We start from the raw sequence: 132,237 nt of genomic DNA, 5'->3' as shown, positions 1-132,237 counted from the left end.
AATGAGTACAAGTGAAATGGAGAAGATAGGTAGATTGTATCAATATTAGTATCCTGGTTGTGATATTATACTATAATTTTGCAAAATATTACCATTGGGAGAAACTGGCTGAAGTGTACAGGGATCTCCATTATTTTTTACAACTGCATGTGAATCTACAATTATCTCAATAAAATTTTCAATTAAAAAAATGATATTAACATCTTATATAACCATAGCACAATGATATCAAAACTAAGAACTTAAAGGACTTCCCTGGCAGTCCAGTGGTTAAGCCTCAGCACTTCCAAGGCAGGGGTCACGGCTTTGATCCCTGGTTGTGGAACTAAGATCCCATGTGGTGCAGCCAAAAAAAAGAATGAAGAGGTTAGTATTGAGAGAATACTACAGACTTTATTTGGATTTCACCAGTTTTTCTATTCCAGGATCCAATCTAGATGCCACATTGCATTAAGTTATCTACCCTTAGTCTCATCTAGTCCGTGGCAGTTCTCACTCTTTCCTTGTCTTTCATGACACTGATACTTTTGAAGAGTACCGTTCAGTTACTTTGTAGAATGTCCCTCACTTTGGGTCTGTCTGCTGTTTTCTCATGATTAGATTGAGGTTGGTGCATTTTGGGGAGGAATACTACAGAGATGATGTGCCCTCCTCAGTGCATTGCTCTTAGCAGGTATATGATATTGATATTTCACTAAGGAGGTAGAAGAAGAAAGGATCTGAGCTAAGTAACTTTGGAAAGTAGTGTTTGATTGGAAACTGTAAGGCTAAAGACAAAAACTGTACACGAACACTGTATTCTAGTTGGTAAATTTGTTCATCACACTGGGGAGGGGAAGAGAGAGGAGGAGGAATGTGAGTTAGCAATTCTGAAATTACTTGATGCTTATTCTAGGATTGAACAATAAGTAAATATATTGTAGATAATGAGAATCAGGTTTCTCAGTGTTGAAAAAGAAGTGACCAGAAGAATTACCAGTAAGCAAAGGGGAAATGCTAGAATGAACCCTGTGGTGCTGGATTGAAGTTGTTGGTACTGGTTGGAACTCAAAAGAGATAAATGTGTGTAGGTACATGAGTTAGTATAAACACATATTTTCTAGCTCTTTCTGCTGAGAGGGTCTAGAAAAAGTGACACCTCAGTAACACCACCTTAACCAAGTAATCAAGATTAACATCACCAGTAGTGAGACATACTGACATCGTGATGTATGTTTTAAAAGATTAGTTGTGAGGAGAGAAGGCTGTAGGGTCAAGGAGTGGATGTCGAGGCACTTGCAGTGAGAGGGCTTGGACTAGGTTGGTAGTAGTGAAGACATGGTGAGCAGGGTGCAATTCTGGATGTTTGAAGATTGGTTTGACAGGATCTGTTGATGGATTGCATTGGATACGGGGCCTGAGAGAGAATGGCATCAAGATTGCCACCTAGGTTCTTGGCTTGAAGAACCTTCAGTGGCTGTGCTAGTTCCCAGTGGCAAAGACTGCAAATGGAGCAGGTTCAGAGAGAGAAAATCAAGAGTTTGCTTTTAAACACATTACATCTGCAATGCCTTTTAGTCATCTAAATGGAGAAGTCAGTCACAGAAGCAGTTGGATAAGTGGGGGAAATTGATATAAACTTGGGAGTTAGCAGGATCAGGATGAGTCAGTTTATGCATTGTGTGTAGCCAAGTGCTTCTCAAACCTTAGCGGGCTTACAAATCTCCTAGAGAGTTTATTAAATAAAATACGTTTTCCTGGGCCTCCCAGGGATGCAGATTTAGTAGATCTGCGGTAGAGTCGAGAATTCGTATTTCTAACAGTGTAGCAGGTGACGCTGATGCTGCCGGTCTTCCAAGCACACTTTGAGTAGAACGTGATGCTGGCCTCTCCCCCGTGTATTTGATTTTTCCCTTCCTCTCTCTAAGAAGGCAAAATATCATACTCTGGAGGACAAGTGTCTAAAAGTCATATGCCTCAAGTAATCATTATTATTTATTTAAACAGATTGCCTGAGTCTCATTCACTTTATCATGCCTAAAATCACAGTATGAGTGAATGGCAGAGTCAGAATTTGAACCCAAATCTCCTGAATGGTTTGCATTATGCCCTACTGCCGTGTGCAGGCTGTGTAACCTTAGACCAGTCTTTCAGCTCTCCCTCTGTTTCCTGCCTGGCTCAAAAAAGATAATATATGTGAAAGTGTCATGCAAAGTCCAACAGAGTTTGTCTCTCCTTGTGAGGCATTTCCATCATCATCATTTCAGATGTGGTCAAGTGTTTGTCAGTGTGCCTAACGTTTCTGATCTGGGAGTAATAAGGACTCTCTCAGCTCTAATTGTGGATTGAGCCTCTGTGAAGAGAATGTGTGGTGTATCAGATCCATTAAGGCTTTCCAAAACAGATGATCATGCCAATCAGTTGAGCACACATAATCTGTGTGTGGGAGGGGGTGGGGGGAGGGGATTAGAGGAGATAAGGAGGGGAACATGTATTGACAACATCCCCTTGGTTCCAGGCTCTTTACGTATTTGAGATAATCTTTGTAGTTGCCCTATGAATTATATAATAATCCCGTTTTACAGATAAGGAGAGAGAGAGGCTCAGAGTCACTACCAGGACGTGGTGGAGCTTGATTTCTAACCCTTTTCCTTCTGACTCAAAGCAGCAATTCACAGTGTGCTCCTGTTGCCTCATGAGAGTGAACCATAGATACTTGGATGTAGTTTTATATACTTCTACCTAAGAGTTTCAAGTGTAAGGCCGTAGACAGGATGAGCCCCGTAGAAAGGCATGAAACCTTAAAAAAAAAAAAAAACTGGGGAAAACAAGACAAACTTGTGGGCACCCTCCTTGGGACTTCTGGGAGTAAAAATCCCTGTCAGGAACTGCTGCCACTTTTCTTCCGTTTCTATCTCCTTCAGGTTTCCACCCTTCACCCAAGTCAGCTAAATTGCCATTCATTCATTCATTTAACAAACATTGATTGAAACACCAGCTTGTGCTGGTCCCAGGAGTAAGACAGACGTGGTTCCTGTCTTCATGGCGCTAAAGGCTGTGTTGAAGGAAGGGCGCAGGGAGAGTATTAAAGAATGGAGAAAAGCAATATATATATATACATTTTTAAATAAATTTATTTTATTTTTGGCTGCATTGGATCTTCGTTGCTGCACGCAGGCTTTCTCTAGTTGCAGTGAGCGGGGACTACTCTTCATTGCGATGCATGGGCTTCTCATTGCAGTGGCTTCTCTTGTTGCGGAGCATGGGCTCTAGGCGCATGAGCTTCAGTAGTTGTGGCACGCAGGCTTAGTAGTTGTGGCTCACGGGCTTAGTTGCTCTGCAGCATGTGGGATCTTCCCAGACCAGGGATAGAACCTGTGTCCCCTGCATTGGCAGGCGGATTCTTAACCACTGCATCACCAGGGAAGCCCAAGCAACATATATTAAACGTAGAATTACCATTTGATCCGGCAGTTCCACTTCTGGGTATACACACAAAAGATTGGAAAGCAGAGCAACTGATATTTATGCACCAATGTTCATAGAAGCATTATTCACAATAGCCAAAAGGTGGAAGCAGCTCAGATGTCCGTAAATGGATGAATGGATAAACAAAATGTGGTACATCCATACAGTGGAATATTATTCAGCCATAAAAAGGAGTGAAATTCTGACACGTGCAACAATGTGGAGGAACCTTGAGGACCTTATGCTTAGTGAAATAAGCCAGACACAAAAGGACAAATACTGTATGATTTCCACTTATATGAGGTACCTGGAGTAGTCGAATTCACAGAGACAGAAAGAACAGTAGTTACCAGGGGCTGGGGAGAGAGGAAAATGAGGAGTTATTGTTTAATGGGTATTGAGTTTCAGTTTGAGATGATGAAAAGTTCTAGGGATGGGCAGTGGTACTGGTTGCATGGCAACGAGTGTACTTAATGCCACTGACCCATATACTTAAAAATGGTTAGAATGGTAAATTTTATGTTATGTTTATTTTACCACAATAAAAAAAGTAACACATTTTGGATTTTGTCTTGAAGAAAATGAAATGAAAAATTATGAAAATAGATTCATCTTATATTTAACCAAAATAAGGAAATACAAATAGTTCTGTGATGGCCGTCATGTTAAGTGCTACAGAGAAGTGCTCCCTGGAGTTGGGAGAGAAGAGAGCAGGTGAACCTGCTCGGGTTGGTGGGGTTTGGGAACTGGGCAGGGCTTCCTCAAGAGAATGGCATTTAAACCAAGCCCTGAAAGAGTCAGCTTGGTGAAAGGGGGGTGGGTGTGTGTGGAGGACAGAACACTGCAGACAGAAGGGACAGCAGGGGGAAGACCAGGGGCAGCAACGGCCCTGGGTGCAGTCGAGGAAGAACAAGCCTGTGTGCGGAGCAGAGGAGGAGGCAGAGTGGGGAGGGAAGGTCGGGCTTGTGGGGCCTTGCAGAGGATTTCAGGCTCCTCGAAAAGCAAATGGAAGCCACCCTTAAGAAAGGGATTTTTTTTTTTTTTTTTGCGGTACACGGGCCTCTCACTGTTGTGGCCTCTCCTGTTGTGGAGCACAGGCTCCGGACGCGCAGGTTCAGCGGCCATGGCTCACGGACCTAGCCGCTTCGCGGCATGTGGGATCTTCCCGGACCGGGGCACGAACCCGCGTCCCCTGCATCGGCAGGCGGACTCTCAACCACTGTGCCACCAGGGAAGCCCCGGGATTTTTATTTTTAATTTGCAAGCCTATTGGTTTAGTTGAGATTAAGTAGAAAGGGAAGGAAATTAAAGTTTATTGAGGGATTGCTCAGTGCCAACTAGCTCCTTACCATTCAGTTGTCTCTAAGCATAACACTTGGCACAGACAAGATGCTCAGTAATGATCCAAATGGTTGATGTTCCAGATGAGGCTCAGGGAGGTGAAGCCATTTGACTCAAGGCAGTACAGCCTGTGGGATCCTGGCCTCTGTGCTTTAAAGGGTCCTTCCCTGGACGCCCTGGAGCTGTGTGCCTCCCCACATGACCCAGGAACTATGCCAACCTGGAGCCCATACCCACTTCCAGACCAACCACAAGTACAGAAAACCCACATTTCCTTGCTCAAATGGCCCCAGCTCTCTTCTAGAGTCTCCTTCCTGGGTCCCTCCTCCCGAGAACACTGGTGTTATGTTGGGGTGGCCAAGGGGCAGCTGTTGGTGGGAGGGCCACTTAGGACTTGTGACTGGCATGGCCCAGCAGGTAAACACGAGGCTTCCTGGTTCAGGGCAGAGCCTGGGCGGTTAACTAGTTTCCTGTTGCTGCTGTTAAAAATTATCACAAATGTATCTTCTTACATTTCTGGAGGCCAGAAGTCAGAAACAGGTCTCAGTGAGCTACAATCCAGGTGTCAGCAGGGCTACACTCCTTTTTTGAGGCTTCAGAGGAGAATCCGTTGGCTTGCCTTTTCCAACTTCTAGAACCCACCCATGTTTCTGGGCTGGTGGCGCCCTCTGTCCGTCTTCAAAGCCAGCAATCCCATCACTCCAAACTCTGCTTCTGTCGTCACATCTTCTCTGACTCTGACTCTTCTCTCCCTTTCACTTCTAAGGATCCTTGTGGTTATGTTGGGCCCACCAGGATAATCCAGGATAGTCTCCCCACCTGGAGGAGAGGTCTGGTGAGCAGCAATCTTAATTCGCCTTTGCCACGTAAGACACCACATTCACAGGCTCCAGAGATTAGGCTGTGGACATCTTGGGAAAGAGGGGCATTATTCTACCTACCACTGGTGGGAAGAGAAGCAGGTAGGTTGAGCTAGTTTTTCTTGTTCCACCATATTCCCAAGAACTCTAAGAATTTGAAATTCAAACCTAGACTTCCAGGTCATTATGAAGGTATGTTTATCAAAGTAGGAAAATAGAACAGAAACTGTATTTAAATGGTTTATTAGTTTATTTGATAACTTTTAGATATTGAGACATGTGGTATGTGGGCCTCCATTCGCACTCCTGCCACTGGCCCTACAAATATTAGGGGTAGACCTAACCCAAGGTCACATAACAAGCAAATGTCCAAATTAGAACACAAATTAGAACAAATCCTCTGTTATTTCCATCACACAGGGCACTTCTTCAAAGAGAAGTAAGGCTACCACTGTCTTACTCAGTTTTGATGCTACATAATCTATCTGCCTCCCTGGTGGTTATAAAGCTGTCTATTTTTGAACCTCCTATCCAGAGCCTAGCTCCCTGAAGCGGAAGCTTCTGAAGCTGTAAACCCCCTCTAACTAGTTTCCAATCTGCTCATAACTTGCTCATACCATACATTGTCCTAGGTGGATACCTCTTACACAGACCCTCCTCTTGGTCATTCAAGTTCTCGCATTTATGGTTTCACCAAACAATTAATCAGCGCCTCCCCTGGGGATACACAGATGGTTTAGTCACTATCCCTGCCCTCATGGAATTCACAGTATAGTAAGGGTGCCGGACAATGAAATAGACGATGATAACCCTAGGTACAGAGATGGGTGCATTGCTAATCCGGGCAGATCTGGGGTTGGGGTTTGGTAGAGGCTTTTCAGAGGAAGTGGTTCTCAAGCTGAGTCTCAACTAGGCCAGGAGGCTGGGGGCCAGATTTTTGGGTTGAGAGACTGGCATGTTTATAGGCCCTGAAGCTACAGTAGGGCAAGTTTGGGGAATCCCAGATCAGTCAGGCTGACTAGAACAAGGAGTGGGAGGTGGGAGGAGGCAGAACTAAGGCTTAAAATACGAAGAGCCCCAGACTGACCCTGCCAGACCGCAGGCTTCACGAGGGCCCTCATGCTACTCTTTGCTTAGTCTCCGTGCTGACTAGGTGTCTGGTACACAGCAGGTGCTCGATAAATATCTGCTGAAAGACTGAATGATGTGGAGTTCCTGAACACCATACAAAGGCTCCCTGGAGGCAGCATTTCTCAGCCCGGCTGCACACTAGAATCACCTGGGGGAGCTTTCAAAACTAAAAATCTGGGGCTTCCCTGGTGGCGCAGTGGTTGAGAGTCCGCCTGCCGATGCAGGGGACGTGGATTCGTGCCCCAGTCCGGGAAAATCCCACATGCCGCGGAGCGGCTGGGCCTGTGAGCCGTGGCCGCTGAGCCTGCACGTCTGGAGCCTGTGCTCTGCAACGGGAGAGGCCACAACAGTGAGAAGCCCACGTACCGCAAAAAAAAAAAAACTAAAAATCTGGGCCCTACCCTAAACCATTTCTCTTACTAGCTTATTAGCTCCTTGAGGGCAAGGGTTGTATCTCATTTCTCTTGAAACTACTCAGTGCCCAGCAAGTGCCTGGCTCACAGTAGGGTTCAATATATTGTCTGGAGGAGGAGGGGAAACAACATGTAAAAGGGCCACCCTAGATGCTTTCTCTGAATCTCTGGATATGGGGACTTGGTGCGTTGGGATCACCTTTAAGATTCCCTGGGTGATTCCAGCGTGCAGCCAGGGCTGAGATCAGGGCCGCAGGCCCCACACCATGGAAATGTCCTACCCAGATCAGATTGGCAGGCCAGATACGCTCTGAATTGACAGCTCTGCAGGAAGTCAGGGGGGCTGAGTGCAGAGGTGGTGGTGTTGACGGTTTAGTGATCCAGGCGAGAGAGAATGAGAGCCCCAACTAAGGCGATGTGAGAAGCAAATGGATTTTGAGAGAGTTAGGAAGACACAGTCAATAGGATCTGATGGCTGGGGTGGACAGGTGAGAATCTAAGATGCTCGGGACTTCAGGTTTGGAAAACTTAGGTGAGTAATGGGGCTGTTTCCTGGAATCTGATATATTGGGCAGACGCAGGTTTAGGAAGGATTTCGTGGCCCTGTGATCCTAACGGGGCTCTGTAAACAGCTGTCTACTTTTTTGCTGGCCTTCTGACTGTTAAGCCCCGGAGTTTCCCTAATCTTTTCCATCTTGCCTCAGGCCCTCCCTGAGTAGTTCCAGCTCCTTTCTTTCCTTCTTCGCCACCTTCACTATCCACCTGAGGGCGGGACGGGGGTGGTGGGCACGTCTTCCACAAAATCTGGCTGATGGCACACGTCTCTTCAGCTCCTCTCCTCCCTGCTGCCCCAAAGACACACTCTGGGCCTGTCGTCTTCAAAAAAAAAAAAAGTCAAAGCGGGGGCATGGTGTAGGAATAGGGGGCAGCAGGGAGAAGGTTTCCCTTACTGTTATCAAAGTAACACTCTTAAGAACATTTGGAAAATACTGGGGAAAAAATTTAATCATTTATATCATGCCCACATAAATCCAGTCACTGCCATCATTTTGGTGTGTTTTCTGCCCCCCTCCTCTTTTTAAACTAGACATAAATTATTTTGTTATGTTCTTTTTACAGTTGTAATCATACTGGTGAAACAGAACTGATTTATAAAAATAACGAAGCAACTTAAGGGGGACAGCTTGAGAGTGGTGCATAGAAAGCAATAGAAAAAATATACCCAGTGGAGGCAAGGGTGTGGAAAACAGGCCCGTGTTAGGGTGTTGGTGGGAATGTGCATTGGTAGAGCATCTGTGGAGGGCAACTTAATATCTATCAAAATCTCATATGTACATGACCTGTACCCCATAATTCTACTTAGGATTATCCTATAGAGGATATGTTCAAGTGCACAAATTTAGGTGAAAGAGAATGTTTGCTGCCTCAATTTTTTTTTTCTTTTGGACCTGCACCCCTGAATAAGCTCTGGGCTCTCCCAACCTTGGCCTCTTGGCAGGTGTTGGGGGAGCATCAGTTTGAAAAAAAAAAGTAAGGAAAAACGGGAGACAGATGTTTACAGGGAGATAAATTAAACAAATTGTAGTGTGTCCATAGAAATGGGAGACCATGCTGATCTGGATAAGTGGGGTGGAATACTTTGCAGGATGGTATGTGGTATCCCATTTTGGTATTAAAGGCTAACATAAAATGTCTTGGAAGGGAGCCACTGAACTGTATATTGGCGAGGTCCAAGATCTGGGAGGTGGGGACTTGTTCTGAGGATGCTCCAGAGGCCTGTCAGCATTGCACTGAGATTCAGGCTCTCCAGTGACGTGACTGGGTTCAAATCCCTGTTCTGCCTCTTACTGCCTGTGTGAACTTTGACAGGTCATGAACCTTTTGTGCCTTCATTTTCTCATGAGTAAAATGGAGATGATAATCATTCCTATCTCATAGGGTTGAAGTGAGAATTAAATTTTTAGTTCATGTACGACGCTTAAAAGTGCTTAAGTATATGAATGTGCTTAATCGATATTAGCTAAATCAGAGATTCCTGAGTTTGCATTCCAGCTTTGCCACACTTCGGGCAAATTTCTTAACTTCTCTGAGCCCTGGTTTCCTGCAGGGTTGTAAGGATCTGGGTTAATGGTATGAAATATCTTGCTGAAGAAATTGTCTCCCGCTGTAGTTCCTGGCCCTGTTGCAGAGGTGGTAATACCATTTTCTGGATCTTATCCCTGGGAGTGGATCTCATTCAGTCTTCAATTGAGGGGGAGCACACTTCAGGGCTAGAGGTAATGGAAGTCAGTGCAGCAGCCTTAGGGCCAGAGGATGGCAGAGTGGGGGGATGCGGTGGAAGGAGGGGTTCGGCTGCTACTCAGCTCCAGCCACATGTAGACTGGCCAAGAACTGCTAGATCTTAACTGTTTTTTGAGAGAAGTTGAGAAATCTCCTGGTTTTTAACTCTTGGCAATTAGCTCAATTTTGTCAACACTTTGAGGGCAAACAAAACATGGCAGCAGGCCATATTTAACCCACGAGCTGCCAGTTTGCTGTCTCTGCTCCAGCCTTTCTATTCTTGGATTAGCAAAAGATTTAATAAGTGCCCTGCTGTACCTGTACTCCTCAGCGCCAGATCGTGTTTACTGTTCTGCAACCTCAGGTCTGCTGGCCCAGTGTTGCTATCACAAACTATTTCAGCCTGGTGCGTATTTCACTGTGGTTTTAATTTGCATTTCCCTGATTACTAGTGAGATTGAACATCCTTTTATGTATCTATAGAAGTATTTTGTTCCTCAGTAGAATTTTTGTTTTAAGTCTTTGGATCGTGCTCTAGTTGCTGATAGTTTTAGGGCTTCCCTAATGGAATTTTTCTTTTGAATAACATCACACCCACTAGGCTGGACTCCTCACAGCTTTGGTGCTGTCTGCACATCTTAGGGGGCCCAGCACCAAGCACAGTGCCTGCTACACAGTAGGAAGCTCAGTAAATATTTGAACGAATCAAGTCCTGTTTCAAGAGTACGATATTTCTTTATTTTGCAGTTCTCGGCACAAGTAGCATTGATTTAGCTATCGGCTTATTCGACAAGCACAACTCCCCCACTTTGATGAGAAGACAGACAGAGAGATTTGTCTGTGTCTTGCCCCGTTAAAATCAGGAAGTAAAAAGAGGAACTGTCTTGCCTTAAGGGAACAGTGATTCTTGTAGGTGATTAGGGAAGTGTTTACTGAAAGAGGTACTGGTGCTTGAGAGAGGGAGAGATTGGAACTCTGATAGCCAACTGCTTAGAAATTATCCTAACCTGAGGCTGAGGAGGATAAGCCTGAGGTATGAGTGCCCCCTTGATAGTTTGTGCACATCATATTAATACGTGGCATTGAATGTGCCCTTTTCCCCATGATACAGAGGGTCAGTTGCGAAGTGAAGCCTCTTTTATGTTGAAGTGGGAAGAGCATTTTTTTCACAGCCATAGACATGAATTCCAGTCCCAGTGGTTCCCATTACCTCACCAAGCCTCAGTTTCTTTTTCTATAATGTGGGGACGGTAGTAAAAAAGGCTGTCCTTTAAATGAGAAAACGTTTAAAACATCCATTTCTCCTAACAATACTAAGTCTTCCATTTGATTTTTGTTGTGTTTACCATAACTAGTCTGCCTTCCTACTAGGCCAGAGGGACCCCTCATCTGGTGGGGAGGGCTCTAACCCATGTTTGTCTCTGAATCAATCTGCCTGTCTTAGGCAACTCTGTTCCCAGGAGCGATCTTCCTATGGATTTGCCGATCAAGCCTGGTCTTTGTGGTGGCAGCTCCTCTGATTCTCGGTTGCACGGCGGCTTTCCTAGAGAGTCCGTTCCCTGAGGGCTGCAGGGAGGTCACGCGGTTTGAGCAGTGTGGTTCTGCACGGCTGGTTTTGCATCTGTGCTCAGATTACCAACTTTTTGTTTTCAAGGTAGAAAACTACGCCAGCCTCACACCCCTTCAGTCAACACCCACTGGAATTATTTGCGGATGTATTTATTGGTTTGGGGTATCTTGACCAAGACTGGGTGGGGGGGTACACTGTAAGCATTGCCTTTTTCCTCATCTCCCCTTCCTTTACCCTCCACTCAAGCCATACTTCCATTTCCTCCAGCACTGCAGACCCTCTCAGACCTCCAGTCCCTTTTGTTGCCTCACCTGGAGTGTCCTTCCACTCACTTTTCACCTGGCAAATTCCTTCCTTCTCAGCCTTCAGGATCCAGGTCAAATGATTCCTCTCTGAAGCTTCCTTTGACCCTCTAGGCAGATTGAGGCCTCCCTTCTTTATAGATCTCCATTTACTCACTCACTTGATTAGCTACAGATTAATTGAGGGGCTACTGTGTGCCAGGCAGAGGCTACGGAGATTCATTTTAAAAAGAGTCTTTGCCCTAAAGGAGTGCATAGTCTAGGTGGGGAGACCCAAGCATGCAGACAGACATGCTAACTGCATTAGGGAAGCACTGAGGGGGAGCATCTCACTTGCATCTGGGGACAGGTGACAGGGAAGGTTCCTGAAGGTGGGGACACCTGAGTCCTAAGAATGTGTGGGTATCCAGGTGGAAGGACTGGCTTGGGCAAAGATACAGAGTAGAGAAATAATGTGGTGTGTGCAGGACAGCGGCAAGCAGTTGGTTGTGTTGGAACATAGGCAAGGGCTAGAAAACTTAGGACTTTGTAGGTTGAACCACATGAAATTGTCATTTTTGTAGGTCAAAACAAAAATCGTCAGATATCATCAGTTTCGTATGGTTCAAGCTAATATGTTCTCCTAAGGGTTTTGGATCCTATCTTAGTGTTTCCCACACCTCTGTCATTCTTGAACCACCTTCATAATTTTCACCACTGAGTACCCACTTAATTTTTATGTAAAGAGACTCACTCTTTATTTTTAACTTAAATAAATTTATTTTAAAAGGAAATTTTATGTCCAAATGAAAAAAATCATGATTACTCAACATAAAAAGAAGTTAATTGTAAAAAAAAACTCAGTGAAAATAAAACTCTTGCTAGATCCTGTTTCCTGCCTTGCTCTGCCTAAAAATGTCCCCTTCCACAAATAAAAGGAGTCTAAGCAATTGTTAGAGAAGTGTGCAGAGAGAGAGAGTTTGAGAGAGCAAACATATTATAAGAGCCCAGGAGGGTTCATGGCAGTAGGAATTTCGAGGAGAAGATGGAATCAAGAAACGTTTGGGAATAAAAATCACCAGGATTAATTCAATGTCACAGGAGAGAAAAGAGGAATCAAGAATGACTTTCAGGGCTTCCCTGGTGGCGCGGTGGTTGAGAGTCCGCCTGCCGATGCAGGGGACACGGGTTCGTGCCCCGGTCCGGGAGGATCCCACGTGCTGCAGAGCAGCTGGGCCCGTGAGCCATGGCCGCTGAGCCTGCGCGTCCGGAGCCTGTGCTCCGCAACGGGAGAAGCCACAACCGTGAGAGGCCCGCGTATCCGCAAAAAAAAAAAAAAGAAAAGAAAAGAAAAAAGAAAAAAGAATGACTTTCAGGTTTCAAGCCTGGAGGAACGCGGGTAGATGATGGCGCCCGCTACAGATGTGGGGAACAGTGATTTAGGAAGGGCGGATGGTGAGGTCAAGTGTGCACATCTCGCATTTGAGATGCCCAACAAACAGCCAGGATGAGGGTTCGGAGCAGAACTACTGGGCACAGGCAGTCCTCAAGGCTGAAGCTCTGCTGGACCAGCTATGGGGGCAGCCGTTTCGGTGTGAGTGCTTCCTTGCATTTCCTCTCAGGCTAAAAACCGATCTTTGCCCTCCTCTGTGAAGGGGCAGATGGAAGTCCTGGGGCAGCAGTGTTCTCAATCACCTCGGTCTCAGCAGCTCCTAGCTCAGTAGAGGAAAGGAGGTTGAAGGAGAAGATGGCAAGTTCCACTTTGAACCTGCTGAGCCATAGGACCGTGGGGGACATCGAGGAGGAATATCCATCCAGATAGATCCTGCTCTCCATCCAGGCAATCTAAAGTTTGGGACCAGACCTGTAGATTTGGGGATCACCAGCCTATAGATGGTGGTAGAAGCCATGAGAATAGATGAGAATGCCCAAAGACAGTGTGGTATCACAACAGTAGCGGGCCCAGGACTAAACTCAGAGGAACTACAGCACTTAAGGAGAGAGAAGTGGTGGGAAAGGAGACCATGAAGGAGACAGAAAAGGAACAGTCGGAATCTTTCAAAGTTAATCAGGAGAGGAAATGTCATGGAAGCCAACGAATGGAGTTTCCCAGAGAGGAGAAATCACCAGTGTCAGGTACAGCAGAGAGATCCACCACAGTAAAAACACCTTCCGATGTTGCAGTTGGGATTTTACTGGTGACCTTGAAAAGTTGTTTTCAGTAGAGTGGTGAGAATAGAAACCAACATTCATATTGATTGAGGCGATGAACAAGCATAGATAGCAAATGTACACTGTTCTTTGCAGGGGCATATAACAGACCTTTGTTATTTGTTCATGCAATAAATATCTATTGACTGCCCACTGTGTGCCAGGCACTGTCCTAGGTATTGATGAATAAAGCAGTGAACAAAAACACGGAATTTATATTCTAGGGATGGAGAGACAGACACTTTATGAAATACAGTTGATCCTTGAACATCATGGGTGTGAAATGCATGGGTCCACTTACAGACGGATTTTTTCCCATACATATATATACGACTATGTTTACTATGCAAGGTTGGTTGAATCCACAGATGGGGAACCATGGATACAGAGGGCTGACTGTAAAGTTATATGGGGATTTTCGAGGGGTGTCGGCGCCCCTAACCCCCCAGTGTTGTTCAAGGATCAAGTGTATATCAGGTGATGATAAGTGCTTTGAAGAAAAATATAGTGACAGAGGTGTGTGGGTGTGTGTGCATGTGTGCACTACTTTATATAAGGTGATTAGGTCAAGTCTCTCTGATCAGATGACTGTTATAAGGGATTGTTGAGTTTGTTTTAAAGCACAGTATCGAATTAATTGTAGTCCTTAATTCTTTTTTTTTTTCTTTTGCGGTACGCGGGCCTCTCACTGTTGTGGTCTCTCCCGTTGCAGAGCACAGGCTTCGGACGCGCAGGCTCAGCGGCCATGGCTCATGGGCCCAGCCGCTCTGCGGCATGTGGGATCTTCCCAGACCGGGGCACGAACCCGTGTCCTCTGCATCGGCAGGCAGACTCTCAACCACTGCGCCACCAGGGAAGCCCTGTAGTCCTTAATTCTTGACACCCGGTCTACAGTGTTAAAATAATTAGTTTATAGGTTTTACCACTCCCCTACCTGGGATCCATAAAACTTCACAATAAAATACAAAGTCGTTACCACGGTCTCTAAAACCCTCCATAATCTGCCCCCTGCCTTCCTCACCAATTCATCTGGTGCTGCCCTTCCCCTTTCTCGGTCCACTCCAGCACCAAGGCTGGAGTGAGTGAATGAAGGAATGAAGGAATGAAGTGTGTCAGTTGGATGGTGTATTCCCAAGTGGCCTCTCTGGCAAAAGGGGAAACAAGGCAGCTTAAGGTCAAAGAGCTTGAGCTTTGGTGCTGGACAAACCTGGCTTTGACTCCTGGCTGTGCTGCTTACAAGTTCTGTGACTTTAGGTAGGTCACAAATCCTCAGTTTCCTCATCTGTGAAATGGAGATTATATGATATCTATATTGCAATGAACAATATTATAGGTACAGTTGATAGTTAATGCAAATTGCTTAGCATAATGTGTGGCACATTGTAAGTGCCAAGAATTGGTAGTAGTGTTACCACCATTGTTATTGTTATCATTGCTTTGATACATCAGGCCTCCTCAGTTAACAGATGAGGAAGCAGGCCTCGACAGCATCAAGCAATGAGCCAGGGAAGGAGGAGAGGTGACCAGCACCCAGGTGTTCACGTATGGAGTGCAAGCCAGTGTGGGCTTCCGAGCTGAGCAGACCTTGGTTCATGTTTTGGGTTTGTCATTTACCACGTTTGAGCTAGTTGCTTTACCTCTCTGAGCCTTGAGTTCTCCATCCTTAAAATGCCTCATGAGATTGTTGGAAGGTGGAGAAATAACATATAAAGGTAGCCCAGAGCTGGGCCACCTATAAGGCGCTCAACAAGCAGCAGTTCTTCCCACCTCAGTGGTGGTGGGCCTTCTTAATCTTCTCTGCTTAACCCAGTGGTTGGTTGGTTGGTTGGTTTTCCCAAAGAGATAAGGGAGACACGGACCCCTTTGAGAATTTGTAACCTGTGGACACCCAAACTCAGAGGGTTCCTAAACCTTTGCTGATAGTGGGGGTGAAAATTTAATAGATCCAGACTTAATCCAATCAATCAATCTCTCCTTCTTCTCCCTCCGTCCTCTCTGTTCTTTCTCTTTACTGTCTGACCCTATGTGTGCCAGGCAATTTGCTTTTATTTAGCTCACACTTTTTCTAACAACTTACCTCTAAGGGCCATTCTCAGCAAAGACCACAACCACACTCTCACTTTCTGGAGCTGAGGGCATGGTGTCCCTTAAGTTTCCAAAGCATCAATTTCCTTATCTATAAAATGGATGGTGAGGATTAATGAAGATAACATTGTTGGTTGATAGCACTTTGCCAGGTATGTTCACATGTAATCTCATTAAATCCAAACAATAATTCCGTGAGGTAGACCTTTCATTCAACTCAGTCAATATTGAGTGCCTACTATGTTCTAGGTAGTTTTAGCCACAGTGATGCCTCATGGAGCTCACAGAGGGGACTCACAGAGCTCACAGAGACTATAAAAACATGAACCACTAAATAAGGCAGTTTCAAATTGTAACAGATGTTGTAACAAAACTGAAACAAGGTAAAGAGCTAAGGGACGGGTGGTTAGGTTGCTACCTGGATACAATTTATATAAATTCGTAGTATCAAAGTATATCCTTGATACTTCTTTCTTTCTTTATTATTTATTTTTTTATTTTTATTTTTTGGTACGCGGACCTCTCACCGTTGCGGCCTCTCCCGTTGCGGAGCACAGGCTCCGGACGCGCAGGCTCAGCGGCCATGGCTCATGGGCCCAGCCGCTCCGCGGCATGTGGGATCTTCCCGGACCGGGTCACAAACCCGCGTCCCCTGCATCGGCAGGTGGACTCTCAACCACTGCACCACCAGGGAAGCCCCATACTTCTTTATTTTTATAGTAGCTCCCCGCCCCCACCCCCGTCCCTGCCCCGGTCCCATAAATACAGATTCTCAGTGGACTGCTCTCCCTGGGCATTACAGAATGCTTCAGTCTGCCCTATTAAGACAAAGGGCCTCCGGAGGTTTCTAGGCCTGATATCCTTAACTAGTTAGTAGAGAGTTTAACTGAACTTCAAGGCAAGTCTATGAAAGGTGTGGACTTTGACTCTCAGACACCATTGGAGCTGGCAGTCTCTGCTTGCATTACCACATTTGAGGAGGGCAAATCCAGCCTGTGAAACTCATAAAGATGCCATCCCTAAGTAAAATAACCACCAACTGAACATGTTTGAAGTATGTGAAACAAAGATGAATGTAGTCAATTCAGAAAAATAGCCCATTGGGGAAGAGAACAGTGGCTACAGCTGTGCAGAACGAAACTGCCCAGATGGTTTTATATCCTCCTTTACAGCAGAACATAATATTCTTTTTACCAAGGCAATGAATTTTCTCTAATAATTTGTTCTTTAAAAAAAAATACCTGGGCTTCCCTGGTGGCGCAGTGGTTGGGAGTCCGCCTGCCGATGCAGGGGACACGGGTTCGTGCCCCGGTCCAGGAAGATCCCTCGTGCCACGGAGCAGCTGGGCCCATGAGCCATGGCTGCTGGGCCTTCGCGTCCGGAGCCTGTGCATCGCAACGGGAGAGTCCACAACAGTGAGAGGGCCCACACACCGCAAAAAAAAAAACAAAAAAAAAACCTACTGTATGTCAGTTACTTAATATAATGTATTAATAAACTTCACAAGAAATCTATAAAGAAACAATTTCAGCCAGTTTAAGTAACTTGACCACAGCCAACATTGGCAGAGGTGTCACTGAGCTCCAATCCTGTGTCCTTTAAATGCACCGCCCAACAAACCTCAGATGCCGCCCACTTGGTTAGAGAGAGGAGTGGCAGAGCCCAGGCCAGGCGAGGTCCAAGGGGGAAGCCCTTCACCCACCTGTATTCCTCACCCACCTGTATTCCTCACCCAGCACACTGTCCAGCCCACAGAATCCCACTTGACCATTCCATGAAAGGCAAGGGCCCCTTTCTGCTATCAAGGACAAAGTGGTTGGTTTTTTGTTTTGTTTTGTTTTGTTTTTGTTTGTTCCCCCCCCCCCCTTGTCTTTCAGTGTTTTAAATGACTCTAGTGCCAACCAGCTTGGGATTGCTCTTTTCCAAAATTAAAATGCCTTTAAGTTGTTTTCGTTATAAAAGTGGAACATATTTGTTGCAAAAAGTGTGCATAGCAGAAAAGAGCGAGCCTCCCTGCCCATATTTGTCTCCCAGGATAGCCTTAAACATGCCTTCTGAACATGCTTTGTTGTTGTTTTAAAAGATGAGTCTTTTAAGTCCTCTCACAAGGGGCTGTATAGTGCTAACCCCCTCAGGTTTTCAGATGACACTCTGGGCTGGCCTTAAGTTGAATAATAATTAGTTCAGTTTTCAAGAAACCTTTATGGAATGTCACCTGTGTGCTAGGTGTTGCTGATCCAAGGTGGACAAAATAGCCTCAGACTTTAGAGAGCTCATTCTGTTGTTGAAAATCCTTGCATAAACCAACGATTAGATAGATGGTGATCCCCCAGTGAACAGAGTATCACTTTAGAACTGGTTAAAAACTTTCTTTTTAATCAGAATGACACATATGACATAATTAACTGATCTGAGACACAGACAAATATTCAAGTGTAAGAGTTCTTTACTTTGCAGGTAACCCTGCCTCAGGCTGGCATAGATGGGGTAGGGATGGAGTGCATACCCCCCAGCAGCATACATTGTTTCTTTTCATTCCCGTTGTTGAGATCTCCCTGGGTAACTTGCACAAAGTGTTCCATGTGGCCTAAGTATATGCCAGGTCAGTTAGTCAGCAATTCTGCATCAGGAATGGGCCCATTTTTCCATTACACCAATGTTACATTTTCAAAATGGAAGGCATTGAAAATGTAAATTTAAAAGCATTTTTTTTTAACATCTTTATTGGGGTATAATTGCTTTACAATGGTGTGTTAGTTTCTGCTTTATAACAAAGTGAATCAGTTATACATATACATATGTTCCCATATCTCTTCCCTCTTGCGTCTCCCTCCCTCCCACCCTCCCTATCCCACCCCTCCAGGCAGTCACAGAGCACCGAGTTGATCTCCCTGTGCTATGCGGCTGCTTCCCACTAGCTATCTACCTTATGTTTGTTAGTGTATATATGTCCATGCCTCTCTCTCGCTTTGTCACAGCTCACCCTTCCCCCTCCCCATATCCTCAAGTCTGTTCTCCAGTAGGTCTGTGTCTTTATTCCTGTCTTACCCCTAGGTTCTTCATGACATTTTTTTTTCTTAAATTCCATATATATGTGTTAGCATACGGTATTTGTCTTTCTCTTTCTGACTTACTTCACTCTGTATGACAGACTCTAGGTCTATCCACCTCATTACAAAAAGCATTTGCTGTGCAGGAAAGGGAGATTCTAGGGCCAGGACTAGAAACCAAGTCTCCTCACACCAGTTTGATGTGTTTTCCATTACACCCCATGATTGAGTCTTAGAGCACTGAATGGGTGATTATTAATCTTTATGGACTTTTTATCCAATGCTGATTATATGGACTGGATTGTGCTGGGCAACAGAGATTTAAAGTTGGACGGGTCAGGGAGTTCCCTGGCAGTCCAGTGGTTAAGGCTCAGCACTTTCACTGCGGGGACCTCGGTACCATCCCTGGTCAGGGAACTAAGATTCCACAAGCCACACGGTGCAGCCAAAAAATAAAATAAAGTTGGACAGGCCAGTCACTGCACTTGATAAATAAACAGCTCAGTGAGAAGACAGAAGAATAAATTGACAATTTACACCCTGAAAAGTGTTAGTTGCAGAGGAAAGGGCACCAAGCAGAGGGGGTGGGAACACAGTGCGGGGGGGGGGGGAGAGGGGGGCTTCTCAATTTACGGAGTGAATGAAAGCTCATTTGAAGAAACAATTTATATTGTTTCTTTTACCTTTCCCAGAGCCAAGACCTGAAGAGCCCCTGGGCTTTCCCACATTGGTTGGGAGGTCAGGCTCAGTACACTGCCAAATTGTTGATGGTGATCAGATTAGTATGTAATCCGATATGATCTAATCAAACAAGATGTAATCAATGCTGGTATTTTAAACCAATTTTCAACTGTTTAGTAATTTTTCTTTTTTTTTTAGTAGTAATAATACTTTATTAATAGTAAAATTTAGTGCTTCTAGGATGAGGGTAAGGGCCCTCAAGGATGGTGTCTTGGGCTTGTCTGATTGAGGCCCTACTGATTTAGAGGAAACAGCCATTCATTCATTTATTCATTCATTCATTCAAGAAGTATTTATTTGGTACCTCTGTACCAGACACTGTTTTTTGGGGAAAGTGAGACACGGGCTATTACCTCTTGTAGCTAAACTGTTTGAATTTTGACAAATCACTTTCACTCTCTGGGCCTCAAATCCTTGACCTGTTCAGAGATGTGCGGTCACAGTGGACCTGGACTGTTTAGATTCACATTCCAGCTTCACTTCTTTCCTGTTACATGACCACATGCAAGTTAATTTAGTCTCCCTGAGCTTCAGTTTCCTCATCTGTAACATGGGGATAATATGCCTCGTTTCATTGGGTTGTACTGAGAGTGAAACTTAGCTCAACCACTGGGCTTAGTGCCCCCAATCAAGGCTGGTCACTAGCGTCAATCCCTGATTTCCTGAGCCGCAAACCCACCCTGGAACCACACACAGGTGTTATTTGGGGCGTGGCTCACAGCGCAAGGGGGCGGGCTAGGATTTATAAAGGCAAGGTCCGGCGCAGTGGTCTCATCCTGCCTTGGCTGGACACCGGCGTGGTTTTCCAGGCCGTGGCTCCGCACTACGAGGACCAGAAGCGAGGCTGCCCAGCGGCGACCAGTGCGAAGCCGACGCGCTCGGGCCAAGCTGCTCCAGCTCCCGGCGCACGCGGCTCCGGGAGGGCGCAGAGGACCGGACCCCAACAACCACAGGCCGTGGGGGCGGGGCCTGCAGCCGGCCGGCCCCCCCACCCCCCGCGGCCCCTACACCCCACTTCGCCGAGGCCCGGAAGGGACCAGTCGCGCTTCCGTCCCCGCGGGGGAGGCACGGAGGGCGGAGCAGCAGCCAGAGGACGCGACGCGAGCCCAGTTCCGGCGAGGAGGCCGCGCCAGTGACAGCGATGGCGGCGGAGTCGGCGCTCGAAGTTGTGGAGAAGCTGCAGGCGCGCCTGGCCGCGAACCCGGACCCGAAGAAGGTGAGCGAGTGGGCAGCGCGGAGCGGGCCGGGTGTTGGGCGCGGCGCGGCCCCGTAACGGTCGCGGGCCCCGGTGCGGCTCCTTCCCGAGCGGCCGGGGCCGTGGGGGCTCGGACCCGGAGCGCGGCCCCGCCGGTCTGCGGCCTGCGATCGGGAAGTTAGTGGCCCTTGGCCGCTGCCCACGCGGTGGGACCCCGCACGGCGGGCGGCGCGCCTCGGCGGGCCCGGCCTCCCTGCCTCCCGGGCCGGGCGCCCGCGGGCTCCGGGCGGACACCGCGTGTCGGCGGGGCTCCCGGAGCCCTCCCCCGGCGTCCCGGGCCAGCTGTTTCCTGTCGGGAGAGCTCGCCCGGAGTTAACTCCTGCCCGCTCCATTCCTCACCCTGCGAAATGTTTCTGATTTCTTAGTGTCTTTTGATGTTTGTTGGGAGGAGGTGGTTCTGCCTGTGCTTGATGGAGTCTAGGCTCGGTGTGTGGTCCTGCGTCTTTAAGACGTTTTTATTGCTTTGGCTTGATTATTAGAGCGTGGACCTTTTCGCTTTCTCAGTAAATCTCTTTCGAAACAAAATAAACCTCACGTCACCCTAACTAAAAACTTAGGTTGTAAATGGAAAGAAAAAAAAAACAAGACTTAGAAGTTGCAGCTAGATTTCCTTCTGGCCTTGATAGAAAGGTAAGAGCTACCTTTTCTGGCTGCTACGAGTGATGGGCAACCATTTTTAATTGCACTCAGCTAGTTTTTTTCCCCCTTAACTATTCTCTTAAGTTAAATGCGTTCTTCTCTCTCTGCGATTTTTCTTCCATCCAGCTTCTTGGTGTCTGGGAGAGTGTCCCGTGGATGTTAGAATTTTTTTTTTTAATTGAAATACATTGATGAAAACACTCAAGGTGTTTGACATTCTCTGTCAGCATTATAGCTGGAGTGTACAGTGTTGTAAGAGTTGGATCTCTGAACCCCAGAGTGGCTTTTGAAGAGGAAATAATCCAGGGAGGCAGTCGAAATAAAGTGGTGAGGAGATTTGAGTTCTAATTTATTTGCCAGCCATGGATATTAGGGATGTTCCTTGCTAAGCCAGTTTCCTCACCTGCTTCTTCCCAGGACAGAACCAAAAGGCAGAAGTGCTCAGTAGATGTTAATCTCCACTCTTTACAGTTTTTCTTGAAGGGCCCCTTTCTCTTCACCTCTTCTTGGCCTGTCATAGGTGAGGTTTTTTTCCCTCCGTTTCTAAAGGCTGCTCAACGCATCTCACTGTCAGACCACTGTTTAACTCTTCTCATGCATACCTAGCTCAAAGATCCACTTCTTCAGGACGACATTTTAGCTTTAAGTCTGTGAAAACCGAAATGCTTTCACTTGATTTGTGTTATATTTTCTATAATGGCTTCAGTACCTAGTGGACAGACACATTTACAAGTTTCTTTTTACAGTAACCCTTTGTGGGCATCTAATAAATGGTCATTATTTCCGAGTACTAGCTTGTTTTCCCAAACACTGTAGGTTTGTGACTGATTTTTTTTAAAACCCTAGAGCAATATGATGTAAATCGCCCCCATCTCCCCAATGTGGTCTTCCATCGGGTTAAAAACAATGCACTGTGTAGTGTCTACAGTCATTTTCCCACTAGAATTTAAATTTTGAAGTAGCTTTTCCAGTAGTTGATGTGCATGAAATTTCAAATTAAGAAAAGGTTTGTTTGACTTCACATCCTATTTGAACTATTAGTGATTGTGAGAATCTGGGCTTTCTCTTCCCAGATAGAAACTCACCCTGAGCTTCTGACTTTGCATTATGAAGATCATTTTTGCAAAGGGCACAATAGTTGGCATTCACAAATGAGCTAATGCAGAGGGAAAACTGCAAGCTGGCACACTGGCCTTCTCAACCTTCTGTTAACCCAACAAGCTCCCACAGGTTGTTCTTGAAATTGCAAGATGATTATATGGCAGTACTGAACTTACAACTAAGTCTTGATTTCAAACCATTATTAGCCAAACGGTTGATTCCACACCTGTATTCATAGATTTCCTCGTATTAAACATAGGTGTTTAACTGTAACTCTCTTTTCACTTTAAGCCCGTCTATGATCTAGGCTTACTTGGGGAAAAAGGTATCAGGCAAACCAGGGTCACTTGGTTCCTATTATTTAAGTAGAAACAATTTTCATGGCTGGTAAAGTTACCTGTCCTGGGTTACAGTTTGAACATGGAAACTACGAAGAACACAGTTTGAAGCCAAGCGGAGAAGGAGGGCGACATTATGAACGTCTTTAGCTCTTTGTGATGAAGTAGTGTGCAGAGGATAACTGAGATTCTGAAGCGTGGACTGTGCAAATGTTTGACATTTCTCAATGACTTGTTATCAGTTCTTGCAAACTACAACTGGTCCCTAGGTTTGATAACAGCAAGTTTCCACCTACCTGAGGATACCCAAAGTGCTTTATCATTTTAACGCTTTGTTCTTTTTTGAACCTCATTGAAAATAGAGGGGCTCTGAAGCCCTTTTTCTCTTATGTTGGGCTAAATTGGTTTGAATATCTCTAGGGTTTTAGTTTCATCTGCTTTTAAGCCATCCCTCCTAACCCAAAACGAAGCAGAAAGGCAGCGCTTATACTTCCAATTAGTGCTGGGTTTTGAGATGAACACACCTTCAGTGACTTCTGGCCCCATTCTTTTTTTTTTTTTTTTTTGCGGTACGCGGGCCTCTCACTGTTGTGGGCTCTCCCGTTGCGGAGCACAGGCTCCGGACGCGCAGGCTCAGCGGCCATGGCTCACGGGCCCAGCCGCTCCGCGGCATGCGGGATCTTCCCGGACCAGGGCACGAACCCGCGTCCACTGCATGGGCAGGCGGACTCTCAACCGCTGCACCACCAGGGAAGCCATGGCCCCATTCTTATATGTGGCCTTTGTAGAGGTCCTGGGACTCTGTCCTGGTGGTGACCTTCTTTCCTCTGTGGACTCTAAACTGCCTGACAACGTAAGACTAAGGAGGGGTTCTTCTGCTTTGTGTCGAGTGTGCTAAGAGGCACATGAACTACTGCTCCATTTCCTTTTCCGGTCTTCTAAGGACAGTGTCTTTACGTTGCTTATTTCTCCTGACTTTGTAGTACATGCTGCGGTAAACACACTTGACCTACTCGCTTGTTAGGCAAGTTACCTAACCTCACTGGGCTCAGTTTTAATATTTGTAAAATGGGGAACATAATATCCATTTTACAGAGTTGGTTAATGAGGATGAAATGAGGTAACACATGTAAGGACGTAGCATAGTAGCCAGTGCACAGTAAATAGTATATAAATGCCTTCCAGGGAATGGCATTAGAGGAGACAACCTGTCTTTAACCTTTTCAATGATTCTAAATTTTCCTTTAAGAAAAGGAATTGGCATTCATCTTTGCACCCACAGCTTTGATGACAAGAAATACACATATACTTTGTCCTGAGTTGGATGGTGGTGGTGATCGAATTCGAAGTGGAGGATAATTTTCACTCAACTATGAAGGTGAAACTCCTTAGATACACCACTTGGCTTCTCATATGTTCCCAGTCAAAACAAGATTATCACATGTGATCCAGTTGCTCTGCCTAGCAACCAGGTTCAGTAATTATTGAAGTAGAATGACCAGAAAAACATACTTGCTACTCCACCTAGTAGCAATATAGCATACTAATTGTAGCCTGGGCTACACATAGGAAAAGAACAGGTCTTGTTATCAGATATTTAAATATAAAGGTAGTCACAGTTAATCTATTTTGAACTACTTGTACTTTTCAGCACTCCTCGAAAGGTAGGTATACTTATATATACATAAATATTTCCTAGAGAATGGCATAGCAGTCATGACTTTGGGTAGAAGTGAAGCAAGTAGGAATTGGCTGGGGAATATCTGGTAGAGGATCAAGGGTAGCCGTTTAAAGAATGGTCAGTTGATGAATGAAATGATTAATAAGAAGCATTTATTGAGCTTGTATAGCATTCCAGGCACTATGGCTAAAGACTGCACATGGTTTGTCTCTCTGAATCCTCACAGCTTGTGAAGTACAGACAGGATCCAGTTCCTGTTTTGCAGATGAAGTAACTGAGGTTCAGAGAGGTTAGTGACTTGCACAAGATCACCCCACAAGGAAGTGGCAGCGCCAAACTGAAGCCTGTCTCTGACTCTGGAACTCTGTCTTAACAGCTCTGCTATCTGATTTTGAGCTAGCTCAAGAGAATACAGAAAAGAATGTGACCAAACCCAGATTGCTTCTCTAATCTACCCAGACATTTTGTGTTCACCATTTGCAACGGCAGAGCTCTGATTCTAGCAACTTGAAATTGGTGTTGGCTTCCCACTTACATCGAAAAAACCCAGTTCTGTTAAACACACTTTTTCTGGAAACATGATACCCTTTTTTTGTAGAGACCTCTTCTCCTTTTTACTTTCCTCTATGCCGGGTGCATGAGTAATTTCCTAAAATTGGCTCCTTTCTCAGAAAGTGTCTCTCAAAACTGGGCAGAAAGATAGTTGTTGATTACGTTTCTTAGAGCTGGTAGGTTTGATTCTCTTCTCTAAGTTTGATTTCCCCTTGGTGTGGCATAGTGGCTGGAAGCGCGCAACCTAAAGCCGCAGACCTAAGCGAGTCCTGCCCTGCTTGCGTCCTGGGGCAAGTACCTTCACTTTTCGAGTCTGTTTTCACACTTGTAAAATAAGGGTAACAGCCATGCTCTATACTACAGAGCAGTGTAAGTACTTAACCACTGGATAGTATTCTTATTTGTTCCAGTGAATGATTATGATTTTATAGAAATTAATGTTTATTTTATTCTCTGCAGCTATTGAAATATCTGAAGAAACTCTCCACCTTGCCTATTACAGTAGACATTCTTGCGGTAAGAACTGTGTAATTTTAGACGTTATATAGCTATATCCCCTCCCCTTCCCGACCAGAGGGATTGTACAGTAAGAGCATGGGCTTTAGAAGTGAAAGAATCCAGACACAAGGCCACATGTTGTATGGTTTTATTTATATGGAATGTCCAGAATAGGCAAATCCATAGATAGAATGTTAGATTAGTGATTGCCAGGGGTGGGGGGAATTGGGAGGAACAGGGTTTCTTTTTAGGGTGATGAAAATGTTCTGGAATTAGTGGTGATGGTTGTGTAGTATTGTGAGTATTCTGGAAACCACTGAACTGTACACTTTAAAATGGTTAAAATAGTGAATTTTATCTCATTTTTTTCTAAAAATTAAAAGAACATTGGCATCTAGTCCTGGATTCAAATCCAAGTTTGTGACTTTAGGCTGTTCCTTCTTTGTAAAATGGGGCAGGTCCTAACCTCACAGAGTTATCATATGATAAATATTAATTCAGACACTGTATGCAGTGCTCTTAGCTCAGTGCCTAACACCTGCCATGATCACTCTTGTTATTATTGCTACAGTTCTAGAAGTGTTTTAATTTAGTGTTTTCCTCTTCTGAATCTGGTGCACTTTGCTACTGTGTATCACTAGAGGTTTGGGGCACAGACACAAAGTAAGTTTGTACTGAGACTTGCAAGGTATGTTTTTGGAAGGAAGTATTGGTTTGTTGAAAAGTAGGAGGTCTTATTTCTTTAGAAGATTGTGAGCCTAGTTCTACAACCCTCTAACAATTCCTTTGTCAATTTTGTAGGAGACCGGGGTTGGGAAAACGGTAAATAGCTTGCGAAAACATGAGCATGTCGGAAGCTTTGCCAAGGACCTAGTGGCCCAGTGGAAGAAGCTGGTTCCTGTGGAACGGTAAGAAAAGTTCCTCAGTTCTGCCTCAATTATAAGAAATAATCCATGATCATTATAGAATACTAGAAAACATTTAAAAATAGAAATAAGAATAAAAATTTCTTAATTCAACCATCCAAAGATAAGCATTATCGACGTTTTGGAATGTTTCTTTCTAACCTGTTCTTAAAAGGCATTTTTATGTAGTTGTGAATAAACTGATGTAAATGACAGCTCTTTTTTAATGTAACAAGTTAAATATTTCCCTGTGTTGAAAAGCTTTTTAAGTATTTTCACTTCCCAAGATGTTTGATCTTCTTCGTGTCCTGTAGTTAAACTCGTCATTTTCCACTTATTGAATATTTGGGCTTTCCCAGTTTTAAACCTTAGCTGAGTATCTTTGAGCAGAACCCATTTACCTTCTCCCCAAGACCTTGTTTCTAACTCCAAACTCTTCATCTCTTTCGTGAGTTCAGGTCCTGTGATGTTGTCCTCTGAACAAGGATTACCCTGAGATTTATGTCTGCTTCATCTGCTTTTTCTTTTATTTTAGAAACACTGAGCCTGATGAACAGGACTTTGAGAAGAGCAATTCTCGAAAGCGCCCCAGGGATGCCCTTAAGGAGGGGGAGGGGGAGGGGGACTACCCAGGCAGCTGGAGAGCCTCCGGCAGCCAGTCGTGCAGTCCTGATAACCGGCAGAAGAAACACAGAAAACTCCCGGAGCTTGACCGGCCTCACAAAGTATCTCACAGTCATGAGAGGAGAGACGAGAGAAAGAGGTACCACAGAGCTTCTCCAGTTTACTCTTCAGACCACGAATCTTCGGACTACGGCCATGTTCAGTCCCCACTGTCATCCGCCAGCCCTCATCAGATGTCTGTGGACCATTACAGATCCCTGGAGGAGGACCACGAGCCCTTTGTTTCACACCAGAAGCCTGGCAAAGGCCACAGTAATGCCTTTCAGGACAGACTGGGGGTCAGTCAAGAACGACACCTGGGTGAAGCCCAGGGGAAAGAGGTCGTGAGTCAGAGCAAGGAGCACAGATCTTCCCATAAAGAAAAACGTCCGGTGAATTCCAAAGGAGATGAGAAGTCGTCTTTGAGCAGAGAAAAATCACACAAGGCCATCTCCAAAGAGGAAAACCGGCGGAGGCCACCCTCAGGGGACAGTACAAAGGAGAAAGCGCCCTCTAGTGGTGTCAAGAAAGAGAAGGAAAAAGAGGGCAGCACCAAGAAGCTTTTACCCCCCTTGGAGGTGGCATCAGACAACCACCTTAAAAAGCCAAAATACAGAGACCCAGAGAAAACCAAATCAGACAAAAACAAGCAGAGTCTAGAAAGCTTAGACACAGGCAAGGGGGCAGGAGACCTGTTGCCCAAGGCAAAAGAGAAGGTTTCTAACAACCTAAAGGCTCAGGAAGGAAAAGTAAAACCTTCTCATTTAGATAGAAAGTCCGTGGGCTCCTTCCTTAAAGCTGAGGAGGCAGACATGGATGATGAATTCGAGCAGCCCACCATGTCTTTTGAGTCATACCTCAGCTATGACCAGCCCCGGAAGAAAAAGAAAAAGATCGTGAAAACTTCAACCACGACTCCTGGAGAAAAAGGATTAAAAAAAAATGATTCAAAAAGCACTAGTAAAAACTTGGACTCAGTTCAGAAACTACCTAAGGTGAACGAAAACAAGTCAGAGAAGCTTCAGCCAGCTGGATCCCATTCAGCCAAGCTGAAAAAGGTAAAGGTAAGCCCTGTGGCCCCTCCCAGCCAGAGCGCCTGGGCTGGCAGAGCTCCCGGGACGACCCCACCGCTGTCTGGGCTGGCTTTCCCGTGGCCTGTTGAATTTCAGTGTGAAGTAATTTCCTCCCGGCCTGTCTGGCCACCAGGGTCAGTAGAACCCAAGAAAAGTATTTTCTGAGGCATCCCATTGTGCTGGGCCCATCTCTCCGTATCTCCTGACTTAGGTGGTGTCAGGCACAGCTGCCGCCCCTCCTGCAGGCTGGATGTGCCTGTGAAGTTATCTGCCACGTCAACACTGCTGGGCGTTGACTGTGGGAAAGAGCTGTGCTTGTAGAAAGAGGCTCTCCAGTCACTGGTCTCTTCTCTGCAGGTCCCCAGCGATGTGCTGCCAGTGTTACCAGACCTTCCATTACCTGTGATACAGGCCAATTACCGCCCACTTCCTTCCCTTGAATTGATATCTGCCTTCCAACCAAAGCGAAAAGGTAATTTTCTTTGTCTTTTTTTCTTTTTTTAATGGAGAAAATGGTTTTAAAAATTCATTCATGCTTTGTCATCAGATTTTGGTGCATTTCCAACAGGTTCTGGAGTTGGATGGCTTGGGTTTGAATCCCAGCTCTGGCTTTTACTACAAGTTACATGAACTTGGGTACAACTTAATTTCCTTGGACTTCAGTTTCATATTCTGTGAATGGGAGTAATAATGGTATCTGCCTATGAGGTGGATTGAAAGTGATAATGCTGGTAAAGCTCTGAGCTCTGGGTTTTTACACATAGTGTTTGCTAAATCTTAGCTGCTGCTATTACCAGCAGCCTTTTACTCTGCACATTCCATAGGGGCTTAAAAAAAAGGCTAGGGACTTCCCTGGTGGTGCAGTGGTTAAGAATCCGCCTGCCAATGCAGGGGTCACAGGTTCGATCCCTGGTCCGGGAAGATCCCACATGCCGCGGAGCAACTAAGCCCGTGTGCCACAACTACTGAAACCCCTGTGCCTAGAGCCCATGCTCTGCAACACGAGAAGCCACTGAAATGAGAAGCCTGCGCACCACAACAAAGAGTAGCCCCCACTTGCTGCAACTAGAGAAAGCCCCCGCGCAGCAACAGAGGCCCAAACGCAGCCAAAAAAAAAATAAATAAATAAAGGCTAGTTTTAATAGCAAAAGAATTAGATGCTACATAGGTGTCCCTTAGCAAGAGACTAACAGATGGATCATGGTTCATCCACACAGTGGCATCCTATGCAGCCGTTGAAAAAAAGAAGTAGAAAATCTATGTACTGATGTGATTTCTAAAATGTAAATGACAGAATGGTTATAGTATGTTATTGATTGGTTAAAAAGGAATAAAATAAATATTAGTTTATTTTTGCATAGACTCTCTGGAAGGACACAAGAAACTGGTAGCATTGGTTGTCTTTGAGAAAGGAAACTGGGAGGCTGGGGAATGGGGTGGAAGGAGAGTTTTCACTGTATTGCTCAGTGCCTTTTATAACTTACACTCCTGTTTTTCTTGCCCTACAGCACTCTCCTCATCCCAGGAAGAGGAAGAAGCTGGATTCACCGGACGAAGAATGAATTCCAAGATGCAGGTCTATTCTGGTTCCAAGTGTGCCTATCTCCCCAAAATGATGACCTTGCACGAGCAGTGCATCCGGGTGCTTAAAAACAACATTGACTGTAAGTCACATGCTTCTCTCTTGCTCTTCAGCACGCTGTTGTGGCACTGGGACACCGGGTGACTTGGCCGCTACTCAGTGCTTTTCCCCTTTGATTCTCTGCAGCAATCTTTGAAGTGGGAGGCGTCCCATATTCTCTCCTTGAACCTGTTTTGGAGAGGTGTACACCTGATCAGTTATATCGCATAGAGGAGTACAATCACGTGAGTATCCTGTTTGGATGGGAAGAGGGCAGTGTGCTGGCTTGCATCTCCAGAAGTAGCTTTGTCTCTGAATCTGCCACGATGATGGGCAGGTGGTGGTCGGATCACTTTTCTGGGTTTGTCTATGGGCCTTTAAACAGGCAGGTTTTTAGCACCTGCTTGTGGCATCTTAAGTAGGCCTCTTGGGCTAGAATCAAGATGGGATTGAAAGGTGGGAGAGGGGGACCATTTCCCACACCTCCCTTGAGCTTGCCTAGTTACAGAGGTCAAAGGAGAATTCTAGCAGCACAACCCTTGGGATCCAGGGCAGGGACAGAGCTATGTGTTGACACTCAGGTGTCTGGTGAATATAAGATTGGCTGGGTGCCTCCTAGAGACAAACAGATCTATCCCCAAATCCTCCTAATGCTGGAGATGCTCATCTGATTGCATTAGCTGTCTCTGATTCAAAGGATCTATGACATATCCTTCTTAAGTGGCCCCTGGCCATTGCAGTTCAGTGTAGTGATGGGGAAATGCCTGGATTTGACTTCATCCCAGTTCCTACCCTGTACTGATTTTCTAAAGGAAAAGACTGATCTTAAACTAATTTTTGTGTTGCCTTCTCTCCTAGCCCCACAACCCCCAAAAGCAGCTAGTATAGTGCCTCACACTTAACATTTTTTTTTTTTTTTTTGCGGTACGCGGGCCTCTCACTGTTGTGGCCTCTCCTGTTGCGGAGCACAGGCTCCGGACACGCAGGCTCAGCGGCCATTGGCTCACAGGCCCAGCCGCTCCGCGGCATGTGGGATCTTCCCAGACCGGAGCACGAACCCGTGTCCCCTGCATCGGCAGGCGGGCTCCCAACCACTGCGCCACCAGGGAAGCCCACAATTAACATTTTTTAATTCAGTGATTAGGGTTTCTTTCCTAGAACTGTGGTATTTTAATATATTACCACTACTAAGAGGACCAAAATATCATTAGGAAGCTGGTCCCCCTGGGTGATTAAGGATGGAAAAGAGATGTGTAAGAGTACTTGCATGTAAATGATGTCCTGGTTCTGATTTTAGGTATTAATTGAAGAAACGGATCAATTATGGAAAGTTCATTGTCACCGAGACTTTAAGGATGAAAGGCCAGAGGAGTATGAGTCGTGGCGGGAGATGTACCTGCGGCTTCAGGATGCGCGAGAGCAGCGGCTGCGACTCCTCACAAAGAATATCCGATCTGCGCACGCCAATAAGCCCAAAGGTAGGTAAGGGGGCAGCGTGGGTCTGGCAGAATAATGAGCCCTGGGCTCTGGTCAACAGCAGGGCCGTGGTGGGCTCAGCTACGGTATCATCTCTGGCCCCCACATCTCTCCTGCATTTGCAGAAGAGGGCAAAGGGTGAGGTGTTTCTTCTGCCACTATGCATGCTACCCTACAGAGGGGTTTCCAGGGTTGATAATCCCCTACCTTTAGCATCTCAGCTCAAGAAGGCAGGTATTAATCTCCATTTCTCCGCAGGCCGACAAGCAAAAATGGCGTTTGTCAACTCTGTGGCCAAGCCACCTCGTGATGTTCGGAGGAGGCAGGAGAAGTTTGGAACAGGAGGTGCAGCTGTGCCTGAGAAAATCAGGTAAGATCTCTGTCCCCTGTGGTTTCTGCCTGCTCAGAGCGAGAGCCCAAGAGCTTATCTTTCAGCCCTGAGAGGCAGCCCAGGGGCAAGAGCGACTCATTTTGGGGGTGAAAGCGTGGCAGTGCAGAGTGGGTTCTGCAGGCTGACCTTGACCATCCTGGGCACTTGACCTCCCTGAACCTCAGTGTCCTTGACTGCACTGTGGGCGGGATAATGATTCCTTCCCTTAGGTGGGGTCGGAGGTGGGGTGGTGGTCAACACTAAACGGAGAACAGGGCCTGGCTTCTGGGACACATCCCCTAAGGCTTTCCCTTGCCCCATTTAAACAAAAAACATATTACTGTGATGACTAAATTATCTAAGTACGTTAGCATTGTCAAAATACAGATTTACACCTAAACAGTGAAAAGTTAGTTGAGATTATCATTCATTCTGAAGGCCTACCACAGTCACTTCCGAGCTATCACCAGAATCTAGGGTACTAGGTCCACTGGTCAAAGCCACAGAACTGAGTCCTCAGAGCAGCCAGCTTCAGGCTGTTGGTGCCGGGGGCAGATCTCTCCTGCTCTTGACTAGCGGCTTTGCTCTGTGTCGCAGGATCAAGCCGGCGCCGTACCTCTCAGGAAGCAGCCGCTTGGGCAGTGGCGGCAGCAACAGCTTTAACGCCAGCCCCGAGGAGCCAGCCTACGACGGCCCGAGTACCAGCAGTGCGCACTCGGCACCCGTGGTCAGCAGCACTGTTTCCTGTGATCCTAGGAAACCGACTGTGAAGAGTAGGTAACTTGGAGCTCCTGCTCAGCTATTTCAAAACTAGTATTTGAACCCCTCTAATGTGATTACTGCTGCATCACACTTTGTGTGTTAGATGTAGCGTATGTGATGCCTTGCACACAGCTGGTCTAAATGTCGGGGCCTCCTTCCCCTGCTTTGTTCGTAGCGCATATTTCACGTGTCATTTAAATTATGATCGTAGTGAATATTCATTTTGGTACTCTGCTTTCTTTTTCTTTTATTTTTTTCAACCTAAATGTAAACCTGTTTCTCCAGGCAATAACATGGAGTTTCCAACTGTTATTATTAACAGCTAAATAATTTTATTGAAGTTTTATAACCTTATAACCCCACCTTCCAAGTATTTTTTTTATATCTAGTTGGGTCTCTTTCGTATTTTACTAACTTTACTACTGTAGACTATCCCCAATATTCTACAGCGGTGTCCTAACTTAAGAAAAGCATTATTCTGTATTTACTTCAGGGCCCACAGGAGGGTGGGAGTCCTGACTTGCACTTTGGCTCGGTTCAGGTTAACCAGGCTAGAGGGCAGGCTAGTCGTTCTTAGGTGGTGTGTGCATTTAGCTCATCTCAGACCTGTTGCTACACTGGACAGACAGGTGCGGGAGGGGGTGCTTCTGGCTGGTTTGGATATTGGTGAGGCAGAGTTAAATTGTGGCTCAGAACGGCCTTCAGAGTCTGGCAAGGCTGGAACTCCAGTTCTGCCACTTACCGTACAGGGTCCAGCCTGAGTCTTGGTGAAGTTGTGAGAATTAGAGGGGGTGATTGTCAGGGGCCTGGCAGGTGCTGGCGAAGTGTTACCTTTGGGCTGCTGCTTTTCTATGGGGTTGGCAGATAACTGCTACTTGTATCCATTTGTCTGGCTGTGTAGAGCCAAGAGTAACAAGGCTTTGTTTGATTGTAAACCGCTGGTGTCCACACTGCCGTGGATCTGAAACAACTGCCTTATTTCTCTTTTCACAGAAATTGCCCCAATGATGGCCAAGACGATTAAAGCGTTCAAGAACAGATTCTCCCGACGATAAACTGAGGACTTAGCTTGGAAATGACTTAGCTTGGAAATGAAATTTGCGGGGAGGAATACGAGGACAGGGTGGGGGGGTTGGGGAATGGAACTTCCAGAGAAGACCAGGATCTTTCGCTTCGTGGAGGCTTTTGGTCTCCGAGTCCTGCACAGTCAGCAGGCGTCGTGCCTGTGCCTGTGTCCGCAGCTGCCGCCTCCCTGCCTGGCGAGCACTTCCGAGTTCTGAAGATGTGAAGCCTCACGCTCACTGAGGATTTTAAGGTCAATTGTACCTTTGTTGCTAATTACCTTCTTTGTAAACTATAAGACATAGTTTTAATTAATAAATATTGCCCCCAGATTGTATTTATATTACCCCCAGGTTTTTTTTTGTTTTTTGGGGTTTTTTTTTTGTTTTTTTCCGGTCCTCTACCACACACTTAGCCTTTTATTTTTAGCGTTCTTTGTTAGACAAAAGCCTATTGAAAGCCTTTCCCCTGTCCCAGTTCATCTCTCCTGAGCAGACTTTGGCCCATAGAGAGGACTGGGTGTCCCCAGAACCTGTGTGGCACGTGCTGCACGTAGAGCGAGGAATGGGTCCTGGGCTGCCTGTCCTGGAGGGGGAGCCCCGGTGTGGTGACAGGAAGCGTTCAGGTCGGACACCCCCCACCTCTGAGACCCTCAATTGCTTTGAGGTCCTGTGCAGGTGCATCTCTTTCCTACTCATTCAGGGAATTATTTATTAAGGGAAGTTCTAGAGTCTTTCCCCCCATCCTTTTTGCCAGGTCCCACTGTTTTTGAGGCTCACGAGAGGGCACAGAACTCCAGTATTTTTACAATTTCCAGTTTCTAATTCAAAGCTTTAGGGTTTTTTTCCTCCCCTGTTTTTCCTCCTCCCCACTGGCATGGGCAAGACCCAACCACATGACAGGGCTTTCTGTAGGCCCCTGAATACAACTTTAGAGTTTTAAAATCCAGCACTGTAATCTCCTAGTCCCTGTGAATTGCTACTAGAAGTGAATGGTTTTAAAAGGTAATGCTGTGTTGGAAATTGGTTTTGTTTTTGCCTTTCTTTAAAAGGTAAGATCATGTGATTGAAAGAGCACAACAATTTGCTATGTTTTGCAGAGAACTTAGCAGCTTGAAACTCTCTACTTTTTGAATCTTTAAACCAGAACTTGGAGGTAAGGGCCAGTTTAAGGAAAGGGTTTGAGCTGTAGCATCAGGATGGGGGAGCCACAAGGGCATCTACCAGTCTTGGGAAGGGAGTATCTCACTTTCGAGTTGACATAGGGGGAGAAATCAGAACTAGGAGGACAGTGTCAGTGTCCTTCTTGGCTGTTGAAGGACACTCATCTAGTAGGAACCCACTTGGTTGTGACCCAGGTAGAAGTAGATACTATAAATTGGAGAAGCCCATCCCTAAGAAACCTGAGAAGCAGATTGAGGGCGTGGTTAGTGTGATAGCCCATGGAGCTTGGCAGTTACCAGTCCCTTTGACAAGCTCACTCAAAGCCCAGAATATGGAGCCCGCTGTTTTTAACCATCCTGGAGACCTCAGTTAGGCTAACTCTGAAGACTGCAGAGCGATGCAGCAAGAAGTCTGTGCAGCAGAAGCATTGTGTCAGTGTGCGTTGCTGTGCAGGGTACCTGAGGGACACAAGTATTGCTGTGTTTTAATTTGCTGTATTTTTGAATTGGGTAAAGCGTTCTTTCTCTTGATTGTTTGTATTACCATTCCACCAGTCCCCCGGCCTGCTCCCCAAATGTGATATTAGAAAGCCTCTTATCTAAAACCAAATGAGCGTCTGGGTCAGGTGCCAGACACCTGTTGCCTAGAATAGCTTCCTCTAGGTGTCCACGCCTTGAATTTGTCTCTTACCTGTGTGTTCAAGTCTTTACCATTGAAACCAGTTTTTCATATTTGATACAGTTGTGTATGATTTAATTTCCTTTATTAGGAGTCTTTGGGCAGGGAGGGAAGAAAAGACACATCCCAACATCACTGTCCATCTTTGGATCACCCCTGTTTGCATAGAGCCAGATCTTTCCCTCTCCCCCTCCAAGACTGTCTGCATCAGGGATGTGACTTGGTGAGAAGAGGGAAGAGGAAAAACTGAGTTTCTAAGCTACCGCCTCTCCTGGCTTATTGAAATGCCTGCAGAGCAGACACAGGATGATGTTGAACCTTTGGTCTCATTTGTGAAAACTTGTGCAATTTTTTTTTTCTGTGCTACACTACATACAAATCACCGAACTGCAAATGAACTTAACCTTTGTGATCCTTGGTGTAATGAGCAGTTTCTTTGGGGCTTTTCCTTTCTTTCCGGGAAGTGGGAGGGAAAGGAGCAAGGTATTATCTTGCTCTTCATTTGTATTTTGGTCCCAAAATGTAAATACAATTTTCTATGTTACTTTTTTGTGGTAACTACCAAGATGAATATTTTAATTAGATAAGTTATATGAAAAGGAAGAAAAATTCCATGTCTAAATTAAAAAAAAAACAAAAACACCATATACTGTTGTCTTTCTTCCTTTCTCCCTTATTGTGTCAGAGAATGGAAGTCGGTCACAATGTCTGGTTTCTGGGCTGTGAGGCAGACATCTTAATCCCTGGGCTGGGCCATAAAGGATGCTGGATTTCTGTCTGTACTGTAGCACCGCAGGTCTGGGAAAAGGGGACTCAAAGGGAGAGAACCCTATGAGCAAAGCAAGGAAACTCAGATGAAAATGAGCACTTGGTGGGGACCATGCACTGTCCCTTACTGCACTTGGAACCCTGGGACTGACCTGTTACCCCCTTTTACAGTTAGAAGCTGAGGCTCTGAGGGGTGAAATGACAGCCAAAGCCATATAGCTAGTAAGTGGCAAAGGAAAGGATTTCAAACCCAGATTCTCTGACAGCAAAGTGTGTGCCACTCTACTTTTCAGTCACTTCCAGCGGGTGTGGAGGACCCAGATAGGTCTCCTCAGTCTTACATTGGCTTCCTAATGAGAGCACAGTGAGCACACAGGCAGAAAGGTCGTGGCAGCAAGGGCTTAATAAGAACCTGCTGTGTTGGCCCTGGCTGAGCTGTCAGAGTTGCAGCATTCGTGGGTGGAGCCAAGGGCTTGGTTTCAGCCCCTACATCCATCAAGAGCCTTGGTTCTCACATCAAACCTCAACATCGCATGGCAACACGGTTTTATGATGATCCCTTCTCTCCTAAAGAGGGTATTCTTGGTGTATGGTCTGGACTGACTTTTCCCAATTCTTTACTGGATCTAATTCTCACTGTTCCAAATTACTATGCATTGAAGTTAATGATGGAATGTGGTATCTGATGGATGATTTTACCCGGTGTCTGTAAGTTAGCCCTTTGTCCCTTATTCATTAATTCAACATTTGCTGAGCCAGGACCTGTATTAGACCCTGGGATATAGAGTAACATGCCGTCAAGTCTGGCGCTCGTGGTCAGGTAAGAGTAACTGAGCTCACTGGTTATATACCTACCATGTTCCAGGAACCATGGTCTCATATACATACATTATCTCGATTACCACAACGGTACTACTATAAGGTAGGTTGTCACGGCCCCCATTTAAAAACTGAGAAAACTGAAGCACAGGGAAATTAAGAACTTGCCCAAGGTCACACAGTGGTGACCAATGGTGCTGCATGCTTTTGGTCTGACTCCCAAGCACATGTTCTCAGTCACATTTCCCATCTCACACGCAAACACATACCCAACGTTAGGCTTCTGGAACAAAGCCAACCTCCAATGCAGAAAGATGCCCGGGCCAAGACCCTAATCATTTCTAGGAATGACTTCTCTGTGCTTCGTGTAACCGATGTCCAGAAGAATCCTCTACCTGGCTCATCACCTTAACAGATGCCCCTCTCACAGGGTTTCTCCACTAAGGTTCCACATCCACTTGAGTGTCTCCCTGGTGATTTGGCTAACCTGATTATTTGGTGACACAGGCAGTTTGTCCTCACAGGCCCGCATACTTCTGTGATGCCTACTGTCTCAACTCTTTTCAGAAACGTCTGAGGAAAGTTCAAGCCATCAAAGTTTTTTGTTTTTTTGTTTTTTTTTTTCCATCAAAGTTTTATATACCTATACCCATGTTTCGCAAGCAGAGAATCTCGGCTTGGGGCCCCAGAATGTGCATTTAAAAAAAAAAAAAGAATCCAAGCAATTCTTCTTATAACGCACATTAAAGTTTGAGAGCTGCTCCAGAGAATTCTCCACAAGTAGTGTAAAAGCTTTTCACAGCTGGCCTGTGTGTCAGGGCCGGGAAGCTTGCATATTCAGTCACACAGCAAATACTGTGCTGTCCCCACTCTGTGTCACTGCATGAGACAGACATGGCCCTGCCTTCATGGAGCTTTCGTCTAGTAGGGGAGACAGTAATCAAGTAATTACACAAATCATTGTTTTCTTTTGGTTTTTTTGGCCACACCACGTGGCTTGTGGGATCCCAGTTCCCCAACTAGGAATCGAACCTGGCCCCTCAGCAGTGAAAGCGTGGAGTTCCAACCACTGGACTGCCAGGGAATTCCCAGAATCATTGTTTACAGATTTCTGGCCCCACTGCAGAAATCTGAATTGGTCAGAGGTAGGATGTGGAAGTAGGCACTTATTTTATAGGCCTCCCCCAGTGAGTTTGATGAGCAGCCTGGTTTGGGAATGCCTCGTGCACTGGGAAAACAGCGCATGAGCTTTGGGATAAGACAGATTCAGGTTCAAATCCTGGCTCCACCACTCTTCAGCTTTGTGACACCTCTCTGAGCCTTAGTTTCCTCATCTATGAAATGGGAATAATGACACCTCACAGGAATTCTTGTAAGGATTCAATGAGAGAAGTGGAGCTCAATAAATTTTACTGTCCTTCCTTCATTCCCTCTAAATGCAGAATGAAAGGCAAAGTTTTGTTTTCTCTTGACAGGAATTAAAGCTTTAGGATCACAAGATAAGGACCATTCTGAGGTCACTGAGTCCTTCCTAATAATTGAAATCTTAGCCCCTGCTGCCCCAGATAGGATTAGTTCAGCTTTTCTGTTTTTGGACTCCTATTTCAGGTCCCCTAAACCGTAGCCCCTAACAACCACCAAAAAGGCAGACACTACCTAATTTCTTGTTATCTCAGGGGTCGCAAATACCAGGAGTTTGGTGTAGGACAGTGGGAAGTGGTGGGAACAGAAGGAAAAAGGGCTATTTACACAGCTCCACCTGATTGCTTCCAGGCAGAAGGCAGGGCCCAGTGTGGCCACATCATGGAGTTTTAAAGAAAAGACAGAAATCTAGACGTCTATGTAAAATTTCCCAGTATTTAAAACCCAGAAAATCTATATAAAGTGGATAATTTTCCAGAAAAATACAACTTACCAAAATTGACCCATATAGAAATGACAAATTTAAACAGACTAATTACCATAGAAAAAAATAGAGAAAGTAGTTGTAGAGTTTGCCCTATAAAATAGCTCCAGGCCTAAGATTTCATAGGAGAATTCTTTCAACCTTAAAGATTAGATAATACCAATGCCACGTGAACTATTCCAAAGCAAAGATAGAGAAGAGGTTAAGGAACCCTGGACTTGGTTATGGTGTAGCAACAATTCCCAAATCTCAGTGGCTCAACACAACCAAGATTTGTTTCTCACTCACACTGCATGTCCAATGAGGGTCTGTTGGAGCTCTGCTTTACGTCATCCTCACGCAGGGACCCAGGCTGAGGAAGGCCTTCTAAGATTTTCAAGGCAAGTTAAGAATACTGCACTGGGGCTTCCCTGGTGGCACAGTGATTGAGAGTCCGCCTGCCGATGCAGGGGACGCGGGTTCGTGCCCCGGTCCGGGAAGATCCCACATGCCGCGGAGCGGCTGGGCCCGTGAGCCATGGCCGCTGAGCCTGCGCGTCCGGAGCCTGTGTTCCGCGATGGGAGAGGCCACAGCAGTGAGAGGCCTGCGTACCGCAAAAAGAAAAAGAAAAAAAAAAAAAAAGAATACTGCACTGGACCCTAAGCTACGTCCAGAGGTGACATCCATCATATTTCATTGGCTGCACCTAAATTCAAGGGGACAGGGAAGTACAATCCATCCATGCACCTTGATGCAGAGAACTGGAAATATTTGCTAACTCCAAAGGCAATCACAGTAGCCTGGACTCTCAGGTACTCCACAAGGCCACCCGGCTTTGAATTCCACACTTCCAGCCTTCAGCAGGTCACTTAACCTCTCTGTGTCTCAGTGTTTTCCTCCCCAAATGAGGAAAATACACCAACCTTGTGGAGCTATCATATGATGATTTAATGAGTTAAACATGTAAAGTGCTTAAAATCGTGCCTGGAACATAAAAGAGCTCAAGACATGTCAGCCAGGACGTCAGTGATGAATTAGGTGAAGTACCCAACATGGAATGGGCATTTAGTAAAGGGTTTTTTTAAATTTCATTTATTTATTTATTTAATTTTGGCTGTGCTGGGTCTTCTTTTCTGTGCGTGGGCTTTCTCTAGTTGTGGTGAGCGGGGGCCACTCTTCATCGCGGTGCGCGGGCCTCTCACTGTCGCAGCCTCTCCCATTGCGGAGCACAACTCCAGATGCGCAGGCTCAGTAGTTGTAGCTCACGGGCCCAGCTGCTCCGCGGCATGCGGGATCCTCCCAGACCAGGGCTCGAACCCGTGTCCCTTGCATAGGCAGGCAGACCCCCAACGACTGCGCCACCAGGGAAGCCCAGTAAAGGGTTTTTGTTATAACTGAAGCTCTGAGGAAAATGATTTGTCCAATGTAACCTACCTGGTACATGCAGCATAACATGGTGGTTAACAGCCTGAGCTCTGGGGTCTCAGCTTTGCACCAGAGTAAGTACTTAATAAATGTTAATTAATATTTGGAGGTGGTTCAATGTGGTTAGCCTCAGCACAGCCTCTGGAGGCCCACTGCCTGGCTTCAAATCCTGGTTCCACTACTAACCAGCTGTGTGTCCATGGGCAAGTTACTTAGCTTCTCTGTGCCCCAGTTTTCTCACCTATAAAATGAAAATAATAGGACACCTATAATTACGAAGATTAGAAAACAATATAAGTAAAGCTCTTGGGACAGTGTGTGGCACATTATTAGTGCCATATGGTTATTAGCTATTATTAGTACAATACTCTCAGTTTGCCACAAGGAAACATTCGAAAGTGACAGAAAAATAGTTCATTTCTCCCAGCTTAACTGAGACAGGAGAGGAGGGAAGGTGGATACAAATTCAGCAGTCCTTTTGCTACAGAAATGTTTGCAGATGAACCTGGGAGTAGGAGAAAGAAAAAATCGGAAGCTTTTCCTACCTGCCCCAGGGTGATCTTAGAAGTCGGTGAGAATTCCCATTTGTCCTCAGACATCCCTGCAACATAGGAGTGCAAGGGAAGAGACAGAGTAAGGAGAGGCAAAAGGCATTATCCGCAAATCAGAGCCAGGCTACCTTGCAAGAGCTGGTTTCTTGCAAATCCAACCCCCTTAGCAATTGCAATTTCCCACTGAACCAGACGGGGATGCTGAGCTGACACTAAGTAATGGACACTATCTACCCTTTTCCAACCCACCAGATGTTGTTCCAAACCTTTCTCATACATTATTCATATCGCCCTCATAATAAAACCCTACAGAGTAGGTACTCTTAGTATTCCCATTTTATATATGACAAGTCTGAGGCTTAGAGAGGCTAAGCAACTTGCCCAGCAGGCCATACTCCGTATTTGCGGGATTGAGGCAAGAGTACAAATGGTGGTGTACTTAAAAAGTTATAAATGGAGCTAACGAACAGTTAAATAAAATACAGCCTAGGCAATTCCCTGGTTGCCCAGTGGTTAGGACTCTGTGCTTTCACTGCTATGGGCCCAGGTTTGATCCCTGGTGGGGGAACTAAGATCCTGTAAGCCGCACAGCCTGGCCAAAAACAAACAAACAAGAAATACAGCTAGAATATTCTGCTACCTGGACAAAAGAACCTTCGCAGTGACCTGGAGGCCACCTTCAGATTTCTGAGCCTTTGGAGCTCTGCACTAGAAGGTGGTGGAATGGGAGAGAACAGGGCCCGAGCCCCACCCCTCTTCTCTTACCCCTAAAATGTGTCCCTGCAAGGGGCCTTGTGCACAGGCGTGCAGGTGTCTTAACCTGTATGCTCACGTTCTGTTCTAGGGTCTCTAAATTGAAAAGGTCCGTCAGGTATCCAGCACAATGAATGACAAAAGAGCCACAGCACTGCATTTCAGAACACTAGGGACCAAAAGAAGATCTTAAAAGCTTCCAGAAATGGAATGAGGGAAACCCACACAAAGAATCAGGAGTCAGAATGGCATTGTATTTCTCAAAGCTAGAAGACAACAGAGCAATAGCTTCAGAATTCTGAGAGATTCTATCCTCATCCAAATTACCAATTAAATACAAGAGAAATTTAAAGACATTTTCAGTGGTCACTTAATATGTATGGCAGTGTGGTAGCCACCTCCAAGGGGGCCTCTAATGAGTTCTACCTCTTGGTATTCACACCCTTATGTTGTTCCCTCTCACACTGAATATGGCTGACCTATGGAACCGTGCAATATTTTAGAATCAACAGTATGTGATTTCTACGGCTAGGCCATAAAAGACATTGTGGTTTCTACTTTGCTCTGTTTGATCACTTGCTCTGGCGAAAGCCAGCCACCATGTCACTAGGACACTCAAGCAGTCCTACGGAGCGGTCTATATGGTGAGGCCTCGTGCCAACAGCCTGCACCAACTTGCCAGCCATACGAGAGCACCATCTTGGAAGTGGATTGTCCAGCTCCATCAAGCTTTCAGAAGACTTGAGGTTCATGAGAGAGCGAAGACAGAACCCTCCAGCCCTCCAGCAAAGCCCCTCCTAAATTCTTGACTTGCGGAAATTGTGAGATGAATGCTGACTGTTGTTTTAAGCGGACAAATTTGGGAGTAATTTGTTACACAACAAAAGGTAACCAGTATGGGTCTATTGCGGGGGGAAGAGCAGGGAGCCACAGTATTTTGTAGTTCTTCCAATTAAAAGGTGAAGTCTGTCTCTCCACCCTTGAATTTGGATTTGGCCAATGAAACTCGTTTGGGCTGACGGGACATTCACAAAAATGACAGAGGTTGATGGTTAACAGGTGCTTGTGCAATTGGGTCTTCCCTCCTGTGCTCCTGGAACTCAGCAACTGCAACAATGTGTCTGAGTTCTGGTAGTCTGCAGGAGACTTGTCGCCATCACCTCAGCTGACAGTCCGTATCAACAAGACTTGTGAGTGAGGCTATTCCAAACTAATCAGCCTACCCAACTTGCCCAGAAAAGAACTGACCAGGTGATCTACAGAAGCATGAGAAATACTAAATACTGTTGTTTAAAGATTTTAAGTTTTGGAGTGATTTGTTACATGGTATAAGCTAATCGATACAACATATTTACTTCATGTATACCTTTTTGTTTCAGGAAAACAAACTAGGCTCAAAACCTAGTAATTTCCCAAACTTATCTGATCTTGGGCAAGTTAATTTACCTCTTTCAGCCTCAATTTTCCTCACCTTCAAATTGGGGATAATATTGGGTAACACTCCCTATCTCTCAAAGATCATGTGACAAATAACTGAGATGAACTACACGAACTACATAATGTGCTTAGCACCATGTCTGGCACACACTGCTCGATAAACCACTAAAGGATGACAATGATGCGAATGATAGGAAAGAAGCCAAAAGTGAGTAGAAGGCCTGGGTTAGTCCTGCAGTGGGATACAGTCTTCCCGAAGAAAGACTACTGAGTGTATCATTCTATCAAACAAATATTCGCTAAGCGTTTAGCACTTGCCAGTCCCCTTCCCTGAAACTGTAACATGAAGGCAGGAATAAGTCATAACATTGAGCTAGCTGAACCAGAACCAAGCTTGCCTGCTTCACAAAGAATTGAACTAGGACATCAAAATATTTCTGAATGGAACTTGAGCAGATGTTTATTTTCGTTTGCAGCCCCCAGTCTGGTCTGGATACTTCAGAGCCAGAGTGAAGGGTAGGGGCTATCCAAAGTATCTCTTAACTCTCTCAACTTCCTATCTCTCCCCGTCTCCACCAAGAAGTAAGAACGCATTCTACCCCGAAACCAGAATCATTTCAACTCTAAATAGTGGCTTTCCACTCTTGATCGCAACCCAAAAGATGAAAAACATTTTAAATTGCACCTGAGTATACAAGAAGCTGAAACAAAAGTTCCATAAGTGGAGACTAAAATGTGTAATACATTCTGAATTTTCTATTTTATTCTATTTAATTTTTTAATGCCGGTCACAATCGTCTAAATGGATTTTAAGACATATCAATGGGTCACAACCAGCTGTTTGAAAGAACTGCTCTGAAACATCACATGGGGAGGGGACTTAAAGGTCATCTAGTCCAATCCTTTTATTTTACAGAGGGTAAACTGAGACTCAGAGAGGTTAAATCACTTGCCCAAGGCCACAAAGCTAGTAAGTGGCAGTGCTTGGATTTCAACCAAGATCTGACTCAACTATTGAATTCTTACCATGTGTCAGCCACTACGCCGAGTTCTTGAAGAGCATCATTTCATTTAATACCCACTGTGATCCTATGAAACAGATATTACCATTCCCACTTTACAGACGAGGAACAAAAAGTCTCAGGATGGGGAACATGACTTATTCAGGGTGTCACACAGTCAATAACAGACCCAGGACTTGTCTCCAGATTCAGCTGTCCATAAATCCTGTGGTCTCGACCACTAAGCCCACTCAGAATAAAGTGGTTATGAAAGTGGGTTTGTGAGCTCTAAGCGCCTAAGCGTGCACATGGGCGGCAGTGATAACGTTGTGCTCCCTACTCTTCAGGGCCTTATCACTGCGCCACCAGCTCCCAAAGAACGATGGTGGTGGGCTTCCCTGGTGGCGCACTGGTTGAGAGTCCGCCTGCCGATGCAGGGGACACGGGTTCGTGCCCCGGTCCGGGAGGATCCCACATGCCGCGGAGTGGCTGGGCCCGTGAGCCATGGCCGCTGAGTCTGCGCGTCCGGAGCCTGTGCTCCGCAACGGGAGAGGCCACAACAGTGAGAGGCCCGCGTACCTCAAAAAAAAAAAAAAAAAAAGTTGGTGGTAAACGAAAAGAGAACAGACTTTAGCCTAAGGAGGAGGAGGATTCGAAACGCAGCCCGGAACACCAGTTTAATCTCTGTTTAAACTCGGAACACCAGTTTAATCTCTGCTTTTCAGTTTCCCCATCTGTGAAGCTGGGACTACAATAGCATCCGTCTCCAGGACTGAAAGAGCCAATCTTAATTTCCCGGCCCCCGGAAGCGCCTTAGCAAACGTCGACCCTCTCCGAGCCCCGCCCTCTTCTCCCCACGCGCTTGCGCCGCACAGGGGCGCCTTTTACGACGCGGCGGTCGCGACGCGCTTGGCGGCCGGAGCGAAACGAGCGAGCCGCGGGTGGCGGCGGCAGGGCACGGGGACGCGCGGGCGGTGGCGTCGCCATGTCGCATGGCCACAGTCACGGCGGGGGCGGCTGTCGCTGCGCCGCCGAACGTGAGGAGCCTCCCGAGCAGCGCGGCCTGGCCTACGGCCTGTACCTGCGCATCGACCTGGAGCGGCTGCAGTGTCTCAACGAGAGCCGCGAGGGCAGCGGCCGCGGCGTCTTCAAGCCGTGGGAGGAGCGGACCGACCGCTCCAAGGTGGGCCTTCCGGGGCCTGGGTGGGCGGGCGGGGACCCGCGCGGGGCCTGAGGCCGCCCGTCTGCTCTGTCAGTCTCATTTCTGAAGTTAAAAATAACCACGGCCCGATTGCCAAGCGCTTTCCCGTGCCCGTCTCCTGACACCCCTTTGAGAGGCGAACAGGGTCGAATCTCCCCATTTTGTAGGTAGAGGAGCCGAGGCCCAGAGACGGGAAAGGGCGCTTTGCTTTACACGGCCAACGTTCAGTTCCAGGGCTGCGGGGGGTAGTGAGGGAGGATGACCCATCAGGGCGTTTTCCCTACCGTTTGACCACTGGTCCTAGTGGTTGCCTGATTACTTATCACCTGATGAAGACCGAAGACCAGCCTAGGGAGATGAAGCACGTTATCCTATCTAGAGTATTTACCATTGTGGGGCGTAGAGCCATTTGAAAGCTGTGGACCGCATAGGCACAGATCTCTGCACACAATTTCAGGAGGCTAGTTGGTGCAGGAAGTTAATAAGTGCTGGAAGACTGAGGGCGGTTGACTATCTGCATTGCACTCCAGCTGTAAAGCAGGGTGGAAGATGCCTAAAATCGTAGGCGCTCAGCAAATATTTGTTGCTTTCTCCTCTCTCCTCCTTCTCCCCTCCAGTTTGTTGAAAGTGATGCAGATGAAGAGCTTCTGTTTAATATTCCGTAAGTATTTCTTTGGTGCTTGCCTCAGGCTAAAGAGGCTGTACCCATTTGCCTTACCAGGATTCATTCCATGGTTGTGTCAAGAGCACACCTCTGTTTCTGGAAATGGGGTAAATTACTGAGGTGGGTGTGAGTAGCTTTCTTGGTGCAAAAAAGATGTATTTGTTAAAAGATAACTGAGAAGTCAAGGTAAATTTTTTAGAACCAAAGAATACCAGAGGCAGACATGATCTTAGAAATTACCTAGCACAAGTCTGACACATGAGTAAACTGAAGCCCAGTAAGGGGAAGGGCCTTGCCCAGGGTCACACAGCTCAGCAGAGATTGAACCCCAGGTTGACAACCCTCTTTTTTGCATTCTGGCAGATTTACAGGCAATGTCAAGCTCAAAGGTATCATTATAATGGGAGAAGATGATGACTCACACCCCTCTGAGATGAGACTGTAAGTGGCAAGGGTCTAGGCCCTCAAGAAGCTCCTATCCCTTTTTCTCTTTTCTCTGGTAGCACTTTATTCCAGAATAGTCTAATTTTTTCTTTTTACTGGGTTAAATATCTCCTCCCCCTCTTAAAAAAAAGTCTTATGTTTGTTCTGCATTGAAATACACTTATCTGTCTCTTCCTGAATTAACGACATTTTTAGATTAAGTATCTTTAGCGCCAACAGCTTGTCTCTCTTCAAAGTATTTGCTGTGGCACCATTGGCGTCCTATAAATGCCAACTGTTGATGACTTTGCAGTTTTCTTAATAACCCAGCTGCAGATCTCAAATGATCTTTAAGGAGTCTACTTTGGGGTTAGCTGCAACATCTTCCCTTGCTGTTTCAGACAATTACAATCTTTCTGTGTGTTTTGTTGAGATGGAAGCAGTCCATCTGAGTTTACATGGCCTTTAGTTAGCAAAGTTCTATATACTCCTTGTAACATGGAATCTGTTCATACTAGAGCTAGTACTCTCTTTCTGACAAGTTGCCTTATTCCAGCGTAGCCTTTCTAGAGGAGGGGACACTGCTTTCTGAGGGCTGCAGAAGCAAATATCAGAAGAACTTTACATAAAAAGTTCTTCTGAAAAATTGATCAATTTAAATGAGAGATTTAAGAAATGGACACTATTTTTGAATGTTAGAAACATGAATTTGAAAGCAAATCCACATATTTAATCATTGTAAGGAAACAAAGTACGTTTGAGGTGATGCTTTCTGGGACTCGTTTACTTGTGAGATGGATTGACTGGACAAGACTAGACATCCATGTTGTGTTGTAGTTAAGAGGGGGCTCTGGGGTAAATAGTCGGGTTCAAATTCTGGCTGTACCGCTTGCTAGCTGCATGACTTGGGCGATACTTCTCTGTATCCCAATGTTTCCATATGTAAAATGGCAGTAATAGTCTGAACCTCTTAAGATTGTGGAGAGAAATGAGCTATAACATGTAAAGAGCTTAGAATAAATCTGGAATGTAGTATGTGCCCCGTTTTGTTTTGTTCGTTGGTTGGTTTTGGGTGGGGGGGTTGGCTGCGCTGCACAGCTTGTGGGATCTTAGTTCCCCGAACAGGGATTGAACCTGGGCCCTCAACAGTGAAAGAGCAGAGTCCTAACCACTGGACCGCCAGGGAATTCCATAGTATGTGCCTGGTTTTGGAAAGGCAGGTGCAAATGCTTATAGAGCCCTCAGTTCTAAGCACTTTGCACTTTATCAAATCTAAGATGTCATTGATTATAAAATGCACCATTATTTTATGTACCGTTGATAAAGAAAAAAGCAGTATCTGTTCAACTATGACATGTCACTGATACATTCAGAAAAGTTAACTTGAGACCTTAAATCAGTGAAATTTGAACACAAACTAGGTGTTAGATGATATTAAAGAATTATTGCTAATTGTTAAGTTGTTCATTGTAAAATGGTATCATATTTTTTTTACGAAGTCCTTACTTTGTAGAGATATATACGGACATATTTATGAATGAAATGATACGTTTGAGATTGCTTCAGAATATCAAGCGCAAACAAAATGGGGGTGATAGGCAAAATTGGCATCTTGAATATTGAAGCTCAGTAATAAGTATGTGGAGATTCATTATATTTTTCTCTTTACTCTTATGTATGTTTGAAATTTTCCATAGTAAAATTTTTTAACAAGTGTGTCTCTTAGAATTGATTCAGTTTAATATCCACATCAACCGTATGGGATATGTACTATCACCATCCCCATTTTACAGATGATGAACTAAGAGACAGATTAAATCACTTGCCCAAAATTACACAGCTGGTCAGTGACAGAACCAGACTTTAAACCTAGGAAGTCTGGCTCCAGAGACACTGCTTTTAACCACAGTGCTACACTGCCTCTCATAATGCTGCTTATAAATGTTCACTATTATTATTCTGTGCATCATTCTTAGAAACACTTTGAAGCAAACATTTGCTTTCCAAATGTTACCTGCATTTTGCTGCAGCTAATATCTAGGCCCCTCCCACGTGGGTGTGTTAATAAGACACTAGAGATCGGGGGTATGTGTGGCCCAGTCCTTTAGCATTTGTGAGTTACAGAGGAGACTGCTGTTTCTTAGATATGTCTTTGAAAATTTGTTTCTTCACTAGCAGTTTTACTTAACTTTCCAAAGCCCATTGTGAGTTGGCGGCCTTTTGTGCTTTCTTCAAAATGGAAATCCCCAAGTTGTATTTTTTTAAGACTTGTAAGATGACTCTGTATATAGGGTAATTTTGAACACAGAAAAATGCTTGAGTGTTGGGTTACCTGATCTTATCTCTTAACTGTGTTTAAGATGTTTCTGCCAAAGTATTTTTTCCCCATGAGTAAGCTGTTTTATTTAACATCCTCAGCTTGGTCTGAATGTGCTGAGTTGCTTATTTTCTCCATGCATTTGCTGCATGTGACCCAGTTTGAGCTATCGCTTTGTGTATTGCTTCTCATGCGCTCTTAACCCACTCAAAGATGCCACTGGCTTATGTTGCAGTTCTCAGCTCTTGTTGGATTAAAGATATTTGTGTATAAATGCCAGTAAAATGCCATTTCCAAAATTTGATCTCCTGTTGATAGAACCGAGGGCAGTTGAGGAGTCAGTAGGAAGTTCTGAGAACCTGAAAAATGTGATGATGCACATTTCTTGATTTTTCTCCCCTTTCCTTTCTCAGGTACAAGAACATTCCACAGATGAGCTTTGATGATACAGACAGGGAGCCAGATCAGACCTTTAGTCTGAACCGGGATCTTACAGGAGAACTAGAGTATGCTACAAAGTAAGCACTGGGCCTCTCTTCCACTCTTTGGCTTCTGAGAATGGCAGGCGCTCCCTCACTTGCAGTGAGCATCTGTGCATTAGCATTTAGCGGGCTTGCAATTGTTTTTGGCCCATCTCCTGCTTCCTTAGCATCAGAAACAAGTTAAAACAGTGGAGAGCCCTGATCCTAGGCTTGGTCAGATTTTGGCAGAGGTTCAGTGCAAGCCACAGACTTGTTAACCTGGAAGCAATTGACAGATTTGAATGAGCTCCTAGTATGGTCTTAGGAAAGATGTTTTCAGAATTCCTCTTTGCATAGTGGGCTTACAGCAGCCAAGTTACATGTGACCACCTTACCTCTCTCATTTTCCTACTGAACTTGCTTTCAGATCCCTGCGTGGTCGCACAGCATTTCTCATTCCTGTTCCTTGCGGGCAGGGGCAGTGTTGATTCATTTTTCTGTCCCTATTGCCTTGGACAAGATCTGGCAGATGTTCAGTAAATGTTCACTGTATTCATTGCTTGCCCAAAGGAGAAGAATGAGACGTAAGACCCCAAGATTGTTCTCTGACATTTGCCTGGGTTTTACCACAAGATGGAGCTGGAATTGACTTTTTTGACATGGGTAGTGAGCTTCTCACTGAACTCTTAATTGTTGTCTTCTCTCTCCGCTCTTTCATCCTCTAGAATTTCTCGTTTTTCAAATGTCTATCATCTCTCAATTCATATTTCAAAAAACTTTGGAGCCGATACCACAAAGGTCTTTTATATTGGCCTGAGAGGAGAATGGACTGAGGTAAGATGGGGTTGGAAGTATTATTGCCCCTCTAATATGTGTACATATGTTTGTATATCTGCATGCTGTGGTGGTAGGAGCTTGAAGGAAAGGAAAAAGAGCAAGTGAGACATTGATTGCTCCCAGTCTAGTTTTTCTCGGTTTCATCACTGTAAACTGTCTGTCTCATTTGACAGGCTATAGGAATTTTAAGGGGGTTGAAATAATACAGTTGATATCAATGCAGTTTTTCACCTTAAAATTCTTTCCTTCATTTAACATTGTTGGTAACCTTTCTTGTTCTGGGCACCAGAGATAGGGTGATAAACAAGATAGACAAGGTCTTCTTCTCATGGTGCCTCCATTATAGTAGAGGAATGGATCTTCTAAGTGATGGGGTGAATCATTGATTCGATCTTACCCAGGCTTCTCAGGATAAAAAGTATCAGAACGGGGAATAGATTAGATGATGACTTCTAGAAATGAGCCTGAATAAGGACCACTCCGTTGAGTGGTCTAGGCAATGGCCAGCTGACCCAGCCTCTCAATTTTCTTGCAGCTTCGCCGACATGAGGTGACCATCTGCAATTATGAAGCATCGGCCAACCCAGCTGACCACAGGGTCCATCAGGTTACCCCACAGACACACTTTATTTCCTAAGGGCTGGCCAAGGCTCCCACAGAGGCGTTGTGTCAGTGAAGATGTACGACATGCTGTTGGGAAAGACAGAGAGAGATGGGGCTCCAGAGAGAGTTGGCTGCCACAGCCTCTGCCAAGCTTTGTCTTTGGGGCTTGCTGCAGAAACCTGACCTACGGAAGACACCACACCCCCGGGAAGGGTCGTGTGGGTGCCGAGGGACAATCGTGGTTCTCTGGGGCCCTGCGGAAGTTGGGTCTTGGGGTGGTCAGCACCTGGCAGTCATGGATAATGCCTGCCTTCCCAGTTAATGTGGCCACAGGATCCCAAGTGTCTTGATGCTTTGTGGCAGGATTTTTGTGTGACTTGTTTTTTTTAAATGGAGACTCCTCCTGGGCTGCAGTAAACTTTGTGAAGCCTCAGCATTGTGTTCGTATTAACCACCAGGAGGGTGTCGAGCTAGAAGTCCTTGTCCCTGCGTGCTCCTTCTCCCTGTCACCTTTCACCATTCTTGTCAAGCTGCCCAGCTTGGAGTTGTCTGTTGTGCGCTAGTGTCCCATGGTTATAGTTAGAAGAGCAAGAATCTCCTGATAATGCGTAATAGCTTGAGAAGAAGTTCTTTTTTCCTGCTAACCAGGTAAGCAGTCTGAGGAGAGCATGGGCATCGTTTCTGTGTTTGTTGGGATCCTGGTCAGGGTAAGATTGGGACTTAGATAAGATTCCTCTTGGGACATCCTTAATATTTATTAGCTTCTAACTAGTGTTGTAAGCCCAGTTGCCAATTTGGAGATCTCAGTTCTTCTCTTCATGGATTTTTATTCACTGTGACTAATAAGCTTCCTAATAAATCCTTGCCAGACTTAATGTTTGTATATTCTTTTGAGTTCTTGGTAGTACTCATGAAACCTTTACTGAGAACTGTATGAAACTTTGAAATCTGTTGTTGTTTGGGACCAGGTAGATGATAAGTGCCACAATTAAATCGACACTAGATCAGTATCTCCAGGAAAGGTCAGGTTTAATTCTGTACAGTAGGCTAAAAACGCTCCTACACCCACCCACCCACATTTTGTAAAGAAGAAGGTGAGGTTAAAAACCTTCTATTCCATTTCTTAGGTGAGGAAGTAAGTTGTGATGTTTACAAAAACAAGGGAGAACAGATTCTGGAGCTCATCAGAAGAAATGATGGTGAGGAAAGTGAAGTGAGCAGCCCCTAAGGTCTGAAGGTAGACCCGAGAAGTTGGACTTAAGATTTGAAAGTCAGTACAGCAATTGGACAGAATTTAAGTATCCTAAAAGAGGGGATTTAAAGTGGTCAGTATTCTCTCCTTTGCAGAAAATAGAAACACTTGATAATGGAAATTAGTGTTGAATTTAATCCTGTTGAGAGAATGCCTCTGAGGGATTGGCCCACACCGTTGCTAGCCTGTTTCTCCAGCTTATCCTGGGGAAAGCCTGCCACCACCAAGCCTTGCCCGAGCCTCAATTTCTAAAAATGCAGCCTGAAATCAACCAGAATGCAAATACAATTCTCGAGGCACCAAGGGTCCTACTCACTCCTCCGCCACAGCCTATTTATTTCAGTTGGGTCATTTGGAGATAAAGAAGGGCTATGTTTTAATTTGGAGTAGGGGGAAAATAAAGTTAGAAGTGTTAGAGCAGACTAACCATTAATCCCACTAGCACTAATAACCGGTAGCCTCTGAGACAAGGCCTCTGAATTTGAGCTTCACTCTGAAGAATTTGCTCAAAGTGCCACAGTGTCTTAGGTGATTGGGGTGCAGGAGGAATTGTTTATTCTTCCACAAGCAGACCCAGCAGGGATTCTGGGAGTGGGAGCAACTGTGTTGTCCTCATCCATTCACCCCTTTTCCAACCCTGGATCCTTGGCCTGCTCTGGTCCTCTGGACCCAAAGTTTTCCTGCTCTGTGACGGGCTGAGCACTTAAGACCAAACTGCCTCTTAACCTGGGAGAAAGTGCTTTGTTGAGCTTCCAGATATACTGTTTTCTTTCAGTTCAAAAAAACCTAGTGTACACTAAGCTGGGCAAATGAGTCCTAAGCTGCTGAGGGATGACTCATTTCCCGTGTGCAGATGCCCACAGGCCCTGTCAGGGACATGGTCCTGCAAACCCAGTTTGCCTCCCCTTCCAGCCTTTATGTGGACCCTGAGCCCCATTCCACTTTTTCCGATGCTGCAAGGAGCAAAGGGTGACTCGGTGACCAAATGAAACCCTCTTTGTTAACTGGAGCTCGCTGATGGTGGTATTTTGTGCACTGTCTGTGTGGTATTGCTTGCTGAGGGCAGAGCTAAGACAACACCTCCGATTCCTGACCAGTTGTCTCGGACACTGCTGATGCCAGTGTTCTTTTCTCCCAGGTCCTTTTTAGAGTCATTATGTCCTCAACGCTGTGATTTTACACTGTATAGAGCATTTCCACACGGCCTCATTTGAGCCTAACAGCAAAGCTGTGAAGTAAGCTGGGTGGTTATTGTCACCGTTTTACAGCTCAGGAAGCAGGTGCAGGGGCAGCATCACAGTGTAATCCTGAGGTTGCTGTTTACTTCCCTCCCCTGAGCCTCAGTTTCCTCATCTTTAAAGTAAGGTTGGAAGACTAGATGGTCTCAAAGTGTCTTTTCAGCTGAGTGTATGACTTTATCCATGACCCTGGAACAGGACGTGAGGGCCAGTGGTGGAAACCCAAGACCATAAATGGATGGGAAGGTGGGAAGCTCTGCTAGTGTGAGGAATGCCTCTCCTTCAGGACAGGTTTCCTCCAGGAGATGCACGGGTGGTGGGAGCAAGTGGGAGCCACGGAGGCACTGTCTAGATTCGGCCGGAGACTCCGTGGCTTGGTTATGGGGAGTGGCCCCACCGTACCCAACATGGCAGCTCCTATCTGAAGAAACCCCGACGCCCACTTCCGGGTTCCGTACCGCTGGCCAGGCTACTTCCGGCAGCGCGATGGCTGGGTTCCCGGGACTCGAACGGAAGTTCCGGCGGGGGCGGCAGAGGGGGAAGAGTGTGTGTCTGTGCGGGAGAGAGAGGAGAATCGCCCGAGAGGTCTCGAAACCCCCAGGAGTGGAGGTACCGTGGTCCGGGGCCAGCAGGCCCGGGGAGGGCACTGGCGGGGCATCGGCCCACCGCGAGGGTACTGGCGAGTGGGGAGGGGCAACCGCAGTTGTGAGGGATGGGGGTGGGGAGTGAGGTGCGAAGAGGCGCTGGCCGGTCTGGGGGACTTTGGGGGCAGAGAGGGGGAGGAAGATGGGGTCCCGGTGTGATGAGAGGGACTTCGGGGTCGGAAGTGGAGGATCCCATTGTGGGGCGGGTGCTCTCCAGGGTCAAAGGTAGAACGCCCCTTTGTGGCCAGAGGCGGGTCCGGGGTCAGGATAGAAATTGTCACTGTGGGGAGGGCGACTCTCGGTCAGAACAGAAGTTCCCATTGTGGGGAGTGGGAGACCATAGGGCAGGGTGGAAGTTTCTACTGTGGCGAGGAAGACCCCAGGTCAGGGGGGAAGGCACCACTCTGAGAGGAGGGGCCTGGGGTGAGGGTGGAAGTATCTCTGTGGGGAAGAAAGGGAATGTCAGCTTAGGACAAAAGGTGCATTCCTGTGTGGGAAGAGGAACCCCAGGGTCAGAGGTGAGGGATCCTACTGTGCGGAGGGGCGCTCGGGGGAGAGGGGAGGGGGAAGCCAGTTGGTGGGGTGGGAGGGGTGGGCGCTGCTAGGAAGGGTCGGCACTTAGGGGCAGGTAGCAGAAGCTGCCGGGGAGTTTGGAGGATGCTAAGGACGGGAGGAGCCAGCCAGCTTGGCATTCTTTTGTGCGTTTGGGAGTCCCAGAGCATGGTCGAGCTGGGGGACCTATTTGGAGTCAGTGGGCAGCAGCAGGTGGCCTCATACAGGGGGGCGGGGGGCACTGTTTAGGAGGTGGGTGGTGGATCGGAGTTTGTATGCCTTCTGGGGACATGGGCAGCTCCCAGGGGCTCTGAGAAGGGCTGAGCCAGAAGGCTGATGGGGGCTGGATGGGAGGGAAGTTGGAGAAAATGTGTGTGGGGTTGAGGGTAGGGGTTGGAAACATATTTCCCGGCAGTTTTCCTTCCCTTCATTTCCCAGTAGGGCCGGGAGTTGGGAAGGAGGGGACGCAAGGGCTCTAGAGAAGGGGGATGATTGGAGAGCAGGGAGAGGAGGCAGTTACCTGCCAACAGAGTGTTAGGTGGGGAGAAGGCAGCAGGGGATGCCCTGGCTCCCCTGCCCCACGGCCCCAAAGCCCTGCCTCTGCCCACCTCCAGCAACCTCAGGCTGTGTGGGGGGCCAGAAGCAGGGCCACTAGGGTGGCTGCCCCTGCTTTTCAGCCCTGGAGTGAAGGCAAACTTCCTGCCTGCTTGCTCGGACCCAGAACTTCTTGCCTGGCTTTTCTTTGTGCCCAGGATAGAACCTGAGGGCTGATGGCCCGGGTAGGCCCTGGGTTTGAGGCTCTGCTTCTGTGTCAGGATTCTCTCCCCTTCCTGGCCTTGCTCTTGACCACTGTCCCGAATGTGCACAGGCCCCAGCCGTGGAGCCCTGCAGTGTATGTGTGGTAACACCATGTCTGTGCCCCTGCTCACCGATGCTGCCACTGTGTCTGGAGCTGAGCGGGAAACAGCTGCGGTAAGGGTCATCTGCTACCCACGCAGCCCCCAAGGGGCCAGCTGGGGAACTGGCTGGAGGGGGCGTGGGGAAAATAGAGGTGGCAGTGAGGAGAGGGCGAGCAGCCTGCAGCCGGGAGGCAGGGGCTTAATCACCTGTCTGGCTGCCACCTCAGTTCCCCTCCAGGTCCTTGGGGGTGAGGGAGGGGTGGCCAGAAGTTGGAGGACAGAGTGAGAGTGATAGCAGGACGGTGACTGCCCTATTCCCCATCTCTGATCCTTTTCCAGGTTATTTTTTTACATGGCCTTGGAGACACAGGGTGAGTGAGCTGGGGAGGGGGTGTTTCTGGGGAAGTGGGGGAGGGCCCAGGGGGCGGGACTGGAGCGGCCTGCGCCCTCCCTTCCTCCCTCTACACATCGGTGTCTTTTCTCTCTTCCCTCCTACAGGCACAGCTGGGCTGACGCCCTCTCTACTATCCGGCTCCCTCACGTCAAGTACATCTGTCCCCACGCGTGAGTGTCACTCCAGCAAGGGGAGGGGCTGAGGATGGGGGGTGGTCCTGTGGTCCCAGGCCTGTTCTCCTGCCGGCTGCATCCTGGGGCCTGGGGCCCAGAGCAGTCACAAGTGCCATTTTCAGCCTTCATCATTCCTGTGGAACCCTCAGGAATAGGGTCCAGCCCCAGACCCAAGGCCTCCTAGACCTGAGACTCCTAGAACTAGCACCCCCTGTACCCCTTCCCCAAGTACTCACCGACTGAGCTGGAACCCCGCACACCGAGTGCTGGGCTGTGCTTCTCCATTGCTACTGCCGATGCCCCCAGCCACAGCCTCCAGCCCCACGTGGCAGGTTGCCTGGCAACACCTTAAACACAGGCCCTGCCTGCTGGGAGGGTTCCCCAGGGGTTGCCCTGCCCCCACCTGGGCTGTCTGCTGTGGCTTCCTCATCCCTCCTGAGCATGACGGCCCCTCTTGCTGTCCCTCCCCAGGCCTCGGATCCCTGTGACACTCAACATGAAGATGGTGATGCCCTCCTGGTGAGTTTGGAGAGGGGGAATAGGAGCTTGAGGGAGCTGCCTGGGGCCAGCCCAGGTCTCCTAGGAGCTGCCAACGCCTCTGCTCCTCCAGGTTTGACCTGATGGGGCTGAGTCCAGATGCCCCAGAGGACGAGGCTGGCATTAAGAAGGCAGCAGAGAACAGTAAGGCCCCAGCCCCTCCTCGGCATCCTCCCTCTCCCCCTCTGCCCGCCGAGGAAAGTGCCTGGCAATACTGTTTGGCTCCCTTCCTTGGGTCCCTGTGGCAGCTTTCCCTCCACCCAGTCATGCCCCCTCCCCCCAGTCAAGGCCTTGATCGAGCATGAGATGAAGAATGGGATCCCTGCCAATCGGATCGTCCTGGGAGGCTTTTCACAGGTGAGGGGAGAGAGAGGGGGGTGGGGGGTGGGAGTTGAGCTGTGCCCTCATGAGCCCTCATTCTCTCCTTCCTCCAGGGTGGAGCCCTGTCCCTCTACACAGCCCTCACCTGCCCCCACCCTCTGGCTGGCATTGTGGCATTGAGCTGTTGGCTGCCTCTGCACCGGGCCTTCCCCCAGGTGAGTGTCTCCACTACCCCGCTCCTGCCCTCTGTCTCCTTGAGGCTGGGGGATTGCGCCCAAGCACTGGCTTTGCTCTCTGAGTCCCGTCTGGCCCACAGGCAGCCAACGGCAGTGCCAAGGACCTGACCATCCTTCAGTGTCACGGGGAGCTGGACCCCATGGTTCCCGTACGGTTTGGGGCCCTGACAGCCGAGAAGCTTCGGTCCGTTGTCACACCCGCCAGGGTCCAGTTCAAGACTTACCCCGGGGTCACGCACAGCTCCTGTCCTCAGGTCAGTGCCGAGGGGCTGCTTCCCACTCCCGCCCTTCTCCTTCCTCCCTCCAGCCAGGAGCCTCTCACAATACCCCCACCCCCCACCCCCAGGAGATGGCAGCTGTGAAGGAGTTTCTTGAGAAGCTGCTGCCTCCTGTCTAACTACAGTTGCTGGCCCCCAGCGCAGTCCCCCAGCTCATGGGGGACTTGGCACACGCGGCACCATCTTGGATCTGAGCCGGTCGAGCCCCTCTCACCCTCCTGGACCCTTCCTTTTCCCACAGGCCTCTGGGGTAGGCAGGCCAAGGCCTGGCCGGGCCTCCCTTCCTGACTTCAGCCACCTGGCTGTCTGCCGCAGGGGGTGGGCTGCTTTCTTATCCCATTTCCCTGGAGGGGGGGGCCCCCCTGGCAGCAGTATTGGAGGGGCTGTAGGCAGCGGGAGAAAGGGGCCCAGCCGCTGACCCACTCACTCAGGACCTCACTCACTAGCCCCACTTTGGGCCCCTCCTGTGACCTCAGGGTTTGGCCCCTGGGGCCCTACCAGGCCCCACCTCCCACCCTCTCCCGCCAGCTGATTCTGCCCAGATAATCGTGTCTCTCCTGCCTCCACTCCAGCTGCTTCTCAATCAATCATGAATGTGTCTGTGGCCCGGGCCCCCTTGCTGCTGTGGGCTCCCTGCCCCTGCGCAGGAGTGTGGGTGACGGGGCGGAGTCCTTCGAGGGGGCCTCCCCTCAGCCATTCTGACTTGGGGGCTGGGCCCTGCCTCCCCATTACCCTCTGCCCCCGCGGGCCTGGAGCCTGCAGGGCTGGACTGAGGCTCAAGGTCTCCCCCAGCTGCCTCACCCCACATTGTCCCCACTCTAGGGCCAGGGGGAGGTGGGGAGGAGTCATGTCTTGTCTTCTGTCTCCATGTAGTTTTGGGTGTTTTTCTTGTTGTGTCTGGATTCCGATAAAATTAAAGAAATTGCTTCAACTCTTAGGCCTGGATGATTCTATCCAAGGGGTAGAGTGTGATCACGTGCAAGAATCTGCTCCAGTGTAAGAAAACTTTATTTTAAATACTTTGGGAAGCTCCTTCGTAGCAGTATAAATTAGTGCCCGGGAGGAGGGCGTTCTGTGTGTCTCAGGGCCCTGCTTCGCCCCACTTGCTCTTGGTGGTCCTCCTGGGTTCCTGGACCCTGTGGAATAGAGACCCCTGATACCTGGTCAGTGGTGCGCTTGGCCTCATGCCTGGTGGGCTGAGTGGGCACCGTTGGGGTCTGAGGTAGGGGAGGCTCTGAGGCCCCTGGGTTCCTCCCAGAGGCTGGAGAGCAGGCAGTTGTTTCTCTTCCTTTTCTGGTCCCTGGTAGGTGAGGGTCTCAGGCCTGCGCGCCAAAGCCTGAAGGATTCTGCTTCTGCCAGCGCCATAGATCTTCACCTGTGATGGGGCGAGGTCTGTGCTCAGGGTCCACGCTGGAGTGCAGGGCCCGCACCACCTTGGACAGCCCGGAGTGGGCAGGGCCAGACCCCCGGCGGCCCTTTTCCTAGCCCCTGACTCTCTCCCAGGGGCCAGGCCAGCACCCAGGGTCAGGGGTTGGGCTAGCACTCACACATCCTATCCAGCCCTAAGGCTGCTGACCAGCCCAGCTCCTTGAGGGCCAGGCTGGGGTTGGCATAACAGGCAGCCACATCGCCTTCCCGCCGGGCCACCACCTTGTACGGGATCTGCAAGAGAGGGGGCGGTTGTAGCTTAGCTGAGCTGGCCCTAGCCTTATCTGCCAACTTGCTAACCAGGCCCTCAAGAAATGGAGGTCCAGAGCAGGGTCTCGCTCTCAGGCGTCAAGTCCTAAGGCAGGCTTGGGGAGACAGGGCGGTGCTGGGATGCCCGTCATGTAGGTTAGTGGGAGGGGCTGGGGGTGGGTCAGGGTGGGCTGCCAGCCTACCTTCTTCCCCGAGGCCTTCTCCATGGCCACGACCATCTGTAACACCGAATAGCCCGTGCCCGTGCCCAGGTTGTAGATCTGCCCAGAGAGGAGAACAGGGACCGTGCCAGGGGCTGGACTTACTACCCCTCTGGGCCCCATTGGTCCAGGCCTCCGTCTCCTTCCCCTCCCTCCCTTCTCTTCCTACCCGGCAGCCACACTGCTCCTTCAGCTTCCTCAAGGCCGCGATGTGGCCCTTGGCCAGATCCACGACATGGATGTAATCCCGGACGCCTGCAGAGGAGGAGGTGGTGGGGCGCTGGGTGCAGTACAGTCTCTGTCCCACCGCAGTCTCCCTCCCGGCTCCCACTCCTGGCTCCTCCTGGTTCTGAGCTCACCTGTGCCATCCTCTGTGTCATAGTCGTTGCCAAAGACATTTAGTGCCTCCCGTCGTCCAATCGCCACCTGGGGTGGAGGTCAGGTTAGCTTTTCCCAGGACCTTGGCACCAGCTGTAGCCCTCAAGTCTAGGGCCACCCCCTTCCTTTCCCTTCTCCCTTACCTGGGAGACATAGGGCATGAGGTTATTGGGGATGCCCTGGGGATCCTCGCCGATGCAGCCCGAGGCGTGGGCGCCTATGGGGTTGAAATATCGCAGCAGCACTGCATTCCAGGCCTGTGGGACGCAGGTCAGACGATGGGGGTTGGGGTGCAGGCTGCGCGTCCCAGCTGAATCCAGAGCCCACCCTGCTGGTTGTCTATCCCTAGAAAGGAGCAGGGTATCGGGCCCTCCCTGCAAGTGCTGTGACCTCGTGCAAGTCACTGCTGCTTCCTGAACCCCAGCCTCCTCCTTGGTGGAGGCTGATCAGGATCCCGTCCTCAGGCTCGCGGGGGTGGGCTGTGAGGGGTCCGTGAGCGGAGCCACGGCTGAATCAAAGGGGGCCCTCACCTTGTCTGCCTGGCACAGGTCCCGGATCATTTCCTCGATGAAGAACTTGGACTTGCCATAGGGGTTGGTACAGCCACCTGTGGGGTGAGCCTCATCCAGGGGCAGGTACTGGGGGTTCCCATACACGGTGGCCGAGCTGCTAAACACCAGGTTCTTCACCCCGTGGGCCCTCATGATCTGCCCGTGGAGGGGAGGCGTCAGTGGCCTCTGCCTCGCACGCTATTCCTGCCCCCTTACACCTCCCAGGTGGGTGGGGCTGAGCTATGGGCTCCCATTTACAGAAGGGGAGACTGAGGCTGAGAGGCAAAGACCTAGCAAAGATGACACAGCTTGGGCTCTGCCACCGTGTTTGGCACTGCGTACCCGGCCAGGGGCCCTCACAGTGTCTGTGTCCTTGCCTCAGGCCTCACCTCCAGAAGCTGGATGGTTCCTGTCAGGTTAACTCGGTAGTAATCCAGAGGCTTCTGCACCGACTCGCCCACAGCCTTGAGCCCAGCAAAGTGGATGACTGCCGTGAAGCTGTGCTGCAGGGTTGCAAAGCTGGGGTCAGAGGTTGCTTACAGGCCTGGCCCTTGGCTATGCCCCTTTCCTGTCTGCCTGCCAAGCACCCACCTTCTTAAAAAGACGCTGTAGGGCTGCCTGGTCCAAGATGTCCATCTCCTCAAACTCCACAGAGTGGCCTGTCAGCTCCTGAACCCGGCGCAAGCTCTCAGGCATGGAGCCCCCTCCTGGTTGGGCACGTAGAGGCCATCAAAGTCAGAGAAGATGGGGTGCTGGGTTCCCAAGGGACTGGCCAGACACCCATCTCTTGGAGGCAGAACGCAGGGTTTCCCTTCCATCCCCCTGGGAGCCCCAGCCCCCTCCGCCTGCTCACCACGAATGGCGTTATGGAAGTTGTCGACGACCACCGGCGAATAGCCCGCCTCCAGCAGCTCCAGCACGGTGTGGCTGCCGATGTAGCCAGCCCCACCTGTTACCAGCACCTTCTCCGCCATCGCGCCTGGCCCAGGACGGAGACTCAGAGGTGGCTGAGGCTGCCTGCTCAGGGCCTCCTTCGATCTGGACTCTGGCGTCAGAGGGAGGCAGTGGTGCGTCCTAGTTAATAGGGTGGGTCTGGAGTCAGCCCTGGCCCAAGACTGGATACCATCACTTTCTGGCCTTAGGCCTTGGAGACCACTTCTCTCTTGGCCTTAGTTTCCATCTCTATAACATGGAGTTTATAACTGTCCAACTATCACGTGGTAGTGTGAGGGTCAGATGAGGTGATTTTAAAGGACTGCCACATGGTACAGGTGGGGAGACTGATGGCACAAGTGCCATAACTGACCGGGGGTTGGGAAGATGGAACCCTAGGCTCCACACTGCCTTCCCCGAGGTGTCTGGGGACTGGACAGTTCTGGACAGAAGGAAACAAGGCAGCAGCATTGGGACTCCAAGAGCCCAGGAAGGGGTTCTGTCTGCTCAGACTCGGACCTTCCCAGTCCCTCTGCCATCACTAGGTATAAACTGGCTCCTTGGTTCAGTGACTAATACCTCCTGGGGTAAGCAGCCCCCTGACTCCCTCCCACAAAGGTCAACTGGGAGGAGGCAGGAAATATAGCAGACGGCCTCAGGGTGGGGTCTTTTGCCAGGCAGGCTGAGCCCAGCTCTGGGGTTACAGCACTGCACTCCTGGAGTGGGCCCCACCCCAGGTCAGCCAGGCTGGTTCCGCCTGTGCGGATGCCACTCCCGGCTTGGAGCTAAGGATCCCGCCTAATTCTAGGTGGCACTGAACAGGGTAGTGTAGACGTGGCCTTGGCCCCAGGCTCCACTGTCAGGTGTGCACCACCACCCTGAACAAACTCTACGGGCAGAGACGGTGGAGCGGAGGAGGGGGGCGGGGGAGGAAACTCAGACACTGAGGTCTTTCATTCCGGGCGGCCTGGCCCGCAGCCGCCTTCCTCCGAGCTGCGTCAATCCTCTTCTGGGCTCATCCAGCTCGACTGAACGCCCGCTGCGTGCCAGGCTCTGTATTGGGCACTTTTGCATTATTTTCCTGAATTCCCCCAATATCCTGATGAGGCAGGTGTTATTACTGGCACTTTACAAAAAAGGATACTAAGGTCAGAGAGGTGAAGTAATTGCCTTAAGTCACAAAGCTAGTGCTGGCCGGGCTAGAATCTGGATCTCCAGGATCAAAGCCCCGCCCCTCTCCCCAAGCAGTTCGCCCCCCGCCCCCACTGTTTCCCGCTGGACTCTGCTCCTGACGCTGAAGCCGCCACCGCCCCCGTCCCACCGAGCTCCATGCACTGTGCGGGCCCCCGGAAAGTGGTGGCGGAGGAGCTATGGGAGGCAGGAAGGCTGGTGAGGCCGGCCTCCCTCCGACTCGCAGAGTGGCCTCGGTCAGCTGTCGCCTCCTCAGTTTTCCCAGTCCGTAAAATGGAGAGGAGGGGGCGCAGGGCCGTGAGCTATCAAGTGCACTTGAGCCTCAGGCTGGGATTCGGGCGGTGGCTCGGAGGGGGCCGAACTAGGAGTGCCTCGGCCGGGAATGAATGAACCCTGGCCACCCCAGCCAAGGCAGCGGGAGCTGCGAGCAGCGAGGGTGGGTCCGCTCTGGCGGGACTCTGCCCAGAACGCAGCCCAGATCCCCGAGACTCTCCTTCGCGCCCGGCGGACCACCCGGCCCCTCGCAAACCCGCCCAGACCCCCCATTCACCTCCCGAACCTGCTCCGCACCACGCACCCCGCGCTGCCTCGAACGGCGCCGCCTTCCGAGCTCCGCGCCCAGTCCCTTTAAGAACCGACGGCCCGCCCTGGCCCCGCCTCCTCCACGCCCCCAGGAGACGTGTCAGCGGGGCGACCGCAGTACGGGGCGCCGGGAGGACCAAGGAAGCTACGTCTTCAGGACGCCTGCGCGGCACGTCCCGCAGAGGGCGGTACCGACCCGTGCCTGGGCGGTGGGCGGAGGAAGGCACGGCACGGCCCGGAGCCGCGCACGCGAGCCCAGGCGCCTGCGCTTGTCCCGACCACGGGAGACAGGCGCCGCGCCCCAGGAGATGGGGCTTCTCAGGGGCGCCCGGCAGCCGTCCCGCGGCGGGAGCCACAGCCAAGCGCGGGGCCGAAGACCGCGGCTCCACGCTCGCCCGCAGGTTTTCCACTGTTTTCGCCGCTGCCAAACTCTTTTTAGTAACCCTGGCATGAAGCAGATGGCTGCCTGGAACAGAGGCGAGAGGGACGGCGCCGAAGGACGGGAACGGGTAGGGGTCGCCCAGAAGCTGCCGTTCTGGAAAGTCTAGTTTAAAAACCCGCCAAAGGGAACTTCCCTGTCGGTCCTGTAAGACTCCGTGCTCCCAATGCAGGGGGCCCGCGATTCGATCGGGGAACTAGATCCCGCATGCATGCTGCAACTAAGAAGTCCATATGCCGCACCTAAAGATCCCGAACGCAGCAACGAAGACCAGGCATAGATTAGATTAGATAGATAGACCCGGCGTAGATGGATTAGATTAGATAGATAAGATGGTTAGATTAGATATTTTTTTTAAAAAATACCGCTAAGGGAGCCCTAAAACTAAAACAGGAATTATAGCGCCAATTGCGGTCAGCCTGGAACGGTTTGCACGCTGCCTACCATAATAGTACGTTAGAAAATGGTGTTCTGTTTTTGTTTAAAATAAAGGGAGGGCTAAGGAATGATGTGTATAAAGGCATGACATACTGAATGATGAAACCCGAGCAAAGGAAGAAATGCACACGTGTGTCCCACAGCCTGAGTGCCCTGGGCCTGCCCGAGTCCAGCAAGGACGCTGACAGGCAGGAGAGGCTGAGGTCCCGAGAGCTGAGTGTGCCCAGAGCTGCACCTGCCCAGGCCCAGAGGACCTTGTGCAACAGCCCAGGTCACAGAGCCACGAGCCTCAGAAACAACCTCCCCAGGGTGCTCTGGTCAGCGCTGTCATTACCATCGACCTCCCCAGTTCTCAAGAAGGGAAAGAGGGAGAAAATTCAGAGATTAATAAACTGAAGTCTGTGTTTTCCTCTTAGAGGAAATGTTGAAAAGATGCTTTATTCTCTCTTCCCTATGTACACACATCTGTACAACAGAACACTGGAATGGTTATGTCATTAAACCTTTAATTACATAAGCTGCTTTCAACAATCATGTTCAAAGTGGAGATTTTCCAGAGGTGCTGGAGTTGGCAGGTGGCCACCACAGCTCAGCCCTCACCCCTTCACCAAATGCCCTCTGCCAGTTGAGGGAAAAATTCCTCCCTGCCCCTTTGCCCTACAAAGTCAGCGAGCGATGGCCCCGAGGACATGGCAGCATCAGGCTGTGCAGAGTGGCCAACTGGCAGGATTCACCCAGAGATGAGACTTGAGGATCAACCCAAGTCAGAGAATTGGGTTCCCAAGTGCCTTTAGGCATCCAACTCCTGGGCCTTTGGGTCCATGGTGAAGGGAGACCTCCAGCTGCCCAAGTCTCTTACTCATACTCAGGTCAGGCAGGGAGGGCCTGAGGCCAGGCAACTCCAGTCCACCTCCTTTCCGCCAGGAGAGATCTAGGTGCAGAGCTGGCAGTGAGGTGCCTACTCCTGTTGATTTCATTCCCATTTCCACATGCCCATCTGTGAGTCATCCACACATGTCCCTATTCCCACACAGTCCCCAGGGCTTTGGGGGGCAAGGGGCTCACAGTTTACAGGTAGCCTGAGCCACTTTGGAGCTGGTTCTTCTGTTCAGGGCTTGACAGATAAAGGCCCCAGCTTCCAGGAGCTTCTGGAGGTTCACACCCTTTGAGAAACAAGTTAGAGGATGCAGTAAGTCACGACATGCCCTCAACACCCAGGGAAACATCAGACTGGACAGAAAACTGTGTAAGGGTGAAGACAACCAGGCCCTTGTTCCTCTGACGACGGAATACCAGTTGCCTGTGAGGTGGTGTCCTCGTGGCATGTGGGGTTCTCCAGCTCCAGAGTCTAGCACAGGCCTGGCCCACCGTGGTCAAACACTGAATACTGAAGTAAGGACCGTGAGGCAGAGAGAAACAGGAGTAAAAACACCAATTAAGGGCTTCCCTGGTGGCATAGTGGATAAAAATCTGCCTGCCAGTGCAGGGGACACAGGTTCGATCCCTGGTCTGGGAAGATCCCACATGCCACGGAGTAACTAAGCCTGTGTGCCACAGCTACTGAGGCGGCGCTCTAGAGCCCGTGCTCCGCTACAAGAGAAGCCACCACAATGAGAAGCCCACGCACTGCAACGAAGAGTAGCCTCCGCTCTCCACAACTAGAGAAACCCTGCAACGTAACCCAACGCAGCCAAAAATAAATAAGTGAAAAATTAAAAAAAAAAAAAAACACCAACTAAAAGGGCCACACTGACAACCTCTTGATAACAATAGCTATTTACTGATGTGTACTATCTGCTTAGCTCTGGGCCAAGCATTCCACATTTTCTTATCCTCATAATGACTCTGTGAGATAGGTGCTGTTATTATTCCCATTTCCTAGGCCCAGAGCTGTGAAGTAATCTGTCAGGTCACACAGCCTGTGAGTGACAGGACTAGGTTTTAAACCCAGTTCTGTCTAATCCAAAAGCACAGATGCTACACTGCTTCCAACCCACACTGAGGGCCCTTACTGACTCCGGCAGAGCCCTGGGGGGCTAATTCTGCCGCCCTCATTTTTCAGAGAACAAAACAAAGGTCCAGAGGAAACTGACTCGCTTCAGGTCATGGCTTTACCCTTTCAGGGCTCTTTCCCTACACCCCCGTGCCCCCTCACACTGAGGGCCTGCCTCCTCGTGGCCTCCATCTGCCACGCTGTTATCCCAAAACATATGACAGAACGGCCCTAATCCCTTGGCACCCTTCTCTTAACTGCACCAGCACCACCACAAAAACCCTGAACAAACCCAGCAGCTTCTGTCTTCCGGCTTTAGGCAGAGCTCTGGTCAGTTCAGGGCTGCCGCCACCGGGAGGCAGGTGACATTACCGTGTGAACGCCCAAGCCGGCCAGCATGTAGACCAGGTCCTCGGTGGCCAAGTTTCCTGATGCTCCGTGTGCATAGGGACAGCCTCCCAGTCCCGCCACAGAAGAGTCCACGACACTCACTCCCATCTGCAAACAAGGATGGTGAAACATGGCTGTCACTGTGGGGACCAGAGCCTACAAAGCCGGTTCTTGTAAACCTACCATCTGCTGCCTGAAATTCTTTGGCTTATGATTCTCTCGACGTGAAAATCCCACTGAAAGAAACTGTTCCTCTTTTTAGTTCCTAAAACAGTGTGAGTCTTTTATGCTACACTGTTTCCTCTGCCAGGAATATCCACCCTCCTTCCTTTCATGGTCAACTCCTCACCTTCTCCTTCTCAGCCTAAAAGCCACCTCCTCAGAGGGGCCCTTCCCGATCACCGACCTAAACTAACCCTCTCCCACTGTTGAGGTTTCAGACCCCTGTGCTTACTGTGTTCACTCACCCCCGCTCCCACTCCCTCACCCCACATCAAGCCTCTAACCCCACAGGGGCCTATCCCATTTCTCTAGGTCAGTCGCCCCACTTTCCTAATATGACTGTTTCACTTTCTCCTCTCTCCTTAAACCTCAACTCTGAGAAAACAGACCCAGAAGGTAATAGAATCATCTGGCTTAAAGACATGAGCCTCAAGGAGGTAACATGAGAACTAGAAAGAGGGGAAAAAATAAGGTGGCCCCGGATAGCTCTAGCTAACCTAAAGACAACCGGCTGGACTCGGACTATCACTACAGCAAGGCAGCCTGTGGTCAGACACTCGGAAATTTCCGTCTAAGGGGCTGCTGGGCCACGGGACCCTCATTCTGGGCCAGCCCGCAAGAAGCAAGCCTCAAAAGAAACCCAATCTGAGGTCTTAGTCCAATCTTTGGGGAACAGCATTAAAGGTTCTCCCTCTGAGTGACCTCTGCCTCCCTCCCTACTTCCTGCCCGCTCTCGCTACACACAGGCACACGCACGCGCACTCACAGCCCTGTGTGCTAGGGCGAGGCCGGGGCACCTGAGTCCTCCCTGACCCCACCTTAGTCTTACAATGCAGTGCTGCCTGGTCACCTTTCCGCTTCCCTTTTTCAACTGCTTAACTTTCGTGTCCTTCAGGCCTCCCCTGGCGAATCCTCCCTGGCCTCCCCAGCTGGGACTGGGGCCTTGCCGAGCCCCAGGCTTCCTCCCTGCGTGGCATCTGTCACAGTGCATTAGGACTGTCACCTGATTCTCGACTGTCTCTCCTAACAGACAGATGCAGGCACTTTTAGGGCAGGGTCACGTGTTTGTGTCCGCCATGGCCAGCCCGCGGCCTGGCACACAGGTGTGGGCCTTCAGCACAGTGAACGCTTGCTGAAAGAATAAACGAAACATAGCTGTCCTGCCACCATACCCTTCGGGAGAATGGACATGTGCCTCTACTCTGGGACATGCCCTGATTACCTGCAGGGCCATCAAGGTGTTGGCCAGGGCCTGGCCATAGGTGTCATGGCAGTGGACAGCCAGGGCAGCCACTGGCACCTCATGCATGACAGCGGACAGCATATCCTTCATGGTCCCAGGGGTGCCCACGCCAATGGTGTCTCCCAGAGAGATCTCATAGCAGCCCACCGAGTACATCTTCTTGGCAACCTGGGGAAACAAGCAGGCGCTTGGAGGACCCCAGATTCCTCAAGCCAGGGGTCCTTAGCCTACGCAGAACACCTCCACGTGTGAGACGCTAAATTCCTACCAGACCACAGACTCCTTACAACTTTATGAGTGGGAATGACGATCCTCCTTCTACTCGTCAGGAGACTGGGACGTAAGGAGCAAAGCTGGCCACTGGGCGCGGGCCCTGGGGCCCCAACCCCTGTGCTTTCCTCCTGTGTGTGCTTCAAACTCCATCCAGTCCTCCACTTAACCACCTTCACACACTGTGTCAGACCCAGGGACCAGAATCAGTAGAATTGATTCCTTTCGCGTAGCTCTATCCTTGGTAGGAAGATGTGTGAAATCATGGGTCTGGGGTGCTAGTTATATATTTTTAAGAGAAGTACATAACTATTAAAATTTTTAGAAGCGCATTTGTCAACCCCTAAAATCACTGCAAAACCAGAGCAGTATATGCCCCACCTGAGGAGACGCTGCTCCACACTGCTGTGCTGGAGAAGGGGGAGGAAGGCGGAGGTGGGGTCAGGGACGTGGTGATACTCAACGGTGGTCTGATGGATAAAGAAATCGGTGAGCCCCCTCCGCGACTGCCCATGTGGGCAGAATGACAAGGAGCCATGGCAGCCAGTGGGCGGCAGAGGGTGCAGCAGAAGCGGCAGGCTCGGGAGTGACGTGATGCTGAAGTGAAACCCCAGTTCCGCTGCTCACTAGCTATGGGACCTTGGCAACGGACCTAACTTTCCTGAGCTTCAATTTCTGCTTCTGAAAAACAGTGACGAGCCTTTGCAGGGATACAGGGAGGACTGGCGGCAACAGAAGGCTGAGATTCTGGACGACAGCAGCCACTCTCAATAAGCAGTTGCTACTGTTAGCAATGCTCATTTCCGGGTGCTACCTGGTGTGTGGGAAGAGCAAGAGGGCTTTAGAGGTACGCAGATGGGAGTTGAGACCTGGTTTCACCATTTGCAACCTGCATGGCAAGTTAGTCTGTTTCCTCAACTGTAAAATGGAATAACAATAACACCAAATTTGCTGGGTGCTTTTGAGGACAAAATGACATAAGTTCTTGGGCTGTTCAAGTTCATTTCCCGCTCTGTGTTATTCTCAGAGGATGTCAATGGCCTCTCCAACCACTACAAGGAACCCCTCTGCAGAGGATTCTCACCTCACATCACCTGTCCACTGACCAGACTGGAAACTGAGTCAGGGGCTTTCACCCTGGGGTAGAGGGCAGGGGCTTCGGAGACTTCATGCCAGGCTAGGAGGTGGCCCTCCAGGGGTGAGCACAGGGCTGTGCTCTCAGAGGGGCTTAATGAAGGAGCTGGGCAAAGAAATGAAATCCGTGACCCACCATGAAAGTGTGGCGAGAGCAACCTATGCACTCAGGGGCAGGCACGGGAGCCAACGTTCACGAAATCCACCCCCACACACACACCTCAGCTACTTTAGCCGGGGAGATCTTCCCTTCGTAGGGGCATCCGAGCACACAGGAGACGTACCTGTGGGAAAACAGGGAGGATTGGTGTCAATGCCCCCGGGCTCTTTGGTCAGCAGAGCTGGGGCAGGGTGGCTGCTTGACACACATCCCTGGTTAGCCTGCACCCAAACCTGAAGCCAGGCGGGAGGCCACGGGCCTGGCTGAGAGGCTAACTCAATGCCAGCGAGTGGGCGAAGGCAGTGCTGCTCAGTGCCAGGAGCGGGCAGTGCAGCGCCACAGCAGGGAGGGCAAGAAACTAACAGGCCTGTAGTTCAGGAAGCAGGCGACACACAGAGAGGCAGCCAGGCAACCAAGGGGGAGGAGAAGCTAAAGAGGGCACTATGGGCAGCCAGCGGAGCCGCATGGAGTGGGGCCATGCTCGGGAGAGGACTAAGGACGGGTGAAAGCAAAGCGGGAACGAAAAAGCTGGGCCAGCCGAGGGCCAAGGGACCGGCTGCTCCGGCTGAGTGGCCAGAGGGTTCAAACACCCATTTATTCAACTGATACATACCGAGCTGCCCACAGTGTGCCAGGCACTGGGGAAGCGCAGTGAGGAAGACTGAAAAGATCCCCACCGCCACGGAGCTTAAGGTTTCAGGTAGGGAGACAGAGATAAAAGAGTGATCTAGGGCTTCCCTGGTGGTGCAGTGGTTGGGAGTCCGCCTGCCGATGCAGGGGACACGGGTTCGTGCCCCGGTCCGGGAAGATCCCACATCCTGCAGAGCGGCTGGGCCCGTGAGCCATGGCCGCTGAGCCTGCGCGTCCGGAGCCTGTGCTCCGCAACGGGAGAGGCCACAGGGGTGAGAGGCCCGTGTACAGCAAACAAACAAACCAACAGTTTAATAAGGGAAGGACATAATCTCAAAAAGTGACGTGCTATGAAGGAAAGACAAGGGAAGTGTGACAGGAGCAACCAGAGGAGGCCAACAACAGTAGGATGGCCCAGGAAGACCTCTGTGAGGACGCGAAGCTGGAGCTGAGATGGGGGGAGAGCCGTGTTCCGGGCAGAGAGAAGAACCAGTGTAGAGTCCCTGAGACCGAAGAGTAGGTGTGTTCAAGACACAGAACAAAGGACAAAACAGCTGAGGTATGGGCAGCAAGGGGCAAAGAAGTACAACATGAGGTTGGAGAGGAGGCCACCGGCCTGATCGTGGGGTCTTGCGAGTTACGGTGAGGAGTCTGGATCTTGGGTGTAGCCAGTTTCTATGTCCACCCACCCATTCAGGCTGAGGCTCCATTAAAACCTTTTAGAGTCTTACAAAGTACTCTGCATATTATGAGGCATAATAAATGTCTGCTGGATAAATACATTTCAGACTCAAACATCTCAGTGTATTTTTCCATCTTAATCCTTCTTCTTACTCTCCAATCACTGCTGAGCACAGAAAAGCTAAAGGAATACTGAGGAAAGAGCACAGGCTTGGGAGTCAGGAAGACCTGACATGCCCTTGCTTCCCCATCCATCTATCCGCCCGTCGGTTCCTGAGCACCTACTATGTGCTAGGCCCAGAGCTGGGAGAGGGAGTACAGCAGGGACTGAGGTGGGCTCTGCCCTCACGGAGAGCAGAGTCTAGTGGGGGATGGGAGGCAGAGGAGAATTTAACAAGCAGGTAAGTGCTTTGTTAGAGGATGTTCAGGGGACTCTGGGAGCCCAGAGGAGGGACACCAACTCCACCTAAGGGAAGAGAAAGCTTCGTGGAGAAACTGGCATCCATGAGAGGACCTGAGATGAGCAGGAGTTAGCCCTGACAAGTAGGATGTAGAAGGAAGAGTGTCCTGAGTCTACAGAAAGCACGTGCAAAGGCCCAGAGGCAGGAGAGAACTGGGCCATGTGACAAATGGAAAGAAATTCCAGCTGGCTGGAATGCAGTGTGCTGAGGAAGCAGGGCCAGAAGAGGGATGTGAGCTGCAGAGAGTGACGTGAGCTGCAGAGAGTGACAGGGGCTGAAAAACGCAGGGGCTTGTAAACCACGTTGAAAAGTCTGGAGTTGATGAGTCACTGACAGGTTTTTAACCAGGGAGTGATGTGATCAGATGTGTACTTCTGAAACAGCATTCTGGCTGCAGTTTGTTGTGTGACCTTACAGCAGACTCTTCATCCTTCCTGAGCCTCAGTTTTGTCATCTGGAAGTGGGGACAGAGGCCTCCTTGCTGGGCGATTGTGAGGCTACAATTAGATAATACATGGACAACGCCTGTCACTACTGCTATTAAAGACGTGATGTCGGAGACGTCTTAGAGGCCGAGGGGATTCCTCAGGGATGTGTGAAGAGTTGGTGGTGGAGCCAGGATTAAACTGACCTCCACAAACCCTGTTTAGTGTCTGTCCTGCTAGATTCCTCTGGTGAACTGACCCAAAAATCAGGTTTGGAGAAAGCACTTGCCAGGATTTCTTCTGACCAAATTTACTTGGGAAAAGATGTCTGGGTGTGGAGCTTGGGCTGCCTGCACCCAGGATAAGGAGTCTGTGAGGCATGGTCACTGGAGTTAGAGCCTGGCCCTATTCCAGAATGGTACTGAGGAAATAAAGAGAGGCAGCACCAATGTGGTCAGACTCACCCCCGCACAGGGATACTGGCTGCCCGAGCTGCCTTCAAGATTTCGTCAAACCGCTGCACACTCTCATCTATGGAGCAGTTGATGTTCTTCTTGCTGAAGAGCTCGGAGGCAGCTCCAAAGACAGCCACTTCCTTGGCTCCGGCAGCAACCTGCCAACGGCCAGGTGAATTCCTTTCAGCATTTTTCTCTTCAAGGAAAGCCACACAGAGTGGCAAAAACCTTTGTCTAATGGTGAATTTTATGATATATGAATATTATAAGTTGATTTGTGTCCTTCCCAAAGACATGTTGAAATGCTGACCCCCAGTACCTCAGAACGTGACCTTGTTTGGCAATAGGGTCACTGTAGATGTAATTAGCTAAGATGAAGTCATATTAGTCCCTCTTCCCTTATATGATTGCGCCCATGTGAAGACAGACACAGAGGAAAGGCCAGCGAGGGGGAAGCAGATACTGGAGTGACGCACCTAAAAGCGGAGGAACACTGAGGATTGCCAATCATCACCAGAAACTAGGAGAGAGGCGTGGAAAGATTCTCTCTGAGACCTCAGAGGAACCAACCTGGGCTTCCCTGGTGGCGCAGTGGTTAAGAATACACCTGCCAACGCAGGGGACACAGGTTCGAGCCCTGGTCCGGGAAGATCCCACATGCCACGGAGCAACTAAGACCGTGAGCCACAACTACTGAGCCTGCACTTTAGAGCCCCCAAGCCACAACTACTGAGCCCACACACCTAGAGCCCGTGAGCCAAAACTACTGAGCCCACATGCCTAGAGCCCATGGTCTGCAACAAGAGAAGCCACCATAATGAGAAGCCTGCGCACCAGAACAGAGAGTAGTCCCTGCTCGCCGCAACTAGAGAAAGCCCACGCACAGCAACAAAGACCCAACGCAACCAAAAATAAATACATAAATAAATTTTAAAAAAAAAGAAGGAACCAACCCTACTGACACCTTGATTTAGGACTTCTAGCCTCCAGAACTGTGAGAGAATACATTTCTATTGTTTTAAGCCACCTAGTTTTTCCATATTTTATAATGGCAGCCCTAGGAAGTTAATACAGTGAATTATATCTCAATAAAAAAGAAGCCTTGGCCTTCCCCAAGAACCAACACTGTTGCTGCAGTCACCATCCTGGAAGTCACTCTTTTTTTTTTTTTTTTGCGGTACGCGGGCCTCTCACTGTTGTGGCGCCTCCCGTTGCAGAGCACAGGCTCCGGACGCATAGGCTCAGCGGCCATGGCTCACGGGCCCAGCCGCTCCGTGGCATATGGGATCCTCCCAGACCGGGGCACAAACCCGTGTTCCCTGCATTGGCAGGCGGACTCTCAACCACTGCGCCACCAGGGAAGCCCTGGAAGTCACTCTTAAAAGAAGCTTTTTGCCTAAATTCGGAATCAACATCTCCAATGACGTTCTCATGTAAAATTATAAGCAAGTTGACAGATACTAGCAACCACCTTTAACTCTTGTGGAGAGCTCAATCACCTTTCTTTAAAGAGGAGATGGGCAACAACAACAAGAGCTAACGTTTATTAAGCACTTATCTTCTACCAGGCTCTTACTAAGCAACTCATGTGCATCCTATCTTCTGAAATCCTCACAATGTTAGGTACCATCATTAACCTTATTTTATAGGCAGAACCTGAGGCTCAGAGAGGTTTAGCAGCTTGTCAAGATCAGAGAGCTGGGAGTGGCGGTGCCAGGACTGCCCCCAGGTCTGTCTGACGGTGCCCATTACTGCTGGAGACAAGTCATTCAGACAGAAATCCTGGGACAGGGACTGAGCCCAGGGACAAGACAGAGGCCAATGCCATCAATCTCATTTCAGGGGCCCCCACCAAAAACAGGTCTCTTACCGCTGCCTGGAAGCCTTTGAAATTTGGGGTCAGCACTGGGTAGCTGATGCCGGGAAATTTCTGGATGCCCTTCATGACTTCAGCGTGGTCAGCCATCTGAGAGCCAAAGGAGACACTGCCAAGTCACCACCAAGGGCAGGCAGAGTTTAGGTAGAGAAAAACGTTTTAGCACAAAATCTCTGTTCTCCAGGACCCTTGCAGAATGAGTCCTTTTGCAGAGCTGAGTCTCCCCAACGCTCTTACTGTTTGTTTGACTGCTGATGAGCGAGAAGGCTCCTTGGCCTGGGTGAGATCCCCAGTCTCTCCATATGGCTAACACTGTCAACTCGACATAAGGAGCAACAGCAGCAATGGTACTTGTAGCCATTTGCTGAGAATGTGCTCCGAGCCCGGCACTGTGCTCAGTGCCATGTAACTCAGTTGGAACAGGATCTTTCTTCCCACTTGACTATCTCTGTGAAGCAGGAGTCGTCAGTCTTTCCCCTTCACAAACGCAGAAGCCACACCTCTAGACAGGCCTAGAGATTCTAGACTTCTTAGAGCCAGAAGAGACCTGAGAGGTCATCTTGAAGCTGGAGAGGGGAAGGCCTCACCAAGCTCACCATGCAAGTCGGGGCAGGGCCCAGACTGAATCCAAGCCACCTGCCTCCCGGGGCGTGCTCTTTAGCTGCACATGCTACTGTGAAGCACAGAGAGCTCTCAAAGCCAGAGACCTGGAAACCTACGTTCCTGACTTCTACTGACTTGCAGGGCAAGTGCAAAACTTTACATCCCTCTCATCTGAGACACGCCTGAGGGCTGGGGCTCACCTGGGGAACCCATTTGGGAGACACAAAGCTGGTGGCTTCTATAACAGGGAGTCCTGCTTCGGAAAGCATGTCTATCAGTTTGATTTTCATTGGAGTAGGTATAATATTCTGTAATGCAGAGAAAAACCAGAAAAGACAGGTTGGCAAAGTCAGTAATAAAATGGTCTCAGAATGCAGCCTGTTAGTTCAAAGCTTTTACTACAGCAAGCACTTCACTATCTCAACTTTCAAACACTATCATGAATTCACATGTAACCCTGGCCAACAGGTGCAGAACAAGGCTTGTCTTCGAATTCTACAGATAGCATTTTGCAGTGGAAGCAGTTTCTCACTTGAAAATGAGTTAATACTGACATGGAGACAATATTTTCCTGTCATACAGGCTTTTAAACTAAATTTTTGTTGCTTTATGACCCCATCATAAACAAAGTGCCATGGCCTGAAAGGGCAGAGATGACTAACCTTCTGGGTCCTATGAGATGTGGCCTCCAAAGGGTCACACCATCCCCTTCTGTCTCTCAGCTGGCACAGGAGCTCATCCTCACATGATCAGCCTACTGCTTCTCTGTCCCTCACCATGTCTAGCTGCTCACCAGACTCTGTGGACTCCTATCTCCAAATCTACCATCATTATCCCATGTATGTTATGGCATGGTCACAGTCACTCTACCAATTCCTCCCACACAGGAATCCTTCTAAAACGCAGTCTCCATTATCTCACTCTCCTGCTCAAAAGCCTTCCATGGCTCCCTAGTACTTACAGGATTAGGTCAAAAATCCTAAAAACTCCAAGTCCTTCTCGCCAGGCCCTTCCACCCCCAATTTCTCTCCCACTGCTTTAATTTAATCTATTCCACAAGTAATTTTTGAGAGCCTTCTATGTTCCAAGGATTGTGCTAGGAGCTACAGATACAGCGGTGAGCAGAACAGACATGATCCTGTCCTCAGAAGCTTACAGCTTATTGTTTCCAACCAACACTCACTATTAAAGGTAGGCTGATCATGCTTTAAAAAAAAATTTTTTTAAAGAGGTTTTCTTATTGAAAAAATAATTAATACATGATTATTTCAGAAAAACATCCCAAAAACAAAAGAAAACCACCCTTAAAACCTCCCAGAGATAACACTCTTAATACCCTGACAGGTAACTTTCTAGATCTGTGCAGTCTAGTACATTAGACATGAGCCATACGTGGCTATTTAAATTTTAATTAATTAAAATTACATTAAAAAATTCAATTCCCAGCCACACTAGTCACATTTCAAGTGCTCAACAGCTACAAGTGTCTAGTGGCTACTGTACGGGACAGCTCAAGCCTAGAACACTTCTGTCTTCACAGGAAGTTCTACTGGACAGCACTGTTCTATGATCCTTTTCTAGGCAGGTGCTCCCACACATATATAAACTTTTTTGTTTCTTACACAAAAGTATAAGATTAAATATATATATATATATAGACACTATCTTATAATCTGATTACATCTTAATATACTCCTATATTATTAACGGCTTCACAATATTCCATTTTATGAAGTCATTAATGTATTTGAGTTATCTTTCCTCCTACTGAACATTTAGGTTGTTTCCAACCGTTCTGCTGTTACAACAGAGTTTTAAGGAACATCCGCAAGGCTAAATCTTTGCATGTGACTTTCATGACTTCCTTTGGACAAATCCCCTTATGTGCAATTGCTGGATCAAAGGCACGCCCTCACCTTCCCTCTGCGCTCCCGCAGCACTTACCGTCCCCCCCAACCCCCACAGGGCCTTAAGGTGGACCCGGGGTCACAACACTTGTGGCTGAACTGTCACAGGTGCCTGCCTGGCCTCCCCGACCCGGCCCTAAGTTGGGTATAGTTCTGCACCCCCCACATGGAACTCTCGAAGCCTGCAAAAACTTTTTTGGTTGATTTCCAGCCTTACCTTTTCATTTTGTAGTCCGTCTCGGGGACCAACTTCCACAATTTTCACTTGCTTTGGGAAAGTACCCACAGATGAGGTGCTAACCTTCGGTTTAAAAGAGGAAACAAAAAGTAACAGGAGGAAATTGTCACAATTCTCCAGGGGGGCAAATCTGAAAGAATGTATCCATCTTCACTAATACTGAGACAAGAAGCAATATTTCTCACCCTTTAATTCACATTTGCTCTGTTTTAGAATCAAGAACAACAAAAAAAATTCACTTAGAAACAGGAATAGAATAAGACAGCAGTCCCCAACCTTGTTGGCACAAGGGACTGGTTTCGTGGAAGACAATTTTTCCACGGACTGTGTGTGTGGGGGAGGGGATGGTTTCGGGACGATTCAAGCACATTACATTTATTGTGCACTTTATTTCTATTATTACATTGTAATATATACTGAAATAATTATGCAACTCATCGTAATGCAGAATCAGTGGGATCTCTGAGCTTGTTTTCCTGCAACTAGATGGTCCCATCTGGGGGCGATGGGAGACAGTGACACTTGAAGTGTGTGGCTTATGTCCAGTCTACTCCATAAGATGCAGTTTGTCACTTGCCACTCACTGATAGGGTTTTGATATGAGTCTGCAAGCAACTGATTTATTATGGTCTCTGTGCACTCAAACCTCTCTGCTAATGATAATCTGTATTTGCAGCTGCTCCCCAGTGCTAGCATCACCGCCTCAGCTCCACATCAGATCATCAGGCATTAGATTCTCACAAGGAGCGAGCAATCTAGATCCCTCGCATGTGCAGTTCACAGTAGGGCTCGCGCTCCTATAAGAATCTAATGCTGCCGCTGATCTGACAGGAGGCGGAGCTCAGGCGGTAATGGGAGTGATTCGGAGCGGCAGATGAAGCTTCGCTCACTTGCCCACCGCTCACCTCCTGCTGTGCGGCCTGGTTCCTAACAGGCCACAGACCGATGCTGGTCCATGGCCCGAGGGTTGGGGACCTCTGGAGTAAGTGATTCATGCTCCCAGTACAGGGCCATTTCCAACTCTCCTTTAGTCTAGACCCATTTCCAACCACCTGACAGTTGAGCATTTAGGCTTTTATTTTTTTTAATTATTTTTTTAAAATATTTATTTAGTTGGTTGCACTGGGTCTTAGTTGTGGCTCACCGGCTCCTCAGTTACGGCATATGGGCTCCTTAGTTGCGGCATGCATGTGGGATCTAGTTCCCTGACCAAGGATCGAACCCGGGCCACCCTGCATTGGGAGTGCGGAGTCTTAACCACTGCACCACCAGGGAAGTCCCTAGGTTTTTTTAAACAAACCCATTTGTGCTCTCAAACACAGATGTCCCTAAACAGAACTTTAATTACTCCTAAAGCCCAGTCCGACTTGAGTCTTCCTATCTCAGTAAGAAGCATCACATACACCCTGTTGCCTAAGCCAGAAACTTGACTCATTCCTTCCCCACTCACCATAGCCTATAAGATTCTTCTCATCTGACTCCTGCCAATCTCCGAGAACTCATTACTGGTTCCTACTGTTCTGCACTCACCCCTCAGATGGGTCACTATACTCCAGACCCACCAGCCTTTCTCCCATAGCAGGGCCTCAGGGCTTACAGTTCCTCTGCCCAGGATGCTCTTCACCTGGCCCTTCCCACATCTGGCTCCCTCTCATCTTTCAGTCATAGATAGGCCCCTCTGACTACCCTTTGTAAAGCTGCCAATCCCCTCACCCTCATTATTTTCTATTTCAGGACTATAATGACTCCCTTGAGAGCACTGCAAATAATGCCTGCTCAATGATTCCTCCAGTAGAATGTATGCTCTATGAGCGACTCTGTCGTAACCTCCACTTCCTCTCACGTTTGACACTGTGCTTGGCACAAAGGAGGCACTCATTAAATAGTTATTAAAACAACAGATAAATGCATGAAGGGCATACCTGCCCCAGAGGAGGGCAACTACTGAGTGTGGTGAGAAGCAGTCTTGGGCTTTGTGGGGTTGTGGGGATGGACGGGGCTCTGTTCTCTTATAATCATAGGCTGGGTGATGACAAGGAGAGTGAGTCTGAGAGGAGATAAAACCTTCAGCAGTTGAAGACATTAAAAAAAGGCCCCGAGTCTCCTCTGTGTAAAGTCTGTCCTATATAAAGTCCTCTATGGGAAATCTCCCCCTCCCCACCACCACCGAGTAATACAAGGCTTTTTTCCCCTCTTTCCTCTATTCTTCTTAGTACTACTTAATACTGTTTAAATTAATTACATTTTACCAGATTTGCTCTGGATAAACATATTGCAATGGGGCAAGGGGAGAGGGGTACTGGGAATCTGACAAGGATCCCAAATTCCTGAAACCCTTAAGGAAGGAAATATTCCCAGCTATGAATCAGCTGGAACTTAAACAACTCACCTGAATTGGCTTTGATTTTAGCCAGTAAAGCTTCCTAGAGACTAATGGATGTCAATAGGCTAGGGTGGAAGGTCCCTGCAAGCTGAATATCCCTCCAAAAGGTATGTTGAGCCTCTGCTGTACATTACCCTAAAAGGATCGCACTGGAGTGTAAGCTCCATGAGGCAGGGACTTTGTTTTATTCATTGTTATCTTTCCAAGGCCTTGCTACCTGATATGGGCTCAATAAATAACCAGTGAATGTTGTTGAAAGAATGTAAAACCTGTTTCCAAGTTCCTTTTATGAGAACAGAATAAACTCAATTCTACTTCCTTCCCCATAACAACACTTCATACTAACAACAAAACAAGCATTTACTATTATTGAAGCATTTACTATTTGCCAGGCACTTAAAAGAGCCTTTTACATATTAACGCATATTATCCTCTCAACAACCTTGTTAGGTAGGAACTATTATAATCCCCATTTTACTGTGAGAAATCTGAAGTCCAAGGAGATTAAGTAATTTTCCCAAGGTCACACGGTTAGCTAGTCACTGAGCTCGTATCTGAACCCCGCAGTGTGGATCTAGAGCCTATGCTCTTAACCCCTAGGCCATGTTGCCTCTGCCACCCTTCGGCCTCCCCCAGTCTTCTCTCGCCTTGGTTAAACACCCAATTCATTCCCTCTGTAAAGTTCTGCATAGAAATAATCCCCTCTAACCACACAAATCCTGGGCCACAGCCTCCTGAGCTATGGTACCTTTATCAACAGCTAAAACTGACTAAAGCCCAGTGCTAACTTCCAGACATCAGCACCTCATTTAGTCCCTACATGACAGGAACTATCACTATTCCAATTCCATAGAGGAGGAAACAGCCTCAGAAAACCCCAAATCACACAGGTAGGAAGTGAGGAAGTTTGGATTTAACCGTCTGGTTCTGACATCAAGTCTGTGTAAGTTACCCCATGGAGGGAGGGCCTCCTACCAGCATTTCATTACACCAGGAATTTTTTCAAATCACATTTACATCCACCATCTCATTTAATTTTCTTAACTTTTCAAGCTGGACTTACTGGATTTATTTGCAATGAGCAATCGGTGGGGGAAGGTGGTCTAGTAGACACTGAAGTGGTTTTCTGAGAGGGGCCCCTAGTGCCAAGGCAGTGTAATTTTTACCAGTTTAAACTCCTCCTAAACTCTAAGGCAACAACTGAGCAATCACTTACTAAGAGCTAGAGCAATGTTAAATGCTTTACTTACGTTTTCCTTAATCTCCAAACCAACCCTGAGGTAATCTTTTCTCATGTCATAGATCAAGAAAACCAGGGTTTAGAGACCTGTCACTCAACCGCAAAAGTGGCTTCAGTACCACTGGGACATCTCAGCTCGAGCTTTACCCAACACAATGTATTCAACCCTTTATACAATTAGGTCTCCTACACTTTCCTTCCACTCACTGAGCATGGGCGAGAGGTGGAAACACCAGGATCAAACTGGCCCAAAGTACAATTCCAAGGGAATCACAACTGGCCACACGCGATCTAAGTCCTGCTCAGCACGCTGGGATAGCTCGCCAAGCGTCCCCAAATGCAACAAGAGCTGGAAATGGAGACGGACGGAGGGGGATGACCTGGGTTTCTCCACTCGAACTGGCAGGGTAATCATGATTTTCCTTAATGAGGGACTTGGGGAAGTCTGAAGCTCAGTTACAGGGAGACAGATGCCAGGGTCACCAGAAAGAGCCTTGGCCAGGGAATGAGGACGCCTGGGATGGCGACCCAGGTCTCCACGACCCGGGCGAGTCGCTCCCCATCTCTGGGCCTCAGTTTCCCCATGCCCCTCAAGGGATTTGGACGAGTCAGAGAGGGTCCAAGATTCCAAAGCCCTCCCAACCCTCCTGGCCTGATGAGCTGTCCGGCTTCGCCTCTCAGAGAGCAGCCGCTATGGGCCAAGCCCCCGACCCTGACCATTACGGTGCCTTCAGGACCGCCCCTGGGCGGGCCGGGGCACTTACAGCCCGGAGGGACGCCAAGCCCACCAGTCTCCACAGGGGCGCCTTCTTCACTGTCGCCATCTTCACCCAGCTTCCCCGGCGGCAGCCCAGCGGAGCCCCACGTGACCACCGACAGCCAGGTGGGCGGGGCCCCGCCTGTGGGGCGGGGCCGCTGGAGCGCCGTGATGACGCCCTACGCTGGCTCCGTGCCCAGTCTGTCTACGTTTTTATTTCTTCTGGGCAGTGCTTCCCTAGCCGTTATTTATGCGCGCCCTTTGTGTGCCAGACGAAGTGAGGCGCTAGGACTATAAAGATGAACAAAAATTAACCAAAGTCTCTGACTTAATGGGTTTGTAGTCTGGGAGATGTGGGAAGACAGATATTAACAGTCACACGAATAGTTGTATAATTACCTTCCGCATTAATAAGATGAAGCATTACTATTTGCCACCCACTGTTCTGAGTTATTTGCATGTATTAACTCATTCATCACGATCTTCAGGACTTAAATGCAGGCAGTCGACTCCAAAGAGAGGAGCATCCTTTGATTGAAGAATGAGTAAAATTTACCCATGTAAAGAGGATACAAGAAAAACTTTCCCGACAGAGCATAGCATATGCAGAGGACCCGAGGCAAAGAAATTGAATGCCCAGAGCAGTGTTTTTCAAAATGTGTGTTGTACCTCATTGGTAATAATATCAATTTAGTGGGTACTTTTTCAAAGAAATAGAAAATATCAGAGTACATTGTATAAGTAGTAAAGCTAGGTACTGTACTGCTTTACAAAACTTTTGTTTGTTAATGCATAACAAACTAGGTTGCACTATAAAATAAAATTCTTTCTGTAGGCTGCAATTAGAAATGTTTGAAAACATTGTTTTAGAGAGATGAAAAGAAGGCCACAATGACTGGAGAGCCGACAGGGAGTTAGAAGGAGTCTTCCTACTAAGATGGGAGAGATTGACAGGGACTGTACCACAGGGCTTTGGAGAACACGTTAATAACAGCTATCCTAATAGCAATGCTTTTGAAGGATTTTAAGCAGGAAGATACGATCAAATTTGCATTTTGTAAGTAGTTACTGTGGTTACTGGGTGGGTGGATATCCAACTAGTAAGTGCACTGACTGGCATTCTCAGGAGAGGGAGAGAAGGCACTGTCCCTGTTTTCAAGGGACTCAGATTTTTAGCTAGGGAGAGAACAAGACATGATAAGGGTTTTGTTATGCTTCCACAGCACCAAAAATTTTCTCCATCATAACAGAGCACTACTGACAGAATCCTCAAGCCTGCAGCTAGAGGGCTGAACTTGACCCCAAAATACTAGTATGACATTTAAAATAAATATGACATTTGAGACTTGTACACTGAAAAGTACAAACCATTGCTGAAACTAAAGAAGACATAAGTGAATGAAAAGATATCCATGTTCATGAATTGGAAGATTTAATGTTGTTAGGATGTTAATACTACCCAAAGGTGATCCACAGGTTCACTGCAATCCCTATTTAAATCCCAGTGATGGTTTTGGCAGAAGTAGAAAAAAAAAAATCCTACATTTCATAAGGAATCTCAAGGACCTTGAATAGCCAACGTGTTCTTTAAAAAAAGAACCAAGTTGGGGCTTCCCTGGTGGCGCAGTGGTTGAGAGTCCACCTGCCGATGCAGGGGACACGGGTTCGTGCCCTGGTCCGGGAAGATCCCACATGCCGCGGAGCGGCTAGGCCCGTGAGCCATGGCCGCCGAGCCTGCGCGTCCGGAGCCTGTGCTCCGCAACGAGAGAGGCCACAACAGTGAGAGGCCCGCGTACCGAAAAAAAAAAAATCCAGAAATTAGCCCTTGCATATATGATCAAATAATTTTCAATAAGAATGCCAAGACCATTCAATGGGGAAAGAACAGTCTTTTCAACAAATGGTGCTGGGAAAATTGGATATCCACATGCAAAAGAATGAAGTTGGATCCTTACCTGATGCCACATACAAAAATTAACTCAAAATGGATCAAAGACTTTAACTGGTTGTTCACTGTGGTGCACACAATACCAGGTACATGTCTGGCACTAAGTAAATATTTACTGTAAGAGTAATACTAGCAAATGTATGAGAGTCGGCCTAGGGTCAGCTGCAGTTGGAATCTTATTTTAATTCAAAATGTGAGAAAAAGAACAACTGGAAAACTCCAAGTAAGTAGAATGAAGGCTAAAATAAAAGGTAGAAAATTAAATGATATAGGGAAAAAAGTTACAATTGAGAGGGAATCATCCAATTAAAAAAAAAGAAAACTGGCTTTTTGAGACTAATAAAATTGACAACATTGTATAAGCACATTGATCACACACAAAAAAGCCATGAATAAAACAAGAGGACAGAATTAAAGACACTGCACTGTTTAATATACAAATTTATGGACAATAAATCTGAAAACTTTGTTGAAATGAATTTCCTGGAATATTGTAACTTTTAAAAGTGGTTTGAAAATAAAAGAATCTCCCCACATCCACTAGGATGGCTATAGTCAAAAAGACAGAAAATAAGTGTTGGTGAGGGTGTGGAGAAATTGGAATCTTTATACATGACTATATAAACGGTGAATATAAATGGTGCAGCTGCTGTGGAAAACAGTTTGGTGATTCCTCAAAAAGCTAAACTTAAAATTACCATACGATCCAGCAATTCCACTCCTAGGTATATACCCAAGAAAGTGGAAAAGGAGGAACTCAAAGAAATAATTTATTCATCAGTGTTCATAGCAGCATTTCTCATATCCCAAAGGTGTAAACATTTCACGTGTTCATCAGCTTGTGAATGGATAAACAGAATGTGATATATATGTACAATGGAATATTAGCCTTCAAAAATCCATTTGACCCAGTAATCCCACTCTATATACTCAAGAGAAATAAAAACATATGTCCACAAAAAACTTGTACACAGATGTTCATAGCAGCCTATTCCTAATTAGCTGGAAAGTGTAAGCAACCCAAATGTCCATTCAGTGATTAATAAGTAAATAAAATGTGGTGGTGTGCCCATACAATGGAATATTATTCAGCCATAAAAAGAAATAAAGTACTGATATGGGTTACGACATGCATCAACCTTGAAAAAATTATACTAACTGAAAGAAGGCAGACACAAAAGACCACATATTGTATGCCTCCACTTGTGCAAGGTACCTAGAACGGGCAAATTCACAGAGATAGGAAGTAGATTCGTGGTTAGCTAGGGCTGGGAGGGTGTTGAGGGGAGATGAGAGTGACTGCTAAAAGGTAAGGGGTTTCTTTTGGGGATGATAAAAATATTCTAAAATGGATTGTGTCAATGATTGACAACACTGTGAATATACTAAAAGCCACTGAATTGTACATTTTAAATGAGTGAATTGTATAATGTGAATTATATCTCAATAAAGCTGTTTTTTACATGGCAAAAGCATAATTAATAAATAAATTGAGGGAAAGTCCCTGAGATGACTGATGGTAGAGTCCATTGGGCCTCAGAGGCCCAGTCCCACCTTTCCACCTGCTCGAGGTTGACCGGCTGGGTCTATGGTCCAAGAAAGTCCCCCCAAGTGCGGTGTCTTGGGCCTGGAAAAGGTCTCCTCGGCTGCACCACACGTCCCCTGGTGGTCACTGTGGCAGGATTGCCTACCTTCAGAAAATTCTCAGCCCATTAGCAGACTATGGGAGTCACTTTTATCAGTTTTCTAAGATAAGCACAGTGAAAAAATACTTCGATGGCAGATGGGAGGACGTGGCCTCCCAAAGTCCCCGGCTGAAAAGTCCAGACATGCCTTGGGCCACAATTTTGTAAGGGGTTCAATCCACTCTTCACTGCAAACTATCCAGTCCTGGCCTGGTAATCCCAGCACTGAATTATTTGAGACATCTGAATTGAAGGCAAACCCAAGGAGTTCAACTTACTCCTCTCCACTGAGATAAATCCTCCATCGTAGACTTACTAAGGATATTTGATATAATCTAGAAAGTTTAAGAGTTGGGGACACACTTCGAGCTTCCATTTTGTAAGGGGGTCCATCCACGTGGTTGCACAGCAAACCATCCTGGCCTGTGACCCTCCACTGAGCTATTCCACTGAAAGAAACAACACACCTCAGATCTCGATTTTGTGAGAAGTCAGATCTACTCATCTCCATTGTGACCATTCTGGAATCTGGAATCCTGTCCCACAGTGTGGATTTACTCCAGACTTTAAGATGCAATCTAGAAGTCTTAGAGTTGGAGACATATTCTGGGACTTGAGTTTGTAAGGAGTTGGATCTCCCTGTCTCCAGTGGAACTATCCTGGAACCAAGCCCAACAGCGCGGATTTACTCAACACATTGCATGCAGCCCTGAAGACAGAGTTGGGACCATTCTTTGGGATGAAATTTATAAGGATTTGGATCTACTCTTCTCATTAGAATCATCCTGGAATCAAGCCCCGAAGCATTCCAGACGTTCCGTATCTACTGGAAAATTTACGAGTTGAGGACACACCTGGGGCCGTGATTGTGCCAGGAGTTGGATCTATTTGAGGATCCACCCAACAGGATTTACTGGGAAACTTCCATACAATCAGGGAGACTGGGGTGCCAAAGCGTCCAAAAGGTCTGAGATGCTGCCTGGAGCCATCTTGTTGCCCCGCCATCTCCTTCCGGTGGGAAATGGCGGTTGGAAACTTAGAGAAGTTGGAACTTCGGCTGTTGAGTCTCTTGCACAACTTTTGCTAATTTTGTTTTAGGTATTTCATACCTTTTGTTAAAGTAAATGGAATTGTTTCATCGTTTTCTAGTTTCTGGACTGTAGGTATGCAATTGCTTTTTATTGATGGATCCAAAAACCTGCTAACGTATCTTATTAATTCTAATAACTTTTTTTTGGCTATGCCCTGAGGCTTGCTGGATCTCAGTTCCCCGACCAGGGATTGAGCCAGGCCCTGGCAGCGAAAGCCCCGAGTCCTAACAACGAGACCACCAGGGAATTCCCCTAATACTTTATTTGTATATATTCTTTGAAGTTTTCTATGTGAATAATCCCATCGTCCAAGAACAATGACTGCGTGGTTTCATCCTTTCTGATTCTTACGCCCCTGATTTTTTTGCTTGTTTTACTGCATTGATTAGGACCTCCCAAACAACATTGAATAGTAACAGTGAGGCTTGGCGCCCCATCTCACTTCTGGTTGGAAGAGCTTTTTTCTAAACATCATGTCTTTAAGTATCATGTTTGCTGTAGATGGTTAGTGTTACCAAAAGCAAGTCGTGTGCCCGATGCACCGTGAGGCCAAACAATACCTAAACATCAGAGTTTGGAACAGAGAAAGGTTTATTGCAGGGCCATCCAAGGAGACGGCTGGCTTATGCCTTAAAAACCCTGAACTCCCGAGGAAAGCTTTCAGCAAAGCCCTTTTATGGGAAAGGTGAGGGAGGGGCGTGGTTAGCTGTTGCAAACTTCTGGGGTCAGATCCTTTGTTCTTGAGGTCAGGTCACGATGTTCCTATAAACCTCCACTAAAACAAACGTTAGCAAATACCAATCAGAAATTTGAACGGAGAGACCGAAGCTGGTGAAGCTGTCACCTTAATGGCAGCGTCCATATACTTCGGTTGCTGAGGCCTCCATGGACTGCAACCCATGGAGACTGCTGCCACCATTAGGTCAAGGGCTGGGCCCAGCCAGTGGGCCGCGTGGCAAGGGCTCTGGAGTTCTTCAGGACACAGCCCTCAGCCAGCCCTCCGAGCCTCCCAGCTCACCCGCAAGCCTGAGGCCGGGAGGGAGAAGGCCGATCCTCCTCTCCCTGCGCTCTCTACCGTGATCACTGCCAGGCTGACCGTTGGCGGAGCAGAATCTCCAACTGCTGCACAACAACGGTCTCGCGCTAATGGTCGGGCGCCAGTGGGCGCTTGCCAACGGTTACGCACCCGTCCGCCCCCATTACAGTGGCAGATACACCTGCAGGTCAGGCTCTCGAGGCCGACTGGGCACAGGCCTGTGCTGCCTCCTCGCCTTCTCCCCGGCCGCCTGCTTCACCCTCCTGTTGTAGCCATCCCTGCGGGGAGCTGAGCAGGAGTCACGGATGGCCAGGCCAGGCTGAGGGCAGTGGTGGTGCGCGGGGCAGTGCATGACAGGGCGAGCTGGCTCCGTCGGATGTGGTGCACGAAGCTGTGGCTCCTGTCCAGCCCCCCGCCAGGCTCGCAGCAAAGCCCCGGCCCGGGACGCGGCACTGCTTCCTTCTGGAGCCACGGTGCCCGGAGCCGCCGCTGCCTCAACGGCCCCAATGGCCACCCTTCTGCCCCATATTCTTTACCATTATGGTTTATTACAGGATACTGATATAGTTCCCTGTGCTATACAGCAGGACCTTGTTGTTTATCCATTCTATATATAATAGTTTGCATCTGCTAATCCCAAACTCCCAGCCCATCCCTCCCCACCCTCCCTCCCTCTTGGCAACCACAAGTCTGTTCTATACGTCTGTGAGTCTGTTTCTGTTTCGTAGATAAGTTCATTTGTGTCATATTTTAGATTCTACATATAAATGATGTCATATGGTATTTGTCTTTCTCTGTCTGACTCACTTCACTTAGTATGATAATCTCTAGGTCCATCCATGTTGCCGCAAATGGCATTATTTCATTCTTTTTATGGCTTAGTAGTCCATTGTGGATATAGATATAGATACATGTATCTATCTATCTCTCTCTCTCTATATATATATATCACATCTTTTTTTATTTTTTGGCTCGAACAGGGATCGAACCCAGGCCCTTGGCAGTGACAGGGCAGAGTCCTAACCACTGGACCACCAGGGAATTCCCAACTATACACACCACATCTTCTTTATCCATTCATCTGTCGACGGACATTCAGGCTGTTTCTGGGTCTTGGCTATTGTAAATAGTGCTGCTATGAACATAGGGGTGCATGTATCTTTTTATAGTTTTTTTCCAGATACATGCCCAGGAGTAGGATTGCTGCATCATATGGCAGCTCTATTTTTAGTTTTTTGAGGAACCTCCATACTGTCTTCCATAGTGGCTGTGCCAGTTTACATTCCCACCAACACTGTAGGAGGGTTCCTTTTTCTCCACACCATCTCCAGCATTTGTTATTTGTAGACTTTAATGAGATGGCCATTCTGACTGGTGTGAGGTGGTACCTCATTGTAGTTTTGATTTGCATTTCTCTAATAATTAGCAATGATGAGCATCTTTTCATGTGCCTTTTGGTCATCTGTATGTCTTCTTTGGAGAAATGTCTATTTAGGTCTTCTGCCCATTTTTGATTGGGTTAGTACTGTAGTATTTATTTTAAAAATTTGCATATAAATGGACTTGCACAGTTCAAACCCATATTGTTCAAGAATCAGCTACATATATATACACTTCCATGTTTTAGCTATTGTGAATAATGCTGCTATGAACATGGGTCTACAAATAATCTCTTTGAGATTCTGTTTTCAGTGCTTTTGGGTATATATCCAAAAAGTGGAATTGCTGGACCATGTGGTAGTTTTGTGTTTAATTTTTTCAGAAACTGCTATACCATTTTCTGCAACCAGTTGCATCATTTTACACTCCCACCAGTAACGCACAACAGTTCCAATTTCTCCATATTTTTGCCAACACTTGTGATTTTCTGGCTTTTGTTTTTTGATAATAGCCATCCTAATGATTATGAAGTGGCATCTCACTGTGGTTTTAATTTGCATTGCCCTAGTGCTTAGTAATTTTGAATATCTTTCATGTCTTATTGGCCATTTGTATATCTTCTTTGGAAAAATGTCTATTCAAGTCCTTTGCCCATTTTTGCTGAGGTTTTTTTTGAGTCACCTCAAAAGAATGGTACTAGAAGTGAGGAGCAGAAGAACCAAAGGAATTACTTTCTTTGCTCTGCATTAAAGAGACTTGGCAAGTTATCCCCCTTCTATTTTTTTATAAAACATAAGGCTATAAGCAATCCATATAGAAACTGGAAGAAGAAAGCTACAACATGCTTTTTGGTAGAAAATAATTTGATGTACAAATTTATTTATTTGATTGTATTAAAGAAAGCAGGGCAGAATCACATTCATTTTCTTCATAGTATCACTGTAAACAGACTGAATTTCAGAGCTCTTAGTTTGCTTTGGAAACTTCTAAAAAGCTGATTATTAGCAGCCTAGGAAGCACTTTCCTTCCCCTCCAGGATCTCCTGCTCCTGGGGGTAGGTGGGAGTAACTGGTCACATTTGATGCTAAATAAATAGCATGTGGTGGATTTTGCCAAATCCTTTTCAGCTCCTCCCATAGGCAACGGGATGACTTGGCTTATTCTTGATCTGAAGTCATTTGAGTAAACAAGCAGGTTATGAAACACAGAATGGAGTGAAGTTTCCATCGTAGATAATTCCCAAAGTTAGGATGAGCTTAACTGCTCAATCCCTTCTGCTGATCAGAGAGAGAGATGCTAGCAATCGATCTCAGATCTTTGATCCTGTGAGACATCAGCGTAACGTAATTCCTTCCTTTTATTAAAATGCGTTGGAAAAGAGATGTGTGAGTAGACAAGAGTAGTTCGTTACAGTGATGGTACTATAAGAGGAAAATCAAAGTGTAGGCAGTGTCCCTTTCTTGTTGAACTCCAATGATCACTCCACTCCTGTCAGCTTTACAGTCCAAGCAAACTCAGTCGGAAGAGCAGAGGGTGGTAACTGGGGCAGGTACACGAGGAGACCTTTACCTGGATTTGGGGACCACTTCAGATACTTTTCGATTCCCAGCATTGTTACCTGCAGAAAGCAAAAGGGAATGGAAAAAACATTAATGCACTGGTGGGCACAGAATGTGGCCTGAACATGGTGAGAAACAACTATGCTGGGCCATGGCAGGGAAGACAGTCCAAAAGGGGAATAAATATGGGAGAAACCTGGGGAAGGAAGGAAGAATTAGAGAAGACTTGCCAATTCCTTTACAAAAAGTTACATCTCTGACAAGACTGACTGAGGCTCTTTACCTCTGTAGTCGAAGTAGTTATGGGGGATTTAAGGCTTAAGATTCCATCTTCTGGCCAGTGTAGGAAAATGGCATAAACAGCTGATCCTTTTGAGGTATACCTGGGAAAAAAGAAACATCACTGTCAAAGATACCTGGCTTATTACCCTGCCACATGACCTTATATGTTCCCCTTTCAATTATCCACCAATTCCAAGACCTTCAGTCTGTCACTGCTACAAGGAAGCACTAATAACTCGATATCAATTAAGGTCTGTGGGAAGAAAGCAGCCCTGGAAGATTCTTTCTGGTGATATCTTCCATTTTCTCTCTCTACAGGGTTCTAAGTTTTCTTTAAAAAATTTGTAACTCTTATACTAGCTACCTCACACTGAAGCCATTTGCCTCATCATTCAAATCATTCTTTGACTCCAAATCCATATGAAAAGTCAAGGATATAACAAGGGCAAGGTGTGCAACGAAGACAAATCTGGGTTTTTGTTTTTAATTTAAAATTTTTTTTTTATTTTTTAATTTTTGGCCACCCAACACATCTTGCAGGATCTTAGTTCCCCGACCGGGGATCGAACCCTGGCCCATGGCAGTGAAAGCGCAGAGTCCTAACCACTGGACCGCCAGGGAATTCCCAAGACAAGCTTGTTGTTCTGAGATTTCACCATGCTTAAAGAAGAGGGTGAAAATCACTACATAGAAACTCATCCAGAACAGAAGGATGAACGTGTTTCCCCTGACCCAGAGACCCCTGCTCTCTGGTATAACATTTACAGAGGTCTTTCACTGAGCAGTTAGTTTGTGCCTGGCACTCTGATGATACTTTACATATGTTATCTCATTTAACCCTCACACTCTAGGAAGTTACGTATCATCACCCCATCTTGCCATTGAAAAACACTGAAGCGCAAGATCAAATAACTAGATCCACAATCCAAGTATGAATCATGACTTCTCCATTTAGCAGCTCTGTAATTCTAGGCAAGTGATATTCCTGCCCTGAGTCTCCTTTCTCACTTGTAACCTGATAATGATAGGATCAACTTGGTGGGATGGTTGAGGGGATGAAATTAGGGGAAAGAATTTAGAGCGAAGCCTGCATATTGTGAATGTCGTGCAAATATCAGCTATTAGTGTTTTTAGGAGGTGGGGTAACATTGTCAAGCAAATTGACTGACGCTTTGTAGCTCTTTCTTTTTTCACCAAGCCTTCAGCCTCCCTTACTAGTCAAAGATACCCTGGGGCCTAAAACATAAACCTGGGCACAAATTTAATAGCAAAAGGACCGCTTTTACATTTCCTCAAGATGACTCCCAGCCTGGCTTGTACCACTGTGGACCCAAGGAGATGCCAGCTCAGGGTGGGGCCACATCCCATTCCTGCACGTAACAGAAGACTAGACTCACCACACAGAGGTCGTGTTTTTTTCCAATTGTACCCTCCATGGTTTGGAGGCATAGATAGCCTCCCCATTGATGCTCAGCCACTTCCCAACAGCAAGAAGCCTTTCTTGGAAGATGGGAACAATCAGTCCATCTTTAGTTGGTCCAACGTTGAGAAGATAGTTGCCTCCCAAACTTACTGTCTGAATCAGTTCCTGGAGAGAAAAGAAACAAGGAAATCCCAGCTCTGAATGTCAAGACTGGAGAAATGCTTATAACACACAGATGAAGGGAAGAAAAAGAATCTAGGCTACATTCTCCCTCTGTTTTGTGAATAGCCTTTACCCTTTGGAAAATACTATATATTTTTGTCATTATAAAAGCAGGATAGGCTTATGTGAGAAAATTTTAAAATCCTGCCACAAGGTGGAGAAATATATTAACTCGAATTCCAGGGAGTATCACAGGCACTTCCCTGTGAACCGGCACCTGCTGTGGTGCCGTGTGCAGCGGGAAGGGTCGTGTGTCAGAAGCACAGACTGTGAGCAGTGAACTGAAAACAAAGCACTTGGCCATGAAGAAATCCCATGGAGCCATCCAGAGAGAAAACAGGGATCAGAGAGGACAGATTTAGAGCAGGTGCTGTGGAGACTCTGGGGAGGTAGAAAAGATCTGATGAATTTCAGGACACTTTGTATGTGGAGGGCTATATAAGTGTGTATGTTGCCCCTTCAGGAAAACATGCTGTAAAGAGATATATTCTTTAAGATTTTTGGAGGGAGATGCGTGTGTGTTTAGTGTGACCTCAAACGGTAGCACTTCAAGGCAGCCCAGAAAAATTAAGGCTACATACAGAATACTATAAAAAGGAGGTTTTGTTACAGTACCCCAAAGACACCACACCATTAATTTTTTTTTTTTTTGGTGGTACGTGGGCCTCTCACTGTTGTGGCCTCTCCCGTTGTGGAGCACTGGCTCCGAACGCGCAGGCTCAGCGGCCGTGGCTCACGGGCCCAGCTGCTCCGCAGCATGTGGGATCTTCCCGGACCGGGGCACGAACCCGTGTCCCCTGCATCGGCAGGTGGACTCTCAACCACTGCGCCACCAGGGAAGCCCCACACCATTAACTTTTGATGTTTCCTTTTGGTGCTTTTCCTATGCAGTTAATTCTATATAGTTGTGATACTACACCAACCCTCTAAGCATTAATCCATGTTACATTCAGAAACATTTTAATAGTTAAGGAAAATCCCTAAATCTATGTAATTACTCCTTTATGGTTGCAAGAAATTGAAACAACCCAAATGTCAAACTGAAAATAATCCTGGGAAGAACATCTCTGTACAGAACTCTTCTTAATTATACCTAGTTCCTTAGGACAGGTTTTATGAGTGTGTTCAATAACCCTAAAGGGATCTATCAGCCTGCACTTCCATCCACAGTGCTTCCACCACTCTTAGTCAGAAGGTAGTCAACAAATCACTACCTCACAGGTACTCTTACCGAAATGATTTGAGATTCACTTGCGATGTCAGCCATTGCCATGTTGCGACGATAGCCCCAGGACAGCTTGTCTATTGAGGTGCACATCTCCCACTTGTGATCTGGCAAGGTCTCTGGCTTGAATTTATCTTGACAGTTGTAGTATCCTCCATGGCGACAGGAACAGTTCTGACCCCATCGGTCATTTACTACGACAACATCCTAAAGGAGGAAGGAGTACCGGGGTCATCGGGGGTAAAATCACTTAGGTTCCTTACGTAACACAGTTTGATGTATTAGGTGCTTACTTGGAAGCAAGAAGCAGACTTAGTCGAGAGCAGTGTTTCTTTTTTTTTAAATTTTATTTTACTTTTGGCTATGTTGGATCTTCATTGCTGTGCGCGGGCTTTCTCTAGTCGCGGAGAGCGGGGGTTACTCTTCACTGTGGTGTGCAGGCTCTAGGTGTGCGGGATTCAGTAGCTGTGGCACGCAGGCTCAGTAGTTGTAGCTCACGGGCTCTAGAGCACAGGCTCAATAGTTGTGGCGCGTGGGCTTAGTTGCTCTGCGGCATGTGAGATCTGCCCGGGCCAGGGATCAAACCGTGTCCCCTGCATTGGCAGGCAGATTCTTAACCACTGTGCCACCAGGGAAGCCCAAGAGCAGTGTTTCTTAACTGGGGGCCATTTTGCCCTGGACAAGACTTTTAGCAAAATCTAGAGACAGTTGTTTTGGTTGTCACAACTGGGGCGGGGGTGGGGGGGTGCTACTGCCACCTAGTGGGTGGAGACCAGGGATGCTTCTAAACATCTTAACAACATACAGGACAGTCCCCTCACAACAAAGAAATATCCAGCCCGGAATGTCAATAGTACCGAGGCTGAGAAACCCTGGCCTAGCGATGTGTAATGTCAGAGCTGGAATGGCCTGTTTAAATAATCTAGTAAACCACTTATTCTATCAGAGGAGAAATGGAGAGGAGACTTGCCCGAGGTCACAACCCCAGGCAGAGTTTCAGAAAGCTGGGCCTGTGAATCAGGTATTTAAACCCAGCCCAGGATACTTTCCACTATACAACCCTGACTTTCTTTACTTAGGTAAGAAAAAATCAAACATTCTTTTCCCTTCCCTCAAGGTTTTGCTGAAGTTTGAGAAATCCTTACATGGAATAACCTAATGTAAATGTTTACTACTACTATAAGGGACTTCCCTGGCCATCCAGTGATTAACAAGCCACCTTCCAATGGAGGGGATGCAGGTTCGATCCCTGGTCGGGGAACTAAGATTCCACGTGCTGTGGGTCAACTAAGCCCGTGTGCCCTAGAGCTCGCACGCCACAACTAGAGAGCCCACGTGCCACAACTACTGAGCCCGTGCACCACAACCAACACCTGATGCAGCCAAATAAATAAATAAATAAGTGTTTTTAAAAAAATACTACTATGAGGCTCATACTGGGTTATCTAGGGTAAAAAAAACACAGTTCTTGCCCTCAGAAATCCAGCAGAGACTAGCTGAGGAGACAGATATGTGAAAAATTATAATGTGACATCACAGCAGAGTTAGGGATGAACATAAACAGGGAACACCGATCCAGGAGTGTTTCTGGCTTCTTCCAGGAGAGAATATAAATTGCCAGGAGGCAGATTTAGTTTACATTGCACCAATACTTACTATGCGCCTAACTGGGCCAAGTACTGTTCGTGGGGTTGGGGACACAGCAGTGAACAGACCCAAACGCTTGCCCTCACAAAGCTGACACTTCAGTGAGGGAGACAGATAGTAAAGAGGCAAATGATATCTGAAATATGTTAGGCCAATATCAATATCTTAGTGGTAAGAGAAAGATAAAGCAAAGAAAGACATACAGTGTGACAGGGGCATGCTGCAATTTTAGATAGGGTGACGGGGAAGGTGACCTCCCAGGGAAGACCTGCGGAGAGCTCAGGAGTGAGCCACGTGGGAACTAGAGAGAATGGAGAATAAGGAGAAGGGACTATTTCTCCTAAAAGTACTTTCCTAACATGAGTGTATCTCCAAAACAACCCTCTTTCCCAATGCGTGAGAAAGCATTCAGAACAAGAGTGGGTAGAACAGGGTCTGTGGTGTCCCACCCAAGGATCCACAACGGAGCCACCCCAGCCTGAGGACCATCGGGGAAGAAGCACAACACTGTGCCACTAGAGGTCCCCACACATCTTGCAAGTCCCAGAAAACCAATCTGAATTTGCTTCAATTTGTCACATAGGATCTTTCCTTTTTTCTTTCTCTCCATTTTCTGAATTTAGTAATATTTACCCAATGAGATCCTTAGAGGTTTATGAATCTACCAAGAAAGCTCAGTTCAAACTGGTCTTACACTTAGATTTTTCTTTAAAATCCACAACAAATCTAGAATATGTAAAATTTTTGAAATTTGCTATAGTGAAGATTAAGATGTCTGCTGCTTTGTAAGTGTATTGAAATACAGACTTTAAATGGGTAGCTATCGTGCAGCGCAATAGTGTTGATTATGGGGGAGAGGACAAGGTAGGCAAAGTTCCCTTAGGAATTTGGAGGGACTCCCCTGGTGGCACAGTGGTTAAGAATCCACCTGCCAATGCAGGGGACACAGGTTCGAGCCCTGGCCCAGGAAAATTCCACATGCCATCCACAGCAACTAAGGCCGTGCGCCACAACTACAGAGCCTGTGTTCTAGAGCCCGTGAGCCACAGCTACTGAGCCCGTGTGCCACAACTACTGAAGCCCACACGCCTAGAGCCCTTGCTCCACAACAAGAGAAGCCACCGCAATGAGAAGCCCGTGCACCGCAACCAAGAGTAGCCCCTGCTTGCCTCAATTAGAGAAAGCTGGGGCTGGCAATGAAGACCCAACACAGCCAAAAAAATAAAATAAGTTAATTAATTAAAAAAAAAAGAATTTGGAATATAAGGGAAATGAAATTTCCCCTTAAGAGTTAAACTGCATAATCAACATAAGAGTAGGTGAAGTCATAGATATTCACATTTTATTCTTATCGTTTAATTTTACATGTTTTATATATTAATTTTGGGGGTGGTTTTCTCATTTATAATGTCTGTGTACTTAATAGTTTATTTTCTCTATAGTGGTCTGGGACTTCTACATACTATTTCTAGCCTACTTAAATTTAAGAAGATTTAAAACTATCTTGTAAAAATGAAGAATTAAAGGAGAAGAAGAAAGATTATACTCCAAGTGAGGGGCCAAAAAAGAATGAATGGAGAAACCTTTAACATCCACTAAGTTCCCCGATCCCTACCACACCCACGTTGATATTACTATTTACTATTGTTGCTGTGGTCATTATTGTTATTACTCCGGATCTTGGTTCCTCACATTTTCTTTTATCATAACAGAAAAATAAGAGATAAGTCATATAATCATGTACCTTAACTGGGCTATCATTGTAGAGCCAAGCAAGAAAATTCGTAGAGTTCCAATAAGTATCAGGACATTCCCACTCTCCATCAGACCAAATCAAGTCAGGTTTGTACCTGAGAGACAAGCAATGAGAACAATGTTTATGATCTGAATTCATTCATAGTAAAGTCTTACGGATCTATCTTTGCAACAAATATTTAAAAATTAATTTTCTCCTATTTGGAAAGTACCAAAAGACTACCGCAATGCAGACAAGGTGGAAAACTAAAGAGACAAAAATGACAACACAGACACACACACAAACCCCTTAGCCAACACAACCACTGTTTAATACACAGCACTTTGGTGTATTTCTTCCTAATCTTTTTCTTTTTAATGTCTTAACTTAAAAAGTAGAGTTGCAATCAGTGTGTATACAATTTGGTTTCCTTCCGGCAACTAATTCCAGTGAAAAGAGTGGTGCTCCAGAACTATAGGATTAATGTTTCTGCTTTAAAGATGTATTAGAGCTTGAACTGTTCCGCCAAATGCATTTCTGGGGACAACTACCCAAAACTTTGACTATAAAAATCTATTGAATTCACTTGAGCCACAGTTGCATCTTTCACATATTATTACTCTGAGCCCTATGAGGTGTGAGTGTGTGTGTGTATTTATAACTATAAGGTAAGCATTATTATTCCCACTTTAGAAAGCTAGAACCTAATGCTCAGTGGGGTACTTTGCTTTAGGTGACAAAGCTGGTAAGTAACAGGAGCTGGAACCCACATGCAAGTCTGCCTGATGCCTAATCGTGTGCTGTACTCCGTAACTACTTAGGATAGCAGCTTGGTTCCGGGAAAATGACTGCCTGTCTGAGAGGTGAGAGAAGCACTGCTGGTCTGTGTTCCACTGTGTACGAGAAACTGTACTAGGCACTTTATACTCATTACCTCATTCATTCTCACGACAACCCTGTGATGTATAAACAGATAAAGAAACTGAGTTCTAGAGAGATGAAGTCGTTTTTTCAAGGCTATACAGTCAGTAAGAAAAAAGAACTAGATTTCTGACTTAAAGCCTATGCTGGTCTCTTACAACTGTACTATTTCCTTAGAGAAGTCATCTGGATGCAAGGAGTTTTTTTTGTCTTCTGGTCTACAATGGGAGTCCAGGCAGAGATGGCTGCCTCTTAATCTTTAAAGGTCCACCATCCTCTAGGAGGCCCCAGAAGCAAGAAGGGCAAACTCAGAATAAAACGTGGTGAAGACTAGGGACAAATGCCAAAGTGAACGTCATCATTTTAAGAATAATGGCAATAACAACACCATTATTCTGTACCAGGCATAGTGACAAATACTTTTCACATACTATGCTGAGCCCTACACAGAAGGCATTATTATCCCCACTTCACAGAGTAAGAATCTGAGGCTCAGAAGGGTGACCTGTTTAAGGCCTGTAAGTAACTAGAGCCAGATGCCAAATCCTCTTCAGGGTCCGTTAGACCATGTTGCCCTTCTTCAAGGTCCAGACAAAGAAAATAGCATGTAAGGAGGGAACTGAAGTTTTGCCTTACTACCATCCTCAGTTTTGTTTGTTTCCATTTATAGAGGCAATATGACCATATTATGAAAGTTCTGAAAAGTAGGAAGAAAAAATATATTTTGTCTTAACACAACCACTACTTTTACTATTTTGATGTCCTACCCCCTTTCCCCTTCCCCTCAACTTAACAGTATCCTATAAGAAGCTCAGGTGTCATTGCTGAAGGTCATAAGGCCAAAAAAATTTCTGTTTTGTACCTGCTAACAAGGTCATATAGCTCTGGCATTGTTTTTGCACGGACAAAATGCTGTGTTTTGAAGCCATTTTTCTTATCACGTAGGTAGAGAGGATGGAACCATTCTAACAGTGAGTGATAGAGTCCATAGCGTATGTTCCTTAAACAGAAAAACAGGACAGCAACTGTCATTAAGCAAAGAAAAAATAATTTATTTTAAGAAAAATCAGTTGCAGCATTTTTACATCTCAGTGAAACTTATCCACAGGGCATGCAGAGGGGCAGGATCCACAACCATTTCCTTAAATTATCTCATCATTCACTTAAGCAAAATGATTGGGCTTACTATGCTTTTGATAATACACATAACAAATTATTTTCATACATAAATATCTTAACACCAAATGTCATTTAAACCATCTTTTGTCTTTTAAGTCAATTATCTCAATAACATGTAGTCCTATTAAAAAATGTTTTCTGTCAATCGTAAGAACACATATGGAAGAGATACTAGAAAATAGAGACAAGTATAAAGAATAACTAAAATCTTATCACTTAAATAATCATTAGTAACATTTTCTGTGTAGCTGAATTAATTAATATAGGTTTATTGTTTCATATAAGATTTATTAATAGTTCTTAACGTGAGCAGAAGCAAGAAGAACTACAATCCTGCAGCCTGTGGAACAAAAACCACATTCACAGAGACAGACAAGATGAAAAGGCAGAGGGCTAGGTACCAGATGAAGGAACAGGATAAAACCCCAGAAAAACAACTAAATGAAGTGGAGATAGGAAACCTTCCAGAAAAAGAATTCAGAATAATGACAGTGAAATGATCCAGGACCTCGGAAAAGGAATGGAGGCAAAGATCAAGAAGATGGAAGAAATGTTTAATAAAGACCTAGAAGAATTAAAGAACAAACAAACAGAGATGAACAATACAATAACTGAAATGAAAAATACACTAGAAGGAATCAATAGCAGAATAACTGAGGCAGAAGAATGGATAAGTGACCTGGAAGACAGAGTGGTGGAATTCAATGCCGCGGAACAGAATAAAGAAAAGAGGATGAAAAGAAATGAAGACAGCCTAAGAGACCTCTGAGACAACATTAAATTCAACAACGTTCACATTATAGGGGTCCCAGAAGGAGAAGAGAGAGAGAAAGGACCTGAGAAAATATTTCAAGAGATTACAGTTGAAAACTTCCCTAACATGGGAAAGGAAATACCCACCCAAGTACAGGAAGCACAGAGTCCCAGGCAGGATAAACCCAAGGAGAAACACGTAGAGACACATAGTAATCAAACTGACAAAAATTAAAGACAAAGAAAAATTATTGAAAGCAATAAGGGAAAAACGACAAACAACATACAAGGGAACTCCCAGAAGGTTAACAGCTGATTTCTCAGCAGAAACTCTACAAGCCAGAAGGGAGTGGCATGACATATTTAAAGTGATGAAAGGGAAGAATCTACAACCAAGATTACTCTACCCAGCAAGGATCTCATTCAGACTCTATGGAGAAATCAAAAGCTTTACAGACAAGCAAAAGCTGAGAGAATTCAGCACCACCAAACCAGCTCTACAACAAATGCTAAAGGAACTTCTCTAAGTGGGAAACATGAGAGAAGAAAAGGACCTACAAAAATAAACCCAAAACAATTAAGAAAATGGTCATAGGTACATACATATTGATAATTACCTTAAACGTGAATGGATTAAATGCTCCAACCAAAAGACACAGGCTTGCTGAATGGATACAAAAACAAGACCCATATATATACTGTCTACAAGAGACCCACTTCAGACCTAGGGACACATACAGACTGAAAGTGAGGGGATGGAAAAAGATATTCCATGCAAATGGAAATCAAAAGAAAGCCAGAGTAGCAATACTCATATAAGATAAAATAGACTTTAAGAATGTTACAAGAGACAAGGAAGGACACTACATAATGATCAAGGGATCAATCCAAGAAGAAGATATAGCAATTATAACTATATATGCACCCAACATAGGAGCACCTCAATACATAAGGCAACTGCTAACAGCTATAAAAGAGGAAATCGACAGTAATACAATAATAGTGGGGGACTTTAATACCTCACTTACATCAATGGACAGATCATCCAAACAGAAAATTAATAAGGAAACACAAGCTTTAAATGACACAATAGACCAGATAGATTTAATTGATATTTATAGGACATTCCATCCAAAAACAGCAGATTACACTTCCTTCTCAAGTGCGCATGGAACATTCTCCAGGATAGATCACATCTTGGGTCACAAATCAAGCCTCAGTAAATTTAAGAAAATTGAAATCATATCAAGCATCTTTTCTGACCACAACACTATGAGATTAGAAATGAATTACAGGGGAAAAAATGTAAAAAAAACAAACACATGGAGGCTAAACAATACGTTACTAAATAACCAAGAGATCACTGAAGAAATCAAAGAGGAAATCAAAAAATACCTAGAGACAAATGACAATGAAAACATGATGATCCAAAACCTATGGGATGCAGTAAAAGCAGTTCTAAGAGGGAAGTTTATAGCAATACAAGCCTACCTCAAGAGACAAGAAAAATCTCAAATAAACAATCTACACTTACACCTAAAGGAACTAGAGAAAGAAGAACAAACAAAACCCAAAGTTAGTAGAAGGAAAGAAATCATAAAGATCAGAGCAGAAATAAATGAAATAGAAACAAAGAAAACAATAGCAAAGATCAATAAAACTAAAAGCTGGTTCTTTGAGAAGATAAACCATAAGTCAGACTCATCAAGAAAAAGAGGGAGAGGACTCAAATCAATAAAATTAGAAATGAAAAAGAAGTTACAACAGACATTGCAGAAATACAAAGCATCCTAAGAGACTACTACAAGCAACTCTATGCCAATAAAATGGACAACCTGGAAGAAATGGACAAATTCTTAGAAAGGTATAACCTTCCAAGACTGAACCAGGAAGAAATAGAAAATATGAACAGACCAATCACAAGTAATGAAATTGAAACTGTGATTAAAAATCTTCCAACAGGGCTTCCCTGGTGGCACGGTGGTTGAGAGTCTGCCTGCCGATGCAGGGAACACGAGTTCGTGCCCCGGTCCGGGGAGATCCCACATGCCGCAGAGTGGCTGGGCCCGTGAGCCATGGCTGCTGAGCCTGCGCGTCCGGAGCCTGTGCTCCGCAACGGGAGAGGCCACAACAGTGAGAGGCCCACGTATCGCAAAAAAAAAAAAAAAAAAAAAAAATCTTCCAACAAACAAAAGTCCAGGACCAGATGGCTTCATAGGTGAATTCTATCAAACATTTAGAGAAGAGCTAACACCCGTCCTTCTCAACCTGTTCCAAAAAATTGCAGAGGAAGGAACACTCCCAAACTCATTCTATGAGGCCACCATCACCCTGATACCAAAAGCAGACAAAGATACTAAAAGAAAAAGAAAATTACAGACCAATATCACTGATGAATATAGAGGCAAAAATCCTCAACAAAATACTAGCAAAGAGAATCCAACAACACATTAAAAGGATCATACACCATGATCAAGTGGGATTTATCCCAAGGATGCAAGCATTCTTCAATATACGCAAATCAATCAATGTGATACACCATATTAACAAACTGAAGAATAAAAACCATATGATCATCTCAACAGATGCAGAAAAAGCTTTTGACAAAATTCAACACCCATTTATGATAAAAAACTCTCCAGAATGTGGGCATAAAGGGAACCTACCGCAACATAATAAAGGCCATATACAACAAACCCACAGCAAACATGATTCTCAACGGTGAAAAACTGAAAGCATTTCCTCTAAGATCAGGAACAAGACACGGATGCCCATTCTCGCCACTCTTATTCAACATAGTTTTGGAAGTCCTAGCCACGACAATCAGAGAAGAAAAAGAAGTATAAGGAATACAGGGCTTCCCTGGTGGCGCAGTGGTTGAGAGTCCACCTGCTGATGCAGGGGACATGGGTTCATGCCCCGGTCCGGGAAGATCCCACATGCCGCGGAGCAGCTAGGCCCGTGAGCCATGGCCGCTGAGCCTGCGCGTCCGGAGCCTGTGCTCCGCAACAGGAGAGGCCACAACAGTGAGAGGCCCGCGTACGGCAAAAAAAAAAAAAAAAGAAAAAAACGAATACAAATTGGAAAAGAAGTAAAACTGTCACTGTTTGCAGATGACATTATACTATACACAGAGAATCCTAAAGATGCCACCAGAAAACTACCAGAGCTAATCAATGAACTTGGTAAAGCTGTAGTATACAAAATTAATCCACAGAAATCTCTTGCATTCTTATCACTAATGATGAAAAATCTGAAAGAGAAATTAAGGAAACACTCCCATTTACCACTGCAACAAAAAGAATAAAATACCTAGGAATAAACCTACCTAGGGAGACAAAAGACCTGTATGCAGAAAACTGTAAGACACTGTTGAAAGAAATTAAAGATGATACCAACAGATGGAGAGATATACCATGTTCTTGGATTGGAATGATCAATATTGTGAAAATGACTATACTGCCCAAAGCAAACTACAGATTCAATGCAATCCCTATCAAATTCCCAATGGCATTTTTTACAGGACTAGAACAAAAAATCCTAAAATCTGTAGGGAGACACAAAAGACCCCAAATAGCCAAAGTGGTCTTGAGGGAAAAAAACGGAGCTGGAGGAATCAGACTCCCTGACTTCAGACTATACTACAAAGCTACAGTAATCAAGACAGTATGGTACTGGCACGTAAAACAGAAATATAGGTCAACGGAACAGGATAGAAAGCCCAGGGATAAACCCACGCACCTATGGTCAACTAATCTATGACAAAGGAGGCAAAGATATACAGTGGAGAAAAGACAGTCTCTTCAATAAGTGGTGCTGGGAAAACTGGACAGCTACATGTAAAAGAATGAAATTAGAACACTCCCTAACACCATACACAAAAATGAACTCAAAATGGATTAGAGACCTAAATGTAAGACTGGACACTATAAAACTCTTAGAGGAAAACATAGGAAGAACACTCTTTGACATATATCACAGCAAGATCTTTTTCGATCCACCTCCTAGAGTAATGGAAATAAAAACAAAAATAAACAAATGGGACCTAATGAAACTTAAAAGCTTTTGCAAAGCAAAGGAAACTACAAACAAGACAAAAAGACAACCCTCAGAATGGGAGAAAATATTTGCAAACGAATCAACGGACAAAGGACAAATCTCCAAAATACATAAACAGCTCACGCAGCTCAATATTAAAAAAACAAACAACCCAATCCAAAAATGGGCAGAAGACCTACACAGACATTTCTCCAAAGAAGACATACAGATGGCCAAGAAGCCCATGAAAAGCTGCTCAACATCACTAATTATTAGAGAAATTCAAATCAAAACTACAATGAGGTATCACCTCACACTAGTTAGAATGGGCATCATCAGAAAATCTACAAACAACAAATGCTGGAGAGGGTGTGGAGAAAAGGGAACTCTCTTGCACTCTTGGTGGGAATGTAAATTGATACAGCCACTATGGAGAACAGTATGGAGGTTCCTTAAAAAACTAAAAATAGGGCTTCCCTGGTGGCGCAGTGGTTGAGAGTCTGCCTGCCGATGCAGGGGACAAGGGTTCGTGCCCCGGCCCGGGAAGATCCCACAAGCCGCGGAGTGGCTGGGCCCGTGAGCCACGGCCACTGAGCCTGCATGTCCGGAGCCTGTGGTAAACAACGGGAGAGGCCACAACAGCGAGAGGCCCGCGTACCGCAAAAAAAAAAAAAAAAAAAAAACTAAAAATAGAATTACCATATGACCCAGCAATCCCACCACTGGGCATATACCCAGAGAAAACCATAATTCAAAAAGACACATGCACCCTAATGTTCATTGCAGCACTATTTATAATATCCAGGTCATGGAAGCAACCTAAATGCCCATCGACAGATGAATGGATAAAGAAGATGTGGTACATATATACAGTGGAATATTACTCAGCCATAAAAAGGAACGAAATTGGGTAATTTGCAGAGACGTGGATGGACCTAGAGACTGTCATACAGAGTGAAGTATGTCAGAAAGAGAAAACAGATATCGTATATTAACGCATATATGTGGAACCTAGAAAAATGGTACAGATGAACCGGTTTGCAGGGCAGAAATAGACACACAGATGTAGAGAACAAACGTATGGACACCAAGGGGGTAAAGTGGCGGGTAGGTAGTGCGATGAATTGGGAGATTGGGATTGACATATATACACTAATATGTATAAAATGGATAACTAATGAGAACATGCCGTATAAAAAAATAAAATTCTAAAAAAAAAAAAAAATAGTTCTTAACGTTCCCCAAATGAAATACGGTCAAAGTGACCTATTTTCATATACAATAAAGCTTGTTTTGAGTTAAGAATAGTGAGTGTTTTGGAAATGCTATAATACAAGTAAGAAGTAAATGTAATATTGCAATGGCACAGATAAGACAGAAACAATTGAAGTTAAGTATTTCATCACGTGATTCAGGGACTAAATAAAGAAGGTAAAAATCAAGGATCTTAGAGTCCAGATCTAATCAACACCTCAGAGTCTTACAGCAGGACTATTAGCAGAGCACAGCAGTGTGAAACTGAATATTTAACCGGTGACATAAGTCAGCAAATGCTCTCAATGGACCAGATAATATTTGAGGCTTTGCAGGCCTTGCGATCTCTATCCCAACTCTGCAATTGTAGCTTGAAAGCAGCCAGAGACAATGCATAAATGAATGGGCACAACTGTGTTCCAGTCAAACTTTACTTATACAAACAGGCAGCTGGTCTACCCCTTAAATAGGACATCAAGTTTGCCAAATCACAACAGAGCTGAGGTTGGGCATGACACAAATACCACTTTTCCTCCTTAGAGGCAAACATACCCAGAAATATAGGATCCAAAACCAAAATACCTGGGTTCAAATCCCACCTCTGCCATTTCCCAGCATTTTGATCTTGGGAAGTTACTTTTTATTAAGTGGCAAATATTAGAAAACATTAATTAGAATCAACAGGGTGGCTCCTTATCTCACTTTTTGCCCTTTTCAGTTTTCTCTTGATCTACTATTCATCTAAACCTTCCCTGAATGCCTGCAAAGCTCTGTGTTGACAGCTAAGGAGGACAGAAAGATGAGAGGCCCAACCGTGGTCCCCATCAGATACTGGAAAAGGCCTGGGGTTGGTAGCCTTTCCAGAAAAAATCCTTTGCAGAATGCAAATGAAGCATTGGGGTCTACGCTGGGTATCCTTCACCTAAGCAGACAGGGCTGTGAACTTCTCTGATGGTGTCACCTTTGGTCACATGAAAACTGCCAAGCATCAAACACTGCTAAGGCCAGAAGCCCTTCAAGGTACTGGTTAAATGCAAACTTAGAAAACACACAAGAGTAGAGAAGGCACGGCACATTGGATGGCGAGATCAAAAGTGATGATGGAGTAATCATCTGTGGACACACACCTATTTCGGATGGCTGTTCCCAACTCACCAACCAAATCACGATGGGGCCCCAGATCCGCAGAGTTCCAGTTCCAAGACACAGGACTTGGCCAGTTTGTGAAGCCTTCATGATGCTTTGTTGTCAGGACTACGTACCTGTGGACATTGAAGCCATATGAACAAAGGAAGTGGGCAGTGGGCCACCGGCACGAACTTACCCGGTATGCCTGGGGCTTTTAAAATGGTTGGGAGAACTTGACTACAGGAAATGTATGGTTGAACCTTGAACAACGTGGGGGTGAGGGGTGCCAACCCCCTGTGCAGAAGAAAATCCATGTATAACTTTTGACTCCCCGAAAACTTAACTACTAATAGCCTACTCTTGACTGGAAGCCTTAGCAATAACATAAATGATTGATTAATGCCCATTCTGGGGGACTTCCCTGGCAGTCCGGTGGTTAAGACTCTGCGCTTCCAATGCAGGGGGCACAGGTTCGATCCCTGGTCAGAGAACTAAGATCCTGCATGCCATGCAGTGTGGACGAAAACAAACAAACAAACAAAAAACCCCACCCATTTTGTAGGTTATATGTATTATGTACTGTATTAATACAATAATGTAAGCTAGAGAAAAGAAAATGTTTTTAAGAAAATCATAAAATACATTTATAGTACTGTATTTATTGATACTATAAGTTTACATTGTCTGTTTACAAGAGGAACCACCTGTCAGTACCTACATCAATATTATCTTACATGATACAAAACACTGCAGATGTTATAATTATTACTAAAACTAGATATAAAAAGTGAAAAGCTAATGTGAAAAAGAAATTCATATTTATTTGTAGGTATAACAATTTGTGCATTGATAATAAAGAAGCAGCAATATGACTGCTTTTCAGTAGCCTAGTGTAATCAATATGATTGCTTCATGATAGCCTAGCCGATACACTAATGAATGAATCATTATAAAATTTCTATGGCCTATGGTATTATAATCCTATTCATAACACAGTATTGGAAACATTGTTACATTAAAAAAAAACACACTTGCCTGTGATGATAGGCTGATACACAGTTTATCCAATTATGAGAGGGTAGAGGGGAGGGCATACTGTATGGTAATGTAATTCTTTGAAAGCAAAGTTTTAAAACAGTAAGAAAACTGATACATTGGTAATTTTTTATTGTGTCACTTACCACATGCTTATGTAAGGATTGGCTCACTTCCATACCAATCTTGCATATGATGTTCTACGTGATGCATACTCAGGCAATGACGACGATGATGATGACACAAAAACGTTTCATACAGTTCTTGCCATCCAGTTCTTAGGTTTTCACATGAAGACACACGCTCACACAGCAGATACATTTATTAACTGTATGGCATAATGATTATTCACCGTTCATTAAGTGGAAGTGGATCATCATAAAGGTCTTCATGGTGAGTAGGTTGAAGAGGAAGAGGAGGGGTGGGTCTTGCTGTCTCAGGGTGGCAGAGGCAGAGGAGGTGGACGGGGAGGCAGGAGAGGCAGGAATTCAGTGTAATGTTATGGAAATACATTGCAATTTCTGTCTGCCTTTTCTGTTTCTACATTTCTCTAAAAATAACTTCTACACGATACCAATCCTTCTTCCACTATTTGCTTTTTTTGTTTGTTTGTTTTTATTTTTTGGCGGCACTGCTTGACACGTGGGATCTTAGTTCTCAGACCAGGGATCAAACCTGTGCTCCCTGCATTGGAGGGGTAACCACGGGACCACCAGGGAAGTCCTCACTGTTTGCTCTAGTTTCAGTGCTCATATCATAGAAGGGTCCATGTAGTAAAAGAAGTCAAAAGCTGTCTTGAGTGATCAGAATCCTTCTGCCAGATTGTCTAACGTCAATCTGTCTTCCGGCACTGCTTCTTCTACATCTCCTTCCTCTGCACTTGCTCAGAAGCACTCATCTCCATCAAGCTGTCCTCTGTTAATTCCTCAGGTGTGATGTTTATTAGCTCCTGAAGTTCTCCAAGATCCACATCTTGAAACCCTTCACCCTGCATCTTTTTTTTTTTTTTTTTTTTTTTGGCTGCATCCGGTCTTTGTTGCTGCGCACGGGCTTTCTTTAGTTGCGGTGAGCGGGTGCTACTCTTTGTTGCGGCACGCAGCCTTCTCATCGCGGTGGTTTCTCTTGTTGTAGAGCACGGGCTCCAGGTGTGAGGGCTTCAGTAGTTGTGGCGCGTGGCCTTAGTTGCTCCACGGCATGTGGGATCTTCCCAGACCAGGGCTCGATCCCGTGTCCCCTGCTTTGGCAGGCGGATTCTTAACCACTGCGCCACCAGGGAAGCCCTCCCCCCTCCCCATCTTTTTTGCCGTATCCACATCTCTTTCATGATTTCCTTGACTGGCTCTGTTATAAATCCCATGAGGTCATGCAAAATATCTGGACACAGTTTTCTCCAGCAGGAATTTATTGTTTGGGGCTTGACGGTTTTCACAGCTTTTTCTATAACAACAATGGTATCTTCAGTGCTGTAATCCTTCCAGACTTTCATGATGTTATCTATATTGGGGTTCTCTTCCACAGCATTGACAATCCTTTTCACAGAGTACCATGTGTAATGAGCCTTAAAGGTCCTTATGACCCCCAAAGATCTAGAGGTTGAATTAGAGATGTTGTGTCTGGGGGCAAGTAGACCACTTTGATGCTTTTGGTGTTGAACTCTTGGGGTTCTAGGTTGCCAGGGGCATTTTCCAATATTAAAAGAACTTTAAAAGGCAGTCCCTGGGCTTCCCTGGTGGCGCAGTGGTTGAGAGTCCGCCTGCCGATGCAAGGGACACGGGTTCGTGCCCTGGTCCGGGAAGATCCCACATGCCGCAGAGCGGCTAGGCCCGTGAGCTATGGCCGCTGAGCCTGCGCGTCTGGAGCCTGTGCTCTGCAATGGGAGAGGCCACAACAGTGAGAGGCCCGCGTACTGCAAAAAAAAAAAAAAAAAAAAAAAAAATTAAGCTGTTTGTTTTACCAAGCCCATATGAATTGCCTCTCATTCACAGAGGGGAGAAAAGGCAAGTGTTGAAATAACAAGCAAATCACTCACCATTTCATTTACTTTTATGGCAGAAAAACAGCTGGTGCTCACATGTGACAATTTAATCACTGGCCGATGTGGAGTGCTCAAGACTTTAAGGTCTAGACAGTATTTCAGACTCTGTGGATCACAGTCCTCTCTGTGGCATACTCTTCTTCTACTTTTTTTTTTTAATTAATTTATTTTTGGCTGTGTTGGGTCTTCATTGCTGCACGCGGGCTTTCTCTAGTTGCGGTGAGCGGGGGCTACTCTTCATTGTGGTGCGCGGGCTTCTCATTGCGGTGGTTTCTCTTGTTGCGGAGCATGGGCTCTAGGCGCGCGGGCTTCAGTAGTTGTAGCACGCGGACTCAGTAGTTGTGGCTCGCAGGCTCTAAAGCACAGGCTCAGTAGTTGTGGCGCACAGCTTAGTTGCTCTGTGGCATGTGGGATCTTCCCGGACCAGGGCTCGAACCCATGTCCCCTGCATTGGCAGGCGGATTCTTAACCACTGTGCCACCAGGGAAGCCCCTCTTCTTCTACTTTTTAAAAACAACCCCTTAAAATGTAAAAATCCTTCTCATCTCAAGAAACTCACCAAAATGGGCAGAGGACCAATCCCTCTGGCTATGGTTGCAGACCTCTGGTGTGGTGGAAAGAACCTTCACCTTAGAGTCACGGGATTTGGAGTCTAGGACATTAGTTCCCTTCTTCTGTCTGGGCCAGTCATCTTGTCCATAGCAAGGGCATCTTGTCCTGGACAAAGGATGTCTCCCAGATTTTAACTTCTTCATTTGAAAATTATGGATTTCTAAGGCTTCTGGAAGACAGTGAACTCCTCCTTTGTTTGTTCAAGGCTTATATTCCCATACACTTAATTGCAAACACTAAATGTCAGTTGTAATTTCTATTTAGTACAAGAGAACTTAAAGTCCAAGAGAAACTAAAACCTGGAAGACAGGTGAGGAGACAAAGTAAGGGTGGAAGACTGCCCTAAGCCAGGAGCCGGGAAACCTACCTGGCCTTCATTCTTACTCTCCTCCAACTCACTTCCTGCCCAGCAGCCTCAGAGTCATCATTCCTTGACTTAATACCTGCAACATCCTGTCTTCAAGGATGATTCCTTCAGGACTAGCCCCAGCCTTCAACAACCTTGTGAGTCCTTGCCTCTCTCTTCCCAGCCCCAGTGCTCTGCACTTTCAGTTCTCTGAACCATTCACAAGTAAGTTGCAACAGTTCTCAAAACGATTCTGACATTTCTTGAGCACTCTCTATGTGCAAGGCATTGAGAAGAGCAGCTGAAAGAGAATCTGTATTGTTGCCCAAATACACTGCACGCCAGAACTCCCTTCCCTTCGGGACATATTAAAGCTGAAAGGAGGAACACAATCCCTGTCTACAACCATGGAAGGAGGCGGTAGGGAGGTAAAATGCCTTGTTCAAGTTCGCAGCTGAACTAGGATCAGACTCCATACCACCGGCTTAGAATCCCGGAATCCTGATTGCCTTGTTGACCCGGAAGGGACATTAGGTATCACTTAGCTCAGTCTTCTCAATATTCAGGTGCAGACACTGTGGGCTTTGCAGTCCATCACCAACCGGAAACCTTTATTTCCTTCTAATCCTCAACCAGACGCACCTTCTTAGGATCAGGCGTGCCATATTCAATTCTGCATCCTTCAGGAGGCAAAACACAGTACCCCCGGTATCTTAAGTCAGACGGACACCTGTGTGACCCGGCAAGTCGCCTAGCCTTCCCCCGCTCGGTTTTCACCTGCCTAAGCCCCCTCCCGGCGCTCGGGTCAGCCCTAGCCGGGGAAGGGGAGCCCCGCCCGCCCCGCGCGGCGGCACTCACTTCGCCCCGGCGGCCTCGAACAGGTTGGCCCAGCTGTCCGGGTGGAAGAAGCGCGCAGTGAATCTTGGCCCGAAGTCGCCATAGGTGAAATTGGGCGGGTAGTTCTCCTTCATGAAACTCTCGTACTGTGGCAGCTTTTCGCCCTTCCAATGCCACCAGAACCACTCACTTCCCCAGGCCGGCACCGAAAACACGCCCCAGTGCACAAACACTCCAAATTTGGCCTCGTCGAACCAGGCCGGCAGCGGCCGGGAGTCCAGACTCGGCCAGTCTGCGGTGTAGCGACGCGGAGGGTCGGTGCAGCGCGGAGGGTGGGTGCAGCGCGGAGCCCGCACCGCGCCGAGCACCAGCAGCAGCAACAGCTTCGCGCCCACCACCCGCAACTTCATCTCGGGATTTGGCACAGCAGTCTTGGAGCCGCACCGTCGCCACTGAACGCGCAAGTGCGGGGCGCGTGGCCCCGCCCACCCTAACTAATGATTGGCTTGGAAGGAAAAGGGGTGGGTTAACCCAGGCTGCTTGGCTACCGAGCGTCTTCCCCTCCTGGTGGGCGGTCCCTACTACCACTGGCTCTCAAAGGGAGAAAGGTGCAAGGAGGATGGGGGTGTGACCGATGATTGAAAACTTTGGAATTCACTGCCGGTGAAATCGAGGGGGTGTGGAAGGCCCGGTGTGTGCAGAGAACTGGGACTGGTCCATTTTGCCGTTGGCAGCTGTGGGGGACTTTTTGAGCTGTAGTATGGAAGAACAAGTCAGGAGGCAGGAATACCAGATGGACCGGCATTGTAACAGCCCTGGCAGAAATGACGGGGCAGAAGGACGATGGGAAGAAGCATTGTAAGGGGAGAGGTGGGAGGAAAGTGGGCGCTGAAAGAGGAAGAACAGGTGTGACCATTTTGCCTGTCTAATAAATATTTTTTGAACTTGCTTTGGGAATTTTGAGGCAATTCAAAGAGCTTAACATCTAGTTGGAAAAGCAAGACCCATGCACAGGCTACCACGAAGGAATATTTTTAGAGTAACAGCGTGAGAAATTCGAGAGCCTCAGGCCCAAAGAGTGCCTTGTGTGAACTTTGTCTGGCAGGGAGGTCACCAAATTCCTCTACAGTTGGTAGAGGCTGTGCCTGCGCAAACATGCGGTGAGGCTGTCAGGTGTGGGAAGTCTAATGACTCCCCCGTGGCACAGCTGGTACCTACGTATCAGTGGGAACTGCTGCAGGTAAGAGTTGGAAGGAACTTTGGAGACCCTCGACACTATCCCCTTCTTTACTCTTACCATTTTATGGAAGAGGAAACTGAGACCCAGAGAGGGGATTGGAGTTGCGCAAGATCATGCAACTAGTTTGGATCAGAGGTGGGACCAGGTATCCAGATGCAGGATCTATGTCTCTCAAATGCTGCTTCTCTCTTGCACCCCAGGAGGTGCAAGAGAACCTGACAAAAGCTGTGTCGACAGAAGCAAGCACTTCATCATTCTAGGAGTGATAAAGAAACACAGTGGCTGTTGCTGAATGAACAGTCATTTTCATTATTTTCCGTTACTTCCTCTGCAAGATTATATTGTAATATTGTCCACAACAGCAAGCCCAGACACCTAACACAAGCAAACAAACAAAACAGCAACAACAAAAAGCATTCGTACATATCTTGTAGTGATCAGGGTAATGGTCTTTGATGTTACAGAACTCATCTTGGGGGAGATAAAATAGGACACCATGACCTTCATTTCTCCTTGGCCTCATAATCAAAATGTAAATCTGTAGGGGCAGGTGAGAGGCATTGCAATAGGGTGGAAAAACTGGAAGTTGGGAAACCTAGGTTTCTTGCATTGGACACCACCTTGTTGGGTCTCCTTGGGCAAGTCTTGTCCACTCTCTGGTCCCATTTCCTCATCTAAACAATGAGAGCAGTTCTCTGTGATACCTGAGGTCCCCTTTCTCCCTTGCTCTCCCCCTCCATAAACTCTAACCAGAAATAGAGTGTGATTGTGAAAGGAGAGAGGAAGAAAGCGTGGAAGTGCATTTAATTCAATGATTTTTAAACTCTAGTTTAAAACTCTAGTTTTATTCATTAAACAGATGTTTACTGAGTATCAATTTATGCCAGGCACTTGGGCATTTTCTTTGCTGAAATGAGATAGGACCCCACCAATGAATAAAGAAAGGCATGCCCCAAATTTAAGGAGCCACATATCCACCTTTAAAAAATCATCCAATTTCTTTGCCTTACAAAAATGTGGGTTAAAATAAAATTCGATTTTCCAAAATGTAATCTAAAGCTTTTCAGAAGCAGCTCAGTGCCACAGATGTTGATCAGCCCCTTTAAGACTCTATGCTGGGTCTTCACGTAACACTGGGAACTGAGAGATAAACATGGAGCTCATCTTGTGGGGGAAGACAAGCCAGTGACTCCCACTTAACACAGTCCATGAGATGTGCTGTAAGAGAGGGTTGAAATTTGTCCTTGGGGGCTGTACTGGGTTGAAGCATGTCCCCCAAAACTTCATGTCTGCTTGAATCCTGTGAATGTTACCTTCTTTGGAAGTAGAGTCTTTGGAGATGTAATTTGTTAAATTAAGATGAGGTCATACTGGATTACAGTGTGCCTTAATCCAATGATTGGTGTCCTTAGAAGAAGACACCAAGAGAACAGACCTAAATGTAAGATGGAAAACCATAAAACTCCTAGAAGAAAACATAGGCAGAACATTCTCTGACATAAATCGTAGCAATATTTTTTTGAATTTGTCTCCTAAGGCAGAGGAAATAAAAGCAAAAATAAATGGGATCTAATTAAACTTAAAAGCTTTTGCACAGCAAAGGAAACCATCAACAAAATGAAAAGAAAACCTACTGAATGGGAGAAAATATTTACAAATGATATGACTGATAAGGGGTTAATATCCAAAATATATAAACAGCTCATACAACTCAATATAAAAAAAGGAAAACAACCTGATTAAAAATGGTCAGAAGACCTGAATAGACATTTTTCCAGAGAAGACATACATATGGCCAACAGGCACATGAAAAGATGCTCAACATTGCTACTTATTAGAGAAATGCAAATCAAAACCACAATGAGATATCACCTCACACCAGTCAGGATGACCATCATCAAAAAGAACACAAACAACAAATGTTGGCAAAGGATGCGGAGAGAAAGGAACCCTTGTACGCTGATGGTGGGAATGTAAATTGGTGCAGCCACTATGGAAAACAGTATGGAGGTTCCTCAGAAAACTAAAAATAGAGCTACCATATGACACAGCAATTCCACTCCTGGGCATATATCCAAAGAAAATGAAAACACTAATTCGAAAAGATACATGAATCCCAATGTTCATAGCAGCATTACTTATAACAGCCAAGAGATGGAAGCAATGTAAGTGCCCATCAACGGATGAATGGATAAAGAGGATGTGATATACATACATACATATATATATATATATATATATATATATGAAATGGAATACTACTCAGTCATTAAAAAAGAATAAATTCCTGCCATGTACAACGATATGGATGGACCTGGAGGGTATTATGCTAAGTGAAATAAGTCAGACAGAGAAACACAAATAGTGTATGTTATCATTTATATGTGGACTCTAAAAAAATAAAACAAATGAATGAACATAACAAAACAAAAACAGACTCACAGATATAGAGAACAAACTAGTGGTTACTGGTGGGGAGAGAGAAGGGGGAGGGGCAAGATAGGGGTGGGTGTTAAGAGGTACAAACTACTATGCATAAAATAAATAAGCTACAAGGATATATTGTACATCACAGGGAATATAGCCAATATTTATAATAAGTAAATGGAGTATAATCTATAAAAACGTTGAATCACTATGTTGTTGTTGTTGTTGTTTTTGCGATACGCGGGCCTCTCACTGTTGTGGCCTCTCCCGTTGCGGAGCACAGGCTCCGGACGCGCAGGCTCAGTGGCCATGGCTCACGGGCCCAGCCGCTCTGTAGCATGTGGGATCTTCCCAGACCCGGGCACGAACCCGTGTCCCCTGCATCGGCAGGCGGACTCTCAACCACTGTGCCACCAGGGAAGCCCGAATCACTATGTTTTATACCTGAAACTAATATAACATTGTAACTCAGCTATACCTCAATTTAAAAAAAAGAAAGACACCTGGAGATAAAGGGTGGGGAAAGGCCGTGTGAAGACAGAGGCAGAGGTAGGAGTTATGTTGCCACAAGCCAAGGAACACCAGGAGCTGCCAGAAGTTGGAAAAAGCAAGGAAGGATCCTCCCCATGCAACTTTGGAGAGAGCATGGCCTTGCTGACACCTTGATTTTCTAGAGTCCAGACCTGTGAAAGAATAAACTTCTGTTGTTATAAGCCACTCAGTTTGTGGAAAACTGTTGCAGGAAGTTTAATACAGGGCATAAAATGAAGTATGTTGAGAAATAATGATGAGTTATTACCTTAATTTTGCAGCAATCTGATGTTACAAAAGTCTAATATTATTATTGGACCTATTAAGTCATATTATCACTTATACTTTATACATATTTATCACTTAGACTTATTATTATTGAAGTCATTATTATTTATAGGCTTATTTATTATTACTATCCTAATCGAGCAGAATTTGACTGAACTAGGCCAAGAGGTTAGTGGTAAAGAGGCTTAGGAGTCAAACAGAACTGGGTTGAAAACCCCAGCTTTGGGTACATGTTAGCAGTGTGACCTCAGGCAAGTGATTTTGCCTCTCAGAGATTTCCTCATCTGTAAAATAAGGATACCAAACCCTCTTCATCAGGTTACTGTGAAGACTAAGTGAGATCCCTCATTTAAAACCACATAGCCCAGAGCCTGGCACATAGTAAAACCTCAATAAAAGCCAGTTGACTCTTATGACCAGAGCACACAGTAGTTATACCTTACCTAATGTTACCTCAGTTAATCTCTATCCCACGACCCTGACGATTTCCTTCATTGTACCACCAGTAATCATCTTCTTTCTTTTTTTATTGGCTCTCTTCCCACCAGAATGTAGAATGTGAGCCCCATCAGACAGGGGCAGAGTCTCCTTTATGGCTGGACACCCAGGACCTAGCACAAAGCCTGGCACATATTTGTGAGATGGGTGGATGAATGAATGAACAGTGAACACCTCGTCTTGTAAGTATTAAATGAAGACACGTTTAATCAATATCTTTCCTTTTACTCCATCTGTAGCTCCAAATAATTGCATTAGGATTCCTCTGCAGTCCTCCGCACCATCAACAGTTTCTCTTGCCTACTGCTTTAAGCCCCTTTGGTAGGAACCTAGCCTCCCTGATATGTAAGATATGGGTGTCCTGGGATCTCCAAAAGTATGGGGCTGAATCCTTGCTGGAGATGATGGACTGTGGGATGTCAGAACCACACCTGGCACGTAGTAAGGGAATTTCCCCCTCCTCCCACTTGCTCTGCTTATTATTCATTATAGGGCATGGGGGTGGAGGAGACAAAGGGGCTGAATTGAGGGATGACCGGGAACAATTCGGGGATTTACAAAATCCCTGTGAATATCTTCCTTTTTTTTGGAGTTGGGTTAGCCTGGGACACTGCCTGCTTCCAGTGGTACCATCAAATAGGTCTTCACAAAACCAATCTGCATCTCAAGCGATCCCAGTCTCCTCTGTATTCCCCACATACCTAGGAGGACACAATGGTTGTGAGTGGGGATTATCAGGGTGTGAGAGAGGGCCGGTACCATAATGATTAGATGCCCTGAACTGGAGGCTTGTCAGTTATCTCTGCAAGAGGTGGATCCACATCCTAGGTCCTCATTGCATTGCAGTTCTTGGTCCTCTGTGGGAAAGGGTGACCTGCAGGTAGGGCCTTTCATAGCTCTAGAACCAAGGTGGACCCAACAATTAAACAGGAAGAAGGGCTAGCCAGCCATCCTGAGATCCCAGGAGAGTGATCCATTCTTCCCAGATTTCCTCCAGGCCCTTTACTGCTGAGGCTGAAGGCTCCGCTTGGCTCCCGTGGTCTCTAGAGAATGCAGGCACTAAGCCGTCTTGTTGGGAAGGTTGTCCTGACCTGCAATGAGCCTGTCCCAGGCCTCCTGCCTCCTGCCCACCTTGCCGCCCCTCACAGGGTCTGGCTACCCAACAGACTGTGTGCAGACAGGTGTGGCCAGGTTACCCTCCAGGGGTCAGTGCCAACACTCAGTGAAAAGGGGTAAGTGTCCAGGCCTTTGGGGCTGGTTCAAGTAAGATGAGAGGATCAAAGACACTCTCCTCCAGGGATTGAAATGATTTCTGACTTGGCTTATTTAAAATTGTGAAAGTGACCTCATTAGTGATTAGAGCAGTACAGCTCTCTGGAATCTGGCCCTGGGGTGATTTTCACATCAGCCTCTGTCTCAGTGACTGAGGACCTCGGGAACTCTTCTTTTCCTTCAGGCCCGAGGCCCCTCAGGCACTTCCTCCAGTGGGCCAAGCGGTGGCGGGCAGAGGAGCGGATCTCCCCACTCCGCAGGGCGTAGATGATGGGGTTGACCATGGAGTTGACAAGGCAGAGCAAGGAGCAGAAGGCAAAGACCTCCTTGACCTGTTTGCTTAGAGTGGTGGCCAGGCTGTAGACCATGAGGGTCAGTACCGGGACCCAGCATATTAAGAGCACAGCCAGCAGCACCCCCAAGGTCTTGGCCAACCACACATCCAGCCTCATCCGGGCCATTCCGAGCACTTGCCTGTCCCGGTGCTCAGCCAAGCTGGTTACATGCTGACGGGCCTTCCAGAGGACATGTGCGTAGGTATAGATGATGCCAGAGAAGAGGACAGCAATGAACAGGAGCCAGCCCAGCAGATAGTCATTGGGGATCAGGGGGAAAAGCTCGGAGCAGGGCCTGGGACAGCAAGTCCATCCCATGAGAGGCAGAGAGGAAACCAATGCTGAGAGGACCCACATGATGCCCAGGGTCACCAGTGCCCTCCCACGGGTGAGTAGGGCTTTGTATGTAGGTGGGTAGTGCAGACAGAGGTAGCGGTCAATGGCGGTCAGCAGCAGGCTGCCTACGGAGGCCGTGAAGGTCATAGTCACGCTGCCAATCTTCATCAGGAAGACAGCTTTGGAATCAAAGCCATGGAAGACATGGAAATTTACAAAGTTGAAGGCAAAGACCGCACTGGCCAGAAAGTCAGCCCCAGCCAAGCTGCCAGTGAACAGGTACGAGGGCTTCCTGCGGAGCCGGTGTGAGGACAGGATCAGGTAGAGCACCACCAGATTCTCCAGGGCGCTTAGTATGCCCAGAGAGGTGCACAGCACCGCGATAGCTATCTTTTGGGAACTGCTCAGGATCATGTAATCCTTCATGGGGTTGAAATCCAAGCCATCAGTGGAGCCATTGCCTGCCTGTATCTTCCAGCATATCTCCATGGGTTGGGTCCCTCGGCTTCTGCCGGGCTTACCAAGAAGCCTTTGCTGTAGTACAATGAGAAGAAGAAATGAGTTCTTTTTCAATCAGCACAATAATGACCTCATACAATCACTGACTCTAACCAAACACTTTACCTGTGCGATGGATCATATGTTGAAACAGCGATTTATATTGGTTTCTCTCTATTTTACTCTTTCTTCATCCTAGTGGGGTGCTAGGTCTGTACTGGTTGCCTTAGGAGAGGCCTGTGGGAATTCAAGAAGCAGAAGCGACCTGCAAACCATATGATCTCACTTACATGTGGAACTGAAAAAAAAACCCAACTAATTCACAGATACAGAGAAGAGATTTGTGGTTGCCAGATGCAGGGGTTGGGGTCGGGGGGTGACGTGGGTAAAGGTAGTCAAAGGTACAAGCTTCCAATTATAAAATAAGTAAGTCTTGGGAATGTACGTACAACATGGTGACTATAGTTACTAACATTGTATTTGAAAGTTGCTAAGAGAATAGATCTTAAAAGTTCTCATCATAAGAAAATAAATTTGCAGCTATGTGTGGTAACGAATGGTAATGACTTACTGTGGTGATCATTTCACAGTGTATACAAATATCAAATCAATATGTTGTATACCTGAAACTAGTGTAATGTTACATGTCAATTATACCTCAATAAAATAAAATAAGAAATAAAATAAAAGTGACCTGCCTTTTTTGGTCTTTTTTAAAAAACCGGAAAACTACACCTAAGACGTCCCTTTGAAAGTAAGGAAATCTCCAAGGGTCAAAAACCGAGAGGAAATCAAAACCAAGAAGAAATGGAATCCAGAGGGATCTGGTGGAGGGTTTTTTGCATTGATGTTTTATTTTGTTTTGTTTGCCAGTTTTGGTAAGTAAGATGCTGAAGTTTTAACAACTGTTTGGGGAAGGGAGACAAGACTTGGGCTTCACACCAGTAGATTTGCCAGATAAACTATAGGAGTCCTGATAAATTTGAATGTCAGATAATGAACCATTCTTAGTATAAGAATGTCCTAAATATTGAGAAAAACAAACAGGGCACCCAAATACTGTATGGGACATCATTAGAAAGCAAACTCTGAGTTTCTCTAGAGGGATATACTCTCGTATCCAGGTCACACAAGATTTCCACATATAAAGGCCCATGGAATGTGAGCTCACAATGCAAACTTACAAAATGCACAAGGAAACATGGACGAGAGTTAGCAGAAATGTCAGACAGTAGAATTAGACTTCCAAGAATTCATACAATTCTTGGGTTTATGTTATAGAATATGTTTATAAGCTTTTGTTTGTTTTTTTGTTTTGGCTGCACGGCATGTGGAATCTTAGTTCTGACCAGGGATTGAACCCACCCCCGCCCCCTGCATTGGAAGCACGGAGCCTTAACCACTGGACCGCCAGGGAAGTCCGAATATGTTTAATATGATTAAACAATAAGGTATCAAAACCATGATTACCTAATGAGAGACTAGGCAGAATTGAAAAAGAATCAAGTAGAGTTTCTGGAAGTGAAAAATGAAGTCATTGAAAACAGTAACCCTTAAGGGTAGGTTAAAGAGCAGAAGAGACTAGCTGAAAAGCTTTGATCTAGAAGGTGGATCTGAAGAAACTTCTCAAAATGCAGCACAAGGAGATAGAGAGATGCGAAATATGAAAGAGAGGTTAAGAGACAGGAAGGATTGAAAGAGAAGGTTTAAAATATATCTAACTGGAGTTTCAGAAGGGAAGAATAAGATTGGTGGTGGGCATTGAGGAGGCCATATTCAAAGAGATGCTAGTGGAGAATTGCCCAGAATTCTCCTGGACATGACTCTTCAGATTCAGAAATCACAGTGAACTTCGAGCATAATTTTTTTTTTAAACTGAAGTATAGTTGATTTACAATGTTGTGTTAGTTTCAGGTGTATAGCAAAGTGATTCAGTTTATATATATATATATATATATATATATATATATACTTTTTCAGATTATTTTCCATTATAGGTTATTACAAGATATCGAATATAGTTCCCTGTGCTATACAGTAGGACTTTGTTGTTTATCTATTTTATATATAGTCGTGTGTTGAACAGAATTTTAAAAACAAACCAATGGGAATTCCCTGGTTGTCCAGTGGTTAGGACTTGGCGCTTGCACTGCCAGGGCCAGAGTTCGATCCCTGGTCGGGGAGCAAAGATCCCACAAGCCACACAGCAGGGCCAAAAACAAAACCAACCAACCAGCAAAAACCAAACAAACAGAAAAAGAATTCCACATTCACATATAGCATAATACAACTTCAGAATACCAAAGACAAAGAAAAAATTTAAAACAATCAGAGAGAAAAGGCAAAGGAATCACAATTAAATTTAAAAGCAGATTTTCCAATAACAGTAATAATAATAAAACTTAATAATAATAAATATAATATATATTATTTATTATTAATAAATATATTTATTTTATATATTAATATTAATAAATATATTTCTTTAATAATAATAATAAAACTTCAGAATACCAAAGACAAAGTGACTATTTTTTAAAATTTTTTTAAAAAAATTTAAAACAATCAGAGAGAAAAGGCAAAGGAATCACAATTACATTTAAAAGCAGATTTTCCAATAACAGTAATAATAGCCAGAAGATAGAGGGAAAAAAGCTACACTATCACTCAAAATAAAGAAATACAAGTAGAATTGTCCACTAACAGACTCTCACTGAAGGAACTCTAAAGCATATGCCATTAGAAGAAGGAAATTCTTCACAGAGGGAAGAACAGAAAGGCAAGCAGGAATTGTGAACAAATAAATTGATAAATGTATGAGTAAATAAAAAAATACGTATAAAGCAACAATAATAATAATAATGATGACTGAGACTGATTTGGAGGGTATAAAAACAAAGTGGAAGTAAAATGTGTGAATGACAGTAACACAAGGCAAGAGAGATGAATAGAGTTGAAGCTTTATTTAGGAAGTGAGTAAAGGTATTGATCTAATTTAGGATTTTAAAAATCAGGCATAATCTCTTACTTGCTTTACTACAATAGCTTCCTAACTGACTCCCTGCTTTTAACCAGGCCCGTCTAATTTCAGTACAACAGCCAAGGTGATCCTTTTAAAATATGTCAGATCCTTTTCAAATATGTCACTCCTCTGTCCCAAACCCCACACAGCACCCATTCCATTCAGTGTAAAAGCTAAGGTACTAACAGTGGCCTAGAAGGCTGTGTGTGTTCTGGCCCCATTGACTCTCTGACCTCCCTACTAACCATGCTTCCCTTGGTCAACTAGCTTTAGCCACACTGGCTTACTAATGGGTACTCCCCCCCGCCCCCCAACGGGGCCTTTGCAGTAGTTGTTTCCTCTTCCAGAACACTCTTTTCTATGCATGGGTCAATCTCACCTTCTTCAAGTTGTGGCTCAAATTTTGCCTTTTCAAAGACATCTACCCTATCATTGTATTTAAAACTGTAGCTCACCCCACCCTCCTGCTCATCTGGTCCCCCTTACTCTGCTCTATATTTTATTTTTTCCATATCACTAATCACCTTCTAACATATAATTTACACTACATAATCTTTATTGTTTATTATCTGTTCCACTAGAATTTAAGTTCCATAAGGTCAAAGAACTGACTCTTTTGTTCACTGATATAAGGGTTTAGAATAGTTTTTGGTACATAGTAGATACTCAACAAATGTTTGTGAAATTGAAGTGAAATTGAATAGTCAGTGATTTTTAGCATTCCTCTCTCAGAAGTTAACAAATTAAGCAGACAATATACTAATTAATATGATATATAGGATTTGAACATGCAATTAATAAGTTTGATCTTATAGTCATATATGGAACTCAGCACCCAATAATTAAAGAATACTCATTGTTTTCAAGCAAATGTGGACATTTACCAAAACTGGTCTTGTCTTAGGTGAAAAGTAAATTGCAACAAACTTTAAATAATCTGTAACATACAAACCATGTTCTCTGACCACAGTGCAATTTATTTAGAAATCAAGAACTTAAAAAAATGTAACTAACAAACTTCACAGGTTTGAAGCTCCTGAATAATTCCTGAGCCAAAAAATCATAAAGGAAATGAGAAAATTCTTAGAATTATAACATATTAAAATGAGTGGGATGCATCTGAGTAGTACTGAACGGGAACTTTATAGGCCTACGTGCTCATATTAGAAAAGAAAAAAGACTCATGAGCTAAACATCCAACTCATGAAATTAGAAAAAGAGCAACAGCAAAAATACAAAGAAGGCAGAAGGCAGAAATAATAAGAGCAGAAATTGATGACATGGTAAAACAACAGAGAACAAGAAACCCTGACAAAGACCGAAACTAGTTCTTTGAAAAGATCATAAAACAGACAAACCTCAGGCAAGATTACTTAAGATGAAGGAGAGAACCTACAAATAAGAAAAATATCAGGCATGACAGAGAAATGGTCAATAATCCTTTAAAAAGATGTTTAACCTCAATAGCATCCACAGAAAGGCAAGTTTCACTCCCATCAGATCAGCAAAAAGATGAATCTGACAATATCGAGTACTGGAGAGGATGTGGAGTGCGAACAGTCAGCACTGTGACGGGGGTGTAAGTTGGGGCAAACACTGTGGAGAGCAGTTTGGCAAAATCTAGTGAAGTTGAAGATGAGCCACTGCCCTGAGATGCACCAATTCCGCTCCTGAAAATGTGCCCAAGGAGACATGTACAATCAGCATTTTTGAAATAGCAAAAGAAAACCACCATCACCACCACCAACAGAAGTCCATCAATTGCAAAATGCATAGATAAATTATAGTACATCCACACACAGAAATAAATGAAACAGTAAAAAATGAACTAGAACTATACGTGTCAACAAGGATAAATGTTAACATCACACCATTGAGCCAAAAGTCCAGTCCCTTAGGAGAATGTAGAGGATTTATAGAGTAGACAAAGAGAAGAGAACTCGCGGACAGTGGCAGAGGAACTAGAGAAGCAGGAGCGAGTGCAGGCTTTTTCCCCGGACTAGACTAGAAAGCAATGTCTTGCCTGAGGCAAAGGGAAAAAATGTGTTCCTCTATGTAGACATTTCCCTGTATTCTTTTTTTTTTTTTTTTCTTTACTGGCTTTTTCCCCCCCCTCAAAACATTAAACACTAAAACACTAAAAAGTAGTTACTTTTGAAAAATGGAAAAGTAGGTCATTAAAACTCACAACAGCATTTTATAAGATTTAAATATTTTATTTACACTCAAAACAGAATTTATTATAATTTTTTGGCACCCATTTAAATTTTGTGCCCATGGTGAGGGCCTCGCTCTCCTCACCCTACTTCTGGTCTTGCTAGAGGTTATCAGGGAGTGGGAGTTGGGACAAGCGAGGTCTGTGGTTCCCAAGCAGTGGTTTCCTGGTGTGTCTGGGTGAGAAGACCTCCGCTGCATTTTCAAACCTCCCCTCACAGTAACCTCCAGGGTGGGTGTGCTTATGCTCATTTTAGAGCGGAAGAAGGTTTAGGAATGATAAGCTGTTTGGGCTCCCTGTACTCACTCAATTTCCTTATCTATAAAATGGGGATAATGATGGTAACCCACCATTATAGATAATTCACGTTATAAGGATTAAGTGAATTAATACATAAAATATATTTAGAAGAGAGCTCGACACTTCGCTGAACTGTTCTTAATTTGGAACCTGCTCAGGATGACCTAGTTATTTAAGAGTTGAGAACTGGGGTTCAACTCCAGTTCTGTCTATACCTGCACCATGAATGTGGTTAGTCTGAACGGAGATATGCTTTGAGTGTAAAATACACACCAGATTTCAAAGACAGTATGGAAAAAAGAAGGTAACATAGCTCATTAGTAATGTTTTTATATTAATTACCAGTAGAAATGATATATTGGGCTAAATAAACACATTTATTTCACCCGTTTCTTTTTTTTGGGGGGGCGTTCCTTTTTATTTATTTATTTACTTATTTATTTTAACATCTTTATTGGGGTATAATTGCTTTACAATGGTGTGTTAGTTTCTGCTTTATAACAAAGTGAATCAGCTATACATATACATATATCCCCATATCTCCTCCCTCTTCTGTCTCCCTCCAACCCTCCCTAACCCACTATTTATTTATTTTTTATTGTGGGTACTAGAACATTTTAAATGACAAGGGGCTCATGGGACAGCACTAGCCCACCCCAACGTGCTGTACTGTCTGGTGACAGCAAGGCAAGGTCAGAAGTATTCCTTTGCAGCTGCTGTAGGCAGCCCCAGTTGGGCTCAACTGGTTGCCTCACCATTCCTCAGATAGTTCTGCTTTCTTGCACCTTTGCCCCAGGGGTTCCTCTCCCTGGCTCATCTTTTTTCTGGACTTGTCTTTTGCCCAGTGAAAGCTTCCACGACCACGCAGTCACACACCAAGTTCCTAGACTTACTCTGTATATATTATAACCAGTTCTGATTAGTCTTTTCTCCAACCAGGTTGATAACTGCACCAACCAACATTTGTATGCAATTTAACTTCTACAAAATATTTTTTCTCAGCCACAATCTAAAGTAATCCACACAATCTCTGATATAGGAATTGTGGTTATTGTTATTTCATAGATAATGGAAGCTCAGAGACGTTAAACTACTTGGAGGAGGATGCACAGCTCGTCAAGGTCAGGAACTGAGCCTTCATTATTTCTGGGTCTTCTGTGCCTTGCACAATGCCTGCTACCTAGTCGGTGCTAAAAAACTGCTTAATGGGGAATTCCAGTGGTTAGGACTCTGCGTTTTCACTACTGAGGGCCCAGGTTCGATCCCTGGTTGGGGAACTAAGATCCCACAAGCGGCAGCGGGGCCAAACAAACAAACAAAAACTGCTTAATGAATGAAACCCATTTGGATGGAAAGCGGCTGTTGCCAATGTGTAGATCCCAAGTAAGAGTGTTAGGGGGAGGGGAGCACATAGGGTAGGTTCAAATCCTAGCCTGGTGACCTTGTTCAAGATACTTAATGCCTCTGTTTTCCCATTTCTCATCTGTAAAATGGGTTTTTGTGAGGATTTCAGTAAATTAATATAACATATGGAAGTGCTTATTATTGTTATTATTATTATTATTAGGAGCATCTTCAAAGGGGATAATTCAACCTGCTTAGTGAGGTTGTTGACAGTAATGTGCCTGGAGCATTATATGAGCTTAATAAGTGGCAGCTCTTATAATCCAGTGTTTTTTAAATTTTAAGAGAGCAGAATGGAACACCTATTCATAAATGGAACAATGGAACACCTATTCATAAATCAGGTAAAAATCTGAATTCATGTCACCTATTGTCCTCTCTTCCAGGCAGCCCAGGTTCCTCTGTGGAGCCCTCAGTCTCCAAGGAACAGGTTGAAAACCTCTCTTCTAATCCACCTCTGTCATTTTACCACCAAGGAAACAGTCTAAGGGTGGGGATGTAATTTTCTAAGATCACCCAACAAATCAGCAGCAGAACTGGAACACATCCCCCAAACCACAATCAAAACCCTCGTGCTGTAAGCATAGAAGTGACCCTATTTCGAAAAGCTGAAAAGGAGTGTTTCCCTGAGATGGATGCCCTTTGCCGAATGTTGCCAAGGCCACCCCAGAGTGAGACAGGAAATGGTGCTAGCCGAGTTCTCAGCCCTGGACATGAATAAGAGACAGTGTAAGCCTTTCTCAGCTCCCATATCCACTCTCCCACTTCTGGAAGCTTCCTCCCTGCACCCCCGCAGCCCCAGTCCCATCCCCCTCCAACTCTCTTGCCATATTTCCCTTAGAAAACAGCCCCCCACCATCAGAGAATGGCTTACCCCACGCAGAGTCCAGCCTAGAAGAGGGATGCCGGGGTGGTGGTGGCTGGTATTTGTGCCTCACCCAGGCCTGGCGTGGCCACCAACCTATGGTTATTGTGCAAATTAAGTAAGGCCAGGAAATGCAGGCATTTGGATGGAGGTCCTAACAAGAAAACATCCGACAACAGGATGCACAGAGCAACAGGAAACCCAGCTCCCTGTCTGCCTTCCCTCTGAGCAGATAGAAATCCCTTTTGGAGTCAGAGCTTCTGGCTTCTAGATGAACCTTCCTCCCGGGCAAGGACTGGTCTGAACGCCCGGCACAGAGAGAGACTCAGTGCTTGCTGTGCTACACAACTGTTCCAGTTCCACCTCTGCATGGCTTGTCATGTGACTTTGGGCAAGTCCCTTCAGCTTTCTGAGCCCCTCTTCTCATTGTGAAATGACAATGACAAGACCTGTCCGATTCTCCTTGGGAAAACCAAATTGGCTGGCAATCTCCCCCATGGCTCTTTAACCAGGTCCATGGGGAGGCTGTGATGGGGTACCACTCCTTTCAAAGTGTAGGTAAGACTTCATGTCAGTGCGTTTGTTAGGAGGAAAGTGCTCATTTTTTTTTTTTTTTTAAATCAGCATGTCAGTGGAGTTTCAAATATTAGGAACCACTGATGCGTGTGAAAACATTTTGTGACTTGACATCGTACAAATGTAGTATTAAAAGAGAAGCAAACAACCAAGTGCTTTTCCCACCTAAGAAAAATGCCAAACCCCCAAACTACATGACACTCTTTCCCCAGAGAGCATGCCCATGCTGCAGTGGGTGTCCAGGACCTGGAGCCCTGACTCCTGCTGAGTGTCTGCGAAGCGCACATTGAGCGCCGGGAAGCTGCTCAGGAAAAGGTGCGCCTGGGGGTTTTACTGACCTGAACTGAAAGTGTGAAGTGAAAGCATGCCATCGTCACAGCTGGCCCCTCTGTACTGCTGTGTTGAAAGCGCAAAGGCACTGGGGACCATGTGTGAGTGAGAAGGAGCTGGCTCTTTGATTGTGGCCGCTACAAGTGCAGTGAGAAGCTGAGACTGGAGGCCGGGAGCCAACATATTTATTTCTTACTGGGAGTGGGGAGGCCTGGGTTCCAGTCCCTGTTCTGCCACTGAGTGACTTTGGGCAGGTCCTTTCTCCTGTCTGGGTCTTTCTTTTCTCATCTTTAAAGCAAGTGGGTTGCTTAGGTCACTTCTTAGGTCTCCTCTGGGAAACTCGCAATGTTGGATCACAATGTCACAGGCTTGGCAACCAAACCTCCTTGGATTCAACCAGCCCTGGATTCAAATCCAGCTCTGTACCTTGTGGGCTGTGTGATCTTGGGCAAGTTACTTCACCTATCTGAGCCTCTGTTTCATTCATCTGTAAACTAGGAGGAATACTACCCCTATCACCCTGTTGTACAATCAAGTGATAGAAATTTATGAAATGAATGGTGGCTTCCAGTATGTGTCTAATGAATGGTGGCTTCCAGTATGTGTCTAATGAATGGCAGGACATAGTAGAATTAGTTTATAGGATTCTTACAGGATTCTGTGCTGGTCTTGTCCAACTGTCATCTGAGAACTTAGGCATATAGAAAGCTTTTCACTCATCCTCAGTGGACACTTTACTACCATGAAGTCCAGACCATCACATTAAAAAAGAAAAACCAAAAAAAACCTGTTTGACCTGCATGAACGATCCATTAGTAATAGACCAAGTTGAGGCTCTTGACTTGCTTCCCAGCAGGGCTCTTGGTACTGTGTTCAGCCATAGGAAGGGTGTCATGGGGCCTTCCTTCCATCTTTCTTCTCCTAGTTCCCCTCCGTGCTTGGTAGCACTTGGTTGCAGTTGCAAGAAAGTTTTGTGGAGTTTTGGGCTGTGGGCTATATTCCTTTGCCCAAATCTTATTTAGTTTTTCAGGCCCTATATCAAAAGCCACCTCCTCCAGGAAGCATTCTCTGGTTTCTCCTTACCTGTCTATGAGGATGAAACTCATTGAGTCCTAATGCATGGATCACTGTCTACCTTCCATTATTTGTGTCTTTTCCTCATATTGCTCCCTGTGAGCTTCTAATTTTGAGAACCTGGGTCAAGGATTGGTGGCATCTTTGTGTTCTACTCGCCCTCACACCAAAAAGAGCCCACAGTAGACTCTTGGTGGAGATCTTTTGATGAAGGACCCAAGCTAGGCTAAGCAGCCCTATGGAGATGGAACTCAGCCCACATAAGCAAGGCAATTTGATGGCCCCCAAGCCACCACTCCCCATTCCCAAGTCATGGCAGACATTGTCCATCTGTCCCAGTCCTCCCGCGCCCTAAGCCTCACTGTGAGCTTCTCACTATAGTGTCCCTGGCCCACAGATCCAGACTTCCGGAAAGAGGCGAGAACACAAGCAGCAGGTTGAAAGCAGAGAGTTAACTAGAAGGTTGGCAGCTGTCCAGGATCCTTAACCTTATAAACAGAGCACCAGGATAGTCATTCCTAAAATGCATTTGCCAGGGGAGGTGGGCCAGCATGTGGAGGAAGGAACTTAAAATTTCTCCAGTGATATGAGTCGCAGGAGAAGGTTATCGATGCAAGGCAGAGTATAGAAATTGCCTTAGAGGAGAGATGCAAAGGGCTGCCAAAGGGGTTATTTCCCAAGCTGATTTCTCTAGTACTTTCCTCCTGGATTTCCAGCCCTTGGGCACAGGGCCTGGCAAAAAGTAGGCTCTTAAATATCTTCAAATCAACTTATTGAATAAATGAATGAACAAATGTCGATTAGGAAAAAAGCAGGTTTCTTCAGATAAACTTTCGTGTTTCCTTTTCCCTCAGCTGCCAGGAAGCTCAGAGCTAAATGCAGTACAAGCCAGCAGTGCTGGGTCATTCAAGGTTGGTTCCTCATTCACTTATTGCTCCTTTTAGTAATTTCTAGTGTTTTTCTTTTTCTTTTTTTAAAATTAAATATATATATATATATATATATATTTGGCTGTTTCGGATCTTAGTTTTGGCACTCGGGATCTCGTTGTGGCTTGCGGCATGTGGAATCTTTAGTTGTGGCATGTGGGGTCTAGTTCCCTGACAAGGAATCGAACACGGGCCCCCTGCATTGGGAGCGTGCAGTCTTAGCCACTGGACCACCAGAGAAGTCTCTCTAGTGCTTCACTTTTATTTCCACTGCCCTAATTCATAACATAGGCCACCTCCAGTCCTTTTAGGAAAGCATTTGTATTTTAAAGAATTGGGGCAAAAGATCATCATTGAGGTCTCCTCTACAATTCCTTTCTCAAATGTCTATTGGTCGTCAAAGAAACCCAGTCCCCATGAATCTGCCTTGTGGGGCTGAAGGATTTTGTCCCAAGTCTGCTGTCTACTCACCATTCATCATTCCTGCCCAGGGGTCTGTGGGGTCACCACCTGCTGTCTGGACACTCATTCTCCCTGGACCTTCCTTCTTCATTAATCTGTATCATCTCCAGCCTCTCTCCCAGGAGGAATTGAGTTAAATGATGCCTGAATCCTCTTTCCACTGTAGCGAAGGTTAAATGCCACATCTTCGGAATGAAGCATTTCAGGGTTCAAATCCCAGCTCTGCCACTGATGGGCTGTGTGACCTAGGGGCAAGTTACTCAAACTCTCTGAGCCTCATTTTCTTCATCTGTAACTGGGGAAATTAATACCTGAATTCTTTTTTTTTTTTTAACTGTTCACAAGTTTACTTCTGAGTTGCAAAAATATTTTCCCTGTAATACCAGCATTCTTGATGTGCAGATGAAATAATTATTTAAAACAAGCGGTAGCTCGGCCGCCTAATTGAACGACAGAGCGTGTGTGCAATGTAGTAGAAAGAAAAGCGTCCCAAGTTAGGAAGCAGATACTCAGGGTTTGAACCTGGCTCTGGCACTGGTTAATTCTATGCAGAAGTCACTTACTCTCTGTTGCCTCCATACTGCCATCTGAAAAGAAGATTGGAGGACAGTGGTGATGGGCACTTGGCATTGCACTAGCACTTTCTCTTCAGTATCTCATTTAAACCTGATATTATTATTTTCAGTATTTCATAAATGAGGAAATTGGGGTACAGGGTTGCTAAGAGACTGGCTGGGGGCGTCAGGAACCTGTGCTCTTGTTCATTCCTCTGAAGACCCAGGGTCCCATCCTATTGCTTTACACTCTTTACCTCCAAGCCATTACACGGTAAATTAACAAACCTGAAATCTGCCCACAGGACAGTTTTGTTGAGTCTTTTCAAATATCTTCTTCTTCTTTTCAACTACCTTATACTCTAGCAACTTCCCTTTCAGAGAATAGACTCATAAGGCCCACATTCAGATCATACTTGACAGTTTGCACAGCAGGGAAGGGCTCATGGCTATTATATGAAGCAGGTAGCATTCCTTGAGCAAATGGGTTTAGAGAACGCAAGTCACTTGCCCCCAGTTCACAGCAAGTGGCAGGCCAAGCCAGACTTGAGCCTTTATGTTATGACAAAGTCAAGTTGATAAAGGGACAGGATCTAATGCATGACACTGCCCAGGTGACGCCAGACACAGGCAATCTTTTGTCTTTAGTCCCAGGGTCAAATCACATCTCTTTTCTCTTTTTGTCTTTTTCCTCTTCTGACCAGTTGCACTCAGTCATGCCTCCTTTGCTACTATTAGCTGGCGTGGATTTTAGTCCTGTCCCCATCAGCCTGGTGAAGTCCTGATCTGCATGGATTTGCCAGTCAGGCTGATTTCCAGTCCTGGCTCAGCCAAGTATTAGCTTTGTGCCCTTGGATAAAGTCAATTACTTCATTCACTTCTTTTCCTCAGTTTCCTCATCTGTAAAATGGGAATAACATATAGTACACATTTCATGGTTGGTGAAGCACGAGGACTAGTTGGGATAGCATCATGCTTAGTATAGTGCCTGGTACACAGTTAGCCCGCCACTGACGGCAGATTATATATGTATATATAATATGTACACATATTGTAGCTTTCTCCTCAAAAAAAAATTTTTTTTTCTTTTTTTTTTTTGCTATGCCACGTGGCATGCAGGATCTTGTTTCCCTGACCGGGGATGGAACCCGCTCCCTCTGCAGAGGAAGCGCAGAGTCTTAACCACTGGGCTGCGAGGGAAGTCCCTCTCCTCACTTCTCAAGTTCTTTGTTAGTTGGCAACAAATGAGAGTGACAATGCCATGTCTGCTATGCCCTTGGGCTGGTGTGAGGGCAGGGGCGTGGTCAAGGAGGAAGGCAAGAGGCAGGAGAGAGGGGGTGAGCAGAGGGAGAAGATCCTGTTTCCGGTCAGGACCTTTGGAGCTGAGTGAACAGGAAGCTGACAATATGTCTGGGAGCTTGACGGATTATTAACCAGGCTGCGGTAAAGAAGTCAGTACCCGACAGCCTGCAGTCATGAGGAGAGCCCTGGGCCAAGGAGATAGGAGTCTGGATTCCAGTTCCAATTTTGGGTGGAACTGATGCCTGAGAACCTCAGGCAAAACAGTCCCCTTCTCAGAATGTCCATCTGCACCAGATGAGATCTCAAAACCCTTCCAACCTGGTTCTTCTATTTTGTGAGTTGTGCAATCAACTGCACACAACTGGGGCGGGCTGGGGCGGGGCCGGGGCAGGCTGGGGCGGGGAGTGGGTGCGGGGATTCGTAAGGTGGGAAAAGAGCTAACAGTGAGAACGCCTGGAGCAGCAGTTCTCAAACTCCGTGGGCTCAGCACCTCTTTACCATCTCAAAAGTTACCCAGATCCTAAAGGGCTTTCCTTGCAGGTTACATCTTTCAACACCTACTGGGTAGAAACCAAAACTGACAACTTAGAAACAATATTTAATAAAGCTGTTACGTGTTAATAGAAATAACATGTTTTTAATGAAAATAATTTTGGGGGGCAGGTATCTTTATTGCCAGGCAGCTGGATTCTTATCTGCTTCTGCATTCAGTCTGTTATAATGTGTCGTTGTGGTTAAAGCGTATGAGGAAAATGAATTTTTCACTGTCTCCCGTGCTTCCTTTGTGGCAGGCACTACAGGAGGCATTTTACCTGCACTCTCTCCTTTATCCTGCAAACTGCCCTTGCAGATAGAAATGCTTTATTCTCACTATGTTAGAGATCAGGAAAGTGAGGTTCAGCTGAATGGATTTGCCCAGTGTCTCACAGCTTGTAGGTGGCAGGATCAGAACCCAAAGCCAGGCTGCTCTGCTACGGCTGGTGCCAGACCCAATCCTTGGAAGGCAGGCCAGCCTGGATGGAGGGGGACGGGGGTCTTTCTCACACTCTGGGCAACAGTCTCTTCCCTGGTCTCCTTTTCCTCCTTTCCTCCTTGGACCGTTTCCTCTAACCAGGGCCTCCAGCACCACCATTAGCTGCCAGGGCATTGACAGGTCAGCTCCAAGAGATCCGGGGTTCGTTGTCTGTTTTGTTCCCTGCTGCATCTCAGGGGCCCAGAATGCTGCCTGGTCCACGGCAGCTGCTCGAGGAATATTTGTCCAGTGAATTGGTTGAAGGAGTTCTGTGACACTTGTGAAAATCCTGAGGGAGGGCTACCTTCTTCAAGATTCGCAAAGTAGACACAACTGCTCGATTTATGGGGGAAAAGACGGACTGATAGAATACACATCAGCAGGAAGGGCACGCCTGGCTTAACATTTCAAAAGTGACTCTCAAAGCTTCTGTGGCAAGAGGACATAGGGAAAGCCTTTTAGAGCCTGACCTGCCCGCCTTGAATATATGGGCGAGAGGGGGATCGCAGGGTAGGGGGGACTGTACCTTAATGACAGTGGCTTGCTGTGTGCCAAGCACTGGGCTTTGCGTGTAAACTCAGTTACTCCTCACAACGAGGAGGGGAAGGTGGTGCTATTCTCACGTCCCTCTTTTACAGACGAGGAGATAGAAGCACAGGGGAATGAAGTGACTTGCCCAAGGTCATACAGAGGGTAAAGCCCAATTCGAACCCAGGCCCAGGCCCATCACCCTCAGTCAGATCCTGAAGCTTTCTCCTGGGGACCTCTATCCTTTGGGGGGGGCGGTTCTTGAAATACTGTAAGTACATAGGCTTCCCTCTTTCCTGCTTTAGCAGATCCCAGGGTTCAGAGTCTCAGGATGGGCACCTTGACATGCTGTCTGAAGACATGTGTCTTAGTTCTGCCCCTGCAGGGAGCATCTCTACGATTCAGGGCTTCACTCTGATTCTGTGCTGGTTATCTTCATCTTGATAATAGGAACTAAAGGCCTATCTTCCTCTT

At 46.4% G+C, this 132,237-nt stretch overlaps 7 protein-coding genes across 11 annotated transcripts; 3 read left to right on the top strand and 4 right to left on the bottom strand.

The window, feature by feature from the left end:
* The first annotated feature begins 20,482 nt into the window (after window positions 1-20,482).
* Window positions 20,483-35,886, top strand: ELOA (elongin A). Of its 2 annotated transcripts, none has more exons than XM_082660254.1 (11): window positions 20,483-20,626; window positions 25,436-25,492; window positions 26,276-26,382; window positions 26,915-28,100; window positions 28,473-28,587; window positions 29,624-29,779; window positions 29,884-29,981; window positions 31,034-31,214; window positions 31,471-31,582; window positions 32,180-32,355; window positions 33,338-35,886. In XM_082660254.1, exons 1-11 carry the CDS (start codon window positions 20,552-20,554, stop codon window positions 33,397-33,399), a joined length of 2,325 nt encoding a protein of 774 aa, XP_082516380.1. In that variant the 5' UTR covers window positions 20,483-20,551; the 3' UTR covers window positions 33,400-35,886. The 2 variants fall into 2 exon arrangements, with proteins under 2 accessions (XP_082516380.1, XP_082516379.1); XM_082660253.1 differs by having other exon boundaries at window positions 26,915-28,106.
* Window positions 35,887-44,796: 8,910 nt separating this feature from the next.
* On the top strand, window positions 44,797-51,254 carry PITHD1 (PITH domain containing 1). Its single transcript, XM_082666933.1, has 6 exons — window positions 44,797-45,069; window positions 45,705-45,748; window positions 46,115-46,192; window positions 48,905-49,009; window positions 49,678-49,786; window positions 50,325-51,254. The coding sequence occupies exons 1-6, from the start codon at window positions 44,872-44,874 to the stop codon at window positions 50,424-50,426; spliced, it is 636 nt and encodes a 211-aa protein (XP_082523059.1). The 5' UTR covers window positions 44,797-44,871; the 3' UTR covers window positions 50,427-51,254.
* A 2,174-nt stretch (window positions 51,255-53,428) lies between these two features.
* Window positions 53,429-57,841, top strand: LYPLA2 (lysophospholipase 2). Its single transcript, XM_082662210.1, has 10 exons — window positions 53,429-53,491; window positions 54,947-55,050; window positions 55,317-55,348; window positions 55,476-55,541; window positions 56,016-56,063; window positions 56,155-56,225; window positions 56,365-56,438; window positions 56,516-56,617; window positions 56,719-56,892; window positions 56,985-57,841. The coding sequence occupies exons 2-10, from the start codon at window positions 54,973-54,975 to the stop codon at window positions 57,033-57,035; spliced, it is 696 nt and encodes a 231-aa protein (XP_082518336.1). The 5' UTR covers window positions 53,429-53,491; window positions 54,947-54,972; the 3' UTR covers window positions 57,036-57,841.
* Window positions 57,842-57,912: 71 nt separating this feature from the next.
* Window positions 57,913-62,481, bottom strand: GALE (UDP-galactose-4-epimerase). Of its 3 annotated transcripts, none has more exons than XM_082677362.1 (11): window positions 62,445-62,481; window positions 60,597-60,817; window positions 60,335-60,450; window positions 60,133-60,246; window positions 59,723-59,899; window positions 59,336-59,449; window positions 59,174-59,240; window positions 58,984-59,069; window positions 58,797-58,874; window positions 58,464-58,578; window positions 57,913-58,291 (listed from the first exon to the last, which is right to left on the bottom strand). In XM_082677362.1, the coding sequence occupies exons 2-11, from the start codon at window positions 60,715-60,717 to the stop codon at window positions 58,233-58,235; spliced, it is 1,047 nt and encodes a 348-aa protein (XP_082533488.1). In that variant the 5' UTR covers window positions 60,718-60,817; window positions 62,445-62,481; the 3' UTR covers window positions 57,913-58,232. The 3 variants fall into 3 exon arrangements, with proteins under 3 accessions (XP_082533488.1, XP_082533487.1, XP_082533489.1); XM_082677361.1 differs by having other exon boundaries at window positions 62,418-62,461; XM_082677363.1 differs by having other exon boundaries at window positions 62,427-62,455.
* Window positions 62,482-63,789: 1,308 nt separating this feature from the next.
* Window positions 63,790-80,527, bottom strand: HMGCL (3-hydroxy-3-methylglutaryl-CoA lyase). Of its 2 annotated transcripts, XM_082676585.1 has the most exons (9): window positions 80,402-80,527; window positions 75,994-76,077; window positions 74,070-74,177; window positions 73,261-73,356; window positions 71,400-71,548; window positions 68,799-68,862; window positions 67,154-67,342; window positions 65,692-65,817; window positions 63,790-64,489 (listed from the first exon to the last, which is right to left on the bottom strand). In XM_082676585.1, the coding sequence occupies exons 1-9, from the start codon at window positions 80,459-80,461 to the stop codon at window positions 64,388-64,390; spliced, it is 978 nt and encodes a 325-aa protein (XP_082532711.1). In that variant the 5' UTR covers window positions 80,462-80,527; the 3' UTR covers window positions 63,790-64,387. The 2 variants fall into 2 exon arrangements, with proteins under 2 accessions (XP_082532711.1, XP_082532712.1); XM_082676586.1 differs by lacking the exons at window positions 73,261-73,356; window positions 74,070-74,177 and having other exon boundaries at window positions 63,791-64,489.
* A 7,358-nt stretch (window positions 80,528-87,885) lies between these two features.
* FUCA1 (alpha-L-fucosidase 1) lies at window positions 87,886-110,212 on the bottom strand. Its single transcript, XM_082675695.1, has 8 exons — window positions 109,787-110,212; window positions 104,900-105,034; window positions 97,411-97,548; window positions 95,637-95,742; window positions 92,252-92,452; window positions 90,773-90,963; window positions 89,377-89,476; window positions 87,886-89,152 (listed from the first exon to the last, which is right to left on the bottom strand). The coding sequence occupies exons 1-8, from the start codon at window positions 110,173-110,175 to the stop codon at window positions 89,012-89,014; spliced, it is 1,401 nt and encodes a 466-aa protein (XP_082531821.1). The 5' UTR covers window positions 110,176-110,212; the 3' UTR covers window positions 87,886-89,011.
* A 5,886-nt stretch (window positions 110,213-116,098) lies between these two features.
* CNR2 (cannabinoid receptor 2) lies at window positions 116,099-125,085 on the bottom strand (the record flags this gene model as incomplete). The annotated part of the gene is made up of 2 exons (XM_082653341.1): window positions 125,006-125,085; window positions 116,099-117,226 (listed from the first exon to the last, which is right to left on the bottom strand). Exon 2 carries the CDS (start codon window positions 117,179-117,181, stop codon window positions 116,099-116,101), a length of 1,083 nt encoding a protein of 360 aa, XP_082509467.1. The 5' UTR covers window positions 117,182-117,226; window positions 125,006-125,085.
* Between the last annotated feature and the right edge of the window lie 7,152 nt (window positions 125,086-132,237).

The sequence above is a fragment of the Grampus griseus genome, assembly GCF_964374135.1.
Source record: "Grampus griseus genome assembly, chromosome: 1".
In the NCBI taxonomy this organism is placed as follows: domain Eukaryota; kingdom Metazoa; phylum Chordata; class Mammalia; order Artiodactyla; family Delphinidae; genus Grampus; species Grampus griseus.
Note: the sequence above shows the minus strand (reverse complement) of the source record. Positions and strands in the feature narration are given on the sequence as shown.

What these genes read in the sequence shown, in the direction of transcription:
- ELOA (XM_082660253.1), top strand. Translation starts at nt 20,552, where the DNA reads ATGGCGGCGGAGTCGGCGCTCGAAGTTGTGGAGAAGCTGCAGGCGCGC. An exon ending in CCAAGCTGAAAAAGGTAAAG is followed by an intron (nt 28,107 to 28,472) that starts GTAAGCCCTGTG and finishes TCTTCTCTGCAG; the next exon opens with GTCCCCAGCGATGTGCTGCC. An exon ending in TAGGAAACCGACTGTGAAGA is followed by an intron (nt 32,356 to 33,337) that starts GTAGGTAACTTG and finishes CTCTTTTCACAG; the next exon opens with AAATTGCCCCAATGATGGCC.
- PITHD1 (XM_082666933.1), top strand. Translation starts at nt 44,872, where the DNA reads ATGTCGCATGGCCACAGTCACGGCGGGGGCGGCTGTCGCTGCGCCGCC. An exon ending in GAGCTTCTGTTTAATATTCC is followed by an intron (nt 45,749 to 46,114) that starts GTAAGTATTTCT and finishes GCATTCTGGCAG; the next exon opens with ATTTACAGGCAATGTCAAGC. An exon ending in CACCCCTCTGAGATGAGACT is followed by an intron (nt 46,193 to 48,904) that starts GTAAGTGGCAAG and finishes TTCCTTTCTCAG; the next exon opens with GTACAAGAACATTCCACAGA.
- LYPLA2 (XM_082662210.1), top strand. Translation starts at nt 54,973, where the DNA reads ATGTGTGGTAACACCATGTCTGTGCCCCTGCTCACCGATGCTGCCACT. An exon ending in CTGAGCGGGAAACAGCTGCG is followed by an intron (nt 55,051 to 55,316) that starts GTAAGGGTCATC and finishes ATCCTTTTCCAG; the next exon opens with GTTATTTTTTTACATGGCCT. An exon ending in AAGATGGTGATGCCCTCCTG is followed by an intron (nt 56,064 to 56,154) that starts GTGAGTTTGGAG and finishes CTGCTCCTCCAG; the next exon opens with GTTTGACCTGATGGGGCTGA.
- GALE (XM_082677362.1), bottom strand. Translation starts at nt 60,717, where the DNA reads ATGGCGGAGAAGGTGCTGGTAACAGGTGGGGCTGGCTACATCGGCAGC. An exon ending in GAACCATCCAGCTTCTGGAG is followed by an intron (nt 59,900 to 60,132) that starts GTGAGGCCTGAG and finishes CTCCACGGGCAG; the next exon opens with ATCATGAGGGCCCACGGGGT. An exon ending in TGACACAGAGGATGGCACAG is followed by an intron (nt 59,070 to 59,173) that starts GTGAGCTCAGAA and finishes CCTCCTCTGCAG; the next exon opens with GCGTCCGGGATTACATCCAT.
- HMGCL (XM_082676585.1), bottom strand. Translation starts at nt 80,461, where the DNA reads ATGGCGACAGTGAAGAAGGCGCCCCTGTGGAGACTGGTGGGCTTGGCG. An exon ending in CTCCCAAATGGGTTCCCCAG is followed by an intron (nt 73,357 to 74,069) that starts GTGAGCCCCAGC and finishes TTTGGCTCTCAG; the next exon opens with ATGGCTGACCACGCTGAAGT. An exon ending in CCGGCTTGGGCGTTCACACG is followed by an intron (nt 64,490 to 65,691) that starts GTAATGTCACCT and finishes TGTTTCTCAAAG; the next exon opens with GGTGTGAACCTCCAGAAGCT.
- FUCA1 (XM_082675695.1), bottom strand. Translation starts at nt 110,175, where the DNA reads ATGAAGTTGCGGGTGGTGGGCGCGAAGCTGTTGCTGCTGCTGGTGCTC. An exon ending in AAAAACACGACCTCTGTGTG is followed by an intron (nt 89,477 to 90,772) that starts GTGAGTCTAGTC and finishes CTTTTTTCCCAG; the next exon opens with GTATACCTCAAAAGGATCAG. An exon ending in TAACTACTTCGACTACAGAG is followed by an intron (nt 89,153 to 89,376) that starts GTAAAGAGCCTC and finishes TGCTTTCTGCAG; the next exon opens with GTAACAATGCTGGGAATCGA.